At 36.5% G+C, this 115,318-nt stretch overlaps 4 protein-coding genes and 4 pseudogenes across 5 annotated transcripts; all 8 read left to right on the top strand.

Annotated features, from left to right (window-relative positions):
- The first annotated feature begins 10,415 nt into the window (after window positions 1–10,415).
- Window positions 10,416–11,357, top strand: LOC140513365 (olfactory receptor 4F6-like). Its single transcript, XM_072622996.1, has one exon. It carries the CDS (start codon window positions 10,419–10,421, stop codon window positions 11,355–11,357), a length of 939 nt encoding a protein of 312 aa, XP_072479097.1. The 5' UTR covers window positions 10,416–10,418.
- Window positions 11,358–24,573: 13,216 nt separating this feature from the next.
- On the top strand, window positions 24,574–25,512 carry LOC140513273 (olfactory receptor 4F3/4F16/4F29-like). Its single transcript, XM_072622813.1, has one exon. It carries the CDS (start codon window positions 24,580–24,582, stop codon window positions 25,510–25,512), a length of 933 nt encoding a protein of 310 aa, XP_072478914.1. The 5' UTR covers window positions 24,574–24,579.
- Window positions 25,513–27,018: 1,506 nt separating this feature from the next.
- LOC140514633 (HAUS augmin-like complex subunit 2 pseudogene) lies at window positions 27,019–49,183 on the top strand (annotated as a pseudogene).
- Window positions 49,184–50,138: 955 nt separating this feature from the next.
- On the top strand, window positions 50,139–51,098 carry LOC140515017 (olfactory receptor 4F3/4F16/4F29-like). The gene has a single exon (XM_072625584.1). The coding sequence runs from the start codon at window positions 50,160–50,162 to the stop codon at window positions 51,096–51,098; it is 939 nt and encodes a 312-aa protein (XP_072481685.1). The 5' UTR covers window positions 50,139–50,159.
- Window positions 51,099–71,935: 20,837 nt separating this feature from the next.
- On the top strand, window positions 71,936–72,866 carry LOC140514518 (olfactory receptor 4F21-like; annotated as a pseudogene).
- A 14,190-nt stretch (window positions 72,867–87,056) lies between these two features.
- Window positions 87,057–92,930, top strand: LOC140514632 (HAUS augmin-like complex subunit 2 pseudogene; annotated as a pseudogene).
- A 5,618-nt stretch (window positions 92,931–98,548) lies between these two features.
- On the top strand, window positions 98,549–99,983 carry LOC140514912 (olfactory receptor 4F3/4F16/4F29-like). 2 transcript variants are annotated; one of them, XM_072625403.1, is made up of 2 exons: window positions 98,570–99,471; window positions 99,953–99,983. In XM_072625403.1, exons 1-2 carry the CDS (start codon window positions 98,570–98,572, stop codon window positions 99,981–99,983), a joined length of 933 nt encoding a protein of 310 aa, XP_072481504.1. The 2 variants fall into 2 exon arrangements, with proteins under 2 accessions (XP_072481505.1, XP_072481504.1); XM_072625404.1 differs by lacking the exon at window positions 99,953–99,983 and having other exon boundaries at window positions 98,549–99,508.
- A 13,018-nt stretch (window positions 99,984–113,001) lies between these two features.
- Window positions 113,002–113,914, top strand: LOC140514860 (olfactory receptor 4F3/4F16/4F29-like; annotated as a pseudogene).
- The last annotated feature ends 1,404 nt before the right edge of the window (window positions 113,915–115,318 follow it).

The following is a 115,318-nucleotide window of genomic DNA, read 5'->3' as shown; positions in this document are numbered from 1 at the left end:
AAATGTCCCACAGTGCTGGAAATGAATGCTGTTTCTTGTTCCATCTCTATTTCCCTCCAAAGTATTTAACTTTTTCTTGGTAACCAGAATGTACCAACCAAGTGTATTACCCATTCCAAATCTGTCTCATTATTCAACTGGTTTGTTTTTAATTTCATTGCATTTGAATTGATCAATCACTTTCTATATACAAGGCATTATACTAGACCTTGGAGACAGGAAGACAAAATGGAAAGTCAGTACTTGCTGTGGTATAGTGGAAAGAGCAAATCCATTAAGCCCTGGGTTCAAATCTTACCTCAGAAACTTAGTAGCTTCATGATTCTGGATCTGTTGCCTAATCTCTTTGTGTCTCCATTTCCTCATTACATGGGGGTAAAAAAAAAGCACTGATCTCAAATGAGATAATGTATTGCCCATATTTACTAAACTTTATAATTCTGTGTAAATATGAACTACTTTTATTATTTTCTATAATTCTCAGATTACTATTTGTCTGCCTTCCTCTGCCCCATTTCTCTTATTAGATTGCTTTGGTTCTGTCTCCAACTATTATATTACTATATAATCATATAACATATCCTATATATCATATATTCAACATGGCTATAGAATCACAGAACTATATAATGTTGGAGCTTGTTAGAAATTCACATCTTTTCATTTAAAAAAATGAGTAATCTAAGTCATAGAGAGCTTAAGTGACGTGTTTGAAGTTAACATTATTAGTCATCCTGTAAAAGAACCATGGTCTCTTGACCTTTGGATCTTTGTAACTATTTTTTCACTTTCGATTGTTTTTAGATTCCTGAGCCTTTCTTTCATGTTGAGAAGACCTTGAGCTATATCACAAATTTTTAAGTTTGACTCTATGAAAATCAGAAGAGATTTCTCAGAGTACTTTCCACTTATGTGCATTCTTTCCTTTCATTTAGTATTAGATTCCACCATTATTTCAGTCTTCACTTTCAATCCTTCCCATATTTTCACCTCCATCATGCACTCACAGAAGTAGTTCAATTTGAGAAATGGAAGGGATTTCAGCAGCCACATAATCTGACCCATATCCCAAATCAATCTTCAGTATAACATACGATAAAAGTAGTTATGACCAGCTAGGTGGTGCAGTGGATAGAGCTCTGAGTCTGGAGTCAGTAAAACTCATCTTCTTGAGTTCAAATCTGGCCCTAGACCAACTATGTGATTCTGGGGAAGTCACTTCACCCAGTTTGCCTTAGTTTTTTCATGTGTAAAATGAACTGGAGAAGGAAATGGCAAACCACTCTCATATCTTTGCGAAGAAAATCCCAGATAGAGTCATGAAGAGTAAGACATGCATGATTAGATAAATAAGCAAGAAGTAAACTTTGCTCAAAGACCTCCCTGGATTGCAGACCCCTCTTTCATGTTTCAAGTCAGGTCTTTCCACTTTTATAAAACACAAATGATCAAAAAGGTTTTCTTGGTTTTTCCTGGTATCAAGCCTAAATTTAACCATTTGTACCTTACACCTGGTGCTCCTCCTTTTTCCCACTGAGACATTTAGTCTCTCTTCCGTAGGACAGTCCTTCAAATATAGCTATCATATCCCTTTCAACCCTTCCCTTAATCTTTTTTCCCCTCTGTGCCCTGTTTTTCATATATATTTGACTCAAGGTCTTTCACCCTTCTGGTTTCTCTCCTCTGGACACTCTCTAGCTCATGTCCTTAAACTGTGGTGCCCAGAAATGAACAGATGGGATGGAATTGTCAATTATCTATTCACTGAAGCATTGTCTGTCTTAATGTCGACTAGGTTCTTAATAATTTTTTTGGCTATCACATTACACTGCATATCATAGTGAGCTTACAGTTCACTAAAATTCTTAGCTTTTTTTAAAAAATGATTGCTATCTCTCCATGACTACTCATTTTATACATGAGAAATTGACTTTTTATACCAAAATGAAAGACTTCACATTTATCCCTTTTAATTTTCATCTCAGTAGATTTAGCTCAATGTTATAGCCTTAAGAAATTTTCTGGAGCCTTTTTGGTTAGAAAGCCTCCTCAGAATCAAGACTATCTGGGTTCTAGCATCTCATACTGATCATGAAATCCTTGGGTCACTGAGCATTTCAGTGCCTGGACAGCTCCCTAATAAGTGACAGATCAAGTGTTCCAGGGGTGTCCTGGTAAATAGTTAACAATTGAATCTCAAAAAAAAATATGCAGTACATAGTGTTAAGTTTAATCTGCATCATAACATTTTCTCCATTACCTTTTTAAACCTAGAAAATAAGAAACCACAAAAACCATCAAGCCTTCATTGATTATGTTCATGATTTCCAAGGCGTAGATATTCATTCTGAGAATTTAACACTTGACTTTGTCCCACTCATGCCAGATGGCTCCAGTATGCCCTTGACAGGTGCTTTGTATTAGCAGAGGGAGTTTGTACCTTGGGAATGCCCTATGGTAATGAAATCACAGGATTGGATCTAAAATCAGTTCCTTGGTCAAGTTCATTCTGTAGTGATTGGAACATTATTCCTTCTCTTCTCAAACTTTCTTTTTTTTTTTTTATTTTTTTATTTTTTTTTATTAAATTTATTTATTTAACTTTTAACATTCATTTTCACAAAATTTTGGGTTACAAATTTTCTCCCCTTTTATCCCCTCCCCCCCCAAACACCAAGCATTCTAATTGCCCCTATGACCAATCTGCTCTCTCTTCTATCATCCCTCTCTGCCCTTGTCTCCATCTTCTCTTTTGTCCTGTAGGGGCAGATAGCTTTCTATACCCCTTTACCTGTTTTTCTTATTTCCTAGTGGCAAGAACATTACTCGACAGTTGATCCTAACACTTTGAGTTCCAACTTCTCTTCCTCCCTCCCTCCCCACCCCTTCCCTTTGGAAGGCAAGCAATTCAATATAGGCCATATCTGTGTAGTTTTGCAAATGACTTCCATAATCTTCTCAAACTTTCTACCCACAGCTAATTATGTAGCTAGAAGAGAACATTGGACCTAGAACTGGGAGAACAGTGTGTGAGTCCCAGATGCAACATTTATTAGTTTTGTGACCATGAGTAAGTTATTGAAGCACACAGCCATATTATGTTCATCTTAATAAAGGAATAGCAATACTGGTTGTGCTATATCACATGGTTGTGAGGATAGCACCTTTTCTACTCGTATATTTATTATCAGCACTGTGGTAAATAGTCAAAATTCCAAAATTAAGCAGTATTTCATTGAGTATATCATCCTTTCTCCTTTATTTAATAACTGACATATATACATAAGTGAGGTAAAATGAATCACTCTCCTGTTTTTAATCTCTTCTGATTTATTCTTCTCTCATTGGCCAGAGTACTTGTCCCAGAGCAGAGGGCAAATTCCCATGATATGGAGTAATTTAAGAGAAGTTTCCTGGTGGCAATCTATAATCTCTTTTTTAATTTAGAAGAACTTTTATTTAGAATTGTATTTAGAAGAGTGAGTCCACAGACTATTGGGAAAAACTTCATTATCTTTTATGATAATGATCTCCAAACGTTTTTGAATGCTTATCCCATTAGTAAAATCTTTTTGACCATGCTGTCCCAATATTAGTGTAATGGGAGGTGGTTTATCCCAATTGGCACGCTTGGAGTTTTGTTTCCTGGTTTCTCTTGACCACATGGGTGTTTTAGGGCCTTCTTCTGCCCATGTGGTGGCCCAGTACTGAATAAATGGCAAAAATACTACAATTGTGTAGTGGTGGCCAGGTTCAGTATTTTGGTCTGGGAAGTCACAGGTATGGTCCTAGTTTTCTCATAAATGACTATTGGTTAAGTATTACAGGGATAGGGGAAGATATCAAGATGATCTGGATGACAGATGGGGAGAGAAATTCATATTCTCCAAAGAATGTTGAAGAGTGAACCTGGTCTGGGTTTATTCCTTCACCTGTCTATCTGGTGAAGGTCAAGCAATTGAGGAGTGCTGAGTGTGCTTTGCTGAGGGTAGGAGGCATGGGTTGGTGACCAGGCCTGGGTTTCATTTTGATAGAGGGCTGCCTGAAGGGAGCAACTAGCCCTGTTGTTCTTTTCTGAGATGGTTGGTAGAGGAGTGGAGGTATGTCATGGAATATTATAACAAATAAAGCCAGGATGATAGCATCTAGGTTATGAAGAATTTGGAATGCCAAAGAAAGCATTTTATAATTACTCCTGGAGGCAATAGGAAGCCACTGGAGCTTATTGAATAGGGAGGTGACATGATCAGACCTTCATTTTAGGAAAATCACTTTAGTGGCTCAAGAGAGATTAGATTTGAATAGGTAGAGACTTGAGGTATGCAGATCCCACCCCAGCAAGCTATTGTAATAGATAAGGTGCTAAGTGATGAGGGCCTGTACCAGAGTGGTAGCAGTGTTAGAGGAGAGAAGAGGGGCATATTGGGAATATATTGCAAAGGTGGAATTGATGGGCCTTGGCAACAGCTTGGATTTTGGAGGGGGTTGAGAGACAGTGAAGAATTCAGGATGATTCCTAGGCTGTAAGCCTGAGGTACTGGGAAGACAGTGTTGATCTCTATAGTAATATAAAAGACAGGAGCAGGGAAGGTTTAGTGTAAAAGATAATGATGTCTATTTTGGTTATGTTGAGCTCAAGATGTCTACTGGATATCCAGTTTGAGATTTCTGAATGGCAGTTTGGAGATGTGATATTGGGGCAGGAAAGGTAGATCTGGAATCACCAGCAAAATGGTGATCATGAAATCCATGGGATTTAATGAGATCATTAAGTGAAGTAGTATAAAGGGAAAAGAGAAGAGGACCCAGGAGAGACACCTGAGGGATGCTCACAGTTAGAGGGTGTGATCTGGAGGAGGATCCAGCAAAGGAAAAAGAAGGTCAGATAGGCAGGAGGAAGACCAGGAAAGAATGGTGTCCTAGAAACCTAGAGAGAAGTGAATGTCAAGGAGGAAAGAGTGAAGAACAGTGTCAAAGACTGCAAAGAAGTGAAGGAGAATGAAGAGTGAGAAAAGACCATTGGATCTGGCAACTAAGAGGTCATTATGAACTTTGGAGAAAGCAGTTCTGGTGTAATGAAAAGGTCAGAAGTCAGATTGTGAGGGATTAAGTAGCAAGTTAGAGGAGAGAAAATGGAGGCACCACTTATAGACAGACTTTATGAGGAATTTAGCTACAAAAGGCAAAAGAGATATAGGACAATAGTTATTAGGGATGGAAGGATTCAGTAAGGATTTCTTCAGGTTAAGGGAGATACAGGCAGGTTTATAGGCAGTAGGAAAGGAGCCAATAAAAAGAGAGGAAGAGATTGAAAGTAAGTGAAAAAGTAGGTATGACAGAGGGGGCAATCTATTTCAGGAGATGAAATGTAATAGGATCTCTCAAATAGGCAGAGGAGTTAGCCTTAGAAAGGAATAAAGCCACTTCATCATGTGAAACAGGGATAAAGGAGGAGAAGCAGGGGAAGGCATATGAGTGAAGGTAGATGGAGAATATGTGAGATGAGGGAGTTCCCAGCAAATGGCCTCAATTTTTTTGTGAAAAAATATGAGATGGTATTCTCAATTGTGAGAATAGGGGTGGGAAAGCCATGAAGCATTTGTGGAGAGTTGAAGAGATTTGGAAGAGCTGATGTGGAAAAGGGAGTTTGAGGGTTGGTTAGGGAGGTATAATAGAATTGCATCAGTGAGGGCCTAATTGAGGCTATGTAACATCAGTCTGTAGTAGAGGCAGTCAGAATGCCTGCATGATTTTTCACCTTTGTTCAGCAGCATGTATGTAGGTACTAAGAAGACAAATGATAGGAGTGATCAAAGGCTAAGTGAGGCTTATGATATGATCAAGGGGCTAGGGATTCAAGAGATTATGGAATACTTTATATAAGGATATGGCCAATGAGGTGGTGCAGTGCATATAGTGCCAGGCCTGAAGTGAGAAAGACTCATTTTCCTGAGTTCAACATTTAAATCACACTTGGTGGCTGCAGAACATATAAAAGTACAATATTAGAATAAGAATTTCATCACACTATTTGTATCTGAACTTCATGGATAAGATGAAAAGAATGAGAGAATAGCCATACTAATGCGAGGTGTATATCTTAAAGTTTACAAGGAATTTTGAATCTCACAAGAAGCCCTGTGACGTCTACCACTGATACATTCTACTGATGCATAGTTTGAGTAACTGGGTATTCTGTATGTATCATAGGTTTCATTATCCCCATTTTGTTTATGAGGAATCTGAAACTCAGTGAAGTGAAAGAGTATGTCCATGGTCATGCAGTGAGTAAATGTTAGAGTTGGGTTTGGAATGCAAGTTTTCTCTTTTTCATTTTTATTTTTAGTTTCCAACATTCATTTTTATAACATTTTGAGTTCCAAATTTTTTTCTCCCTTCCTTCCTTCCCCTTTTCCTAAGATGCATGCCATCTGATATAGGCTATACATGTGCAGTCACCTTAAATATATTTCCACATTACTCATGGTGTGAAAGGAGAATCAGAACACAATGGAAAAACCATGAGAAAGAAAAAAAGGAAAAAGTGTGCTTTGATCTGCATTCAGCCTCCATAGTTCTTTCTCTGGATGTGGATAGCATACTCCATCTTAAGTCTTTTGAAATTGTCTTAGATCACTGTATTGCTGAGAAGAGCTAAGTCTATCAGAGTTGGTCATCTCATAGTATTGCTGTTACTGTGAACATTGTTCTCCTGGTTCTGCACGCTTCACTCAGCATCAGTCCATGTAAGTCTTTCCAGGTTTTTCTGAAATCTGCCTGCTCATCATTTCTTATAGAACATTAATACTCCATGACTTTCCTATATCGCAACTTGTTCAACCATTCCCCAATGGATGTCTATCCCCTTAATTTCCACTTCTTTGCCATGACAAAAAGAGTTGTGAATCCTTTTCCCTTTTTTACGATCTCTTTGGGATACAGACCTGGTAGTGGCTAAATAAGTCTTCTTGAGGTTAAATCTTAGAAAAATATGAACAGCTCAACAACCAGCTCTGTTTTTGCATACACAATATATGTATTTTCCCCCCAATTATAGTTGTGGGCCACATTTTCCTTCTTACCCTTACAGGACTTTCCTCCACTGACACTTTTTAAAAATCTGCTCACTTATAATTTTGGGAGAATCATATGAAACTTTCTGGAAATAGTCAAAATAACTTTCACACATTTCTTTTCAAAGAGGACATTTTTACAACCCTCTGTGATTCCTTCTCAGTCCCAGCAGCCACCAAGGATGATCTAAATGTTGACACACAAAACTACAATAGTCATTTCCTTAAGTGTTTTCCATTTACTTCCCTCTCCCTTTCCCCCCAGGTGACTCATTATGTGCTTCTCTTAGCTGTTTGGGCCAAACCAGTAAGATTCAAGAAGATAATTCCCTTGGTCAAATTAGCTCAGGCTAACCTTGTCTCTGCATTCACCATGACAGCTAATTAGCCTCATTTTCTCCTATGACAGCATTTTATGTGATTCTTCGTGCTGCATGAACTTTTAGAGATCCTTGTGTTTCTTGCATATGGTGTTGCTTCAACTCAGGTAGGTGGGGAAGATGGATGAAAAGCTGATCACAGAAAGAATAGATTGCCTCAGATTTCAGTGGCAGATAGACTTATGATGACAGAAATAAACTGTTCAGAAATGAGTAGGATGCCAACTTTTAGACAGGAAGGATGGAGAGGACTTGAACTTCACAGTAGAATAAATATGAAGTATTCTAGCCAGCATTTCTTAAACTTTTTTCACTTCCAACCCCTTCAGCATTTCTCAAACTGTGGGTTGTGACCCATAAATCTAGACTATAGAGAAGGCAAAATATTTTGTGAAATGATCCCTAGTTCCTACCCTGGGCCAGGGACTGAAGGCAAATGCCTACCATATAGGATTAAGTTTGGAATTAGCATTATGAATTAAGTCAAGCACAAGACTGGGATGCATGATACAGGAATTTAGTTCTTTACCTGTTGCCCCTAGCAATGATTAATTTTTCATTTCCATTTCCTTTTGGGAAGGTAGGACTATTACCCACAGGAAGGTAAAAAGGAAGAAACTTTTATTACATGCTTTACTTCTGTTGCTACTTAAAGTTTCAGATGTATATAATCAATTTGATGCAATGGAAGTCTTTCAGGTTGGACCAGAACAAAGCGTTATTCCTGGGTCCAAACCCCAGGGGAATAGGACAGAGAAGGTGTAGCTTGAAATTGGTCCATTGAAAAAGTCGCCAGGGTATCTTTCAGGTCAACAGTCAGTTACGTACTACTGATTGACCCTATGCTATGGACAAAGGGAAAACAACATAAACATATTATTAGCAATCCTTCTACTAGAGTTTTTGTTATTAGAGACTGTTTCCAGTTTCAGCCGTAGAAATTTAGAGATGATGTGAACATGGTTAGAAAGGAAAATGACAGATAATAGAAAGGGCGAAAACGTTCAGAGAACTGAATTTCTCAGAAAAAAGGAAGAAGGATAGGGGACATTACCTTGGTAATGACTTCAAGTCCATACATGGAAAATTGTAATGAGAGTGGTGGTGATCATTTGTTCTTCATGATCATTGAGCAACAAATACGAGGAAGAGGACTTGAATTTAAGTGACATTTCATTTGGATGTAAGGAAGACATTTTGGAGCAACTAGTGGCCCAATGGACAGAGTGCTGGGCCTGAAGTCAGGAGGACCATTTCTCTGAGTCAAATCTGGCCTCAGACACTTACTAGTTGTGTGACCCTGGGAAAGGCAATTAAGCTTGTTTGCCTCAATTTCCTCCTCTGTGAAATGAGGTGGAGAAGGGAATGACAAACCACTCTAGCCTCACTGACAAGAAAATCCCAAATAGGGTTACAGAGTTGAACATGACTGAACAACAAGAATAAGGACTTTTAGACTTTTGGGGTAATCAAACACACATACCATATGCTAAATGAGGCAGTGGGTTCTCAATTCCTACAGCTTGAAGAACAAAACAACATTAATGTATGCCACAAGGTTTAAATATGGTAGGATAGGGAGGAATTGGTCCAGATGATCTTTTGAGTTCTTTCTAGAGTGACAATTCTGAATAGGAGTATTGCTCATCTACATTTTCTTCACTGTCACATTGGAGACTGATCATTTCCATTGAGAGAAAAATGAAATATCGGACTCAAGAGATTGAGATATAGAGAAATAGGTTTACCTTTTTTATCAAAGTGATTTAATCAGATAAAGGAAAGCATGGGTATGATGAATGGGAAGTCCATGAAATACCTTGAGAACCATAGAACCAACTACTCCCTAAGAGCTAACCACTCTTGTCTAGTATATATTCTTGAGGTCAAGATTCTTCCAGGTCATTTAGTTTAATCCTCTGATGTGGATTGTGAGAAAATTAAAGTCAAGGAAAGTTGATTCAGTTGTCTAAGGTCATGGAGGTTAGCAAGTATCAGAGGGAAGATTTGGTTCCATGTTCAGTTACTAGAGCCAGTACTCTTCTACAATTTGACTTTGTCTTTTCATCAGTCTTGGCTCTATAAGACTCATCCATCTTGGACAAATCAAGTTCACTCTCAAAGGACAAAGATTTGTCACCATTGAATACATTCTAAGTCATGTAAAGGAGTAATGGCTTTGTTTTCAGCAACCACAATGTCTTTTTCAAGTATTTCTACATATGGACATTCCCTCCATCATCCCCTGAATTTTCACTCACAACCTTTATCCATAACATTAAGTCAAATTCATTCAAACTAGTTCAATTAAGCAATAAACATTTATTGAGCAATCTTTGCATGCAAAGCAATGAGACAGATTCTGGGCATGCAAAGCTTAGCAATGCGAATATCCTTGCTTTGGAGATCTTACAATTTAGTGGAATATCCAACAACCAAGGAGTATTTTTCTGTACACCATCTTCCTTACATCCTCTAAATTCCATATGCAATGCATGGTTTCACCTCTGATAAATAGTCCCTGTTGTGATGCACTGGACAGGACATAGGAGATGGAGGAAAATAGACCCAGGGTCAAATTCTATCTCAGAAACATATTAGTTCCAAAAGGATAATTAATAGGGTCAGTTATCTTAGTGGCACTCAAGTCCTTTCTCCCATCTATCCTAAAGAAATTGCATAACGTTCTCAGGCGAACAATTAAAAGGTAATTATGTTTAATGATAATTCAATTGATAATTTTTTTGCTACACCTTTACTAAACCTTTGTTCTTCCCCCCCCCCCCCATTTTGTTTCAGTACAGAGAAAGGGATTCTGAAGAGGATATTTCTTTATGTGAAAGGTGAAAGTGTTATTAGACCTAAAACACAGACACTGAGTAATGCAGAGCGCTAATATTCTAATCTGATGCTTTTATTCTCCTCCTTCAGATAATGTCACTACCAGCTGTGCTCACTGGAGTCAATGGATGAAGTGAATCATTCTGTAGTAGCTGAGTTTGTGTTCCTTGGACTCTCTGATTCATGGGAGATCAAACTTCTTCTCTTCCTGTTCTCCTCTATGGTCTATGTGGCAAGTATCCTGGGAAACCTGCTCATTTTGCTCACTGTGATCTTTGATCCTCACTTACACTCTCCTATGTACTTTCTGCTAGCTAACCTGTCCCTCATTGACATGGGAGGTTCCTCTACTGCAGCCCCTAAAATGATTTGTGATCTTTTCAGGAATCACAGAGTTATCTCCTTTGGTGGTTGTGTTGCTCAGATCTTCTTCACTTACGCTCTTGGTGGTGTTGAGATGGTGTTGCTCATTGCCATGGCTTTTGACAGATATATAGCTCTATGTAAGCCTCTCCACTATCTGACCATTATGAACCCAAGAATGTGCATTGTACTTTTGATTCTTGCCTGGATCACTGGGGTCACTCACTCAGGTGTTCAACTGACTTTTGTTGTGGGCTTGCCCTTTTGTGGTCGTAATATATTAGATAGTTTTTTCTGTGACCTTTCTCAGTTCATCAAACTTGCCTGTACTGATACCTATAGACTGCAATTCATGGTCAATGCTAATAGTGGGTTCATCTCCCTGGCCTGCTTCTGTGTATTGATAATCTCTTATATATTCATCTTAATCACTGTACAAAAACATTCTTCAGGTGTTTCTTCCAAGGCTCTCTCTACTCTGGCAGCTCATATCACAGTGGTGGCTTTGTTCTTTTGCCCACTGATTTTTTTCTATATATGGCCTCACCCCATCTCCCATCTGGACAAGTTTCTTGCCATCTTTGATGCAGTTCTCATTCCCTTTCTGAATCCAGTCATCTATACATTCAGGAACAAAGAGATGAAGGTGGGAATGAGGAGAATGTGCAGTAGGCTTGTTCTCTTAAAGAAATTCTCTTAAATGCACCTAGATCAAAACCATGGATCTTGAGACTCTTGAATCTGGAGGAATGAAAGACTGCTTCATTGAACTAGCATGGATAAATTTATATCACAGAATGTGACTTGAATTTGTTGCATGTAACCAGAAATTAATTACCCTCAAGATTTCATATCTCAACTAATTAATTCTTTTATAATAACAATAATATTAATCACTGTAATAGCGAACATGTATGTAGGGCTTACAATGTGCCAAATTCCATAAAATCATGATCTCATTCGCTCCTATAATAACCCTGAGAGGTGAGAAGGTGCTATTATTGTCTCCTTTCTACACTAAAGTGAAACAGAGTTTAAATGACTTGCCCACGGTCACTTAGTTACCAAGTGTCTTAGGTTGGATTTGAAGTAGTGTTTTTCTTCCTGACTCCAGGCCCAGAGCTCTCTCTGCTGGGCTTCCTGGCTGCCTCTAAACCTCCAATCTTCTCTGGTATTGTGCCCAGAATTTTGCCAAAGGGAATTGATACAAATATCTCACACTGCTGGAATTGTATGTTATTTCTTGTCCCAACTCTATTTCCCCATATAACATTTGAGTTTTTCTTTGCATATCAAGCTATCCACGTGTGTACTACCTCATCCATGTATGTCTCACCATTCAAGCGCTTTGCTTCTAATTTCATTGCATTTGAATTTATTAACCATTTATTATGTACAATGTATTTTACTAGGCCTCTGGGACTGGAAGACAAAATGTGAAAACAGACCTTTCTTGGGTATAATGGAATGAGTGAAGTCATGATACCCTGGGTTCAAATCTTCCCTCAGATACTTATTAGCTGAGTGGTCCTGGACCTGTTGCTTAACATTATTGCATTTCTGTTTCTTTATTACATTGGGATATTAATAGCACTGACATCAAATGAAATAATGTATCAGCTATGTTTAGTAAACTTTGTAATTCTGTATAAATATGAACTACTCTTATTATTTTCTGAAATTCTCAGATTACTATTTATTTGCTTTCCTCTGCCCTATTTCCCTACTTTTTTGGTTCTTATGAGATTGCTTCGGTTTTGCCCCCAATTATCATATAACTATATAATAATATAATATAACTATACTGTATCAATATATATAAATGCACTCTTATAGACAAATATAAGTACATGAGCTTAGAGATTGAATAGATATTAATATCTTTTCATTTAAAAAATGAGTAATCTAAAGCAGAAAGAGCTTAAGTGACATTATTTGAGGTTAACATTATTAATCAGCTTGTGCAAGAACCTAGGTCTCCTTACCTTTGGGTCTTTGTAACTATTTTTTTTAACTTTCCAGTGTGATTAGATTCCTTTCTTTCACTGTGAGACCACGTTGAGCCATATCGCATATTTTTAAGTTTGACCCTATGATAATCAGAAGGGATTTCAGGGTGCATTCCATTCTTATTTGCATTCTTTCCTCTCATTTGTTATTAGGTTCCACCATTATTTCAATGTTCACTTTCAGTCTTTCTCATATTTTCACCTCCATCATGAACTCACAGAAGTAGAGAATCACAGCATTTGAGAAATGGAAAGGATTTCAGCAGCCATATAATCTTATCCATAACCAAAATCAGTCTCCAGTATAATATTCCCTAGAAGTAGTTATGGCTAGCTAGGTGGTACAGTGGATAGAACTCTGGGCCTGGAGTCAGGAAAACTCATCAACCTGAGTTCCAATCTGGCTTCAGACACTTACCAGCTGTGTGACTTTGGGGAAGTTACTTATACCAATTTGTTTTAGTTTTCTCATCTGTACAATGAGGTGGGAAAAGAAATGACAAACCACTTTCAGTATCTTTGCCAAGAAAATCCCAAATGGGGTCATGAAGCATTGGACTTGACTAAAAATAATGAATAGACAATGAAGAAGGGGTTGTACAGCCTTTCTTAAAGACCTCCCTAGATGGTGGACCCCTCCTCCACATTTTAAGTCAGGTCTTTCCACTTTTATATAATATTAAGGATTAGAAAGCTTTTCCTGGCATCAAGCCAAAATATTTCCATTTTTAGTTTCTACCTAGGGCTCCTTGTTTGGCCCAGTGGAGTCAAAGAGACAGTTGGTCTCTCTTCCACATGACAGCCCTTCAAATACAGCTATAACATTCCTCCCACCTTTCCCTTAATCTTTTTTTTCCCATCCTGGCTAAACATTCCTGGTTTTTCCATATATAATGGACTGAAGGTCTTTCACCCTGCTGGTTTCACTCCTCTGGACACTCCCTAGTTCATGTCCTTCTCTCAAACTGTGGTGCCCAAAAGTGAACATCATACTCCAGATGAAGTGTGACGAGGGCTGAATACAGTGAGGCTGTCAAGTATCCATTCCGTGAAACTTTGTTCATCTTAATGTAGACTAAGTTCTTAATACCTTTTTTTTGGTGACTGCATTTCACTGCATATCATACTGAGCTTACAATCCACTAAAACTCTCAGATATTTTTTCAGAATAATTCCTTCCTATCCATGGCTCTCCATTTCATACATGAGAAACTTGCCTTTTTATACCAAAATGAAAGACTTAACATTTATCTTTTTTTAATTTTCTTATTAGCTCAATATTATATCCTTAAAAAATTTCCCAAAGACTTACTGGCTAGAGAGTCAGCCTCAGAATCAAGAATATAGGAGTTCTAGTACCTCATTCATCACATACTGACCATGAAATTCTTGGGTCCCTGAACATTTTAGAGTACTGCAGATCCCTCATAAGTGACAGATGAAGTGTTCCAAGGGTGTCCTGGTAAATATTTAATAACTGGATCTCAAAATTTATGCAGTACATATTGTTAAATTTAATTTGCATCATAACATTTTCTCCATTACCTTCTTAAGCTTGGACAATCAACAAACACACACACAAAAAACAAGCCCTCATTTGTTGCATTCCAGATTTCAAAGGCATAAATGGTCATTCTGAGAATTTAACAATTGGCTTTGCCCAGAGCATGAAAGATGGCACCAGTATGGCCCTGACAGTTCCTTTGTATTAGCAGAAGGAGTTTGTACCTTGGGAATGTCCTATACCAATGAAATCACAGAATTGAATCTACAAAGTCAGTTCTTGGATCAAGTTAATTCTGAAGTGGATTGAACATTGTACCTTCACTTCTCAAAATTTCTACCCACAGTTAATTATCTAGGTCTAGGATTGGGAGACCAGTGTGTGAGTCCCAGATACAACATTTATTAGCTTTGTGACCATGAGTAAGTTATTTAACACTCAGCCATATTATGTTCATCTTAATAGAGGAATGACAATACCAATCTGGCTATCTCATGTGGTTGTGAGGACAGCACCTTTTCCACTTGCATATTTGTTATTAGCACTGTGCTAAATAGTGAAAATTCCAAAATTAAGTAGTATTTCATTGAATTTATCATCCTTTCCCCCCCTTTTTAACAACTTGCTAATATACATAAGTGAGGTAAATGAATCACTTTCCTATATTTAAACTCTTTTGATTTGTTCTCCTGTCATTGGCCAGAGTACTTGTCCCACGGCACAAGGCAAATTCTCACAGTATTGGGTAATTTAGCAGAGTTTTCCTGGTGGTAACCTACACCTTCATTTTGTATTGTGTATTTAGAACAGTTAGTCCACAGACTATTGGGAAAAACTTCATAATCTTTTATGATAATGATCTCCATGCTCATCTCTCAGTAAAATATTTTTGAATATGTACTCCCAGCATGAGTGTAGTGTGTTATGAAAAATAATTATTTTTCTCTTGTATTTAATAACAAATTATTATATTAGGACTTAGATTTTCCCCTTTTCTGCTTCCTCATCCAGAAATCACTAGTGTGGGTAATCTTAGGCAGAGATTTACTCTGGCAGGGCAAGACAATCAAATAGTAAAAGAAATTCTAATTTGGGCTATGGGATACATTCCTACTTGTGCTTGCTTAGACAGATCTGGGGAGTGTTGACTCTCCCTTTTGTCAGACAGTGATATAGAAATTAATCTGACCTTTTGATGAGGATTTGGGTGATCCAAGTCAACACCCTAATATCCTCGTTGTAATATAACTCACACTCTCACTATAGTATTCACATACTCATTAACTGTTAACCAGTCAGTGCTGATTCTCTCCTGAGAAGCACCTGCTCTTTCAAAGTTATATAAACTTTGCCATTAGGGAGCTTTGATCTAAGAGAGAGATGACTCAATGAACATCCTTTTATTAAAATGCTGGCATTATTAATAAAATGATTAAATTACCCAGAAATTATGTCTCTGGAACCTTTTAAAATGGCACAATGTATGTATGTATGTATGTGTGTGTGTGTGTGTGTGTGTGTGTGTGTGTGTGTTACCCTTTGAGCAAGCTTGGAGCTGCCTTTGTTGTTTCCCTTTGACCACATGAGTGTTTTAGGGCCTCCTTGTGGTTATAAAATGACCTAGTACTAGGAAGGATTTGGTGTTTTGCTGTGATGGGATTGGCCACGAGTGATGCCCTGTCATTTCCTCTCCATGACAAGGAGAGAGGGTTGGGGGTACTGAATCAGTTAATATAAAAGACAGCTTTAGGCTTGTACCATTTTCCTAATCAAAAGGCCTTTGTAATAGGCCTGTGTAGAGGTAAAAGAGTTCAAATTAGGGTGGTGAAGAGAAAAAAAGAGATATGAGAAATGTTGAGGAAGTAGAAGAGATGGTTTGGCACCCAACTGGATATGTGGCATGATGACAGATGAGGAGGTGAAGATGATACTGAGATTGTGAAGCTAGATAACTGGGGGATGGTGGTTTCCTCAACAGACACAGGGAAACTTGGAGGAGGGGTGAGTTTTTGGGGAAAGATAATGGAATAAAATCTGTGATATAGATCAAAGCTCATCCAGGTATTTTTTTTCACTCTGTGCTTTTAACTCTATCACAACCAAAAGAAAAAGGGTCAAATTAAGCTTTGTCCTCACTGATTACTACATTGGAATATAAACCCCATTTTCCCAGAGTGCTTGCTTCAGTCAGGGTATGGGGACATGGTAAGCATGTTTTGTGGGGAAGCATTTTGCCAATGGCACCTCTGAACTGCACTGGGGTGCTGGATTTTTGGCACAGCACGTGGAGGGGGCTGAGAGGAGGCATGTTAGAGGATAATTACAGATGTAGTTATTATGTTGGAGAGAAGCTCCATTACTGGTTGTAGTGGAGAGGTGGGATGAGACCCATTTTTCCATCTACTTGCTTTCTCACTCCTTGGGGTGAGGTCATGGTTCCAACTTTTGAAGAACACTGTTCAAGGACATTCCAGCTCTGTTCTTTACTTACAACCATTCTTACTTCCTATCATGCAGGGAATTTTATTTACAAGCATTCTCCTCTCAAAAGCCAAGGTACTCCACTCTACATGGAGAGAGCTGTTGGGACACATGACAATTTAGCTCAGTGAGAAATTGGATGGAAGTGGATAGCGATTGATCTGAAGGGTCATCTTACCTTTACAGAATTAGCTATTGTGAGGTGGGGAGTGAAAAGGAATGAAGCTGGGTCACTGGAAAGACCTGGAGTTGTCTGTGTATATTGTGGAGATTAGTATTATTCATTCTCTACAGAATGAGTCAGCTGATTTGGTTCCTGTTGGTTTCCTTTTCTTTTCTCTTTGCAAAGGCAACCATCTTATGGTCACTATCAGTGTGTCTCACCATCACCTACTTTTGTTATTAAGATTTTGATATAATTTTTAGCTAAGCTTTTCTTAACCTACTTTTCCAAATATGTTCGTTTCCCTTCCTGTTCTCATGGAATCAACTTTTATATCAAAGAATAAAAGAGAAGAAAAAGACACAGTTCAGCAAAACAAAGCAAAATATTGGAAAAGTCTGACCTTTTATGCAGAGGTTCTCACCCATAATTTCCCACCTCTGCAAAGAAATGGGGGAGATTCTTTCTTTTATCTCTCCTTTAGGGTCAGACTTAATCACTGGAGTGTACAACATAAAATAAGTAAGAGATGGACTATTTTTGCTTAATAACCAAGCTAAATAATAATGATTGGAATTAAAAGTAAGTACAATGCAGTAATATCGAGGTGAGCACATTGGTTCAAATGCTAAATTCTCTGTGAACCAATGGCCTGGAAATCTTCTTTTTCTATGCAATAGTAATATGAGTGATGCTTGCAGATCCTTCATGTCAGTTGCCAAATCTTGTCATTTTACCTCCACAGTATAGTCTCTCTATATTCCCTTGTTTACATTCACACAGCCACAACCCTAGTTTAGGTCCTCATGACCTGTTATCCAGACTACTTACTGCATTATTCTAATAGGTTTCTCTCCCTCAAGGCTCTCCTCATTCTAATCTACCCTCCACTTATCTGCCAAAGTGATTTCCTAAAGCATAAATCTGATCCTGTCCCTTCCCTGTTCAATGAATTCAATGATTCCCTGTCATTTCCAGCTCTTAATAACCTAGTCCCTTCACACCTTTCCAATTTTCTTACACTTTATCCACCTCCCTCTGTTGTATGATAGAGCTACACTAGACAATTTGCAGTCCTCTTGACCCTACTTCCAACTCCTAACTTTCTTGGCTTTCTTCAAGTCTCACACAACTCATCTTCTGCAAAAGGCCTTCCCTGTCTTCCCAATCTTTGCCTTGAAGTTTACCTTACATCTACTCTGAATGTCCTGCATGTACCTAGCTTACCTGTTGGAGCAGCTAAGTGACACAAATGGACAGAGCACAAGACCTGCAGTCAGGAAGACCTGAGTTCAAATCTAGCCTTAAGTACTTGCTAGCTGTACTCCTTGGCAAGTCATTTAATCCTGTTTGCCTCAGTTTCCTCATCTGTAAAATGAACTGGAGCAAACCACTCCACTCTTTCTGCCAAGTAAACCCCAAACTGGATCATGAGAGTCAGACATGACTGAAAAGACTGAACAACAACAATTTGTTTGTCTGTCCCGTTAGAGTGTGAGCTCCTCAAGAGTAGATGCCATTTTCTCTTTCTTTGTCTCCTCAGTGTTTAGCGCAATGCCTGGCACATACTGAATGTTTAATAAATGTTTGTTGGCTGATTCTCTTACTAATTTATTATTGCATTCTGTACTAGCCTTATTGCATTCTACATGCCCAAAAGCCAACACTCCATTCACTTGTGTATATCCTGATTCTGTCACCAGAACCAGCTATCACTCCCTGAAATCTAAAGACTCAATTGAATCTTCTGTGCTGTCAATTTCATATCTATCATTCTACCTACCTATTCCCAGGTACTATCATCAACAGGGAGTCCAAGGAACCCTAGTACTGTACTCGGTTCTGTGATAATTCTTATTTTTTGTGTTATCACATTATTTATATAATCATGTAATGAATCAAGTAATGAATAATAACTATAATCAGATCTAATTATTAATTTAGTTATGTTTTTCCTCTCTCTTAATGGATTTATCTATCCTGTAATAGGCCCTGTATATGATAGATCTTTTCCTTTAAAATTGTTATTCTGAATTAAAAAAAATCTAAGATCAGCATTTCCATATCAAAGTATAATACAAAAAAAAGGTCACATATGCAGCTGTGAATCTATACCATGTTTGTTTCTCTTTCGGGTATAAGAGAATTTCGAGACGCTTCTTCAATTGTCTGGTCAGAAGAAACTTTCACAATTTGAGGATTCAATTCCCTTAGCCATATGGTCTCTGGCTGGCAATCCCAGGTCTCTGCAAGTCTCACTTGTTTGAGGCCATTAAGTGTAGCTAATTAGTTATCTTTCCTTTGATGGCAACATTTTAAAAATCTCTGTGCTTTGTAGGCAATGACTTTACACAAGACTGAAGAAGATGAGCTGGTAGGGTTCCTTGGACTCCCTGTTGATGATAGTACCTGGGAATAGGTAGGTAGAATGATAGATATGAAATTGACAGCACAGAAGATTCAATTGAGTCTTTAGATTTCAGGGAGTGATAGCTGGTTCTGGTGACAGAATCAGGATATACACAAGTGAATGGAGTGTTGGCTTTTGGGCATGTAGAATGCAATAAGGCTGTCATGTGGCATTTGTAAATTAAGCTTACAATGATTTTAAAATCTGAACCTTAAAAGACTTTTGATAGACACTAAATATGCTATTATCTTCATTTTAGAGATAAGGAAAATTAGATAGATCGAGGGCCTTAACCTGGTGTTGTTTATTAGACTAGCAAGAGAGACCAATTTCGAATTCAGATATTCTTGACTCTAAATCTAGTATATCATCGACTACATCTTATTCCCTCTCACCATGATACAATATAAGTAAGTAGGATCTGAGTGTCACAGTGAAATCAGTAAGCTTCTAGTCTATGGAGCAGAACATATACTTTGGGAATTCACTTTTTGGAACCCAGAACCAAATATGAAGGGGAATTTTTTTATAAATGCTTTGAAAATCAGCACTGTGGACAGAGTCAAACACAGGACTAAGTTCCAAACCTTAATTTTTAAATAATTCTTTTACTGATTATGCTTATGATAAGTTATTCAACTGTTTGCTCCCTTAATGATGGAAAATAAGAGTCTGAGCATGGGTGCTACAGAGGCAGCTTTGCTGTTTTTAATCTTAGTTCTTGACTTACATATAACAAATGATGAATGGAACTCAAAGAAAGTCCTTGAAGTTCCTTGAGAATAACAATATAGTAATGTCTTTGAAAGAAATTAATCTAATACAATGTTGTTACTTGAAGGGACGTTAGAGATCATCTAGGTCATATTCCTCATTTTACATATGAGAAATTTGAGGTCCAGAGAAATCTAGTCAGTCTATAAGCACTGAGTACTTACAAGCACCATTCTAAAATAATACAAATACAAGGTGAGGTAAAAATCAATCTCCGCTCTTAAGGAACACTCAGTATAATGAGAGAGACTACATACAAACAACCTTGTTGGCAACTATAATTCAACATGTTATATACAAGACATAGTGGGGATAATCAATAGAGAGAAGGCAGTAAGATTTAGGAGCAATGGGAAAAACTTTCTGCTGAAGGTAGGATTATACTTGTGACTTTAAGAAGGTGATATAGCAAAGAACTAATGAAGTTGAGACTAAAACTGGACTATGCAGTCCCAGCCCCGTGGTTCCTTTTGTAAATCAAATTTCCTCCTCATAGAGGAATAACCAGAGTATTGTCTGAGCTGGCTATATGTATCGAAGATCTCTCCAATTGTTTAACATTTAGTTATTTATTTAAAATTGTTTTGTAGTTGTCTGTATAGGTTTTAAAGTGCCTTGATAAGTTAATTCTCAAGATTTTGTTTTTATTATAAGTAATGCTTATGTTCCCATCACTTCTATCAATTGTTTTTGGTATTGATCTGTAGAAACAGCGATCATATTTGTGAATTTATGTTATGTCTTACATTTATTATCTCAATTAATCTTTTTGTTGCTTCTTCATATTAACTTCAAATAAAGACAATTTAATGATTTTGCCTCTGGTCATTACTTTAATTTTGTCTTTTTATTTTATTGTTTTGGTCAATATTTGAAAAACCATCAATCACCAAGCATTTATTTTTGATATGTATATTTTCCCCAGTTGCATGTTAACATCTTTTTAACATTAAAAATGTTTTGAGTTTCAAATTCTTTTCCTCCCTTCCATCCTTTTCTCCTTCAGCCCTCCTTGAGATGGTAAGCAATCAGCTGTAGCTTACATATAAAACATTTTTATATTAGTCATTTTGTACAAGAAAACTTAAGAAGAATGAAAGGAAGAAATTGAAAAATAGCCTATTTCAGTCTGTATTCAAACAATATCACTTCTTTCTCTGGAAGCAGATAGAATCCTTCATCATTAGCCCTTTGGAATTGTCTTGGTTCATTGTATTGCTGAGAGTAGCTGTCATTCATAATTCTTCATTATACAACATTGCTTCTACTGTGTACATCATTCTCTTGGTTCTACTCCCTTCAGGTTGTATCAGTTCATGCAAATCTTTCCAGGATTCTCTAAAATCATCTTGGTAGTCATTTCCTATAGCACAATAGCATTCCTTCACAATCGTATGCCATAGCTTGTTTAGCCATTCCCAAATTGATGAGCATCCTTTCAATATCTAAATCTTAGCCACCACAAAAAGGACTGGAGAAAGGTCACCTCTTTGTGTGAGATAGATGTGAAGGAGGCAATGGGAGGTGGTGTTTATTTGTATCAGCATTGGGGAGATTCTTTTTAGGAAAACCTCCAATGTTTCTACATTAAAATGCTAATTATTGATTTGAAATAAGAACTTTGTGTTCTGTTAAGGAAAAAGCTTTCTGCTCCTAAATCTTTTATAGTGAGAAAATGGATTTTATTAAAGTTTTGAGCATGATTTATTAATGTAATTACATAATATTTATGAATTGTCATATGCCTTAGTATACTGAGTTCATATTTTTGAACCATTCTTAATTTCTTGATATAAAACTTTGTTAGTATCATAACATCATGGAACTAGAGTTGGCAGGGACCTTGGAATTCATCTAATCCAAGTTATTCATTTTGCAGATGAAGAAGCTTAGGTCCAAGAATGTTAAGTGACTTATCTAAGTTCACACAGGTAGTATCAGATGTAGAATTGAAATTCACATTCTCTGAATTCAGAGCCAGTACTTTTTCCTCTGTAACTGTCCTTATTCTTGATGATAATGATTAATTTTTGATAAATTGCTGAATTTTGTCCAGTAGTATCTTATGCAATATTTTCGAGTGTTGGTAGTTAATGATAATTTTCCGTGGTGTCTTTTTTCTTTTTACATTTTTATAAATTTTGAGAGGAGACCAGATTTTCTTCATTGAATCTCTAAGTTTTAAAATAGATATGTGGTATAGTAATTATTTCTTTGATGCATCTTTCCTAGAATTTCCTTGTGATTTTATCTTGTCCTTTTATATGATAACTTGTTAATAATAATTTAATTTTTTCCTGGATTAGTTTATTTGTGTTATCTATTTTCTATTTACTCTTTTGAGAATTTTGTATTTTGATATTGGGCAGCAAGATGATGCAGTGGATAGAGGTGGTTGTATAATTAGGAAGATTTGAATCTAAATCTTTCCTTAGACATGAGCTGTCTGATCCTGAGGAAGTGTTTCACCCTCTATTTCTGCATTTCATCTTGATGGACTTCAATCTCTAAGTCTTAAATATTATAATCCTATGTCAGTTTTTAAATGTAGACAACATCTTAGTCCCAATTTTCAGCCTATCATACTGCAGCTTCTTTCATTTCTAATTTTTACAAAAATCTACTTTGCTTTGATAATTTTTGTATGTGTTGGTTTTCCTTTTGGTTATCTGTCAAATTATGTTGTATTCTCAAAGACTAAGATTCATATGTTTACTGGAAGTTGATAAGTTTGAACTGGAACTGAATTTCAAGCATACTTATTGGCTACTAGGCCCTTAAAGTCTGTTGATTTCTAATTTTTTTTCAATATTTCTGAAAATTTTTCTTGTACAGTATCTTGAGAAATCATGGTAAAATATTTATTTTTTTGAGAAGTCTGGTAATTAAAATTATTTTATTTATTTTTTTCTTAACTAAAATCTATTTTCTTCCCATTCCTTCCACCTACTCTGCTTTGGAAAAAAAAAGAAAACAAAACCTCTGTAACAAATATGCATAATGAAGCAAAACAAAGTCTTGCTTTGGCCATCTCAAAGAAGTATTGGACTTGCTCTACACTTGGAGTCTATCACAACACTATAAGGAGGTAGGTAGAATGTGTCATCTATAGGTGTTTGGAGTTCTAATTGGCCATTATATTGATCAGAGTTCTTATATCTTTTCAAATTGTTTGTTTCTATAGCCAATAGTTAAAAAGTATTTATGTCACTTTGCAATGTCATTTTATAAATTATTCTTTGGTTCTCTTCACTTTTCATTGGTTCATAAAAATCTTTCTAGGTTTCTCTGAAACTGATTTTTTATTTGTTACACCACAAGAAATTATTTTTCCTCATTGGTCCAAATGAATCTACTCTTCATCTCCTCCTTCTTCTGTAACCCAACTCCATTTGTGTCATTCAGCTGTTGAACAAAGTAACATTTCTATTGTTTTTCACATCACATTTCAATTTATTTTCCTAATGTAATCTATATTCTTTAATTTCTGAATTCCATTGAGATATGAACTCATTCTGTTGATTTCTATTTTTTTGTATTACTGAAAATTTTCTTGTATAGCTTCTTGAAAAAGCATGGTAAAATAATTTTCTTTTTTGAGAAGTCTGATAATTTTTATTAAAATTAAGTTGCATTTTAGTTTTTATCTTACTAAAATCTATTTTCTTCCCATTTCTTTCCATGTCCTCTCCATTGGAAGAAAAGAAAAACATAGCCCTTAAAACCAACATGCATAATTAAGGAAAACAAATTTTTGTACTAGACATCTCTAAGAAATAAGGGACTTGGTCTGCAGTTTGAGTTCATCACAATTCTGTAAGGAGGTAGGTAAAATTTTTCATCCTTGGGTCTTTGTAATCCTCATTGGTCATTATGTTGATCAGAATAATTCTGATCAATGTAATTCCATCACATTCATATACCATAATTTGTTCAGCCATTCCACAAATGATGGGCATCCTTTCAATTTTCAGTTCTTTGCTGCCACAAAAATAACAGCTATTAATTGTACATATTTTTTCTTTCTGCAATCTGAGGCAGCTAAGTGGTGCAGTGCAGGAGTTAGCAGGACCTGAGTTCAAATCTCACCTCAGACACTTGACACTCACTAGCTATGTGACTTTGGGCAAGTCACAACTCCAATTGCCTCATCCTGGGTCATCTCTAGTCATCCTGATGAACGTCTGATCACTGGATTCAGATGGCTGTGGAGGAGAAGTGAGGCTGGTGACCTGCACAGCCCTCCCTCACTGAAAAGAAAGTCAAGTGCAAGTTATGTCATTATTTCTCTGATGGCATGGTCTTCTTTGACAATGAAGGACGAACATACTATACAGTCTGTTTGTGGTATAGGCCTAATAGAGGTATTGCTGGTCAAACAGTATGTGCAGTTGAGTAAATTATGGGGCATGATTCCAAATTGTTTTCCATAATGATTGGACCAATCTGCTATTTTATTAAGAGAGCATTAAAGTGCTACTTCCCCCACAACCTTCTCAATACTTGGCATTTTCCATTTTGCCATCAATACTGATTCCTGCATCATCTTTTCCCTTTAGGTAGCTGTGCCCATTGGAGTCAATGGATGGAGAGAATCATTCTCTGGTATCTGAGTTTGTGTTCCTTGGACTTTCTGATTCATGGGAAATTCAGTGTCTCCTCTTTGTGTCCTCCTCTGTACTCTATGTAGTGAGCATTCTGGGAAACATGCTCATTTTGCTCACTGTGACCTTTGATGCTCATTTACACTCCCCTATGTATATCTTGCTGGCCAACCTCTCTTTTATTGACTTAGGTTTGGGCTCCGTCACAGTCCCTAAAATGATTTGTGACCTTTTCAGGAAGCATAAGTTAATTTCTTTTGGGGGCTGCATTGCTCAGATCTTCCTAATTCATGCATTTGGTGGCGCTGAGATGGTGTTGCTTATAGCCATGGCCTTTGACAGATATGTGGCCATATGTAAACCTCTCCACTATTTGACCATCATGAACCCAAGAATGTGCATTTTCCTTTTGCATGTTGCCTGGATCGTTGGCCTCATCCACTCTCTGATTCAATTGGGTTTTGTTGTAAACTTACCTTTTTGTGGTCCTAATGAATTGAACAATTTTTTCTGTGACCTTCCCTGGTTCATCAAACTAGCCTGCACTGACACTTATAGATTGCAATTAATGGTCTCTGCCATTAGTGGTTTCATTTCTCTTGGATCCTTCTGTGTACTGATAATTTCCTACATTTTCATCCTGGTCACTGTTCAAAAACGTTCTTCAGGTGCTTCTTCCAAGGCTCTTTCCACCCTGTCAGCTCACATCACTGTGGTGGTTTTATTCTTTGGTCCATTCATATTTTTCTATACATGGCCATTTCCTACATCAAGCCTGGAAAAGTTTCTTGCTTTCTTTGATGCAGTTCTTTCTCCATTTCTGAACCCAGTCATCTATACATTCAGGAACAAAGAGATGAAGGTAGCAATGGGAAGAGTGTGTAGCCGTCTTCTGAAAAAGGTGGTGTAAATTCGTTAGGTAAAGACTATCCTGAGCGTCTTCTTAAGTCTGTTGTTTCCCAAATAATCCCGCTGAATGTTTCATAGATATTTTAAACTCAGCATATCTGAAATGTAATATAATATAATAAAATATAATAATAATTTGCATTTATATAGCTCTTTAATGTTTTCAAAGCGTTTTACAGGTGTTATCTCATTTGAACCTCACAAAATCCTCCTTAGGTTGGTGCTATTATTGTACACATATTACAGATGAGGCAACTCATGAGGGTAATTGCTATCCACTATAGCCCCTAACTCCCTCAGTATGTTCCCACCTAACCTACACCTTTTCTGAACTTTTGTATTTTTTCTGAGGGAACCTTCATCTTCCCAGTGTCCAGGATCAATAATCCTTTAGTTTTCTTTTGCTCTACACTCCTTTACTCCCAACATCCATTCATCCATATATATATTTATTCAAATATATATAACTTATGTCTATGTATATGACTTGTGTCTGTATCTGCACACACACACACACACACACACACACACACACACGTGCGCGCATATATATATCTCCTCCTTACAACTGTCAAAGTGGTTCTCCTTAAGCAGAATTCTGACAAAGTAAGTCCCCTACTCAATAAATGCTTGTGACTTATTAGCATAAAAATAGCATGAAATATAAACTCTCCTGTTTGACTTTTAAAGCCTTTCACATCCTGAGCCACGATCCAATCAAAGTGGCTTTTTCTCTTTTCCTTAGATATGGCATTCCTTCTTTTATACTTCTGCCTTTTCACTGATCATTCCCTGTGGCTGAAATGCATGTTTTCCTCACCTATGCCTCATAAAGTCATAGTATTAGTTCAGGCAACTGTGTTGTCTGAACTATTCTAATAGCCTCTTAGATTCCCCTCTTCCTTTCAGTTCAATGTGTCTTCATTCAAAATAATCCCTCACAACAGTGGTGTCAAACTCAAGCAGAATTAGAGAGAAGAAGAAGAAGAAGAAGAAGAAGAAGAAGAGAGAGAGAGAGATTCTTAGGATGTAATGCTTAATGACTAGAAGGATGATGGTGCCCTCTATAGTAAAGGGGTAGGAAGAGATTTTTCAGGAAATGAGAAACAATTCAGTTTTGGACATGTTGATTTTAAGATGTCTTTGGGATATCTAGGTTGAGATATCCAATAGGCAGTGGGAGGTTCAATCTGGAGATTAGGACTTGGTAAGTAAATCTTAGAGCCATCTTCATAGAGATGATAATTGAAATATTATTATTGAAACCCTGGGGCCTGATGAGTCCCTGTAGTACAGTGGGAGAAGAGAAAACAACCAAAGATAGAGCTCTGGGGGCCCCCATAGTTATTGGACATGAATTGGATGAAGATCTAGCAAAGGAGACAGAGAAGAAAAGTCAGCCATATAGGAGAAGCACCATGAGAGACTAGTGGACAACTAAGAGAGAATGATTGTCAAAGAGAAGAGATGATTGACAGTGTCAAACCCTGCAGAGAGGTCAATAAATATGGCGATTGATAATAGCCCATTACATTCAAAAGTTAAAAGATCATTGGTAACTTTATAGGGAATATGGTTGAATGAGATGGGAAACCAGACTGTAGAAACTTCAAAAAAAGATTAAGAAGGATGAATTGAAGGTATTTATTGTAGCCAATCTTCTCAAGGAGTTTAGCTACCAAAAGAAGGAAAGATATTGGATGAATGCTAGAGAGGATGAATGGATCAAATGAGGGTTTTTTGAGGATGAGAGAGATGTGGGCATGTATATAGGCAATAGGGAATCAGACAGTAAACTGGGAGAGGTTGAAGATAAGTGGGAGAGTGGGTATGATGGCAGGGGCTGAGGATGTGGGGTGCTGGGGACAAACTGCTGAAGCAGATGGGATAAAATGGGATGATCACATTTATATAGATGCAAAGTTAATCAGAAAGTTAAAGATTTTCCCAACCCATTAATGGGCCTGCTCATTAAGGGAAGTTTAATTATGGGAGGCCAACATCTTTTGTTAGTTTTCCAATAAGATACTGGTTCTCATGATTGGTGATGCCCTTTGGCTGTGAAAAGTGTATAAATACTCTGAGGTGAAGTTTTACTTTGGGGCTTTACTTTGGCTGCTAATGAGCTATCTTTCTTCCTGTAGCAGCATTTTATAATGCCCTTAGTGCTTTTAGTCACTTCAAATGATTAGAAGGCTAAGTTTTGAGATCCCTTCAGCACAACTACAGTTATCAGATCCTGTGATAGAACAGGTAAATGAAAGAGAGGAGAATAAATTCTCTAGCTGATAAATTTTTGCAATAGAAGATCAGTTTGGCCAGAGATCTCCATATTTCAGGGTGAATAGATGATGCTGAGAGCAGCATCACTCATAACATGGGACACTGACAGGGTGGGGAGGGGGACAAGAACTGCATTCTTCTAGGAAAAGAGTCAACAGGGAGAAGATGAAGTCAAATACATGAAGGGAGGGTTAATATGAAGGGTTCCAGGTTATGGTGATATGGGAATACATACCTGGAGACAGAACTTGATTTCATCACCTGATAGATACATCAGAGAAATTAGTAAAGATAAAAATATAAAAAAGTTAGCCATCTCCTCAAAACTTATGGATATTTCTTTTTCTTAATGAAAATGTCTACCTACCTTTACTCCTTCTCTGAGAATATCTGTCTCCTTTGTTCATCTTAACTTTTTCCGTTGTGTTGTTTGGATTTGATGCATGAGCATTTGGTTTTTTAAAATTAATTAATTAATTAATTTTTCATTTTCAGCATTCTTTTCCACAAGACTTTGAGTTCCAAACTTTCTTCCCATCTCCCCCAATACCGTTCATTCTGATTGCCCCTTCCCCCAACCCATCCTCCCTTATATCACACCCATTACTTCGCTTATTCCCAACTTCTCTCTTTTCTTGTAGGGCAAGACAGGGCAAGATTTCTCTCCTCCATTACCTGTATTTCTTATTTCCCAGTTGCATGCAAAAACAATTCTCAACATTCATTCCTAAACTTTGAGTTCCAACTTCTTTCCCTTCCTCCTTCCCCACCCATCTCCACTGAGAAGGCAAGTAATCCAATATAGATTATATATGTGTAGTTTTGCTGAAGACTTCTGTAATAGTCATGTTGTGTAAGACTAACTATATTTCCCTCCATCCTATCCTGTCCCCTATTCATTCTATTCTTTCTGTATACATTGTCCCTCCCATTACTCTAATTACCTAATTACTCCCTCCTCTCATTTTCCCTCCCTTCTATCATCACCCCATCCCACTTATCCCTTTTCCCCACTTTCCTGTAGTGGAAGATAGATTTTCACACCATATTGAGTGTGCATGTTATTCTCTCCTCAAGCCAAATTTGATGAGAGTAGGCTCCACTTCTTCCCTCTCACCTCCCTCCTTTCCCCCTCCATTGAAAAATCTTTTTCTTGCCTCTTTTATGAGAGGTAATTTGCTCCATTCCATTTCTCCCTTTCTCCTCCCAATATATTCCTCTCTCACCTCTTAATTTTATTTTTTAATATATCATCCCCTCCTATTCAACTCACCCTGTGGCCCCCTCCCCCATGTATATATGCGTGTGTGTGTATGTGTGTGTGTGTGTACAATCCCTCCAAATACCCAAATACTGAAAAAAGTTTGAACAGTTACAAATATTATCTTTCCACTTAGGAATGTAAACAGTTCAACTTTAGTATGTCCCTTATGATTTCTCTTTCTTGTTTACCTTTTCATGCTTCTCTTGATTCTTGTGATTGAAAGTCAAATTTTCTATTCAGCTCTGGTCTTTTCATCAAGAATACTTGAAAGTCCTCTATTTTGTTGAATGAAATTTTTTCCTCTGAAGTGTTATACTCAGTTTTGCTGGGTAGATGATTCTTCATTTAAATCTTAATTCCTTTGACTTCTGAAATATCATATTCCAAGCCCTTTGATCCCTTACTGCAGAAGCTGCTAGATCTTGTGTTATCCTGGTTGTATTTCCACAGTATTCAAATTATTTCTTTCTGGATGCTTGCAACATTTTCTCCTTGACCTGAGAACTCTGGAATTTCTCTATTATGTACCTAGGAGTTGTTCTTCTTGGGTCTCTTTCTGGAAGTGATCAGTGGATTCTTTCAATATTTATTGTACCCTCTGGTTCTAAAATATCAGGGCAGATTTTCTTGATAATTTCATGACAGATGATGTGAAGGCTCTTTTTTTGATCATGACTTTCATGCAGTTCCATAGTTTTTAAATGGTCTCTCCTGGATCTATTTTGTAGGTCATTTGTTTTTCCGATGAGATATTTCACATTGTCTTCTATTTTTCATTCTTTTGAATTTTGTTTTTAATTTCTTGGTTTCTCATGGAGTCATTAGTTTCCATCTGCTCCATTCTAATTTTTAAAGAACTATTTTCTTCAGTGAGCTTTTGAACCTCCTTTTCCATATGGCTAATTCTGCTTTTTAAAGCATTCTTCTCCTCATTGACTTTTTGGGCCTCTTTTGCCATTTTAGTTAGTCTATTTTCAAAGGTGTTATTTTCTTCAACATTTTTTTGGGTCTCCTTTAGCAAGCTGTTGACTCGTTTTTTATGATTTTCTTGCCTCGCTCTCATTTCTCTTCCCAGTTTTTCCTCCACCTCTCTCACTTGATTTTCAAAATTGTTTTTGAGCTCTTCCATGGCCTGAGACCATTGCAAATTTATTTTGGAGGTTTTGGATGCAGAAACTTCCTCTGATGGTATGCATTGTTCTTCCTCATCTGAAAAGATGGAAGAAAATACCTGTTAACCAAGGAAATAACCTTCTACAGTCTTATTTTTTCCACCTTCTTTTGAACACTTTCCTAGCCAGTTACTTGCCTTTTGAATCCTGGTGGAGGATATACTCTAGGTACCTGCAAGCTGTCAGTTCCTCCAAGGTGGCACAATCAAGTGAGAGGAGTTTACTCCTCTCCTGAGCTGAACTCTGGTGTGGGAGCTACTGCAAGTACTCTTCTGCCCAGGATCTGTGAGTTGAATTCCCTCTCCAGACCCTCCACCAGCTCCACCAATCTAGCACTCCTCCTCACCTCAGGGCCACCACTCTGGGTTTAGACCCAGATTAGCAGTCGATTCCCCCAGAAGGCTTTAAGCTGAGGGCTCCCCAAATGGATGCTGGTACTGCCTGGGGCTGCCTGGGGCTGCCTGGGGCAGGACGACCCTCCTCCCTTCTCACCCAAGTGAAAGAGCTTTCTCACTGAACTTTTGAAGCTGTCTCTGGTGTTTATGGGTTGAGGCACCTGGGAACTGCAGCTGCTACTGCTGGTGCCCTAAAACCTGCTCTGGTCCTATTTGCGTGTGTATGTATGTGTGTGTGTGTGTGTGTGTGTGTGTGTATTATCCTACTGAGTATGCTTGGAGCTGCTTTTCCTGTTTCCCTTTGACCACATGAATGTTTTAGGGCCTCCTTCTGGCTAAAAAATGACCTAGCACTAGGAAGAATTTGGTGTTTTACTGTGATGTGACCAGCCACGAGTGATCCCTTGTCATTTCCTCTCCAGGGCAAGGAGAGAGAGTTGGGGTTACAGAATCAGTTAATATAAAATACAGCTTTAGGCTTGTAAATCTTTTCCTGATCAGAAGGACTTTGTAATAGTCCTCTCTAGAGGTAAAAAGGTTCAAACTAGGGTAGTGAATAGAAAAAAAGTGAGATATGAGAAATGTTGAGGAAGTAGAAGAGATAGTTTGGCACCCAATTGGATGTGTGGCATGAAGACAGATGAGGAGCTGAAGATGATACTGAGATTGTGAAGCTAGATAACTGGGGGATGGTGGTTTCCTCAGCAGACAGGGAAACTTGGGGGCGGGGTGAGTTTTTGGGGAAAGATAATGGAATAAAATCTGTGATGTAGATCAAAGCTCATCCAGGTATTTTTTTTCACTCTGTGCTTTCAACTCTGTCACAAGCAAAAGAAAAAAAGAGTCAAATTAAGCATTGTCCTCACTGATTACTACCTTGGAATATAAACCTCACTTCCCCAGAATGCTTGCTTTAGCCAGGATGTTATGGGAACAGGGTAAGCATGTTTTGTGGGGAGATATTTCTCTAATGGCAACTCTGAACTCCAGTGGGGTGTTTGATTTTTGGCACAGCACATGGAGGGGGCTGAGAGAAGGCATGTTACAGGATAATTATAGATGTAGTCATTATGTTGGAGATAAGCTCCACTACTGGTTGTAGTGGAGAGGTGGGATGAGACCCATTTTCCTATGTACTTACTTGCTCACTCCTTGGGGTGAGGTCATGGTCCCAACTTTTGGAGAACACTGTTCAAGGACATTCCAGCTCTGTTCTTTACTTACAACCATTCTTACTTCCTATCATGCAGGGCATTTTATTTACAAGCTTTCTCCTCTCAAAAGCCAAGGTACTTCACTCTACATGGAGAGAGCTGTTGGGAGACATGATAATTCATCTCATTGAGAAATTAATGGAAGTGGATAGTGATTGATCTGAAAAGTCAGCTTAGTTTTACAGAATAACCTATGGTGAGGTGGGGAATGAAAAGGAATGAAGCTGGATCACTGGAAAGACCTGGAGTTGTCTGTGTATATTGTGGAGATTAGTATTATTCATTGTCTACAGAATGAGTCAGCTAGGCCATGCTCATTTTTAGTTGACTATATTTTGGCTCCTATTGGTTTCTTTTTCTTTTCTCTTTGCAAAGGCAACCATCTTTATGGTCACTATCAATGTGTCTCACCTTCACTCTCTTGTGTTATTAAGATTTTGATATAATTTTTAGCTAAGATTTTCTTAACCTACTTTTCCAAATATGTTCATCTCCCTTCTGCTTCTCATGGAGTCAACCTTTATATAAAAAAATAAAACAGAAGTATAAGAATCAGGTCAACAAAACTAAGCAAAATATTGGAATATCTGCAATATTTTGCAGAATTCTATATGCAGAATTCCTCACCCATAGCTTCCCACCTCTGCAAAGAAATAGGGAGAGATTGTTTCTTTTATCTCTCCTTTAGGGTGAAACTTAATAACTGAATTGTATAGTATAGAATAAGTAGGAGATGGAGTATTTTTACTTAATAACCAAGCTACATAATAATGATTCCAACAAATAGTTAATAAAATGCAGTAATATTGATGTAAGCACATTGGCCCAAATGCTAAATTCTCTATTAATTCTGTTTTCGATTATGTGAACCAACTGCCTCGAACTTTTCTTTTTCTGTGCAGTCATAGTATGCGTGATGCTTGCAGATCCTTCAAGTCAGTTGCCAAATCTTGTCATTTTTACCTCCACAATATAGTCTCTCTCTATTCCCTTGTTTACATTTGTGCAGCCACAACCCTGGTTTAGGTCCTCATGGCCTCTTGTCTAGACTACCTACTGCATTATTCTAATTGGTTTCTCTCCCTCAAGTCTCTCCTCATTCTAATCTACCCTTCACTTATCTACCAAAGTGATTTTTCTTAAGCATAAATCTGATCCTCTCACTTCCCTGTTCAATGAACTTTTATGCTTCCTTTTCATTTCCAGTTCTTAATAACCTAATCCCTTCATAGCTTTCCAATTTTCTTACACTTTATACCCCTCAGTGGAATCTATGACAGAGCTGCACTAGACAATTTGCAGTCCTCTTGACCCTACCTCCAACTCCTAACTTTCCTGGCTTTCTTCAAGACTCAGCTCAAAGCTCACCTTCTGCAAAAGGCCTTCCCTGTCTTCCCAGTCTTTGCCTTGTGGATTACCTTACATCTACTCTGAATATTCTGCATGTACCTCGTTTACCTGTTGCAGCAGCTAAGTGACACAAGTGGACAAAGCACAAGGTTTGGAGTCAGAAAGACTTGAGTTCAAATCTAGCCTTAGTTACTTGCTAGCTGTGCTCCTTGGCAAGTCATTCAATCTTGCTTGCCTCAGTTTCCTCATCTGTAAAATGAACTAGAGCAAACCACTCCACTATCTCTGCCAAGTAAACCCCAAACTGGATCATGAGAGTCAGATATGACTGAAAAGACTGAACAACAATTTGTTTGTCTGTCCCGTTAGAGTGTGAGCTTTCTTGATAAGTTTATTCCCATGTATTTGACAGATTTTGTTTTTATGATAAGTGATACTTATGTTTCTGTCATTTCTATCAGTTGTTGTTGGTATTGATCTGTAGAAATACTAATCATATTTGTGGATTTATGTTATGTCTTACATTTATTACCTCAATTAATCTTTTTGTTGTTTCTTCATATTAACTGCAAATAAACACATTTTAATGATTTTGCCTCTGTTCATTATTTAAATTTTGTCTTTTCATTTTATTGTTTTAGTCAATATTTGAAAAATCATCATTCACCAAGCATTTATTTTTGATGCACATATTTTTCCCAATTACAGGTTAAAATATTTTTAACATTAAAAAAATTTTGAGTTTCAAATTCTTTTCCTCTGTTCCATCCTTTTCCCCTTCACCCCTCCTTAATATTTTAAGCAGTCAACTATAGGTTTTCCATGCGCAATCATATAAAACATTTTTATATTAGTCATTTTGTACAAGAAAACTTGAAAAAAATGAAAGGAAGAAAGTGAAAAATAGCATATTTCAGTTTGTATTCAAACAATATCAGTTCTTTCTCTGTAGGCAGATGGTATCATTCATGATTAGTCCTTTGGGATTGTCTTGGTTTGTTGTATTGCTGAGAATGGCTGTCATTTGTAATTCTTCATCATACAGCTTTGCTTCTACTGTGGATAATGTTCTTCTGCTTTTACTCCCTTCACTTTGCATCAGTTAATGTAAATCCAGGATTCTCTAAAGTCATCTTTCTTTTCATTTCTTATAGCACAATAATATTCCATCACAATCATGTGCCATAGCTTGTTCATTCCCCAATTGATGAGCATCCCTTCAATATCCAAATCTTAGCCACCAGAAACAGGGCTGAAGAAACGTCACCTCTTTGTGTGAAATAGATATGAAGGAGATCATGGGAGGCTGCATTTATTTAATATCAGCAATGGAAAGATTCTTTTTAGGAAAACCTCTAATGTTTCTACATTAAAAATGCTAATTAATGATTTGAAATTAGAGCTTTTTATTCTATTAAGGAAAAAGCTTTCTACTCCTAAGTCTTTTATACTGAAAAAAAGTATTTTGTTGAAGTTTTGGGGCCATTTATTTATATAATTACATAATATTCATGGATTATCTCATATGCCTTAGTATACTGAATTCTTATTATTGAACCACTCTTAATTTCTTGATACATTACCTTCATGTCATAAAATCTTAGAACTAGAGTTGGAAGGGACCTTGGAATTCATCTAATTCAAGTTATTTATTTTACAGATGAAAAAGTTGAGGTCCAAGAATGTTAAGTGACTTATCTAAGTTCACAAAAGTAGTATGGAATGGACAATTGAAATTCACGTTCTCTGAATCCAGAGTCAGTGCTTTTTCCTTGGTAACTGCCTTCTTCTTGACGATAATGACCAATTTTTGATAAGTTGCTGAATTTTACCCAATAATACCTTATTCAATACTTTCTGATGTTGGTGGTTAATGATAATGGCCTGTAGTTGTCTTTATTGATTCTCTAACTTTAAAAATAGTGTCATGGTATAGTAATTTTTTTCTTTGATGAATCTTTCTTAGAATTTCCTTTTGATTTTATCTTGTCCTCTCATATTTCAACCCATTCCTAGTAATTTAATTTTTTCCTGAGATTAGTTTGTGTTATCTAATTTCTATTTAGTCACTTGAGAATTTTGTATTTTAATATTGTAAGTTATAGTAGCATCTATCTAATGACACATAATGGTTTCTGATTTAAAAATATTCTTCTTTAATTGTGATCTCATCTTTCTCATTTCTAATTTTCAAATTTTGATCATATTTTTTAAAACTTAATTTTATAAATGGCTCATTCATCTTATTGATTCTGTTTACTAATATTCTATTTTTATCAATTTCTCTTCTAATTGTGATGATTTCATGCTTTGGGTGAACGAATTTGTTCATTTCCTTACTAGCTAATTGATAACAATAGGATTGATTTTTTATTATTTTATTATGTTTATGAAAGATTTAGGAATATAATTTTGGCTCTGAGTTTTGATTTGACGGCATCCCAATACATTATGATGAGTAGAAACAATCTGTGTGTCCAAAAATTGTGCAATAGCCAAAGAAATTGTGGTATATGAATGGAAGTGACACATTTGATGTGTTGTATACTTACATATGTGTATATATGTATATATAGATACACATATTTTTGTATTGTTTCTATAACTTGCTTTTTAAACCAACCATTACTGAACAAGTACTACTTTTCATTTAGTTCTCTGTCTCCACTTTGCTTTTGTTAGAGATTACTTTTTTCTACTGCGTTGCTGTCTTTAACTGTAGCATTCAAAATTTGTGCTTTTCTTATTTGATTTCTAATATTGTTTTGTAAGAGGTAATTGATTATTATAAATTTTCCATATGTATTTGAAAAAGTTGTTCCTTACTTATCTCTTTCCATTCTGTCCATGTATCTATAAAACTCAGTTTCAATGTGCTATTCCATCAGTGATTATCATTTATATTTTTTGCTTGATTTATCATATTTCATTAACTGAGTGTTGAAATACCTCTGATTTTTAGTATATTGGATAATCACTTTTCTTTTTGCTGAGAATTAAATACATGTACATTTGAAGTTATAATTGTTATTTATATTTCATTGGGCAGCCAGATGACTCAGTGGACAGAGTGCTGGGTCCAAAGTGAGGAAAACTTATTGTCTCTGACTTCAAATCTGGCCTCAAACTCACATTACTTGTGTCACCCTGGGTAAGTCACATAACTTTGTTTGCCCCAGTTCCTTTTCTGTAAAATGAGCTTGAGAAGGAAATGGTAAAGCCCTCTAGTATCTTTGCCATGAAAACTGCAAATGGGGCATGAAGAGGCAGACATGTCTGAAATGACTTATCAATAAAATGTGTCTTACCATTTCCCATCCTTTGTTAAATTATTCATTTTATCAGAAGGGGATATAATTTTTATTTTTTAACTAATACTAACATTTCCCTAATCCTAACATGTAATACAACATGAAACTCAGTTCCTATATTTGAATTATTATGAAATGCACTTTACAAAACTTGGAGTCCTTTCTCCTTACCTATATTTAAGACCATTGCATCAGTCATACTAAACCTTCTTCTGCACACTGTGCTTTTTCCTTGACTTCTCTTTCATTATTTTTCTACACTGGCTAAATCTACTTATTCTTCTTCTTCCTCCTCTTCTTGACCAAGCCCATTTGTATGATCCAGCTGTTGATCAAAATAACATTTGTATTCTTTTTCACATTGCATCTCATTTTCCATTATCCAATTCCACAATTACATCAAGCTATTAAGTAATTCATTGTAGTTTCAAGCTACACGTTTATTAGTATACACATACTCTTTTTGTTTTTATTTTTTTACTTGTAATATTTCCATACAGCTGATTCTTTCTATACCCGTTCTTCAAACTTCTGTTTGTAGAGAGGTGGTTGTATAATTAGGAAGATCTGAATCTAAATCTTTCCTTAGACACAAGTTATGTGATTCTGAGGAAGTCTTTCACCCTCTATTTTTGCATTTAGTCTTGATGAACTTCGAAATCTAAAGTCTAAAATATTATGATACTCTGTCAGTTTTTAAATGTAGACACAATCTTATATCCCAGTTTTTAGCCTATCATGTTGCAGCTTCTTTCATTTCTAATTTTTTAAAATTAATTAATTAATTTAACTTTTAACATTCATTTTAACAAAATTTTGGGTTCCAAAGTTTCTCCCCTTTTGTTCCCTCCCCCCACCCCAAAACACCGAGCATTCTAATTGCCCCTATTACCAATCTGCTCTCTCTTCTATAATCCCTCTCTGCCTTTGTCTCCATCTTCTCTTTTGTCCTGTAGGGCCAAATACCTTTCTATACCCCTTTACCTGTATTTCTTATTTCTTAGTGGCAAGAACAGTACTCGACAGTTGTTACTAAAACTTTGAGTTCCAACTTCTTTTCCTCCCTCCCTCCCCACCCCTTCCCTTTGGAAGGCAAGCAATTCAATATAGGCCAAATCTGTGTAGTTTTGCAAATGACTTCCATAATGGTCGTGTTGTATAAGAGTAACTATATTTCCCTCCCTCCTATCCTGCCCCCCCACTACTTCTATTCTCTCTTTTGATCCTCTCATTCACCATGACTGTTGATCTCAAATTGCTGAAATATCTCTTCTTGCCAAGGCCAACCCCTCTACATGGGCTCTTGATCACTGACCCTCTGTTTTCCAGTTGATAACATATTTGATTATTCCCCCTCTCTAATCTTCAACCCATCCCTATCTATTGGGTCTTTCCCTACATATTCCCATCATTAAAAGATATTTCCTGAACCCTACTATCCCCTCAAGTATTTGTTTTATAGCTCTCCTTCTTTTCTCAACAAAACCATTAGGGGGAAAAGGCTGCCTATAAAGCTTGCATGTAGTTTCTGCCTCATCAGTCAATATGCATTTACTAAGTGTCTTCAGTGTGCCAGGCAGTGTGTTAAGTTGAGGTAAGGATACAAAGAAAGCAAACATGAGTCCTTGCTTTAAAGAAGTTCACAATCTACTGGGGGATTCAACATGAAAACAATTATGTCCAAATAAGGCATATACAGGATAAACGAAATAATTCACAGAAGGAAGACACTGGAATTAAGGAAGATCAGGAAGACTTCTCATAAAAAGTGGAGTTTGAAATGGAACTTGAAGAACATCAAGGAATCCAAGAGTCAGGGATGGAGAATGTGAGAATTTCAGGAATGAGAGATAGTCAGTGAAAATACCTTGAGTTGGAAGATGCAATGTCTTATGTGAAAATAGCATGAGGGCAATGTCACTGGATTGAAAAGTATGTGGAGAGATGTAAAGAGTAAGGAGACTGGAAATGTAGGAAGGAACAGAGCTTTAAACAGCCCAAAGATGATTTCATATTTCATCTTCGAGTTGATAAGAAGCCTCCAGAATTTACTGAATAGAGGAGTAAGATAGTGAAGTCTACATGTAAGAAAGATTAGTTGGATACCTGGTTGGAAGATGTACTGGAATGAGGAGTAGAAGGACCAGTAGAATGAGTTAGAAGGACCAATCAAAAGGCTATTATAATAATCTACTCTGTAATGGTGATGATCTCCACCTGGTTAGTGGTAGTGTCAGAAAAGAAAGGAGTGTATATGAGAGATACTCTTCTTCCTCACTCCTCAACATTTTACTCTGGGTAGATGTTAAAAACCCTTCAGATTTGAAAACCCAGATGGAAGTATTTCTCTCTCTGGTAACTATGTATGTATGCTATGGTCAGACAGTTGGATCTGTCTGTTGATGTGTGAAGTACATCTTGCTTATGGTCAGACAGTATGAAGCCCTGTCTGTTGTTCTTTATTTCTCTACTTGTATTTTCTCTGTTGGTGAATGTAATGAAAGAAGATTGTTGACCCCCAAAATTTGCTTTCCTTTTAAAGAAGCAGATCTAAGAACCTGTGCAACAAGCGCTCATGTGTATGCTTGGGTGCTTACTGCTTCAATACGCTAAAATGTCTTCACAGTCTTTTCTTTGTGTATAAGTAAAGTCCTTTCTCTGAGATGTATCAGAATTGTTTTCACCTTTTTGCAAGTTTCAGGACAGTGATTTGTGGGAAGTAATGGGATATCTGCCACTTCTGCTTTCAGATGTACAGTTTGGGATTTCCAGGTTCAACAGCTGGTTGAATAAAATAAAAGAATGAAAATGAAGTGTTTTCTCATTTACTCAAGGTGGATAAGTAAGAGTCTTTTTTTTCTTTACCTCTACTCCTTTAAAGAATTTGCGACCATCACCTCACAACTGTGTTTTCTCTGAACTTTTTGAAATTACCTTTCATAGCGTTCGGAGAACATGTTTGAATATGTCTAGCTTTCTCTTTCTTTATCCTGGAAGTCAGGATGGGCTTCATTTGAGATATCACACAAACTGAGCCTTGAAGGAAATTATGGATTCAAAGTCAGTCAATAAATAAATATTTATTAAACACCTACCGTGTGCCAGGCACTGCTTTTAGTGATACAATAAAAGGTAAAAGACAGTCCCTGCTCTCAAGGAGGTCAGTCTAGTGAGGAAAACAATATGCAGACAGTTATGTACCAACATAATGTTTACAGGATAAATTAGAGATAATCAACAGAGAGAAGATACTAGAATTAAGGGGAATGAGAAAGGTTTCCTGACCAAGATGGGATTTTAGCTGGGACTTAAAAGAAATTCAGGGAAATCAAGAGGCGTTGCTGAGGAGGAAGAATATTCCAGACATGGGGCATAACCAGTGAAAATTCATGTGTCTTACATGAGGAACAGAAAGGAAGTCTTTGTTGCTAGACCACAGAGTATGTGGGAGAGGGAAGGTTTAAATGTAACAAAGCTTGAAAGTTGAGGGAAGCAGGTTATGAAGGACCTTGAATACTAAACAAAATATTTTATATAAAATCCTGTAGGTTATAGGGAACCACTGGAGTTTATTGAATAGGGCTGGTGGTAGATAACATTGTCGTACCTGAATTTTAGGAAGATCACTTTGATAGTTGGATGGAGGATAAGCTGGAATAGGGAGAGACTTTTGGCAGGCAGATCAATGAGCAGACAATTGTAAGAGTCCAACATGAGGTAATGAGGGTCTGAACCAGGGTGGTAGCAGTATGAGAATGGAGAAGGGGCTATATTCAGAAATGTTATAAGGATAAAATTGATAGGCCCTGGTAACAGGTTGGAATGAGGTTGGGTGAGAAAGAGTGAGGACTCAAAGATGATACTTAGGTTAAGAGTTTGAGGGTCTGGGAGGATGTTGATAACTTCAGTAGTAAAAATAAGAAGAGGAAGAGGGCAGTGTTTGGGAGAAAAGATGTGAACATGAGATATTTCATTCCATATGTGGGGATAACCTTTGCCAATTCATTCTAGAAACAGCAAGTGGTCCATTTTGATTGGAATACAAAGTGTATGAGGAGGTCCAATGAGCCTATGAGTCAGTTGGGGCTAGATATGTAACAAGTGCAACACATATATTTTATCCCAGAGGCAACAGCGAACTAATACAAAGCTCCTTCTGCATTCTAGATTAAGGCAGTTAGTCCATACTCTTGTTGATTATTGTGCATGTGGCAAAGATAGCAAAGTTTCATTCATTGGGAAACTTTCACAATGGAGATTGTTTTGAGGAGGATCAATTTGACTTTGTCAAATTGCAAAGTATTATGCTTCACAAAAATTCTATTTAGATACTTCATTGTGGCATGGAGGCAACCTCCATTTTTAAAAGGCTGGAAAGGTTCTAAAAAGGATTTGGCAATAGTCTATTGTCTGGGAGTAATGTTAAAGGCAGGATGAAAATGCCCACAAAGATTTGTGATGTTGTTCTTTTGAGACTTGAGAGTCAAAGAGAAGTTGTGATTGACATTAGTGAAAGAAGTGCTCACAACCACAAGATTGTGGATGTTTTGTAGTACTGAATCATATTTTCAAGATATTACTAGTTCAATCAAAACAAATTAAAATATAGTAACAATAATAGTGACCGAAGTGACTTAACACGTCATTCCTCAATTTATAAGTGGTCAAAGGATATAAGCAGGCAGCTTTCAGAGGAAGAAATTAAAGCTATCTATCGTAATATGCAAGAATGCTCTAAATCATTATTGATTAGAGAGATGCAAGTCAAAACAACTCTGAGGCACCACATAACACCTATCACATTGACTACCATGACAAAACAGGACCATTATAAATGTTGGAGAAGATATGGGAATACCACAGCAATACTACTTCTAGGTGTGAATCCCAAAGATATCATAAAAATGTGAAGAGGACCCACGTGTACAAAAATATGTATAGCAGCTCTTTTTGTGGTGGCCAAGAATTGGAAATTGAGGGGATGCCTACTAATTGGGGAATGGCTGAAGAAGTTGTGGTATATGAATGTAATGAACTATTGTACTATAAGGCAATTGCTATTGTTTCCGCTAACTTTTTAGTTGAATTTCTATGATTTTCCAAGTATATTATCACATCATTCACAAAACATAGTTTTATCACCTCATTGCCCATTTTCATTCCTTTAATTTCTTTTTCTTCTCCTATCGCTATTGCTAGCATTGCTAAAAAATATTGAATGACATTGGTGACAGTGGGCATCCTTGTTTCACACCTGATATGACAAGGACTCTGGCTTATACTCATTACAAATAATGCTTGTTGATGCCTTTAAATGGGTACTACTTATCATTTTAAGGAAAGCTCCATTTATTCCCATGCTTTTTGGTGTTTCTAGTAGGAATGGTTGTATTTTGTCAAAAGCTTTTTTGCAGCTATTGAGATAATCATATGACTCTTGTTGATTTTGTTATTATTATGGTGAATTATGATAACAGCTTTCCTAACACTGAGTTAGTTCTGCATTTGTGGTATAAATGCCCCCTAGTCATAGTGTATGATCCTTGTGATATAGTGATGTAAACTTACTAGCATTTTATTTATATTTTTTGCCTCAGTATTCATTAGGAAATACACAGTCGGTCCACCCAACATTCCGTGATTAACTTTTGAAACACGGAATATATGCGCATAAGTGGAAAAATGAAAATTATGAACAGACCTATATTGTACATTAAAGTCCCATAAATAGTGATCTAATGAATTTATTGATAAATTTTAATGAATGTATGCACAGATCAATTCCTTCACTCAAAAGTTGAACATTTATTAAAAGAATCTTGGTTCTTTGAGCTCTTGATTTGAAAAATTATTGTTTTTAGATTGATTCTTGTCATTTGATGATGACAATTTGGAGGAATTATTGATTTTTGCTGTTTCTTACATTAACATCTTAAACAAACTTGTTTTTAAAACCTCACTTTTTGCACTTTGTTCTCTAAATACTACTTCATTTTAGTTAAGTAATGGTTCCTGCTTGAGATTCCACATTGGAGAAGCACTTTTTTCCTTGAAGTTTCTATGTACTTTTTTCTTTTACTTGCCCTAACTTACTCACATAGGAAGCCCACTGGGTTTTTAGGAGAGTAAAGGAAATAGTTTCATTCAAAGGAACAAAAGCATATTTTTTTTTATCATTATCAACATATTTACCCTTTATTAACACCTTCTCCTCTTGGTTACCCTGGGAAAACCATCAGAATCCTAGGAGACATTTATGTTGGCCAAATGAGGTGTGGCTGGCAATCCCAGTCTTGGTAACAATCTTTGGTCACTATTCTTCAGTTTCACTCATTAGCTCCCTTTCCTTGTGTGGCAGAATTTTATATAGGTCTTAAATTTTCTAGTAATTACCTATTGGAGAAAACTGAGCTTTTGGAGTTTTTTGATTTTCCTGAAATGTTGCTTTCTCAGGTCCTGTGGCAGAGCAAGTAGGTGAGAGAGATGAAAATAAATTTACGGATAGGAAGAAGTAACTTCCTAGAACTATGATCTAGTGTTGAATAAACTATGAAAGGGATGAGATTACCCCTTGCTCAGATCAGTTGGCTGTTGGTTTTTCTGAGGGTAGAATACAATGGGGGAAGAGAGCAGGAACTGAAGAGGTAAGTAGAGGTGAGTCAAAGGCTTTCAGATTATAAATTTGGGTGTATACAACTGGAAAGTGGATTTTTGGGAGTTGCGTTAGTGATCCCAGTGGTAGGATTGAAATGCATAAAGATGACTTTAGTTTTTTCCACTCATCAACACTTCCTAAATCTCTCCCCTCCCCTTTCTCTTGAAGGAAATTTCTGTCCTTCCTTATACTCTCAGTTCTTCTCACCCCTTTTGATTTCTATTGTTCTAATTGTACAGATTTTGGGGCTGACCATTTCTGTAGTAAGAGCTGATATATATTAGAATTTTTCCTCTTTTCTGTCATGAAAATCTGCCATCCTGGGTGTTGCCTTTGATGTGCTTTCTTTGATGGCCCTCACCCTGAGCCTTGACTATCTAATGTTGCTAGACACAAAACCTTGATTACCTGGTTCCCTACAAAATTAATACTAATCGAATCAATCAGTTCCTTACTACTACTTTGCTGGACTATTCTCCATCTTTTGTTAATTCTATTTGCTTATAATTCCTGTGCTACATCTTTCCTTGAAAGCCACCAAACATTACTCAACTTCTCTCTTATGTTTGACCTTCTTTTCCTTTACTGAAAAGTTTGTGATTGTCTTCTGAAATCTCCCTAATCTTCCCTGCCTTCTTCTCCTCTCATGACAGTTCATCTCAATTTCAGAAGTACTCCGCATCTTCTCCCCATTCTCTTCTCCTTATTTTTTGTTTCAGAAGAGGAACTATGGAGATAACATTTTCTACCCCCTCCCAAGGTTCATCTTCCTACTTTGACTTTGATACCATGCTCTTTTGCTTTTAATAACTAATCCCTGTGAGTGACCTATCAAAGAGCCCACACCCTGCATCTTCAATTTTTCCCTGTTTTACTCATTTTTTCCCTCTGTCTACAAAGTCCACCCTGTATACTATAACAATTATCCTCAACTCTTCATCCTTCCAGTTATTATTCTCTCCCCTTCCTTCCTTTGACAAACTTCTCAAAAGAGTAGTGTTTTTTCCTTTCAATTAAAAATTTATTAATCATCTTCTATTTGTAAGTCACTGTACTAGACAGAGTGGACACAAATATATTCAGACAGGAGAGAAATCCTCCTCTGAAGGTCCTATCTTGGTCCTCTTTTCTCCTCCCTACGTTTCCCCACATTCTAGTCCTGCATTTCCAATTGTTTACTAGATGTTTTAATCTGTTACATGTCTTTTCAGACCCTCAAACTTAGTGTATCTAAAACAGAACTTATGACTTTCCTCCTTTTACTTTTCCAATTTTGATTTTCTTTTAATTGTACATCTATTGTTCCTACCACTCTGAGTTTTAACTTGAGTTTGCCAAAGATGTCTAGGGAGGTATTGCAGCTGCCAACCCTTGGGGTGCAGGAAACTTTCCCAACCATCCAGGGGCTGCTGTTGATCAAATGCTTCTTTTTGGGGTTTGTCACTCAGGAGATACTAGATTCATGTAATAATCCTGTTCCATTTTTTGTGACCTTCTCCACAATCAAGCATATTAAAGATATGCAAACTGATATCAGAGAAGACCATGGAAACTGACTTTTTAACACTAGAAAAGGATACAACAGTTGTCATTCACACTTTCTTTCTAGCTCAAAAGTGTGAGACTGTGTAAAGCATGAATTGGCACTTGGAGACTGTACTGAAGGAGAACAGGACTCCTCTGACATTGACTGATGAAGCCTCTATACCCAAATTTACCTATAGAAACCATTTACCACAAGTATATGGTATATGGCGGTTCTTAGATCTGGCACTGACTTTCTTTGAGAAACTAGAAGCCCATACTGAAGACATAAGAAATATTCCTTGTTCAGATTGTAGTGTGAAAAGTATAGATAATGCTTTGTCAAAAATTAGTGTCTTGGTGGGAAAGGCACATAATATGAAAGAAAATACCCTGAAATAGAGAGTGCAGCAAAAGAAATTTCTCCTATCACCAAAATATTTTGGAGAGATTTTCAGAAATAGCATGAGACTGTTATACCCCTTTTGTCTTTCTAGTCCAGAACTCATGGCCATAGCTTCCCAATTCCTATTGATCCTCCTCTATTTCCCTCAGATGGCACCTATTTTTTGGTAGGAAATATCATCCATTAGCAAACCAATGGAAATGAAATTGTATTTTGGCAATTGAAGAGAAGTAGATTGCAAGAAAAGATCTTAAAGTCTCAATGGGGAAGTATGGGAGATTTCTGAGTAGGAGGATGATGTGATTATACCTGTACACTTGGGAGCTTTGTGTGGCTGTCTTGCATAGGTTAGATTTGAATAAGGATAGACAGGACTAAGTTAGACCAGTGAGTGGGATATTATGAAAGTCTCAGGGAAATTAGGTGGGGGTCTGAAATTAGTGAATTTAATGAATTGAAACTTATGTGAGTGACAGGCATTTCTTATTTTTATCTTTTAAAGATAGTCTAAGATTAGATTCAGGACCAGTGGTGAGTACAGCTTCTCAGGGCTGGGAGATAGATCCCATAGATGCAACTAGAAAACCTTGAATAGTAATAATATCTTAATTTGCATTTTTCTAGTTACTAGTGATTCGAAACACTTTTTTATATGGCTATTGGATTTTTTTGTTTGAAAATTGTTCATATCATTTGACAACTTTTCAATTGGGGAATGGCTCTTATTTTATAATTTTGCATCAGTTCCTTATTTATCTTGGAAATGAGATCTTTTTGAGAGAAACTTGATGTAAAATTTTTCCCATTATCTTTTCCTTTCTAATTTTAGTTACATTCAATTTACATCCTTTGTTTTTAAAATAATTTTTTTATTAAAGAAAATTCATCTTCTCTCCCTCCAATTCCCCCTGCCCCTTCTCACTGAATGAGAAAGAAAAAAGAAAATGCTTCCACCAACATGCATAGTTATACAGATTTCTGCATTGGATTTGTCCAATAAGGTATAAGCTTGGAGTTATGGATATATATAAGGATATATATCCTGAATCTATCACTTCTGTCAGGAGACGGGTAGCATGTTTCATCATAAGCCCTATGGAACTGGTTGCTTATTACATTGATCAGTTTCCCACTTTCTTTTTATGAAGAAGAGGGTGTTGTGAGGAGTATGCAAGTCTTCAGTACTCTAGATCTGATGCAATATGCTTCTACTCCTGTACCTCCTTCTCTTTCCCTTGCCCAAAATTTGCTGTTTGTTGTTTGCTCTTTGTTCTTGAAGAGGGATGACATCATGAGGGTGATGAGACAGAGTTGCCCAGTCTCACTGTCTCCTCTAGTGTCATTTAAGTCTAGTGGCAGGACAAAAGTGAAGAAGGCTGGTGATGGCTCAGGATGCAGTGGGTGACCTTGGCCTTTCTAAATTAGGTCTTTCCCAGGTCCCAGTTTGTCTGAAACTAAGCCCATTCAATAATAAGGACAAGGTAAGCCTTGAGAAAAAAGATGGCTCATTTTACCATCACACACGGTCTGGGAGGAAAAGACCCTTAGAGTTAGTTTCTCACCAGAACAAAAATAATTGCTATTTAATTCTTTCTTAGCCATTAACACCTAAGCAAAGAGTCACCTAAAGGCTGGGGTTGGGGGCTCTTACTGGCCACTCAATGAAAATCAGAATGATTTGGGGTTAAAGGCTAGTAAGCCCATTTTAAACACAATGGACTTTCCATCTAGACATAGGAAAAAGTTCTGAATTCCTAAACATAGATCGTAGGAATTGTATTATTAGAGAGAATAGCATTCTCTTTTTTTCTGTGAAAGAAACTAGGACTATTCTTATGTTTTGAGTAAGGGTGACAGACTCCAAATTCCAGAGCATCTGGATGAATTTGTCTATAAAGAAAGAAGCCCACAGCAGATCAGAATAGAAAAACAGCAGAAATAAGCTAGATTTGAGTGGATGTAGCAGAAATTAATGATGATATTATTACAGGTCCTTAACCTGTCTTTTTTTTAAACACCTCTTTTTGTTCCATTTCCCATTTATTAAAGTTTATTTTGCTTATGACTATTACCTCCTAAAACATACCCTTCCTCAGTACTTTCCCTTCTCTTTCCTTTCAATTTTTTCTTCCTGTTTAATGAAACATTTTTTTCTGCATCCAGCTGTGTGTGTGTGTGTAGTTGTATTATGCTCTGTTTTCACTAATTCAGATGAAACTGAGGGTCAAGTGGTGCTATCTTCCTCCACTCCTTCCTCACTGTTCATATAGTTGTAATGCCAATGAGATCCCACAGCAGTCACTATGGATACCCATGCATATTTCCAGGGTAAATTCTCAAAATATAAACTTTATTCCTTAAAGATGAAACCAAGACATTTGTTCAAACACCAGAGATTCAAATCCATCACAGTAACAAAGAAATCTATACACATTATCAGTGCAGGGAGCACAACTAACACCAAGCCTTTGCTCCATCAGACCTCCCAACAAACAAGCTCCCTTAGGCAAAATAACTCCCTCTCTCACTCATGCTAGCTGCTCTACTCTGCCTGCTCTCTCTCTCTCTCTCTCTCTCAGCTCCACCTCAGTCTCTCTTCCTGCTCCACCTTTCCTGCTCCACTCACTAAACAAACTCCTCCTACCATGGGTGTCATGGGACTCAAGCTGTGGGCTGGGCCAGAGCTCAAAGTAGGTCACATGGGCTTATTAAAGGGCAGAGAAGACGCTCAAATTCCTTTACCATTACCATAGTCTACCTGAGCAACAAATTATATGTCATAATTTCTCCAACTCTTCCTTTACCTTCCTCCATCTCTAGTGTATTTCTTCTCCTTCCTTTTCCCTTCTTCTTTTAAGATCATCCAAATACAACAAAACCTTATTCTCAAGCTTTTCATCTTATTAGGCACCCCTGATGATGATAGGTTTCTGAGGCAGTACATATACTATCTCCCTATATTAAAATGTGAACAGGCTTCTCTTTAAATTCCTTATGATTACTTGCTCATGTTTTCTTTTTCTTTTGACTTCTGTATATGTATTTAAAAATTTCTATAAAGCTCTAGTTCTTTCATCAAGAATTCTTGGAAGTCTTTTACTTTATTAAAAATGAAAACTTCCCCCTTTAGGATTATACTTAGATTAACTGACAAACTAGTCCTGCTTATAAGTCAATTCCTTTGCCTTGTGGAATATCATATTCTAAGCTCTCTGCTCCTTTATACACTGGATGTCAAATTGTGTGTGATCCTAACTTGTTACTTAAATGCTTTCTTTCTAGTTGTTTGCAGTGTTTTTCCTTGGACATGGAAGCTCTGAATTTTGGCTATTATGTTACTGGTTTTCATGTTGAAGTTTATTTCAGAAGATGACTAGTAGATTCATTCTATTTCCACTTTGCCCTCTGGTTTAGGGGATTTGTGCAATTAAAAAAAGATTTCTTGAAATATGAAGTTTAGGTTCTTATTTTAGTCATGGCATTCAGACAGTGCAATGATTCTTAATTTTTTCTCAATGTATTTTCCAGATCAGTTGCCTTTTTCTATTACATGTTTTGTATTTTCTTCTCTTTTTCAGCCTTTTGAGTTTGTTTTAATATTTCTTATTGGAGTCATGGGTTTCCATTTGATTTATTCTAATTTTCATGTAGCTTGTTGCTTGGGCAAGCTTTTATATTTCTTGTGCCAAGCTATTAATTCCCTTTCTATTTCTTTCTTCCATAGCTCTCATTTCTTTTTGATTCCTCCCCGCCCAGCACTCCATTCTATTTATAAAAACATTTAAAACTTTTTTCATAGTCTTACTTCATTTCATCTGGAATTTAGTTTGAGTTTGTGAACAAGTTGTGGTTTTTTTCTGAGGCAATGCCTGTAAATATTTTGGAGACGTTCTCTTTTGTGTTTATATCTTGTTGCTGCTACCATAAAATATTGTTCATTATAGTGGATTTTTTTAGTTTGCCCATTCTTCCAGGGACTTGATGTTAGGTCTGGAATCTGCTAACTTTCTGGAGGTAATGTTCGGGTTTGTTCCTGTTTGGGATATCAGTGGACTGCTGCTAGACTCAGTCACTGACAGCAACCAGAAAGCTCTATAGGTTCAGAGCAGTCCTTTTGGTCTGCACTTACATCCATCATTATTCCACTGTAGTCTTCAGGTTGAGTTAGGGCTGTATTTTATACTCGCATCTTGCTCCATCAATAGACCAGGATCCACAAACTCTTGTTCCTCTGATCTCCCTAATCCATAGATGCAGATTACCTTCTCAAGCTGCTGTGACCCAGCACTGGGTACTAAGTTACAGAATTGCCAGCTGCCTGATAATTATTCTTCCTGAACAAGGTAAGGTCCCTTCATGCCAGATGTGGAAATCCTTCTGGTTTTAGTGCAGAGCTTCAGGCAAGCACTTTTTAGTCCCTTTAATATCTACAGCATCTGTCCATTTTCCATGCTAATCTGGGCTAGAAAGATGACATACTGTAAATAAAAAGAAAAAAATTTCCGATTAGTATTTCGATATGTTTTTTAAATCTTTACAGGAGCAATGGTTAGGAAGAGCTGTGATATAATACTTCCTTCTACTGAAATATCTCATCTGGTCTCCTGTTCAATAATTTATAAAATTTCAGAGAGATCAAGCAGAATGAACACATAGAAAGAGTTTTTGGATATGGCAATAAGAATGCTACTTGTGAACTTTGAGAGTGAATTTGCAGTCGAATTATAAGAAAGGAAGCTACTAATAACTGAATACGTGGTAAGAAAGTTGAGTAATTGAGATGTCCCCAGTTTTCAGTGCTGCTACTTCTGTCCCCTCCAAATAACATTTCATATTTTGCTTTTATTTTTTTTCTGAATATGCTGTTTCTTCACAACAGAATGGAAGGTCCTTTAGGGCAAGGTCAGTATTTTGAATATGTATCCATAGAAGCCAGCACTATGTCCAAAATAGAATAGGTGCCTAATAATGTTTATTGAATTGAATTCTGGAACATTAATATTAGTAAAAACAATTTAGATTTTCCAGTCTTTTCTTAAAGGTGTCTATCAACGTGGTGTCACTGACGAAGACAATGGACAGAAAGAATCACACTGTGGTGACTGAGTTTGTCTTCCTTGGACTCACCAATTCTTGGTATATGCAGCTTTTTATCTTTCTGTTCTCTTCTATGTTCTTTGTGGCAAGCATGCTGGGAAACCTCCTAATTGTGCTCACAGTGACTTCTGACCCTTGTTTACACTCACCCATGTACTTCCTGCTGGCCAACCTCTCCTTTATTGATCTTGGGGTTTCCTCTGTCTCTTCCCCCAAAATGATATGTGACCTTTTCAAAAAGCGGAAAGTCATTTCATTCTCTGGCTGCATTACCCAGATGTTCTTTATTCACTTGATTGGTGGTGTTGAGATGGTGCTGCTTATAGCCATGGCCTTTGACAGATATATTGCCATATGTAAACCTCTCCATTATTTGACTGTTATGAGTCCAAGAACGTGTATTATGTTCCTGGTTGCTGCCTGGACCATTGGCTTCATCCACTCAGTGGTCCAACTGGCTTTTGTTGTAAACCTACCCTTCTGTGGCCCTAATGAACTGGATAGTTTTTATTGTGACCTTCCTCGGTTCATCAAACTTGCTTGCACAGATACACACAGGCTGGAATTGATGGTCACTGCCAACAGTGGCTTCATTTCCTTGGGCTCCTTCTTCATCTTGGTCATCTCTTACATCTTTATCCTGGTCACTGTTCAGAAGCATTCTTCAGATGGTTCTTCCAAGGCTCTCTCCACTCTGTCAGCTCACATCACTGTGGTGGTTTTGTTTTTTGGCCCCTTGATCTTTTTTTATACCTGGCCATTTTCCACATCAAATGTAGATAAGTTTCTTGCTATTTTTGATGCAGTTCTCACTCCTTTTCTCAATCCAGTCATTTATACCCTCAGAAACAAAGAGATGAAAGTGGCAATGAGGAAAATGTGCAGTCAGCTTGCAAATTTCAAGAAAATCTCTTAAAGGACTGGAGAAGAACATGAAAACATTGAGTTTGAGTTCCTGTGGGGACACTGAAATGACACTAATCAATTGGGGAAGATTGTTTCGGATATGAGTGGGGAAAGAAAAAAGGGGTAATTATTAATAAGTTGTTTACATAAATATTTTAATTGAAATAATGGTTTTATGCAAGATCATTATTTGACAGTGTGGAAAGGGCAGAGAGAGGGGTTTGATAAAAGAAGAATTGCCTTAGAAAGGAAAATAATAATGAAGGGAATAGAGAAGTAGTAGTCATGGAGGCAAGACAAGAGCAAAATGATACTGTGACACAAAAGAACAATACAAGGAAAGTTTCAAGAACAAGATGAGAGTTGACAGTTTGAAATGTTTGATGAGAAATAAAGGGTTTTGTTTTTTCCTAACTCCTCTACTGTCTATTCCAACAGATTTTCGTTTCCTAGGAGTTCTAGAATAATATATTCAAGGAAATAGCCATTTGTTTAATTAAAATAAACCAATACCAATTATCAAGTAAGCCCAACTTTCTGTAAATTTAGTTTAGTTCCCACTAGGAAGTTTCTCATTCTATTTTGGATAACTAAATATTACTGATAAATATATATATTGTACATATGGTTTCAATGAACTTATTACAATTGACTTTGAAGTCCCTTGTAAGCTATTCCTAAAATGATCTTTTGGTTTGCATAATTTCTGCATTATATTTGATAAACTATGATTTCTGATCTTCCCTGCTGTTGATTGGGTTTATAGTTGCTTCCATGTTGTATTCCCCACTACAGGATCCTGAGATTCTTATGAGCCAGGACTGTATTGTGACTTCCTTTGTATCTTCAGTGCTTAGCACAGTGAACATTTATTAAACATCTAACTATGTGTCAGGCATAGAGCTAAGCACTAGGGATTCCAAGAAAGGCACAACAGTCTTGACTCATAAGGAGCTGAGGGTCCTTTAATGGGGGAGACAACATGCAAACTATGTATGAAGAAGGTATATCTATATCTATATCCATAAATTGGAGAGAATAGAAGGAAGGCACTAGAATTAAGGGGGATTAGAAAAGGCTTCCTCCATTTTATCTGGGTCTTGAAGGAAGTCAGGGAAGCTAGGAGGTAGAGATAAGGAGAGAGAACATTCCAGGCATTGGAAAGAGCCAGTGAAAGTGCCAGAGAAGGGAGATGGTGTATCAAGAGCAAGGAATAGCAAGGAGGTTAGACTGCAGCATGTGGGTGGGAGAAAGGGGAGAAGGATATAAGACAAAAGCAGATTGGAAATGTGGGGGAGGGAGAGTATGAAAGAGTTGCAATGCCAAATAGAGGATTTTATATTTGATACTGGAGGTGATGGGAAGCCAGGGAAGTAGATTACTGAATGGTGTGTGTGTGTGTGTGTGTGTGTGTGTGTGTGTGTGTGTGTGTGACATGGTAATACATGTGCTTTAGGAAGATCACTTTGAGAAGAACCTAACAGTTTAAGGGATGTTACATATTGTATTCTATATTGAACCATTTACCATTTAGCTCTTTCACTACTTGGTATTTTTTACCTTTTACACATTCTCTAAAACTTGTAAAACACACATTTGTCCTGGGCTTCTCTTATGGTGTTATGGAAAACATCCATTATGTCCTGTGAGTTTTTAAATTTTTAGTCTTCTCAGTGTTCTATCTAATGCTTGCATTTGAACATCATTTCTCTTCTAAAATTCAGTAATTTCATGAAATTTTTATGAAATATGAAATATTTCATTCTTCCTCCAAAGTGACCTCTTTTCACCCAGCAATGATTATATTGTGATCATTATTATTTCAATGATATTCATTCACATTAATGTCATGTACCACCTCTTTTTACTTATTTTTAACTTGATTTTTGCCTTTTCCTTAGTGTTCTCTAATGACTAGCCTGGGAGGCTGCCATTTGTCTAGTCTCTGAATTTCCCAATTTTTAATGTTCTGATGAGAAATTCTGTTAATCTATTTTTTGTAAAATTGAAGTTTATGATCATTACTACTAGCTTAGAATTGTAATTTCATTGCCTGCATCATTTGCAACTCAGTGTTATCATCCTCAGTCTATGGACTCACATATACAGAACTCATATTTTTTTGTTACATAATTCAAGTAAGTTCAGTTCAATCTATTTCAACAAATACTAATTATGTGCTTCCTATATGCATGGCACTGGGTCAGATGAGTGCTATGCAAATAACAATTGGTTATTTCTATCATGGACTTTACTTTCTATAGCAAAGATGAAAATACCTCAAGTATATAAAAAGTTAATGTAATGTATGAGCAAAGTTATACAGAAGAGAGTGAGAGATAAGGATAGAAATATATATATATATATATATATATATATATATATATATATATATATATATATATATATATATATATATAGAGAGAGAGAGAGAGAGAGAGAGAGAGAGAGAGAGAGAGAGAGAGAGAGAGAGAGAGAGAGAGAGAGAGAGACTAAGGGAATATTGAAAAATCACACAAAAAAATCACAAAACGCAAGCAAAACCAATGCAAGCAAAATTAGAAGGAAAGCAGAAACGGGAAATTTTTTTATAAGAAGTATCTCTGACAAAGGCTGACTTTCCCAAATATATAGAGAATTGAGTCAAAGTTATAAGAATACAAGTCATTCTCTAATTGATAAATGATCAAAGGATAAGAACAGGCAATTTTCAGACAAAAAAAGCAAAAGCAATTTATACTTGTATGGAAAAACTTCTCTAAATCACTTTTGATCAGAGAAGTATGAATTAAAACAATTCTGAGGCACCACCTCACACCCATCAGATTGGGTAATATGACAAAAAAAGAAAATGACAAATGTTGCAGAGCGTTTGGGAAACTGTGATACTAATGTTCTGTTGGTGGAGTTGTGAACCATTCTGGAGAGCAATTTGGACCTGTGTTGAAAGGTTATAAATATGTGCATACCCTTTGGCATAGCAATACTACTGCTAGGTCTATACCCCAAAGAGATTTTTACAAAAGGGGAAAGGACCCACATGTACAAAAATATTTATAGCAGGTCTTATTGTGGTGGCTAAGAATTGGAAATTGATGGGAGGCTCATCAATTGGGGTTTGAATGAACAAGTTTTGGTATATGATTGTAATGGAATACTATTCTGCTACAAGAAATGACAAACCCAAGATTTCAGAGAAACCTGGAAAGACTTAACTTGAACTGATATAAAGTGAAGTGAGCAGAATCAGGAGAACATTGCACACAGTAACAGCAAGATTATATGATGAATTCTCAGTAGTGCAATGATCCAAGAAAATCCCAAAGGACTCATGATCAAAAATGGTATCTGCCTTCAGAGAAAGAACTGATTTTGTCTGAAGTATACTCTTCCTTCCTTCTTTTTCTTTCTTTCCACGAAATGGTTAATATTAACATGTATTTGGGAAAAACTAAAATATTATTTAAAAAATAAAAATGTATTGAAAATGACAAAAATTACATAGAAGGGGACCCTTGAGCTGTGCTTTTGAAGAAGCTAAGGCTCTTATTTGTCCTCAGAGAAATTTTCTAGTATATTTTCTTGGTTTCTTGGAACAAGATTATAGTCAACCTAAGTCTAATCTTCTTTCAAAATTTTTTTCATCTCAGTTTTCCCTGCCTCAAATGTTTATTACATTGTGTCATTCTATTTTCTCATTGATTTCCATTTCTTGATTGAATTCCCTACTAGATTCTCTCATATAATTTATTCCACAAATACTTATGGAGTTGGTATCTTTGCTGGGGACTGTGGGTAATAAAAAAAAGGATAAGACCTCCATCCATCCTGTAAGGAATTAACCGTCTATTTGGGGAGAGAGTTTATAAAGATACCCTTGAAAAATCAAATAGGAATGCAAATGTTAAATGATAATATGTGACAATGGTGCAAAAGCTACCAAAATAATATCTAATTCAATGTCAGATTGATAGTACAGGCAGTAAGTACTATGACTTCAAGGAAAGAAGATATTAGGATCCATAATACCAAAAAGGTGGACAACACCTGTTTTAAGGGAATAAGTAATAGAAATGGCAATCATCTGTCTTAAGCTTTCTGATTAAGGGGGTTTATTTTATCTGAATGAAGTTCTGATTCATGTGTACAAAGGTGGTGATGTCATAGTAGACAAAGTATTGGATTTGGTATCAAGGAGATCTTGGGTCAACATCTGCCTCTATCACTTTATAACTAAGAATTCTTTGGAAGTCACTTCATCTCTCTGTGCCTCAGGAAACCCCTTAGGGTCACTGGATAAACAGCCTTTGAGCTGAAAAGTAACTTTGAATTCATCTATTTCAAACTTCCAGATGTTAAAACCATGCCTTTGCTGCTGTCTTATGATGGAATTTCTCTCAGTATCTGGTGCCTTCTCTTTCTGGAGCATTCCACCACAGCTGAAGGTTTTTCAACCTGAAATACACCTCTATTTCCCCACTGCAGTCTGCCAGTGATGAGTTCCTCCTGGGGACTCTTATTTTGTGGAGGGGGCCAGGATGGCTTTCATTTCTGTCCTGGCCATCCCTGCATAGGGTATCTTCATTCTGCTTTCCTTTCACTACTTTTTGGCTCCCTTTTATATTGTTGTCTTTTACTATCAGTCAATAGTACTCAGTAGTCAATAATCATTTATGAAACAACTACTATATTCTTTGTCTCTCTCTCTCTCTCTCTCTCTCTCTCTCTCTCTCTCTCTTTCTCTCTCTCTTTCTTTCTTTCTTTCTTTCTTTCTTTCTTTCTTTCTTTCTTTCTTTCTTTCTTTCTTTCTTTCTTTCTTTCTTTCTTTCTTTCTTCACTGATACTCAGATTACTTAAAAGTAAGTTATTTCTCCAATATCAGGAAGGCTTTTATTGATACGGTTAGGATTTGAACTCAGGTCTCATGATTCTAAGTTCAGGCCCGCATATTTGCCAATCTTTCCACTGTATCTTTCTGCTACATAGAACTCATAGTAGTACAAGGAATGCTGATCTAAATGCTCCCCTGTCCTCCTTTCCAAATTTCTTTCAAGTTTTTCCAGTAATTCTAAGTATCTAAAATTTCTTTCTAGTAGACAATTTCCCATTCCACTTACATTTGAGATGGCAGAAAACCAGCTTTAACTTACCAAATTCTCTAAAAACCACAATGTGCTTAAAATATGACAATATATATAAAACTGCAAGTATATTTATGAAAATTTTATGATGGAGAAAGCACTAACTACTCAGAAGATCAAGAAAGGCTTCCTATAGGAAGTGTCACCTAAGGTCAACCTGGAGGGAAGGTTTTTAGAATCCTTGCTCTACAGGCTGAAATGATGAATGTCTTTTGAGTATGGGGTCCAATTGAGGTGAGAGATGGAGTATTTACATATATTATCTCACTTATCTTCGTAACAATCATGTGAGGTAACTGCTATTATTATTCCTATTTATAGGTGAGAAAACTGAGGCACAAAGACATTAAGTAACTTGTTCAGGGTCACATGGCTAATAAGGGTCTGAGTCAGAATTCAGACTTAGTTCTGACTACAAGTCTGGTACTCTATACACTATATCACCTTCTTACATAGGGGAGTGCTGTGGATCAGAGTTCACATTAGGAAGCTTATTTCTCAGGGCATAGTGTGGATTGGAAGGGAAATAGGAATGAGATAGATTATTTAGGAGTTTGCATTTGCCTTGAGGCATTTAGGAACCACTTAAATTTACTAACCCAGCAATGCCATGATCAGTCTTGGGCTATAGGAAAATTCATTTGGCAGTTCTATGAAGAAGGATTAGAGAGGGAAGAGACTAGAAATGAATTTAAAACTTTTGTAGAAAATCATAGATCTTTTTTTATGGTGAGTGGAAGAAGTTCTTATACTGGGAGTTTCCTTAAGCTGATGAAAGCAAAGCTCTTTTAATTGCTGTGTGGTTCATGCTATAGATCCCGTAATGTAGGATTAATCTTTTGTCTGGAATTTCTATATATTTTCTTCTTTTACTTTTTCAGATTCACTGCAGGAAGCCAGATGGAATTTGGTGCAATAGAAGAAATTATTTCACTTAAAAGTGTGCACATGTTTGTTTCTCACATTTCCCAGATATACTTTTGTTCTAACTTCATTAAATTGGGCCAGAAAAGAGTCAAAGGATCTTTTTTACAGGGAACATTCACATCTCTCTTTAGTCATCTTTCCTCTTAGTTATCGTGGGAAAACCACCAGTATCCTAGGAGACAAGTCCTTTGGTCAAATGATCTCAGGCTGGCAAAACCATTTTCTACAGTATCACTTGGCTGCTAATGAGCTGTCCTTCTGCTTATAGCAGCATTTTATAATGCCCTTAGTGCTTTTAGTCACTACAAATGGTTAGAAGGCTAAGTTTTGGGATCTCTTCCGCACAACTACAGTATCAGATCCTGTGATAGAATAGGTAAGTAAGAGAGATGGGAGTAAATTCTCTAGCAGATAAATTCTTCCAACAGGAGATCAGACTGGCCAGAGGTCTCCATATTTCAGGGTGAACAGATGATGCTGAGAACAGCATCACTCATTATATGGCACACTAATGGGGTTGGGATGGGGACAGGAATTGCATTTTTCTAAGAAAAGAGTCAACAGGGAGAAGATGAAGCCAAATACATGAAGGGAGGGTTAATATGAAAGTTTCCAGATTATGGAGATATGGGAATACATACCTGGAAACTGAACTTGATTTCATCACCTGATAGACATATCAGAGAAATTCGTAAAGACAAAAATATAAAAAAAGTTAACCATCTCCTCAAAACTTATGGAATTTTCTTTTTCTTAAGGAAAATGTCTATCTATCCTTCCCCCTTCTCTGTGAATATCTATCTCCTTTGTTCATCTTAACTTTCTCCCTTATGTTGTCTGGATTTGATGGGTGAGTCTTTGCTTTTTCTTTTTTTAAAATTTATTTATTTATTTTTCATTTTCAGCATTTCTTTCCACAAGATGTTGAGCTCTAAATTTTCTCCCCATCTCTCCCCTCCCCCATCCCAAATATTGTGCATTCTGATTGCCCCTTCCCCCAATCTGTCCCCTCTTGTATCACACCCATCACTTCCCTTGTTCCCAACTTCTCTTTTTCTTGTAGGGCAAGATAGATTTCTATACCCCATTACCTGTATTTCTTAATTCTCAGTTGCATGGAAAATCAATTCTCAACATTCATTCCTTAAACTTTGAATTCCAACTTCTTTCCCTTCCTCTCTGAGGAAGGCATTCCCACTGAGAAGGCAAGAAATTCAATATAGATTATGTATGTGTAGTTTTGCTAAAGACTTCCATCATAGTCATGTTGTGTAAGACTAACTATGTTTCCCTCCATCCTACCCTGTCCCCTATTTATTCTACTCTCTTTTTATATCTTGTCTCTTCCCTAAAGTCTTTACTTCTTTTTATTCCTTCCTCCCTTTCGCCCTCCCTTCGATCATCACCCCCCCCCACTTATCCCCTTTCTCCACTTTCCTGTAGTGTAAGATAGATTTTTATACTAAATTGAGTGTGTATGTTATTTCCTCTTCACACCAAATGTGATGAGAGTAAGCTTCACTTCTTTCCTCTCACCTCCCCTCTTTCCCTCTCCATTGAAAAATAATTTTCTTGCCTCTTTTATGAGAAATAATTTGCCCCATTCCATTTTTCCCTTTCTCTTCCTAATATATTCCTCTTTCACCCCTTAATTTTATTTTCTTAGATACCATCCCTTCCTATTCAACTCACCCTGTGCCCTCTGTCTATATGTGTGTGTGTGTGTGTTTGTATGTGTGTATGTATAATCCCTCCAACTACTCAAATACTGAGAAAAGTTTCAAGAGTTACAAATATTATCTTTCCATGTATAATCGTAAACAGTTCAACTTTATTAAGTCCCTTATGATTTGTCTTTCCTGTTTACCTTTTCATACTTCTCTTGATTCTTGTGTTTGAAAGTCAGATTTTCTGTTCAGCTCTGGTCTTTTCACCAAGTATACTTGAAAGTCCTCTGTTTCACTGAATGAAAATTTTCCCCGGAAGTATTATACTCATTTGTGCTGGGTAGATGATTCTTGGTTTTAATTCTGCTTCCTTTGACTTCTGAAATATTATATTCCAAGCCCTTTAACCCCTTACTGCAGAAGCTGCTAGATCTTGTGTTATCCTGATTGTATTTCCACAATACTAGAATTGTTTTTTTCTGGCTTCTTGCAATATTTTCTCCTTGACCTGGGAACTCTGGAATTTGGCTACAAAATTTCTAGGAGTTTTTCTTTTCAGATCTATTTCAGGAGGTGGATTCTTTCAATATTTATTTTTGCCTCTGTTTCTAGAACATCACGGCAGCTTTCCTTGATAATTTCATGAAAGATGATGTCTAGGCTCTTTTTTTGATCAGGGTTTTCATGTAGTCCCATAATTTTAAAATTGTCTCTTCTGTACCTATTTTACAGGTCAGTCGTTTTTCCAATGAGATATTTCATGCTGTCTTCTATTTTTCATGCTTTTGGATTTTGTTTCATAATTTCTTGGTTTCTCATAAAATCATTAGTTTCCATCTGGTCCATTCTAATTTTTAAAGAACTATTTTCTTCAGTGAGCTTTTGAACCTCCTTTTCCATCTGTCTAATTCTGTTTTTAAGCATTCTTCTCCTCCTTGACTTTTTGGGCCTCTTTTGCCATTTGAGTTAGTCTATTTTCAAAAGTGTTATTTTCTTCAGCAATTCTTTGGATCTCATTTAGCACGCTGTTGACTTGCTTTTCATGATTTTCTTGCATAACTCTCATTTCTCTTCCCAATTTTTCTTCCACTTCTCTCACTTGATTTTCAAAATTCTTTTTGACCTCTTTCATGGCCTGAGACCACTGCATATTTATTTTGGATGCAGAAGCCTTGACTTTCATGTCTTCCTCTGATGGTAAACATTGTTCTTCCTCATCTGAAAGGATGGAAGAAAATACCTGTTCACCAAGTAAATAACCTTCTATAGTCTGATTCCTACTCCCCCTTTTTTGAGCATTTTCCTAAGCAGTTGCTTGGCTTTTGAGTCCTCTCTGAAGAGGAGAGTATACTCTGGGGACCTGTAAGTTCTCAGTTCCTTCAAGGTGGCACAATCAAGGAAGAGGAGTAGACTCCTCTCCTGGCCTGCGCTTTGGTCTGGGAGCTACCACAAGTACTCTGCTGCCCAGGATCAATGAGTAGAATTACCTCTACAGAGCCTTCTCTAGCCCCACCAAGCCAGTGCTCCTCCTCACTCCAGGGCTGCCACTCAGGGCTGAGACTTAGATCAGCAGCTCAATTCCCCCATGGGCTTTATGCTGTGGTCTCCAAAAATGAATGCTGCTGCTGCCTGGGCCTGCTGGGGCAGAAGCTGAGGCAGGAGGACCATTCTCCCTTCTTACAGAAGTGAAAGAGCTTTCTCACTGAACTTTTGAAGCTTTCTCTGGCGTTTATGGGTTGAGGGATCTGGGAACAGCAGCTGCCACTGCTGGTGCCCTAAAGTCTCCTCTGGTCCTGTGTGTGTGTGTGTGTGTGTGTGTGTGTGTGTGTGTGTGTGTATGATCTCACTGAGTATGCTTGGAACTGCCTTTCCTGTTTCCCTTTGACCACATGAATGTTTTAGGGCCTCCATCTGGCTAAAAAATGATCTAGCACTAGGAAGAATTTGGGGTTTTGCTGCGATGTGACCAACCACGAGTGATCCCTTGTCATTTCCTCTCCATGGCAAGGAGAGAGAGTTGGGGTTACAGAATCAGTTAATATAAAATACAGCTTTAGGCTTGTAATTCTTTTCCTAATCAGAAGGACTTTGTAATAGTCCTCTCTAGAGGTAAGAGGGTTCAAAGTAAAATGATGAATGGAAAAAAACTGAGATATGAGAAATGTTGAGCAAGTAGAACAGATACTTGGCACCCTATTAGATATGTGGCATGAAGACAGATGAGGAGCTGAAGATGATACTGAGATTGTGAAACTAGATAACTGGGAGATGGTGGTTTCCTCAACAGACACAGGGAAACTTGGAGGAGGGGTGAGTTTCTGGGGAAAGATAATGGAATAAAATCTGTGATGCAGATCAAAGCTCATCCAGGTTTTTTTTTTCACTCTGTGCTTTTAACTCCGTCACAAGCAAAAGAAAAAAGGGTCAAATTAAGCCTTGTCCTCACTGATTACCACATTGGAATATAAACCTCACTTCCCAGAATGCTTGCTTTAGCCAGAATGTTATAGGAACAGAGTAAGCATGTTTTGTGGGGAGATATTTCTCTAATGGCACCTCTGAACTCCAGTGGGGTGTTCAATTTTTGGCACAGCACATGGAGGGGGCTGAGAGGAGGCACGTTATTGGATAATTACAGATGTAGTTATTATGTTGGAGATAAGCTCCATTACTGGTTGTAGTGGAGAGGTGGGATGAGACCCATATTTCCATCTACTTGCTTGTTCACTCCTTGGGGTGAGGTCATGGTCCCAACTTTTGGGGAACACTGTTCAAGAAAATTCCAACACTGTCCTTTACTTAGAACCATTCTTACTTCCTATTATGCAGGACATTTTATTTACAAACATTCTCCTCTCAAAAGCCAAGGTACTCCACTCTACATGGAGAGAGCTTTTGGGAGACATGACAATTCAGCTCATTGAGAAATTCGATGGAAGTGGATAGTGATTGATCTGAAGGGTCAGCTTAGTTTTACAGAATAACCTATGATGAGGTGGGGAGTGAAAAGGAATGAAAATGGGTTACTGGAAAAACCTGAAGTTGTCTGTGTGCATTGTGGGTATTAGTATTACTAGTTCTCTATAGAGTAAGTCAGCTAGGCCATCCTCATTTATGGTTGATTACATTTTGACTGCTATTGGTTTCTTTTTCCTTTCTCTTTGCAAAGGCAGCCATCTTTATGGTTACTCTCAGTGTGTCTCACCTTCACTCCCTTTTGTTATTAAGATTTTGATATAATTTTTAGGTAAGATTTTCTTAACCTACTTTTCCAAATATGTTCCTCTCCCTTCCTCTTCTCATGGAGTCAACCTTTATATAAAAAAATAAACAGAAGAAAAAGAATCAGGTCAACAACACTAAGCAAAATATTGGAAAAGTCTGACCCTATATACAGAATTCCTCACCCATAGTTTCCCACCTCTGTAAAGAAATAAGGAGAGGTTCTTTCTTTCATCTCTCTTTTAGGGTCAGTCTTAATCACTGGATTGTACAATATAGAATAAGTAAGAGATGGAGTATTTTTACTTAATAACCAAGCTAAATAATAATGATTCAAATAAGAAGTAAATAAAATGCAGTAGTACAGAGGTGTACACATTGTACCAAATGCTAAATTTTCTATTAATTCTATTGTCGATTATGTGAACCAATTGCCTCAAAGTTTTCTTTTTACATGCAATCATAGTAGGAGTGATGCTTGCAGATCCTTCATGTCAGTTGCCAAATCTAGTCATTTTTCCCTTCACAATATACATTCATGCAGTCACAACCCTAGTTTAGGTCCTCATGGTCTCTTATCCAGAGTACTTACTGCATTATTCTAATTGGTTTCTCTCCCTCAAGGCTCTCCTCATTCTAATCTCCCCTTCACTTATCTGCCAAAGTGATTTTCCTAAAGCATAAATCTGATCCTCTCACTTTCCTCTTCAATGAACTTTTATGATTCCCTATCATTTTCATTTCTTAATAACCTAGTTCCTTCATACCTTTCCAATTTTCTTACACTTTATACCCCTCAACCTATTCTATGATAGAGCTACACTAGACAATTTGCAGTCCTCTTGATCCTACCTCCAACTCCTAACTTTCCTGGCTTTCTTCAAGACTCAGATCAAAACTCACTTTCTGCAAGAGGCCTTCCCTGTCTTCCCAGTCTTTGCCTTGTGGATTAACTTACATCTACTCCGAATATCCTGCATGTACCTAGTTTACCTGTTGGAGCACCTAAGTGACACAAGTGGACAGAGCACAAGGCCTGGAGTCAGAAATACCTGAGTTGAAATCTAGCATTAGGTATTTGCTAGCTGTGTTCCTTTGCAAGTCATTCAATCCTGCATGCCTCAGTTTCCTCATCTGTAAAATGAGCTGGAGCAAACCACTCCACTATCTCTGCCAAGTAAACCCCAAATTGGGTCATGAGAGTCAGACATGACTGAAAAGACTGAAGAATAACAATTTGTTTGTCTCTCCCATTAGAGTGTGAGCTCCTCAAGATTAGATGCCATTTTCTCTTTCTTTGTCTCCACAGTGTTTAGCACAATGCCTGGCATGTAGTAAGTGTTTAATAAATGTTTGTTGACTGACTTTCTCTGTGCTAGGTCCTGTGATAATTCTTATTTTTTGTGGTATCACATTATTTATATAATCATGTAACGGATCAAGTAACAAATAATAATTATAATCAGAGCTCATTATTAATTTAGTTATGTTTTTCCTCTCTTTTAATGGATTTAATGGATGATGTAATAGGTCCTCTATATGATGGATCTTTTCCTTTAAAATTGTTATTCTGAATTAAAAAAAAAAGTAAGATCAGCATTTCCATATCAAAGTGTAATTGAAACAAAGGATCACATGTACAGCTGTGAATCTACACCATGTTTGTTTCTCCTTCTGGTATATGACAAGTTCAAGTTGCTTCTTCAATTGACTGATCAGAAGAAACTTACACAATCTGCGGATTCAGTTCCCTGAGCCATATGGTCTCTGGCTGGCAATCCCACATCTCTGCAAGTCTCACTTGTTTGAGGCCATTAAGTGTAGCTTATTAGTTATCTTTCATTTGATGGCAGCATTTTAAAAATCTCTGTGCTTTGTAGGCAATGACTTTACACAAGACTGAAGAAGATGAGCTAGTAGAGTTCCTTGGACTCCCTGATGATGATAGTCCTCGGGAATAGGTAGGTAAAATGATAGATATGAAGTTGGCAGTCCGGAAGATTCAACTGAATCTTTAGATTTCAGTGAGTTACAACTGGTTCTGGTGACAGAATCAGGATATACATAAGTGAATGGAGTGTTGGCTTTTGGGCATGTAGAATGCAATAAGGCTGGCATGTGGCATTTATAAATTAAGCTTACAATGTTTTTAGAATCTGAACCTTAAAAGACTTTTGATAGATACTACATATACTGTTATCTTCATTTTATGGATAAGGAAAATTAGATAAATCAAGTGACTTAATCTGGTGTTGTTTATTAGACTAGTGACAGAGACCATTTTTGAATTCAGATCTCCTTGACTCTAAATCTAGCATGTCATCAACTACATCTTATTCCCTCTCACCATGATACAATACAAGTAAGGAGGATCTGAGTGTCACAGTGAAATCAGTTATCTTCTAGACTATGGAGCAGAACATATACGTTGGGAATCAACTTATTGGAACCCAGAACCAAAATGTGAAGGGGAATTTTTAAAAAAATGCTTTGAAAATCAGCACTGTGGACTGAGTCAAACACAGGACTAAGTTCTAAACCTTAATTTTTAAATAATTTTTCACTAAGTATGCTTATGATAAGTTATTCAACTGTTTGCTCTCTTAATGATGGAAAGCAAGACTCTGAGCATGGGTGCTATAAAGGCAGCTTTGCTATTTTTAATCATAGTTCTTCACTTACATAAAACAAATTATGAATGTAACTCAAAGAAAATCCTTGAAGTTTCTTGAAAATAACAATAAAGTAATGTCTTTCAAAGAAATTAATTTAATGCAATATTATGACTTTAAGGTACATTAGACATCATCTAGGTCAAATTCCTCCTTTTACAGATGAATAATTTCAGGTCCAGAGAAATCTAGTCAGGCTATGAGCATTGAGGATTTATGAGCACCATTCTAAAACAGTACAAATAGAAGGTATGGTAAAAATCAATCTCTGCTCTTAAGGAGCACACAATGTAATGAGAGAGACTACATACAAACAACCTTGTTGGCAACTATAATTCAACATGCTATATACAAGATAAAGTTGCTCAATAATTTTTTATTTATTTAAAATTGCTTTATAGTTGTCTCTATAGGTTTCAAAGTGCCTCGATACGTTAATTTTCAAGTATTTGACAGATTTTATTTTTGTTACAAGTAATAATTATGTTTCTATCACTTCTATCAATTGTTTTTGGTATTGATCTGTAGAAATAGAGATCATATTTGTGAATTTATGTTATGTCTTACATTTATTACCTTAATTAATCTTTTTGTTGTTTCTTCACGTTAACTAGAAAGAAAGACAATTTAATGATTTTGCCTCTGTTCATTACTTTAATTTTGTCTTTTTATTTTATTGTTTGAGTCAATATTTGAAAAGCCATCAATCCCCAAGTATTTATTTTTGATACATATATTTTCCCCAATTACATGTTAACATATTTTTAACATTAAAAAAACTTTTGAGTTTCAAATTCTTTTCCTCCATTCCATCTTTACCCCTTCCCCCACCCTTGAGGATGTAAGCAATCAGGTATAGGTTAGACATGTGCAATCATGTAAGGCATTTTTTGTTAGCCATTTTGTACAAGAAAACTTAAAAAGAATGAAAGGAAGAAAGTGAAAAATAGCATATTTCAGTGCGCATTCAAACAATATCCCTTCTTTCTCTGGAGGCAAATAGTATCCTTCATCATTAGTCCTTTGGGACTGTCTTGGCTCATTGTATTGCTGAGAATAGCTGTCATCCATAATTCTTCATTATACAACATTGCTTTTACTGTGTACATCATTCTCCTGGTTCTACTCCCTTCAGGTTGTATCAGTTCATGCAAATCTTTCCAGGATTCTCTAAAATCATCTTGGTTGTCATTTCTTACAGAACAGTAACGTTCCTTCACAATCATATGCCATAGCTTGTTCAGCCATTCCTAAATTGATGAGCATCCCTTCACTATCTAAATCTTAGCCACCACAAAAAGGACTGGAGAAAGGTCATCTCTTTGTGTGAGATAGATGTGAAGGAGATAACGGGAGGTGGCATTTATTTGATATCAGCATTGGGGATATCCTTTTTACGAAAACCTCTGACATTTGTATATTAAAAATGCTAATTATTGATTTGAAATAAAAATTTGGTGTTCTGTTAAGGAAAAAGCTTTCTGCTCCTAAGTCTTTTATAGTGAAAAAAGTTATTTTATTAAAGTTTGAGCATGATTTTTTGATGTAATTACATAATATTTATGAATTGTCCTATATGCCTTAGTATGCTGAGTTCATATTTTTGAACCATTGTTAATTTCTTGATATAAAACTTTCTTAGTATCATAACATCATGGAACTAAGTTGGAAGGGACCTTGGAATTCATCTAATCCAAGTTATTCATTTTGCAGATGAAGAAGCTTAGGTCCAAGAATGTTAAGTGACTTATCTAAGTTCACTCAGGTAGTATCAGATGTAGAACTGAAGTTCACATTCTTTGAATTCAGAGCCAGTGCTTTTTCCTCTGTAACTGCCTTTCTTCTTGATGATAATGATTAATTTTTGATAAATTGCTGAATTTTGCCCAGTAGTATCTTATGCAATATTTTCGAGTGTTGGTGGTTAATGATAATTGTCCGTGTTGTCTTTTTTCTTTTTACATTTTTATAAATTTTGAGAGGAGGACCAGATTTTCTTCATTGATCTCTAAGTTTTGAAATACATACATGGTGCAGTAATTATTTCTTTGATGAATCTTTCTTAGAATTTCCTTGTGATTTTATCTTGTCCTTTTATATGACAACTTGTTAATAGTAATTTAATTTTTTCCTGGATTAGTTTATTTCTGTTATCTATTTTCTATTTATTCTTTTGAGAATATTGTATTTTAATATTGGACAACTAGGTGATACGGTGGATAGAGTACTAGTGCAGGAGTCAGGAGGACCTGAGTTCAAATCTCACCTCAGACACTTGACACTCACTAGTTGTGTGACCTTGGGCAAGTCCCTTATCCCCAATTGCCTCATCCTGGGTCATCTCCAGTCATCCTGATGAATATCTGGTCACTGGATTCAGATAGCTCTGGAGGAGAAGTGAGGCTGGTGACCTGCACAGCACCCCCTCACTCAAAACAAAAAGTCAAGTGCAAGGCATATCATTATTTCTCTGATGCCATGGTCTTCTTTGGCAACCAAGGACGAACACACATTTTAATATTCGAAGCTTTATTAGCATCTATCTAGTGACACATAATCGTTTCTGATTTTAAAAAAATTCTTCCTTCATTGTGATCTCACCTTCCTCATTTCTGTTTTTAAAATTTTGATCATATTTAAAAAAAATTAATATGATAAATGGCTCCTTCATCTTATTGACTCTATTTGCTAATTTGATAGTTTTCTGTTTTAAAAAATTTCTCCTTTAATTGTGATGATTTCTTGTTTTGTGGTTGTTTTGGGTGAATCAATTTGTTTGTTTTCTAACTAGCTAATTGAGTGCAATAGGATTAATTTTCTATTATTTTATCAAGTTTATAAAAGATTTAGGAATATCATTTTGGCTCTGACTTTTGATTTGACTTCATCCCAATACATTATGATGAGTAAAAACAATCTACATGTCCAAAAATTGTGCAACAGCTAAAGAAGTTGTGGTATATGAATGTAAGGCACAATTTGTTGTGTTGTATACATACATATGTGTATATATATATATATATATATATATATATATACATATATATGTACATACCCATAATTTTTGTATTGGTTCTATAACTTGCTTTTTAAACCAACCATTACTGAACAAGTATTGCTTTTCATTTAGTTCTCTGTCTCAATCTTGGTTTTGTTGGAGATTACTTTTTTTTTTTTGCTGTGTTATGGTCTTTGAGTGTAGCATTCAAAATTTGTGCTTCTCTTATTTGATTTCTAATATTGCTTTATATGGGGTAATTGATTTTTATAAATATTCCATATATATTTGAAAAAATTGTTTCTTATTTATCTCTTTTCATTCTGTCCATGTATCTATCAAATTCAGTTTCATGCTGTTCTATCAGTGATTATCATTTATATTTTTGCTTGATTCATCATATTTCATTAACTGGGTGTTGAAATACCTGTGACTTTTAGTGTGTTGGATAATTGCTTTTCTTCTCGTTGAGAATTAAATACATTTACATTTGAAGTTATAGTTGTTATGTATATTTCATTGGGTCACTAGGAGACTCAGTGGTCAGAATGCCGGGTCCAAAGTGAGGAAAACTTTTTATCTCTGAGTTCAAATCTGGCCTCAAAATCACAGTAGCTGTGTGACACTGGGCAAGTCACATAACTTTGTTTGCCCCAGTTCCTCTTGTGTAAAATGAGCTTGAGAAGGAAATCGTAAAGCCCTCTGGTATCTTTGACACAAAAATTACCGATGGGGGCACGAAGAGTCAGACATGACTGAAATGACTTCTCAAGAAAATGTGTCTTACCCTTTATCATCCTTGGTTAAATTATTCATTTTATCAGAAGGGGATGTAATATTTAGTTATAACTAATACTAACATTTCCTTTATCCTAACACATCATACAACATTAAACTCAGTTCTTATATTTAAATTATTATGGAGTTCATTTTACAAAACTTGGAGTCCTTTCTTCTTATCCATATTTGTAAAATTTCTATACAGTTTGTTCTTTGTATACCCATCCTTCAAACTTAGGTTTTAGAGAGTTGTTTGTATAATTAGGAAGATCCGAATCTAAATCTTTCCTTAGAGGTGAGTTGTGTAATCCTTGTCTGTGTTGTCTTTTTTCTTTTTACATTTTTATAAATTTTGAGAGGAGGACCAGATTTTCTTCATTGATCTCTAAGTTTTGAAATACATACATGGTGCAGTAATTATTTCTTTGATGAATCTTTCTTAGAATTTCCTTGTGATTTTATCTTGTCCTTTTATATGACAACTTGTTAATAGTAATTTAATTTTTTCCTGGATTAGTTTATTTGTGTTATCTGTTTTCTATTTATTCTTTTGAGAATTTTGTATTTTAATACTGGGCAGCGAGATGATGCAGTGGATAGAGGTGGTTGTATAATTAGGAAGATATGAATCTAAATCTTTCCTTAGATATGAGTTGTCTGATCCTGAGGAAGTGTTTCACCCTCTATTTCTTTTTTTTTTTTTTTAATGTTTAACAATCACTGCCATACAATTGCGATTTTATCCCTCCCCACCCACCCCCCACTACCTCCCTCCCTCCCCACGACTGCATACAATTCTGTATAGATTCTACATATACTTTCCTATTGAGTATATTTTCACTATAGTCATGCTATGTAGTCAGACTAAGATAAATGAAAGAATCCGTATAACAAATCAGAACATGATACACAAACAGATACACATACACAAACATGATCTGCTACATTATGTGAGTGACTTCCATATTTCTCTCTCTGAGTGTGGAAGGCATTTTGCCTTGAGGTCCACCATTGGGATTTTTTTTTTTTCAGAAGTTCTTGTGTTATTACAAAAATCTAAGTCTACCAGAAAAAACTCTCACACACTGTGGTTGTTGCTGTGCATAAAGTTCTCCTGGTTCTGCTCCTTTCACTCAGCATCAGGTCATATAAGTCCTTCCAGGCCTCTCTGAAGTCTTCTTGTTCATCATTTCTTATGGCACAATAGTACTCCATTACATTCATATACCATAATTTATTCAGCCATTCCCCAATTGATGGACATCCCCCTGACTTCCAGTTTTTGGCAACTACATAGAGTGCTGCTATAAATATTTTTCACCCTCTATTTCTGCATTTCATCTTGATGGACTTCAATCTCTAAGTCTAAAATATTATAATCCTATGTCAGTTTTTAAATGTAGACAACATCTTAGTCCCAATTTTCAGCCTATTGTATTGCAGCTTCTTTCATCTCTAATTTTTACAAAAAGCTGCTTTGCTTTGACTTTTTTATATATGTGTTGATTTGCCTTTTGGTTATCTGTCAAATTATGTTGTATTCTCCAAGACTGAGAGTCCTATGTTTATTGCAAGTTGATCATTTTGAACTCGAAATGAATTTCAAGCGTACTTATTCGTTGCCCTTAAATTCTGTTGATTTCTAATTTTTTTCAATATTTCTGAAAAATTTTCTTGTACAGTTTCTTGAAACATCATGGTAAAATATTTCTTTTTTGAGAAGTCTCGCAATTAAAAAATTATTTTATTTATTTTTTTCTTTACTAAAATCTATTTTCTTTCCATTCCTTTCCATCCACTTTCCATTGGAAAAAAAAGAAAAACAAAACCTCTGTAACAAATATGCATAATCAAGCAAAACAAAGTCTTTCTTTGGCCATCACCAAGAAGTATAGGACTTACTCTACACTTGGAGTCTATCACAACACTATAAGGAGGTAGGTAGGATGTGTCATCTATAGGTGTTTGGAATTCTAATTGGTCATTATATTGATCAGAGTTCTTATATCTTTTCAAATTGTTTGTTTCTATAGCCAATAGTTAAAAAGTACTTATGTCACTTTGCAATGTTATTTTATGAATTATTCTTTGGTTTTTTTCACTTTTCATTGGTTCATAAAAATCTTTCCATGTTTCTCTAAAACTATTTTTTTATTTCTTACAGCACAAGAAATTATTTTTCCTCATTGGTCCAAAACAACCTACTCTTCATCTCCTCCTTCTTCTGTTAACTCAAGACCATTTGTGCCATTCAGCTGTTGAGAAAAGTAACATTTCTATTGTTTTTCATATTACATTTCAATTTATATTCCTAATGTAATGTACATTCTTTAACTTCTGAATTCCATTGAGATATAAACTCATTCTGTTGGTTTCTATTTTTTTTGTATTACTGAAAAATTTTCTTGTACAGCTTCTTGAAATATCACGATACAATTATTTTCTTTTTTGAGGTCTGATAATTTTTATTGAAATTAAATTATATTTTACTTTTTATCTTACTAAAATTAAATTTCTTTTCATTTCTTTCCATGTCCTCTCCATTGGGCAAAAAGAAAAACATAGCCCTTATAACCAATATGCATAATTAAGCATAACAAATTTTGGTACTAGACATATCTAAGAAATAAGAGACTTGGTCTGCAGTTTGAGTTCATCATAAATCTGTAAGGAGCAGGGTAGAATTTTTCATCCTTGGGTGTTTGTAATCTTGATTGGTCATTATGCTGATCAGAATAATTCTGATCAATGTAATTCCATCACATTCATATACCATAATTTGTTCAACCATTCTACAAGTGGTGGGCATCCCTTTAATTTTCAGTTATTTGTCTTCATAAAAAGAACTACTATTAATAATTTATACATATTGGTCCTTTTCCTCTTTCTTCAATCTGGGGCAGCTAGGTGGTGCAGTGGGTAGAGCACCAGTGCAGGAATTAGGAGGACCTGAATTCAAATCCCACCTCAGACACTTGACACTCACTAGCTGTGTGACCTTGGCAAGTCACTTAACCCCAGTTGACTCATCCAGGGTCATTTCCAGTCATCCTGATGAATGTCTGGTCACTGGATTCTGGTGTCTCTAGAGGAGAAGTGAGACTGGTGACCTGCATAGCCTTCCCTCAATCAAAACAAAGTCAAGTGCAAGTCATGTGATTATTTCTCTGATGGCATGGTCTTCTTTGACAACAATGGATGAACATGCTATACAATCTGTTTGGGATATAGGCCTAATAATGGTATTGCTGGTCAAATGGTATGTGCAGTTTAGTAAATTTTGGAGCATGGTTCCAAATTGTTTTCCATAATGGCTGGACTAATCCACAGTAATGCTATTTCCCCCATGACCTTCTCAACATTTGACATTTTCCATTTTGCAATCAATACTGATTCTTGCATCATCTTTTCCCTTTAGGTAGCTGTGCCCATTGGAGTCAATGGATGGAGAGAATCATTCTCTAGTATCTGAGTTTGTGTTCCTTGGGCTCTCTGATTCATGGGAAATTTAATGTCTCCTCTTTGTGTATTCTTCTGTACTGTATGTGGTGAGCATTCTGGGAAACATGTTCATTTTGCTCACTGTGACCTTTGATTCTCATTTACACTCCCCTATGTATATCTTGCTGGCCAACCTCTCTTTTATTGACTTAGGTTTGAGCTCAATCACAGACCCTAAAATGATTTGTGACCTTTTCAGGAAGCATAAATTAGTTTCTTTTGGGGGCTGCATTGCTCAGATTTTCCTAATTCATATATTTGGTAGCACTGAGATGGTATTGTTTACAGCCATGGCTCTTGACAAATATGTGGCCATATATAAACCTCTCCACTATTTGACCATGATGAACCCAAGAATGTGCATTTTCCTTTTGATTGTTGCCTGAATCATTGGCCTCATCCACTCCTTGATTCATTTGGCTTTTGTTGTAAACTTACCTTTTTGTGGTCCTAATGAATTGAACAATTTTCTGTGACCTTCCCTGGTTCATCAAACTAGCCTGCACTGACACTTATAGATTGCAGTTAATGGTCATTGCCATTAGTGGTTTCATTTCTCTTGGTTCTTTCTGTGTACTGCTAATTTTCTACATTTTCATCCTGGTTACTGTTCAAAAAGGTTCTTCAGGTGGTTCTTCCAAGGTTCTTTATGCCCTGGCAGCTCACATCACTGTGGTGGTTTTATTCTTTGGTCCATTCATATTTTTCTATACATGACCATTTCACACATCAAACCTGGATAAGTTTCTTGCTTTCTTTGATGCAGTTCTTACTCCATTTCTGAACCCAGTCATCTATACATTCAGGAACAAAGAAATGAAGGTAGCGGTGGGAAGAGTTTCTAGCCATCTTTTGAAGAAGGTTGTATGAATTCATTAAGAAAAGACTATCCTGAGCATCTTCTTAAGTCTGTTGTTTCCCAAATAATCCTGCTGAATGTTTCATAGATATTTAAACTCAACATATCTGAAATGCAATATAATATAATGAAACATAATAATAGTTTGCATTTATATAGCTCTTTAATGTTTTCAAAGCACTTTCTATGTGTTATCTCATTTGAACCTGACAAAAACCTCCTGAGGTTGGTGCTATTATTGTATTCATATTACAGATGATGAAACTCATGAGAGAAGTTGTGACTTGCCCAGAGTAACAGAGCTAATCAAAGTCTAAGGTAACATTTAAAGTCAGTACCACTTGTCTTTAAGTCCAGTGTGCTATCCACTATAGCCCCTATCTCCCTCATTATGTTCCCACCTAACCTATACCTTTTCTGAACATTTGTATTTTTTTCTGAGGGCACCTTCATCTTCCCAGTCTCCCAGATTAGTAGTGTTTTGGTTTTGTTTTGCTTTACACTACCTTACCCCCAATATCCATCCATCCATATATATATGTTTATTCAAATATATGTAATTTATGTGTCTGTATATATATGTGTGTATATATATATATATAAAATTTGTGTCTGTATCTATGCATATACATACACACACACACACACACACACACATATATCTCCTCCCCACAGCTGTCAAAGTGGTTCTCCTTAAGCAGAGTTCTGGCAAAGTCACTCCCCTGCTCAATAAATGCTAGGGACTTATTAGCATAAAAATAACATAAAATATAAACTCTCCTGTTTGTCTCTTAAAGTCTTTCACATCCTGAGCCAAACTTATTTTTCAAATCTCATTGTGCATTGCTCCCTTTCCCATACCTTATGGATATTATCCAATCAAAGTGACTTTTTCTCTCTTCCTTAGATATGGCACTCCATTCCTTATTCTACTGCCTTTTCCCTGGTCATTCCCCATGGCTGAAATGCACCTTTTCCTCACCTATGCCTCATAAAGTCAAAGTTTTAGGTCAGGCACCTGTGTTGTCTGAACTATTCCAATAGCCTCTTAAATTCCCCTCTTCCTTTCAGTTAAGTATGTCTCCATTCAAAGTAATTCTTCACAACAATGGTGTCAAGCTCAAACAGGAATGGAGAGGACAAGAAGAAGAAAAAGAAGAGAAGGAAGAAGAAGAAGAGGGAAGAGACGGAGTGAGAGAGAGCAAAAGAGAGAGAAAAATACCTATTACATAAGCCTGAATGACTAGAAGGATGATGGTGCCCTTTGTGGTCATGGGGTAGGAAGAAATTTTTCAGGAAATGATAAAGAATTCTGTTTTGGACATATTAATGTTAAGACATCATTGGGATATCTAGGTTGAATTACCCAATAGGCAGGTGGAGATTCAATCTGGTGATTAGGATTCAATAAGTAAATCTTGGAACTATCTTTGTAGAGATGATAATTGAAATATGATGATTGAAACCCTGAGATCTGATGAGTCCCTGTAGTACAGTGGGACAAGAGAAAAGAACTAAAGACAGAGCTCTGGCGGGTACCCATAGCTATTGGGCATGAATTGGATGAAGATCTAACAAAGGAGACAGAGAAGAAAAGTCAGCCACATAGGAGGAGCACCATGAGAGACTAATGGACAACTAAGAGAGAAAGACTGTCAAAGGGAAGAGATGACTGACAGTGTCAAAGACTGCAGAGAGGTCAAGAAATATGGGGATTGAAAAATGCCTATTACATTCAAAAGTTAAAAGATCATTGGTAACTTTATAGGGAATATATTTGAATGAGATTAGAAACTAGATTAAGAAGGATGAATTGAAGGTGTCTATTGTAGCCAGCCTTCTCAAGGAGTTTAGCCACCAAAAGATGGAAAGATATTGGAGGATAGCTAGCTAGAGAGGATGAATGGATCAAATGAGGGTTTTTTGAGGATGAGGGAGATGTGAGCATGTTTGTAGGCAATAGGGAATCAGCTAGTAAACTGGGAGAGATTGAAGATAAGTGGGAGAGTTGGTATGATGGTGGTGGGAGGGAAGGTCGCAAACTGGTGAAAAAGACAGGATAAAATGGGATGATCACATGTATGTAGATGCAAAGTTAATGAGAGAGTTAAAGATATTCCCCACTCATTAATGGCTCTGCCCATTAAGGGAAGCTTAATTAAGGGAAGCCCACATCTTTTGTTAGTTTTCTAATGAGGCACTGGTTCTCAAGCTTGCCCTTTGGCTCTGAAAAGTGTATGAATACTCTGAGGTGAAGTTTTACTTTGGGGCTTACTCACTGGAAGTGTTTGGCCAGAAGAGACTCTGGGCAACCACTAAGGAGCCCCCTGGCATTGAAAGCCCAGATGCTGGTGCTTCTCTCTCTGGTAACCATGTATGTATGATGAGATAATTGGAAGCCCTCTCTATTGATTATTATTTCTTTATATTTTCTCTGAAGTTCAGGATGCTGACATTTTTCCTCTGAAGTAACTGAGTGATATATGTACTTGATTAAAGTGATTGTTGACCCCTCAAATGTTGTTTCCTTTTAGAAAAGCAGACCTAAGAACCTGTACACGAGGTTCTTCTGTGTATGTTGGAATTCTTGCTGATACAATAGAGGAGCTTACCTTGGGAAAAGGAAAGGGGACTTCATCATGAGAGACAAAAGATTAAGGAGATGATAGTGGCAGAAGGCATCTGAGTGATAGGAGATGAAGAAGAAGGGAGAAGAGAGATCTCTTGGGAAATGCCCTTTCTTTTAAAAATAAATTACGAGCCAATGTCCTCTGTTGAGAGGGTGGGGACAGGAGCAGCCATGGGAGGTTTAATATTGGGAAGAGTTGCTGTGATAAATAGGACAGTGAGAAGATCAGTGATTCTTGAAAGACTGGGTAGCAGTAGTGAGGTAACCATTGATGTCCTATAACAGAAATTTATAATGCACATTGTATTTTACCCCACAGAAAGAAAATTCTTTAAAGGCAATGATTTTCTTATTTATTTATTGCTTATTTCTGTTTATCCCCAATACTAGCCTTTTATTTTAAAGTTTTAGATCTGTGATATGATTATTTAAGGGGCTCCCTAGTGAGGAAGCCTTTATCAAAGTTGCAACAATTCTGCAACTTTCAGTCTTATTGAGTTGCCTAGACCACTGGGAGATCAGGTGACTTGTTTAAAGTTACAGAACCAGTATGTATCAATGATGGAAACTACTCAAACCTAAAGCATCATGAGTCCAAGGATGACTTTCTGTGCATAATACCACACTTATATGAGTAAACACTTAACAAATGCTCACTAAATCTTGTTGAATTCCACCTATCTAGTGCATTGACTTATTTCATAGTGTTATTTCTGACAATATTTAAATCAGAAGTGTTCTACTAGAACACATTATGCCACTATTCTTTTTTAACTTTCTTGTTAGATACTGACAGTATTTGAAAGCTTTCTCTAAACCTTTCTCTAATTTCCATCTGTATAATTAATTCACTAAGTTAGAAACTAGTTATTTGCTAAAAGAGCTATATTTTATCACAATCTGGGATTTTTGTACCTAGTGCCATCCTGCCTCTGGTACTGCAGTGGATCTGTGATCTCATTGATTTAAATGTTCCCACCAGTGATGCAGATCATTAGTAATTAATGTCTGCCCATCACATGTGTAGTTATTCTATGTTCCCCAAGGGTTTGGTACAGGAGTCGGCCCAATGTATTGATCTTCTTCACTTTTTCTTGAGATCACATGGAAATCAATGGAGCATGGATGCTGTCTATGACTCATCTTTGCCCTTCCCAAGTGATCAGCTTATTTCCCTTTATTAATTATGCATTTTAAAATGACATATTTTATGTGATAATAATAGCTCGTGTTTATATAGGACTTTAAGGTTTGCAAAACCTTAAACATGCTCAGATGTTCACAATCCTTAAAAAAATTCCTATCATACCCTCAAGATATTGCTTGATATCTTTCTTCTCTTTTGTAGCCAAACCCCTTACTTTAACCAAGTTCCATTCACTTATGATTGCTAAAAGTGTCATTTGTCATTACCTTTTTTGTTATGATTTTGAAGTCATTCTTAAGAAATGACCCTAGATAAGAACAATCATGCATCCCTCTGTCTTTACTGTCACCACCACATGTAAGTTGTTTTGTAGTTGTGGTCATACAGTCCAGTCACATCAATAAATTTAATGAGAACTAGCATAGATTCACAGAGATAGCAATAATTATTATGGATATGGCACTGTAAGGGTTTGCAAAGTGCTTTACATATATCATTCTATTTCATCCTTATAGCACCCTTGTGAGGTAGGAACCATTATTATAATTGTCTTGTAGATGAGGAAAGTGAGGCTTGTAAGAGTTATGACTTGTCATGTGTCACATATCTTGTTAGTTTCAGATGCATTAAAATGAGGAAACAAAAAAATTAAGGAGTTTTATCATGCCAGGAATAACTGACATAAACACAGAAACGAATAACTCAGAAGTATCTATAATAAAGACCTTAAAAAAATTTAGTTTTCCCACATGAGTAACTAGAATTCCTGGAAGACTTGATATGTTTTCAAATGAATTTAGAAATGTTGTTATATTTAGGAATGAGAATTATGGAATAGAGACTTGGAAAATGAGTCAATAACAACACAAGATGTACAGAATCTTACCCTAATGAATTCCAAAAAATTTAAAATATATTAAATAGTAGATAATAACTCTAAGAGACAAGACATTATAAGAAAGTCAAAATATTGAGAAAATAAAGGAAAATATAAAGTGTCTCATATAAACAACAACTGACCTGGTAAATAGAATAAGGAGAGATAGCTTAAGAATCATTGTATTTCCTGAAATCCGTAAGCAAAATAGAACCTGGATATCACATTTCAAGAAATCACTAAAAAAATTTTCTCAAACGTATTAGAATAAGAGGACATTTGAAACACAGAAAGAATCCCAATGCTAAGAGCATCTCTACAATGAAAAAATTCTGCTAATGCCATTACCAAAATTCAGAACTTTCAAGGAAAAGAAAAACAACATTCCCACCAGCCAGGAAGAAATAGTTTAAATCACAAAGGATCATAGTCAGGATTTAGCAGCTACCACTATAAAGGAGTAAAAAATATAGAATAAAATATTCTATAAGGCAATATGGAAAGGCCTGCAACCAACAATAACTCACTCAGCAATACTTAGTAGGAAAAAAATGGATCTGTATTGAAATTTAAGACTTGGAATATTCCCTGGGAGGGAAGGAGGCATAAAGGCATAAACTAGAGCTTAAAAGGAACTTTGAAATAAAAATACACGAGTTAAGTTAAAAATAAAAAGGCAAATACAAGTGAACATTCAGAAGGCAAATCATTATAATGAACTGCTTATGGGCTCATGATTATTTAAAAATTTTCTTTTACAGTTCTACTGTCATAAGGAATCGTAGAGATAATCAAATGAGACAGATAATTCATAAGTAGTTTTGACAATACTGAAATAAGAAGCAGGTAGAAGAAAGGATATCCTAGGTGCAAAATAGGAGAAAGGATGTTGGGGGAACTTATCGCACATAATCAGGGTGCTCAAGTAGAAGTACATACAATTGTGGAAAGACTGGAAGGAGTTGTCACTTGGATTTCATTTTCATATAAACTGGTCAAAATAGGACAAAACATCCATAACACACACACACACACACACACACACACACACACACACACACACACACACACAGAGAGAGAATTTGATGTCAGAATAAATTAACTCACCAGGCATACAGAAAGGAACCAGACGGTGAAACAGAGAAGTATAGGAGGCAGGCTATATCTAGAGAAGCGGTAGTCATAACCAAAACAAAGTCCAACTTTGGAATGGAAATAGTGAAGCAGAGGTTAAAACGAAAGAGTAAGGGCCTGTAATAAAGAGGATATGGGAAGTATAAAGAAGAAAAAGTCTAAGAGAATAGGATGAAAGGAAATGCAAAATTACCTCTCATAATTGTGAATGTCAATGGAATGAGCTCACCCATATGTAATGGAAGCAGAGTGGATTAGAAAATATGATGTCATTTATAAGATACACACTTGAAACATAAAGATACCAATAGAATGAAAATAATGTATCAGAGCAAAATCTATTATGCCTCAGATGAACTAAAAAAAAAGCAGGGATAGAAATCATGATTCCAGACAAGGAAACAGCAAAAATGGACAAAATTAAAAGAGAGAGGGAAATTACCTGTTGCTTAAAAGATAACAAATATAATGAATTAATTTCAGTTGACACATATGTATCAAATGGAATAGCATCTAAATACTTAACAAAAAATTAAGTGTATTACAAGGAGAAATAGATAATAAAATTATAAAAGTGAGGGTCCTCAATGCATCTTTTCTACTCCTAGATAAATCTGTAACTGTGTGCACATTCCATGTGCCAGTGGAGAATGAAATTGTCTTTGCAGATGTTTTTGTACATTTTTTTGCATGTTTTGACTGCTGAGTGGGATTCCCGACCTGCTGCAGTAGTCAGGTCAGATTTGGTTAAGCAGACAATTTTTTAGGGCACCTTTTCTAGCCCCTTCCTAACACCAGGAGGTGAGCAGTGCAAGGTAGCTCAGACACCCAGGGGACTGTCGAATTCCACTGCTGCTTCCAACGAGAAAATGACCCTATGACTTGGTCTGACTGTGTGCAGGATTGTGACTACAGCTTCCAATGTATCTGCACCTTATGCTTCATTACTTGCCTGTTGCTACAGAACTTTGGGATAGGTAAAACGGTAAAATGTATGGGTGATGTCTTTTGATTCATGAGAAATTTGCATTTCAGTGAGGCAGAGTTGCACAAAGTCGTTGGCCTCACTCTTTTCTACCATGACAGAACAGAATCACGACATTTGGTGATGACTTAAGATGCAGTGGATGACCTTGGCATCTTTGACATCTAACCAACCTCTAAGTTTTCTAAACAAGAAAGAAATCAAAGACCTGAATAGGATTTTAGAAAAGTGAGACATGAGAGAGATCACTGAATGGGAATAGAAAGGAACATACGTATTTCTCTCAAGTGTGCCTGTACAATGGTAAGGGAATTTGAAGATCTTCCTTGCCCCTAAATAGACCTATATGACCTGCTTTGAGCTTTGGTCCATGCCACAACCTGAGTCACATGGAGCTGATGGTGGGAGGAGCTTGCTGAAGAGGTGGAGCAAGAAGGGCAGAGCTGAGAGAGAGCAGGCAGAGCAGAGCAGCTAGCATGAGTGAGAAAGACTGAGTGATTTTGCCTAAGGGAGTTTGTTTGTGGAGAGACCTGATGGAAGGAAAGCTTGGAGACAGCAGTGCTCCCTGAATTGAGAATATGTATAGATTTCTGTTTTATTATGATAGATTTGGCTTTCAGGTGTTTGAATAAATGTCTTGGTTTCATCTTTGAAATTTTGCAAATGTCCACTGGAAATATGTATGCATATCCATAGTGGCTGCTGTGGGTATTGCATTGGTGTTACCGCATGGTTCCTTTACAAAACTGATTATGTATTAGGACATAAAATCCTCACAATTATGATCATCAGCTGCATATTTCTCTCCTTTCTATTATTTTTTGTTTTTTCTTTTTGCTCCCTATCTTCCTTTTCTGAGAAGAAAATCTGCTTCTGTTCCCCTGCCTCTTTTCTTTTTACATCACTGAAGGCCCAATTGCAAGTTCTTATCTTTTCTTTCCTTCCATTTAGACCCCTCTTACAATTCACCCTCTGTAGTTAGTATTTCTCTCAGAAATAATTCTTTCATTAACCTCTTCTCTTATTTCCCTCTCTCCATTCTCCTTTTTCCTTCCTGTGGTCCTGTTAAGGGAAATATATTTTTTTACTCACCTGTGTTGGTGTATGTATTTTCCCCATTTTTGACCATTTAAATGACAGTGAGGTTTCTGTCTTCTACTGTTATATTCCTTCTTCCTTGTTTAGGGTCTAGTTGTGCATGTCCATTGGAAATAGTTTCCCTTGATCTTCTCCTTTTCCCTCCTTTTTCCTTCTTCATTTAAATTCATCATGTATAATGAAACTATTTCCAGGTGCACTGACAGACAATCATTCTATGATTCTCTTGATGATAGGGTTCTGAGGTAACATGTATCCTTTTCCCATACCGGAATGTAAACAATTCATTCTTATTTAATCCCGTCTGATGTTTTCTCATACTTACCTTTTTCTTTTGACTCCTGTGTTTATATTTCAAAGTTTCTATGAAGCTCTGGTCTTTTCATGAAGAATGGTTAGACATCTTCTATTTCATTAAAAGTTCCTCTTTTCCCTCTGTAGGTTTCTGCCCCATTTTTCTAGGTAAGTTATTTATGGTTGTTCTAAGTTTTCTGCTTTCCTATTGTGGTGGATGCTAAACCTTACAATTTTTATCTCAATTGATCCTCACAACAACCTTGGAAGATAGGTGCTATTAATATCTCCATTGTACAGATGAGGAAGGTGTGGCAAACAGGTTAGGTGACTTGTGCACACAACTAGTGCCTGAGACTATAGTTGAACTAAGGTCTTCCTGATTCTAGGACCATTGCTCTATCCACTGAATCACCAAGCTGCTTTGAGGAAAGCACTATGTGATACCTAAGTGCTATATCACTGTGGGCTATGTGTGCAATTAATGGGGCATTCAATGAAGAGACAGAAACTATGTGAACAGGATGAAGTCGATTAATGTTTCTGAGCCTCAGTTTCCTCATATGCAAAATGAGGAGGGGTAAGGCAAGATTGTCATAGACAATATTGAAGATCCTATCAAGCTCTCCGATGTTACATACAGCATGCTTATTTCCAAAGGTAGTTGCTTGTTTTATGGCGCTCAATTTCTAAATCTCCCTATGCAACTCCAGTCTCTCTTCTGAGTTCTTTTTTTCATTTCCACTACCCACTAGATATATTCATCTGGATATCCTTTTAGCATCTCAAACTCAGCTCATCTAAAACTCAACTTTTCTTCTACTCTTCTGAACTTAGCCTTCTCAAGTTCCTTGTTTTTATTTTTGGCATCACCACTTGTCATTCAACACTGAAACCTCAGAAGAACCTAAAGTTTTCCTTTACTTACCCTCACATTTGTTTGATTTCTAGGTCCTTCTATTTTAACTCCATAATTTATCTTGCACCCATTTATTTCTCATTACCCCTACTGCTAGCACCATAGGTTAGTTCCTTGTCACTTCTAGCCTACACCATTGTAAGAGTCTGTGATAGCCATGGGGAATTTTCACAACTAAAGGTTGGCACATAAATCACTGTACATGTGGTGATTTGGGACTTGGGTTATCTACATGAAAAGTTTCCCCACAATTCTGTCATCTCAAGCCTCCCACAGCTCCTCTGTCCCTCAGCTGAGGACTTAAGCTGGTACTTATTTCACAAATTGAGGTGTTCAATGTGAGCTTCCTCTTCTCCCCTTCTCTTTGTCTTAAAACTACTTGACATTATGCCCTACTCCTTCCTTTTTTTACAGACTCTGACAATGAAATATCTCTTCTTGCCAAGGCCAACCCCTCTACATGGGCTCTTGATCACTGTTACTCTCTTTTCCTGTTGATTACATATTTAATTTTTCGCCCTTTCTAATCTTCAACCCATCCCTATCTATTGGGTCTTTCCCTACATATTCCAATCCTTAAAGGATATTTCCTGAACCCTACCATCCCCTCAAGTATTTGTTTTATAGCTCTCCTTCTTTTCTCAATAAAACCATCAGGGGGAAAAAGCTGTCTATAAAGCTTGCATGTAGTTTCTTCCTCATCAGTCAATATGCATTTACTAAGTGTCTTCAGTGTGCCAGGCATTGTGTTATGCTGAGATAAGGATGCAAGAAAGCAAACATGAGTCCTTGCTTTCAAGAAGTTCACAGTCTAGTGGGGGATTCAACATGAAAACAATTATGTCCAAATAAGGCATATACAGGATAAATGAGATAATCCACAGAAGGAAGACACTGGAATTAAGGAAGATCAGGAAGGCTTCTTACAGAAGGTGGAATTTGAAATTGGACTTGAAGAACATCAAGGAATCCAGGAGTCAGAGATGGAGAATGTGAGAATTTCGGGAATGAGAGATAGTCAGTGAAAATACCTTGAGTTGGAAGATGCAGTGTCTTATGTGAAAATAGCATGAGGGCAATGTCACTGGATTGAAAAGTATGTGGAGAGAAGTAAAGAGTAAGGAGACTGGAAATGTAGGAAAGAACAGAACTTTAAATAGCCCAAAGATGATTCAATACTTCATCTTGGAGTCGATAAAAACCTCCAGGATTTACTGAATAGAGGAGTAAGATAGTGAAATCTACATGTAAGAAAGATTAGTTGGATCCCTGATTGGAAGATGTACTGGAATGAGGAGAGACTTGAGTTAGAAGGACCAATCAAAAGGCTATTATAATGATCTACACTGTAATGGTGATGATCTCCACCTGATTGGTGGTAGTGTCAGAAGAGAGAAAGGAGTGTATATGGGAGATGCTCTTCTTCCTCACTCCTCAACATTTTTCTCTGGGTAGATGTTAAGAATCCTTCAGCTTTGAAAACCCAGATGGAGGTGTTTCTCTCTCTGGTAACTATGTATGTATGTTATGGTCAGACAGTTGGATCTGTCTGTTGATATGTGAAGTACATCTTGCTTATGGTCAGACAGTTTGAAGCCCTGTCTGTTGTTCTTTATTTCTCTACTTGTATTTTCTCTGTTGGTGAATATAATGAAAGAAGATTGTTGACCCCCAAAATGTTGTTTTCCTTTTAGAGAAGCAGATCTAAGAACCTGTGCAACAAGCCCTCATGTGTATGCCTGGGTGCTTACTACTTCAATATGCTAAAATGTCTTCACAGTCTTTTCTTTGTGTACAAGTAAAGTCCTTTCTCTGAGATGTATCAGAATTGTTTTCACCTTTTTGGAAGTTTCAGGACAGTGATTTGTGGGAAGCAATAGGATATCTGCTATTTCTGCTTTCAGATGTACAGTTTGGAATTTCCAGGTTCTGCGGCTGGTTGAATAAAATAAAAGAATAAATATAAAGTGTTTTCTGAAGGCTGGCTAACAAAGGGTCTTTTTTTCTCTTTACCTCCACTCCTTTAAAGAATTTATGGCCATGATCTCACAACTGTGTTTTCTCTGAACTTTTTGAAATTACCTTTTATAAAGTCCAGAGAACATGTATGAATATGTCTAGCTTTCTCTTTTTTTCATCTTGGAAGTCAGGATGGGCTTCATTTGAGATATCACACTGAGTCTTGAAGGAAATTATGGATTCAGTCAGTCAATAAATAAATATTTATTAAACACCTACTATGTGCCAGGCACTGTTTTCAGTGCCACAAAAAAAGGTAAAAGACAGTCCCTGCTCTCAAGGAGGTCATTCCAGTGGGGAAAACAATGTGCAGACAGTTATGTTCCAACATAATATTTACAGGATAAATTAGAGATAATCAACAGAGAAAAGGTACTGAAATTAGGGGGAATGAGAAAGGCTTCCTGAACAAGATGGGACTTTAGCGGAGACTTAAAAGAAATTCATGGAAATCAGGAGGCATTGCTGAGGAGGAAGAATATTCCAGGCATGGGGCATAGCCAGTGAAAATTCATGTGTCTTATATGAGGAACAGAGAGGAAGTCTACATCGCTAGATCACAGAGTATGTGGGAGATGGAAGGTTTAAATGTAAGAAAGCTTGAAAGTTGAGGGAAGCAGGTTATGAAGGACCTTGAATAGTAAACAAAGTGTTTTATATAAAATCCTGTAGGTTATAGGGAACCACTGGAGTTTATTGAATAGGGCTGGTGGTAGATAACATTGTCATACCTGAATTTTAGGAAAATCACTTTGATAGTTAAATGGAGGATAAGCTGGAATAGGGAGAGACTTTTGGCAGGCAGATCAATGAGCAGACAATTGTAATAGTCCAAAATAAGGTGATGAGGGTCTGAACCAGGGTGGTAGCAGTATCAGAGTGGAGAGGGGGCTATATTCAGAAATGTTATAAGGATAAAATTGACAGGCCCTGGCAACAGGTTGGAATGAGATGGGATGAAAAAGAGTGAGGACTCAAAGATGATACTTAGATTGAGAGCTTGAGTGTCTGGGAGGATGTTGATAACTTTAACAATAAAAAAAAGGGAGTGTTTGGGAGAAAAATATGGACATGAGATACTTCATTCCATGTATGGGGGCAGCCTGTGCCAATCCATTCCAGACACAGGAAGTGGTCCATTTTGGTTGGAATACAAAGTATATGAGGAGATTCAATGAGTCTATGAGTCAGTTGGGGCTATATTGTGAAGGGCTGTAAGTGCAAGACTTGTATTTTATTCCAGAGGCAACAGGGAACCAATACAAAGCACCTTCTGCATCCTAGATTAAGGCAGTTAATGCATACTCTTTTGTTGATTATTGTGCATGTTGCAGTGATAGCAAAGCTTCATTCATTGGGAAACTTTCACAATGGAGACTGTTTTGATGAGGATCAATTTGACTTTGTGAAATTGCAAAGTATTCTGTTCTACAAAATTTCTATTTAGATACGGCATTATGGCATGGAAGCAACCTACTTGTTAAAAGGCTAGAAAGGTTCTGAAAAGAATTTGGCAATAGTCTATTGTCTGGGAGTAATGTTAAAGGCAGGATGAAAAAGTCCACAAAAATTTGTGGTGTTATTCTTTTGAAACTTGTGAGTCAAAGAGAGGTTGTGATTGACATTAGTGAAAGAAGTGCTCACAACCACAAGATTGTGGATGTTTTATAGTACTGAATCATATTTTCAAGAAATCACTAATTCAACCAAAACAAAAAAACATATAGTAACAATAATAGTGACAGAAGTGACTTAACAAGTCATTTCTCAATTGATAAATGATCAAAGGATATGAACAGGCAGCTTTCAAAGGAAGAAATTAAAGCTCTCTGCTGTTACATGCAAGAATGCTCTAAATCGTTATTGATTAGAGAGATGCAAGTCAAAACAACTCTGAGGCACCACATAACATCTATCAGATTGACTAATGACAAAACAGGACCATGATAAATACTGGAGAAGGTGTGGGAATACCATAGCAATATCATTTCTAGGCCTGGATCCCAAAGAGATCATAAAAATGGGAAGAGGACACACGTGTACAAAAACATTTATAGCAGTTCTTTTTGTGGTGGCCAAGATTTGGAAATTGAGGGGATGCCCACCAATTGGGGAATGGCTGAACAAGTTGTGGTATATGAATGTAATGGACTATGGTAATATAAGAAATGATGAACCATCTGACTTCAGAAAATCCTGGAAAGACTTGTATGAACTGATGTTCAGTGAAATGAGCAGAACCAGGAGAACATTATACACAGTAACAGCCATAGTGTGGGATGACTGATTTTGATAGACTTAGTCCTCTTCAGTAATGCAAGGACCTAAAACCATTCCAAAGGACTCATGATGGAAAATGCCATCCCCATGCAGAGAAAGAGTGATGGAATTGGAATGCAGAGTGGAGCAGAGTGGGGTTTTTTTTGTTTTATTTTGTTTTGCTTTTTAAGATTTCTGATGGTTTTTCCCATTTCCTATAATTCTTCTATGCAACATGACTAATGTGAAAATGTGTTTAATAGGAATGCATGTGTAGAGCCCATATCACATTGCATGTCATCTTGGGGAGGGAACACAAAAAAGGGGGAGAAAATTTTAAACTTATGGAAGTGAATGTTGAAAACTAAAAAGAAATAATTTGGAAAAAAGAAAGCAAAAAGAGAAGTAACTTGAGAACCTTTGAAGATATATTGAAATTCTTTGGAAGATGATGCTAATATTTGTTGTAATGCAGCATAGAACTTGAATATTGTATTGATTAGTTAAAGGTAACAAAAAAAGAAAAATTTGGAAAGGAATCCAGAAACATAAATGGTATCTGAAATCTAGATTCTCTTAATCAGCAACTGAAAAAGTTAAAATGTTAAGGTGATACAAGAAGCTAAAACAGTGCAATGAACAAAATAAACAAATGAACACCAATAAAAGAATTTTATAGAGGCTTGAAAAGCAAGGAAACCAGGAACAAGACAGAATTCCCAGAAAAAGAGAATGTAAAAATTTTTTGTTCATCTATCTTGGTTCTGTAAAGACCAAAGCAGTAAAAATACCAGTGGGATCAAATGAGAATGGAAAGCTTTTTCAGTATTAATATAGGAAATGACTAAGCAGTTATGTCAAGAGAAGTACCTGAAATTCTTGGAAAATGGCAGGGCAAAGTAAAATTCATAGCTATTGGTTCTGATGCTTCACAGGGATTCATGAATTACTCAAATCATTGGATAATAGGTATAGAGCTGAAAGGGACCATCAAATCAAGTCTCTATCCCCATCTTAGAAAAGAGGAAAATCAGACCCAGAGAAGTCAAGCAGAAAGTGAGAGTCAGAGTTAAAGTTAGAGTTCAAACCCAGGTCATCCTCTCTTCAGATCCAGTGCTCTCTCCACTTCAAATCAGCAAAGCACTTTACTAACTTTCTCTAAGAAGTAAATCTAATCCCATTTTTCTTTTTATGTTATTTAAAATTTTATTTTTGTTGTATTTTAGTTCTGAACTATCTCTTTCCCTTCCCACCTGCCACTAGAGAAGGTGAGAGTCTGTGAATATCTATCAAACCATACGATGCACACTTCTGTTTATCAGTTCTTTCTCTGGAGATAGAGAGCATCTTCCTTACTTTGTAGTTGGTCCTTTGTAGTTGATTTGTATATTATTAATACTCAATACAAAATAGCTTAATCATTCACAGTTTTTCTTTGAATAATATTGCTGTTACTGTATACAATGTTCTCTTGATTTATGCTCATTTCACTCTTCTTATTTCAGGCATGAAATGCCTGTTTTTCTGTAAATAAACCTGTTCATCATTTCTTATAGCACAATAGTATTCCATGACAACCATATACTACAACTTCTTTATTCATTCCCCAATTGATGGACAATTCCTCTATTATCAGGGTTTTTTTGCCATTAGAAAGAGACCTGCTATAAATATTATAGAACATATAGATTCTTTTGTTTTTGCCGTGATCACCTTGGGAAGAAGACCTAATTGATTAAACACTATTGATTCAAATGGGATGCATAATTTTATAACTCTTTGGGCATAATTCCAGATTGCTCTCCTGAATGATTGGATCAATTGACATCTCCACCAGTGATCTAATAATGTCCCAATTTTTCCACATCCCTTTCAATATTTGTCATTTTCCCCTTCCATCATTTTAGTCAATCAGATAGGTGTGAGATGGTATTTCAGTCATTTTAATTAATCAATAATGATTTTAAGCATTTTTTATGACTATCTATAGTTTTGATTTCTCCATAAAACAAATTCTTCTTCATATGCTTTGACTGTTTATCAATTGGGGAATGGCTCAAATTCTTATAAATTTGATAAACTTCTGTATATATTTAAGGTATGAAAACTTAATCTGAGAAACTGTTTATAAAATCCCTCCCCAATTTTCTGCTTTTCTTCTAATCTTGGCTATATTGTTTTTATTTGTACAAAAACTTTCTAATTTAATGTAATAAAAGTTATCCATTTTACATCTAACCATGCTATCACTTGTTCATTCATAAATTCTTCTCTTAACTATAAGTCTTACAGGTAACATTGCCCATATTCTTCTAATTTTCTTATGCTGTCTCCCTTTATATGTAGGTCATATATCCATTTTGACTTTATCTTGGTATAGGGTATAAAATGCTTTTCTAGATTCAATTTCTCTCTTCCTCCTTTTTAGTTTTCCCAACAACTTTCTTTACCACGTATTGAATTCTTATCCCCAAAGCTTAAATCTTTACATTTGCCAAGTATGTGTTGACTATAATCATCTATTACTATGTATTTTTTGTCTACTCTGTTCTACTGAGGTATCTTCCTATTTCTTAGCCAGTACCCAGCAGTTTTGATAATTCCTGCCTTACACTATAGTGTAAGATCTGGTACTGCTAATCCTCCTTCCTTTACATTTTTTTCATTAAGTCTTTTGATATTCTTGACTTTTTGTTCTTTTAAATGTATTGTTTATCTTTTTTCTAGCTCAATGCATTTTTTTTTTTTGCAATTTATTTAGGATAGCATTGAATAAATAGATTAGTTTAGGTAGAATTGTTATTTTTTTATATCAGCTCTTCCACTGATGAGCAATTAATATTTCTTCAGTTATTTAAATCTGAATCTGTTCATGTAACAATTGTTTTATAATTATGTTCATGTGGTTCCTTAGTTTGTCTTGTCAGGCATATTTCTGTATTTTATACTGTTGATAGTTATTTTAAATGGGGGTATCTCTTACTATCTCTTCTTGGAGGGTTTTGTTGGTGATACATAGAAATGCTAATGATTAATGTAGTTTTTTTAATATACTGCTACTTTGCCTAAATTATTGTTTCCACTAACTTTTTACTTGAATTTCTGTGATTTTCCAAGTATATTATCACATCATTTGTAAAAGAGATAGTTTTATCACCTCATTGCCCATTTTCATTCCTTCAATTTCTTTTTCTTCTCCTATTGCTATTGCTAGCATTTCTAAAACAATATCAAATGGCATTGGTGAGAGTGGGCATCCTTGTTTCACACCTGATCTTACAAGGATTCTGGCTTATCCTCATTACAAAGAGTGCTTGTTGATGGCTTTAAATGGGTGCTTGTTATCATTTTGAGGAAAGCTCCATTTATTCCCATGCTTTCTAGTGTTTCTAATAGGAATGTTTGTTGCATTTTGTCAAAAGTCTTTTTGCATCTATTGAGATATCTAATCATATGATTCTTCTTGGTTTTGTTATTATGATGGTGAATTACGCTAATAGTTTTCCTAATACTGAACTAGTTCTGCATTTAGGGTATACATACCACTTAGGCATAGTGTATAATTCTTATGATATAGTGCTGTAATCTTGCTAGCATTTTATTTATATTTTTTGTCTCAGTATTCTTTAGGGAAACAGAGGGGGTCCACTCAACATTCCATGATTAACTCTTGAAACACAGAATATATGCATATAAGGGGAAAAATGAAAATTATGAACAGGCTTATATTATATAATAAAGTACCATAAATAATAATCTAATGAATTTATTGATCTATGATTTAATGAATTTATACCCTTACCAATTACTTCACTCAAAAGTTGAACATTTTTAAAAGAATTCTTGTTCTTTGAGTCCTTGATTTGAAAAATTATTGTTTCTAGACTGATTCTTATCATTTGATGATGACATTCTTGGAGGAATCATTGATTTTTGCTGATTTTTATATTAACATCTTAAACAAACTTGTTTTTAAAAAATCAGTTTTCATACTTTCTGCTCTAAATACTACTTCATTTTAGTTAAGTGATGGTTCCTGCCTCAGATTCCACATAGGAGAAGCACTTTTTTTCCTTGAAGTTTCTATGTACTTTTCTCTTTTACTTGCCCTAATTTACTTATATAGGAAGCACACTGAGTTTTTAGGGGAGTAAAGGAAATAGTTTCATTTAAAGGAAGAAAAAAAATATTATTTATCTACCCGTTGTTAGCATCTTCTCCTCTTGGTTACCCTGGGAAAACCATCAGAATCCCAAGAGACATTTATTTTGGCCAAATGAGGTGTGGCTGGCAATCCCAGTCTTGGTAACAATCTTTGGTCACTATTCTTCCAGTTCCATTCATTAGCTCCCTTTCCTTGTGTGGCAGAATTTTATATAGGTCTTAAGTTTTCTAGTAATTACCTATTGGAGAAAACTGAGCTTTTGGAGTTCTTTGGTTTTCTTGAAGATGTTGCTAATCTCAGGTTCTGTGGCAGAACAGGTAGGTAAGAAAGATTAGAATAAATAGATAGGAACAAGTAACTTTCCAGAACCATGGTCTAGTGTTGAATAAACAATGATAGAGATGGGATTACCATTTGCTCAGATCAATCGACTTGGTTTTTCTGAGGGTAGAATACAGTGGGGGAAGAGAGTAGGAACTGAACACAATAGAGGTGAATCAAAGGATTTCAGATTATAGATGTGGGTGTATACAATTGAAAAGTGGATTTTTGGGAATTGTATTAGTGATCCCAGTGATAGGATCGAAATTCGTAGTCAAAGATGACTTTAGTTTATTCTACTCATCAACACTTACCGAACCCCACTTTTTCTTGAAGGGCATTTCTGTCCTTCCTTAGACTCTTAGTCCATCTTATCCCCTTTGATTTCCATTGCTCTAATTGCACAGATTTTAGGATTGACCATTTCTATAGTAAGAACTGATATACATTAGAATTTTTTGCTCTTTGGATATTTCACCTTTTCTGTCATGAAAATCCCCAATCCTGGGTATCCCCTATGATGTACTTTCTTTGGTGACCATCACCCTGAGCCTTGACTATCTAACGTTGCTAGGCACAAAGCCATAATTACCTGGTTCCCTACAAAATTAGTACTAATCAAATCAATCAGTTACTTACTGCTACTTTGCTGGGTTATTCTTCATCTTTTGTTAATTCTATTTGCTTATAATTCTTGTGCTACATCTTTTCTTGAAAGCCATCAAACATTACTTAATTTCTCTCTTGTGATTGACCTCCTCTTGCTTTACTGAAAAGTTTGTGACCATCTTCTGAAATCTCCCTAATCTTCCTTGCCTTCTCCTGTCATGACTTTTGATCTCAAGTTCAAAAGTACTTCACATCTTCTCCCCATTCTCTTCTCCTTATTTTTTGTTGCAGAGGAAGAACTATGGAGATAACATTTTCTCTCCTCCCCACAAGGTTCATCTTCCCACTTTGCCTTAGATATCATGCTCTTTTGCTTTTAACAATTAATCCCTGTGAGTGACCTATCAAAGAGCCCACCTCTTGCATCTTCAATTTTTCCGTTTTACTGATTTCTTTCCCTCTGTCTACAAAGTCTCCCCTCCATACTATAACAATTATCCTCAACCCTCCAGCCATCCAATTATTATTCTCTCCCCTTCCTTCCCTTGCCAAACTTCTCAAAAGAATAATGTTTTTTCCTTTCAATTCATAATTTATTAATCATCTTCTATGTTTAAGTCACTGTTCTAGGCAGAGTGGACACAAATAAATTTGGATAAGAGAGAAATCCTCCTCTGAAGGTCTTAACTTGGTGCTCTTCTCTCCTCCCTACATTTCCACACGTTCCAGTCCTGTATTTCCAATTGTTTACTAGACATTTTAATCTGTTACATGTCTTTTCAGACCGTCAAACTTGGTGTATCTAAAACGGAACTCATGACTTTGCTCCTTGTACTTTTCCAATTCTGATTTTCTTTTAACTGCACATCTATTTTTCCTAATGCTCTGGGTTGAAACTTGTTTGCTAAAGATGTTTAGGGGAGGTATTGCAACTGCCAATCACTGGGGTCCAGGAAACTTTCCCAACCATCCAGGGACTGCTGTTAATCAAGTGCTTCTCCTTGGGGTTTGTCACTCAGGAGATACTGGATTCATGTAATAATCCTGTTCCATTTTTTGTGACCTTCTCCAGAATCAAGTAGATTAAAGATATACAAACTGAAATCAGAGAAGACCCTGGAAACTGACTTTTTAACACTAGAAAAGGATACAACAAATGTCATTCACCCTTTTTATCTAGCTCAAAAGTGTGAGGCTGTGCAAAGCATGAATTGGCACTTGGAGACTGTCTTAAAGGAGAAGAAGGTTCCTTTGACACTGACTGATGAAGGCCCTGTGCCAGAACTTGCCTATAGGAGCCATTTACCACAGGTATGTGATACACTTGTTAGATCTACCATTGACTTTCTTTGAGAAACTAGAAGCCCATATTGAAGACATAAGAAACATTCCTTGTTTAGACTGCAGTGTGAAAAGTATGGATAGCACTTTGTCAAAAATTCGTGTCTTGTCAGGAAAGACAGAGGAAGTGAAAGAAAAATATACTGAAGTAGAGAGAGCAATGAAAGCAAATTTCTCATTTTATCACCAAAATATTTTCTGGAGAGATTTTCAGAAAAAGCATGAGACTCTTATACCCCTTCCATCTTTCCAGCCATCTGGGCCTCAAGGCTGTCTGATTTTTGATACCAAGTGACCAATTCCTTTTTTACTTTTGTTTGCTTATGTGTATGACTGATGTCCATTCATAATTGACTATCATGGGAGAATTTGTAGGCTTTCTTGATAACTGTATTCATGAAACTTGTTTTTCTTAGTTTTATTTGGGTTTGATCTTGACCAAACATGAGTTTACCTCTTTTTTCCCTCCACATTAATGGAATAAGAAGTATTAACATGAAGAAGAGTGCATTTCTTGCTCACTGGCAGCACCTGGACGTGGCAAGATGACAATTATACACACCTTTATATTTAACTTACCATACTTACAATTGACCAAAAATAGTAAAAATCTTTGCAAACCAAAAGCTCTGGAATTAGGAAAGCTACTTGAATCTGACATTGCCCATACTGCTTTTGGATCTGTCTCACTGGTAGTGAGTAACCTCTTAGTTACTGAGTGAGATGAGAGGCTGAATAGTTTGATAGTTTGCCTGGCAGGTCTAAAGAGACAGTCACAGAGAAACAAAGGAACTAGAAACAAGTGAGACTAAGAAAAAAGGTACAAGAAAGAGGTGTAGACCATAGAAAGTGGTGTCAATAATTGTTTCAGCCTATATCCAGTCCTACTAGTTCCATAACTGTCCTTTCACACTTTTGGCTCTTTTTTATTAAGTAAAATAATTAAGCAAAAAGTAAAAAGGAATTGATATATTTCTGCAAAAAAATGAGAAAAAGGGAGTTGAGATGCTTTTTGAGTATTTCTCTTATTCAGCATTTGGCAAATATATATTAAACTTCTACCGCATTTATAGCACCATGGACAGGTCCTAGATGAGATAATTTTTTTGATGAGAAAGCATCAGTTTGCTGGGGTTACAGAATCTATTGTTCTTTGAATAGGGAGATAAGATATAAACATAGTTAAGTATAGTATATAATTACTTTGTGGCAAGTACTTTTATTTAGATTCGATCTATGATTTCAGTGGTGTGGGGAATTTATTATTAGGAAATTCACCATTGCAGACTATCAATCCATCAATCCACAGGCATTTTATTAAGTGTCCATAATGTGTCAGGTGCTGGGGACAAAAGTAGAAAGAATGAAACAATCCCTAATTACTTATATTCTAATGGCAGAGACAAAAAGTCCATATGAAAAAATATACTGCATAAACACGTATCTTTTACACATGTGCACAGAAAACTATTTCCTACAAGTTACTTTAGGAGGGAGGACACTAGCATTAGAGGGAATCAGAAAAGGCTTCATGAAGAAGATGGTGTCAGGTAAGAAAGGAGTATGTTCTGGGTATGGCAAATGGATAGAAGATGGAGCACTGTGATTAAGGAATGCAGAGAAAACAAGTGTGGATGTACTGAAGAACTGGAGGGATTAAGCTCCAGCTAGGCTGACTTCTCTGAAACTTTTAGTTTTAGAAAAGTTTAGGCTGCTGGGAAGTTAGATAACTTAAAGGCACATAGCCACTGTATGTCAGAGGCAAAACTTGAAACCAGATCTTTCTCACTCTGAGGACAATTCTTTATTTAATAGGCTATGCTGTCTCTAGTACATTAAAAAGGGACAAACAGTGTTATGGGAAGTCCAAAGGGTAAGGTTATTGTCATTTGGGGGAATCAATGAGTACTTCATGTAGGAAGAAATGTTTATGTTGAGCATAGAAGAGTGATTCCTTATATCCAATTAGAGGATGATATGATTTAGTGCTGCAAAGTGGAATCTAGTTCATTCTCCAAATTTTACAGTTCAGGAAACTGAAGCCCATAGATTTTAAATTATTTTCCCAAGGTCGCATTGGTAGTGAAGAGCAGAGTCAGGATTTGAAATCAAGTCGTATGACTTCTTTTCCATTGCCATTACTTCCTTTTTGTCCCTTATTATTTCCCTCTTAAGCAATTACACTTTATTCCAGTCCAGTGACAGGACAAAAGGGAAGAGGGTTGGTGATGGCCCGGGTTGCAGTGGGTGACCTTGGCCTTTCTAAATTAGGTCTTTTCCAGGTCCCAGTTTGTCTGAAGCTATGGCCATTCAATAACTAAGGACAAGGTAAGAATTGAGAAAAAAGATGGCTCAATTTACTGTCACACAATTATTAGACTGGGAGGGAAAGACCCTTAGAATTAGCTCCTCAACAGAACAGAAAATAATTGTTATTTACAATCATTCTAAGCAATCAAAATCTAAGCAAAGAATCTCCAAAAGTTGAGGTTGGGGTCTCTTATTGGCTAGTCAATGAAAGCCAGAATGATTTGGGTTTAAAGGCTAGTAAGTTCATTTGAAACACAATGGGCTTTCCCCATAGACATAGGAAAGAGTTCTTAAATCCTAAATGTGGGTCATGGGAATTGTATTATCAGAGAGAATAGCATTCTCTTTTTGCTGTGGAAGAAACTAGGACTATTCTTATTTTTTGAGTAAGGGTGACAGACTGCAGAGTGTGTGGAATTTTGAATGAATGAATTTGTTTATAGAGAAAGGACCCCACAGCGGAGCAGAATAGACAAAGAGCAGAAAGAAGCTAGATTTGAGTGGATGTAGCAGATATCAATGATGATATTATTACAGGCCCTTAACCTGTCTTTATTTTTAAACACATCTTCATGTTCCATTTCCCACTTAGTAAAGTTTATTTTGCTTCTGACTATTACCTCCCTTAACCTACCCTTCCTCATTACTTTCCCTTCTCTTTCCTTTCAATTTTTTCTCCCTGTTGAATGAAACATTTTTTTTCTGTGGTCAGTTCTGTGTATGTGTTTGTATTATGCTCTGTTTTTATTCTTTCAGAGGAAACGAGGGTTCAAGTGGTGCTATTTTCCTCCACTCCTTCCTCATTGTTTATATAGTTGTAATGCCAATGAGATACTACAGCAGGTCACTATGGATATACATGCATATTTCCAGGGTAAATTCTCAAAATATAACCTCTCTTCCTCAAAGATGAAATCAAGACATTTATTCAAACACCAGAAAGCCAAATCCATAATAGTAACAAAGGAATCTATGCACATTATCAATGTAGGGAGCACAATTAACCCCAAGCCTTTTCTCTATCAGGCCTCCCAACAAACAAGCTCCCTTAGACAAAATCACTCCCTCTCTCCCTCATGCTAGGTGCTCTGCTCTGTCTTCTCTCTCTCTCTCAGCTCCATCTCCCTCTCTCTTCCTGCTCCACCCACTCAGCAAGCTCCTCCTACAATAGGTGCCATATGACTCAACCTGTGGACTAGGCCAGAGATCAAAGTGGGTAACCTAGGTCTATTAAGGGGCAGGGAAGATATTCAAATTCCTTTATCATTACAATAGTCTACCTGAACAATCGAATTATATGTCATAATTTCTCCAGCCCTTCCTTTATCTTCCCCTATCCCTAGTGTATTTCTTTCCCTTCCTTTCCCTTTCTTCTTTTAAGATCATCCAAATACAACAAAAACTTATTCTCAAGCTTTCTATCTTAGTAGGGACTCCTGATGATGACAGGCTTCCGAGATAGTACATATATTGCCTCCCTATATTAAAATGTGAACAGTATTCTCTTTAAATTCCTTGTGATGACTTGCTCATGTTTTGTTTTTCTTTTGACTTCCATGTATTTATTAAAAAGTTTCTATAAAGGTCTGGTCCTTTCATCAAGAATTCTTGGAAGTTTTTTATTTCATTAAAACCAAAAACTTTCCCCTTTAGGATTATACTCAGATTGACTCTCAAGCTAGTTCTGCTTATAAGTCAATTGCTTTGCCTTGTGGAATATCATATTCTAAGCTCTCTGCCCTTTTATACACTGTTTGCCAAATTGTGTGTGATCCTAACTTGGTACTTGAATTCTTTCTTTCTGATTGTTTGCAGTATTTTTCCTTTGACATGGAAGCTCTGGATTTTGGCTATTATGTTGCTGGGAGTTTTTGTGTTGAAGTTTATTTCAGAAGGTGATTAGTAGATTCTTTCTATTTCCACTTTGAGCTCTGGTTTAAGGAATTTGTGCAAATTTTATAAAAAGATTTCTTGAAATATGAAGTTTAGGTTCCTATTTTAGTCATGGCATTCAGACAATGCAATGATTCTTATTTTTTTCTCAATCTATTTTCCAGATCAGTTGGTTTTTGCTATTACATACTTTATATTTCCTTTTTTCAGTCTTTTTATTTTGTTTTAATATTTCTTGTTGCCTCATGGAGTCATTGGCTTCCATTTGATTTATTCTACTTTTCATGGAATTTTTGTTTGGGCAAGTTTTTTATTTCTTATGCCAAGCTTTTAATTTCCTTTCCACTTCTTTCTTCCATACTTCTCATTTCTTTTTTGATCCCACCCATACCCTAAGCACTCCATTCTATTTATAAAAACATTTAAAACTCCTTTAAAACTCTTGCTTCATTTCATCAGGAATCTCATTTGAATTTGTGCCCAAGTTGTGTTTTTCTCTGAGGCAATGCCTGTAGCTGTTTTGGAGGCATTTTCTTCTGTGTTTATATCTTGCTGCTGCTACCATAATATATTCTTAATTATAGCGGATTTTTTTAGTTTTTCCACTCTTATAGGGACTTGATGTTAGGTCTGGAATCTGCTACCTTTCTGGAGGTAATGTTTGGGTTTGTTACTGATTGGGATATCAGTGGACTGCTGCTGGACTCAGCCACTGACAGCAAACTAGAAAGCACTATAGGTTCAGGGCAGTCCTTTTGGTCTGTACTTACATCCATCATTGTTCCACTATAGTCTTCAGGTTGAGTTAGGGCTGTATTTTATACTTGCATCTTGCTCCATCAGTAGACCAGGGTCCACAAACACTTGCTGCTCTGATGTCCCCTAATCCACAGATGTACGTTACCATCCCAAACTGGGTAGTAAGGTATAGAACTGCCAGCTGCCAGATAATTATTCTTCTTGCACAAGGTAAGGTCCCTCCATGCCAGATGTGGAAAACCATTCTGGTTTTAGTGGAGAGCTTCATGCTGGTACCTTTTAGTTCCTTTAATATTTACAGTGTCTGTAGACCTATTTTCCATGCTGACTTGGGCTAGAAAGATGACACACTGTGTATAAAAAGAAAAAAAATTCCCAAGTGGTACTTCCATGTGTTTTTTAAATCTTTGCTGGAAGAATCGTTAGGAAGAGCTCTGATGTTCCTTCTACTTGAAGATCTCAAGCGGTCTCCTGAAGGTCTCATGCGGTGTCAATAGTTTAAAAAATTTCAGAGAGATCAAGCAGGATGAACACTTAGAAAGGGTCCTTGGACTTGTCAATAAGGGTGTTACTGGTGAATTTTGAGAGAGAATGTGAAGTCTAATTATAGGAAAGGAGTTTACTAATAGTTGGATAGATGGTAAGAAAATACAGCAATTGAGATGTCCTTAGTTGTCCATTCTGTTATTTCTGGTCCCTCCAAATAACTTTGCATATTTTGTATTTACTTCTTTCTGAACATGTTTCTTCCCAATAGAATGCAAGGTCCTTGAGGGCAAGGTCAGTGTGTTGAATTTATATCCATAGTAGCCAGCACTGTGTCCAAAATATGAGAGGTGCCTAAAATGTTTGTTGAATTCAGTTCTGGAACATTAATAATATTCAAAATAATTCATAGTCTCCCTTCATTCTTTTCTTAAAGGTGTCTATCAGGGTGGTGTCACTGGCTTAGACAATGGACAGAAGGAATCACACTGTGGTGACTGAGTTTGTCTTCCTTGGACTCACCAATTCTTGGTATATGCAGCTTTTTATCTTTCTGTTCTCTTCTATGTTCTTTGTGGCAAGCATGCTGGGAAACCTCCTAATTGTGCTTACAGTGACTTCTGACCCTTGTTTACACTCACCCATGTACTTCCTGCTGGCCAACCTCTCCTTTATTGATCTTGGGGTTTCCTCTGTCACTTCCCCCAAGATGATATGTGACCTTTTCAGAAAACACAAGGCCATTTCATTCTCTGGCTGCATCACCCAGATGTTCTTTATTCACTTGATTGGTGGTGTTGAGATGGTGCTGCTTATAGCCATGGCCTTTGACAGATATATTGCCATATGTAAACCTCTCCATTATCTGACTATTATGAGTTCAAGAATGTGCATTATGTTCCTGGTTGCTGCCTGGATGATTGGCCTCATCCACTCAGTGGTCCAACTGGCTTTTGTTGTAAACCTACCCTTCTGTGGCCCTAATGAATTGGATAGTTTTTACTGTGACCTTCCTCGGTTCATCAAACTTGCTTGCACAGATACATATAGACTGGAATTGATGGTCACTGCCAATAGTGGTTTCATTTCCTTGGGCTCTTTCTTTATCTTGGTCATCTCCTACATCTTTATCCTGGTCACTGTTCAGAAACATTCTTCAGGTGGTTCTTCCAAGGCTCTCTCCACTCTGTCAGCTCACATCACTGTGGTGGTTTTGTTTTTTGGCCCCTTGATCTTTTTTTATACCTGGCCATTTTCCACATCAAATATAGATAAGTTTCTTGCCATTTTTGATGCAGTTCTCACTCCTTTTCTCAATCCAGTCATTTATACCCTCAGAAACAAAGAGATGAAAGTGGCAATGAAGAAAGTGTGCAGTCAGCTTGCAAATTTCAAGAAAATCTCTTAAAGGACTGGAGAAGAACATGAAAACACTGAGTATGAGTTCCTGTGGGGACATTGAAATGACAGTAGTCAGTTGGGGATATTGTTTTAGATATGGGTGAGGAGAGAGAAGGGGTAGTAATTATTAATAAGTTGTTTACATAAATATTTTAATTGAAATAATGGATTTATGCAAGAGCATTATTTGACAGTGTGGACAGTGTAGAGAGAGGGGTTTGATAAAAGAAGAATTGTCTTGGAAAGGAAAATAATAATGAAGGGAATAGAGAAGTAGTAGTCATGGAGGCAAGACAAGAGCAAAAAGATATCTGTGACACAAAAGAACAATACAAGGAAAGTTTCAAGAACAAGATGAGAGTTGACAGTTTGAAATGTTTCATGAGAAATAAAGGGTTTTGTTTTTTCCCAACTCCCCTACTATCTACTCCAACAGATTTTCCTTCCCTAGGAGTTCTAGAATTATATATTCAAGGAAATAGCTATTTGTCTAATTAAAATAAACCAATACCAATTATCAAGTAAGCCCAACTTTCTGCAAATTTAGTTCCCACTAGGAAGTTTGTCATTCTATTTTGGAAAAGTAAATATTACTGATAAATATATATATAGTACATATGGTTTCAAAGAACTTATTACAATTGACCTTGAAGTCCCCTGTAAGGTATTCCTAAAATGATCTTTTGGTTTGCATACTTTCTGCATTATATTTGATAAACTATGATTTCTGATCTTCCCTGCTGTTGATTGGGTTTATAGTTGCTTCCATGTTGTATTCCCCACTAGAGGATCCTGAGATTCATTCAAGCCAGTACTGTATTGTGACTTCCTTTGTATCTTCAGTGCTTAGCACAGTGAACATTTATTAAACATCTAACTATGTGTCAGGCATAGGGCTAAGCACTAGGGATTCCAAGAAAGGCACAACAGCCTTGACTCATAAGGAGCTGAGGGTCCTTTAATGGGAGAGACAACATGGAAACTATGTATGAACAAGGTATATCTATATCTATAAATTGGAGAGAATAGAAGGAAGGCACTACAATTAAGGGGGATTAGAAAGGGCTTCCTCCATTTTATCTGGGTCTTGAAGGAAGTCAGGGAAGCTAGGAGGTAGAGATAAGGAGAGAGAACATTCCAGGCATTGGAAAGAGCCAGTGAAAGTGCCAGAGAAGGGAGATGGTGTGTCAAGAGCCAGGAATAGCAAGGAGGTTAGACTGCAGCATGTGGGTGGGAGAAAGGGGAGAAGGATATAAGACAAAAGCAGATTGGAAATGTGGGGGAGGGAGGGTATGAAAGAGTTGCAATGCCAAATAGAGGATTTTATATTTGATACTGGAGGTGATGGGAAGTCAGGGAAGTAGATTACTGAATGGTGTGTGTGTGTGTGTGTGTGTGTGTGTGTGTGTGTGTGTGTGTGTGTGTGTGTGACATGGTAATACATGTGCTTTAGGAAGATCACTTTGAGAAGAACCTAACAGTTTAAGGGATGTTAGACATTGTATTCTATATTAAACTGTTTACCACTTAGCTCTTTCACTACTTGGTATTTTTTTACCTTTTACACATTCTCTAAAACTTGTAAAACACATTTGTCCTGGCCTTTCCTTTTGGTGTTATGGAAAACATTCGCTATGTCCTGTGAGTTTTGGAATTTTTAGTCTTCTCAGTGTTCTATCTAATGCTTGCACTTGAACATAATTTCTCTTGTAAAATTCAGTAATTTTATGAAATATTTCCTTGGGTTTCATTCTTCTTCCAAAGTGACCTCTTTTCACCCAGCAATGATTATGTTATGATCATTATTATTTCAATGATTCTCATTCGTGTTAATGACATGTACCACCTCTTTTTACTTATTTTTAACTTGATTTCTACCTTTTCCTCATTGTTCTCTAATGACTTGCCTGGGAGCCTGCCATTTGTCCAGTCTCTGAATTTCCCAATTTTTCATGTTCTGATGAGAAATTCTGTTAATCTATTTTTTGTAAAATTGAAGTTTATGATCATTACTACTAGCTTAGAATTGTAATTTCATTGCCTGCATCATTTGCAACTCAGTGTTATCGTCCTCAGTCTATGGACTCACATATACAGAACTCATATTTTTTTGTTACATAATTCAAGTAAGTTCAGTTCAATCTATTTCAACAAATACTAATTGTGTGCTTCCTATATGCATGGCACTGGGTCAGATGAGTGCTATGCAAATAACAATTGGTTATTTCTATCATGGACTTTACTTTCTATAGCAAAGATGAAAATACCTCAAGTATATGAAAAGTTAATGTAACGTATGAGCAAAGTTATACAGAAGAGAGTGAGAGATAAAGACGCAGATAGATATGTATATATATATATATACATATATATATATATATATATAGAGAGAGAGAGAGAGAGAGAGAGAGAGAGAGAGAGAGAGAGAGAGAGAGAGAGAGAGAGAGAGAGAGAGAGAGAGAGAGAGAGAGAGAGAGAGAGACTAGGGGAATCTTGAAAAATCACAACACACAAATAAAACCGATGCAACTAAAATTAGAAAGAAAGCAGAGATTGGGGAAATTTTTTATAGGAATTATCTCTGACAAAGGCTGACTTTCTCAAATATATAGAGAATTGATTCACAGTTATAAGAATACAAGTCATTCTTTAATTGATAAATGAGAACAGGCAATTTTCAGACAACAAATCAAATCAAGTTATACTCATATGGAAAAAATGCTCTAAATCTCTTTTGATCAAAGAAATGCAAATTAAAACAATTCTGAGGCACCACCTCACATCCACCAGATTGGGTAATATGACAAAAAAGGAAAATGACAAATGTTGCAGAGGGCGTGGGAAAACTGTGATACTAATATTCTGTTGGTGGAGTTGTGAACCATTCTGTAGAGCAATTTGGACCCGTGCTGAAAGGTTATAAAAATGTGCATATGTCCTTTGTCCTTTGACATAACAATACTATTGCTAGGTCTATACCCCAAAGAGATTTTTACAAAAGGGGAAAGGACCCACATGTACAAAAATATTTATAGCAGCTCTTTTTGTGGTGGCTAAGAATTGGAAATTGATGAGAGGTCCATCAATTGGGGTTTGAATGAACAAGTTTTGGTATATGATTGTAATGCAATATTATTCTGCTACAAGAAATGACAAGCACAAGATTTCAGAAAAACCTGGAAAGACTTAACTTGAACTGATATAAAGTGAAGTGAGCAGAACCAGGGGAACATTGTAGACAGTAAGAGCAAGATTATGTGATGAAGAACTGTGAATGACAGCTATTCTCAGCAACGCAATGATCCAAGAAAATCCCAAAGGACTCATGATCAAAAATGCTATCTGTCTCCAGATAAATAACTGATCTTGTCTGAAGCATACTCTTCTTTCCTTCCTTCTCTTTCTTTCCACAAAATGATTGCTATGGAAATGCTTTCCGTGGTTGCACTTGTGTATCCTATATCAGATTTTTTACTGTCACAGGGATTGGGGGAATGGATAGAGTTTGGAGCTCAAAATTTGAGAAATCCCAACAAATCTAAAAAATTATTTTTCCATGTAATTTGGAAAAAGTAAAATATTATTTCAAAAATAAAAATATATCTGAAAATGACAAAAAGGCTACATAGATGGGGACACTTGAGCTATGCTTCTGAAGAAGATAAGGCTTTTATTTGTTTCCAGAGAAATTTTCTAGTATATTTTCTTGGTTTCCTGGAACAGGATTTTAGTCACACTAAATCTAATGTTCTTTTAAAATTTTTTTCATCTCAGTTTTCTCTGCCTCAAATGTTTAGTAGATTGTGTCATTCTATTTTCTCATTGATTTCCATTTATTGATTAAATTTGCTATTAGATTCTCTCACATAATTTATTCCACAAATACTTATTGAGTTGGTATTTTTCCTGGGGACTGTGGGTAATGAAAAAAAGGATAATACCTCATCCATCCTGTAAGGAACTTACAATCTATTTGGGGAGAGAGTTTATATAGATACCCTTGAAAATCAAATAGGAATGCAAATGTTAAATGACAATATGTGACAATGATGCAAGAGCTATCAAAATAATGTCTAATTCAATGCCAGATAGGTGGTACAGGCAGTAAGTACTGTGACTTCAAAGAAAGAAGATGTTGAGATCTACAATAACAAAAAGGTGAGAACACCTGCTTTAAGGGAAGAAGTTATAGAAATGGCAATAGTTTGTCTTAAACTTTCTGATTAAGGGAGTTTATTTTATCTAAATGAAGTTCTGATTCGTGCATATAAAGGTGGTGATATCATAGTAGACAAAGAATTGGATTTGGTCTCAGGGAGATCTTGGGTCAAAATCTGCCTCTATTACTTTATAGCTAAGAATTCTCTGGAAGTCACTTCATCTCTATGTCCCTCAGGAAACCCCTTAGGGTCACTGGATAAACAGCCTTTGAGTTGAAAAGTAACTTTGAATTCATCTATTTCAAACTTCCAGATGTTAAAACCATGTCTTTGCTGCTGTCTTATGATGGAATTTCTCTCAGTGTCTGGTACCTTCTCTTTCTGGAGCATCCCACCACAGCTGAAGGTTTTTCAACCTGAAATACACCTCTCCCCACTGCAGTCTGCCAGTGATGAGTTCCTGGGTACTCTATTTCGTGGAGGGGGCCAGAATGGCTTTCATTCCCCTCCAGCCATCCCTGCATAGGGTATCTTCATTCTGCTTCCCTTCCACTACTTTTCAACTACCTTTTATGTTGTGGTCTCTTACCATTAGTCAATACTATTCGGTAGTCAATTAGCATTTATGAAACAGCTACTATATGCCAGGCACTGTGCTAAGTGCTTGGGATACAAATGCCAAAAAAGAAAGAAGTCCTCAATGAGTTTACAGTCTAATGGAGATGATATCACACAAAAGAAAACTGAAAAGCAAGGGTTTGGGGGAGGGAGGAGGTACCCAACATCGGGACATAGTAAAGTCACATAAGTCCAAATGAGAATCGTATTGGGACATGAGATGTCTGAGGAGATAGATGTCTGGCCTCTACTGGAGATTATGTCTGTCCTCTAGAGATTATGGGTCTACTCTACAATCAGAGGTTCAGGGAGTAACAGTAAAGTGCAATAGCATTTGTTGGATATGGCAAGATGATGAGATTTCCATTGACAAGTTTATTGTGCCTGTGGTGGAGAAGCCAAAGAAGTTCAAAATGACTTTTGTCATTAGAATGTAGGCCCCTTGAGGGCAGGGAATGTCTTTCTTTTTGCTTGTATATGTATCCCTAGCATTCAAAACAGTGCCTTTCTTCCTCCCTCCTTCCCTCCTTCTTTCCTTCCTTCTCTTTCTTCCTTTCCTTCTTCCTTCCTTCCTTCCTTCCTTCCTTCCTTCCTTCCTTCCTTCCTTCCTTCCTTCCTTCCTTCCTTCCTTCCTTCTTTCTTTGTCTTTCCTTCTTTCTCTCTCTGTCTCTTTTTCTCTCTCTCTCTCTCTCTCCCCCTTTCTCTCCTTCTCTTCTCTTCTCTTCTCTTCTCTTCTCTTCTCTTCTCTTCTCTTCTCTTCTCTTCTCTTCTCTTCTCTTCTCTCTCTCTCTCTCTTTCTTTCTTTCATTTGAGATGGCAGAAAACCAGCTTAAACTTACCAAATTCTCTAAAAATCACAATGTGTTTAAAATATGACTATATATATATACATACATATATGTATATATATATAAAACTATAAGTATACTTATGGAAATTTTCAGATGGAGAAAGCACTAACTACTGAGAAGATCAAGAAAGACTTCCTATAGGAGGTGTCACCTAAGGTCAGCCTGGAGGGAAGGTTTTTAGAAGCCTTGCTCTAAAGGCTGAAATAACAAATGTCTTTTGAGTATGGGGCCCAACTGAGATGGGAGATGGAGTATTTACATATATTATCTCACTTATCTTCATAACAATCATGTGAGATAAGTACTATTATAATTCCTATTTATAGGTGAGAAAACTGAGGCACAAAGATGTTAAGTGACTTGTTCAGGGTCACCTGGCTAACAAGTGTCTGAGGCAGAATTCAAACTTAGTTCTGACTACAAATCTGGTACTCTATACACTATGTCACCTTCTTAAATAGGGGAGTGCTGTGGATCAGAGTTCACATTAGAAAGCTAATTTCTCAGGGCATAGTGTGGATTGGAAGGGAAACAGGAAATAGACAGATTATTTAGGAGTTTGCATTTAATCCTTGAGGCATTCAGGAACCATTTAAATTTACTAACCCAGCAATGCCATGATCAGTCTTGGGCTTTAGGAAAATTCATTTGGCAGTTCTATGAAGAAGGATTAGAGGGGGAAGAGACTAGAAATGAGTTTAAAACTTTTGTAGAAAATCATAGATCTATTTTTATGTGAGTGGAAGAAGTTCTTACACTGGGAGTTTCCCCAAGCTGATGGAAGCAAAGCTCTTTTAACTGCTTGTGTGCTTCATGCTAAAGACCCCATAATGTAGGATTAATCTTTGGTCTGGAATTTCTATATATTTTCTTCTTTTACTTGATCAGATTCACTGCAGGAAGCCAGATGGAATTTGATGTAATAGAAGAAATTATTTCACTTAAAAGTGTGAAAATGTGTTTCTCGCATTTCCCAGATATACCTTTGTTCTAACCTCATTAAATTGGGCCAGAAATTGGGTCAAAGGATCTTTTTTACAAGGAACATTCGCATCTCTTTTTAGTTATCCTTTATTAAAAACATTTCCTCTTAGTTATCATGGGAAAACCAACAGAATCCTAGGAGACAAGCCCATTGCTCAAATGACCTCAGGCTGACAAAATTATTCTCTATAGTATCACTTGGCTGCTAATGAGCTGTCCTTCTACTTATAGCAGCATTTTATAATGCCCTTAGTGCTTTTAATCACTACAAATGGTTAGAAGGCTAAGTTTTGGGATCCCTTCAGCACAACTACAGTATCAGATCCTGTGATAGAATAGGTAAGTGAGAGAGATGGGATTAAATTCTCTAGCAGATAAATTCTTCCAGCAGAAACTCAGACTGACCAGAGATCTCCGTATTTCAGGGTGAATAGATGATGCTGAGAGCAGCACTACTCATTACATGGGACACTGAGGGGAAGGGTTGAGTTTCAGGTCTGGAACTGAATTCTTGTAGGAAAAGAGTCAACAGGGACAAGAGGAAGTCAAATACATGAAGGGAGAGTTAATGTGAAGAGTTCCACGTTATGGAGATATGGGAATATATACCTGGAAACAGAACTTGATTTCATCTCCTGTTAGACATATCAGAGAAATTAGTAAAGACAAAAATATAAAAAAAAGTTAATCATCACCTCAAAAGTTATGGAATTTTATTTTTCTTGTTGAAAATATCTAAGTACACTTCCCCCTTCTCCTTTGTTCATCTTATCTTTCTCCCTTATGTTGTCTGGATTTGATGGGTGAGCATTTGGTCTTTTTAAAAATGTATTTATTTATTTTTCATTTTCAGCATTCATTTCCACAAGACTTTGAGTTCCAAATTTTCTCCCCATCTCTTCCCTCCCCCACCCCAAACACCATGCATTCTGATTGCCCCTTCCCCCAATCTGTACTCCCTTCTATCACACCCATCACTTCCCTTATTCCCAACTTCTCTCTTTTCTTGTAGGGCAAGATAGATTTCTCTACCCCATTACCTGTGTTTCTTATTTCCCAGTTGCATGCAAAAACAATTCTCAACATTCATTCCTTAAACTTTGAATTCCAACTTCCTTCCCTTCCTCCTTCCCCACCCATCCCCACTGAGAAGGCAAGTAATTCAATATCGATTATATATATGTATTTTTGCTAAAGACTTCCATCATTGTCAAGTTGTGTAAGACTAACTATATTTCCCTCCACCCTACCCTGTCCCCTATTTATTCTATTCTCTCTTTATACCTTGTCCCTCCCCTAAAGTATTTACTTCTATTTACTACCTCCTCTCATTTTCCCTCCCTTCTATCATCACTCCATCCCACTTATCCCTTCTCCCCACTTTCTGTACTGTAAGATATATTTTTATACCAAATTGAGTGTGCATGTTATTCCCTCCTCAAGCCAAATGTGATGAGACCAAGCTTCACTTCTTCCCTCTTACCTCCCCTCTTTCCCCCTCCATTGAAAAATATTTTTCTTGCCTCTTTTATGAGAGATAATTTGCCCCATTCCATTTCTCCCTTTTTCCTTCCAATATATTCCTCTTTCACCCCTTAATTTTTTTTAAGATATCATCACTTCCTATACAACTCACCTTGTGCCCTCTGTCTATATGTGTGTGTGTGTGTGTGTGTGTGTGTATGTGTGTGTACGTATAATCCCTCCAACTATCCAAATACTGAGAAAAGTTTCAAGAGTTACAAATATTATCTTTTCATGTAGGAATGTAACCAGTTCAACTTTATTAAGTCCCTTATGATATTTCTTTCCTGTTTATCTTTTCATGCTTCTCTTGATTCTTGTGATTGAAAGTCATATTTTTATTCAGCTCTGGTCTTTTCATCAAAAATGCTTGAAAGTCTTCTATTTCATTGAATGATATTTTTTCCCTGAATTTTTATACTCAGTTTTGCTGGGTAGATGATTCTTTTTTTTAAATCCTGCTTCCTTTGACTTCTGAAATATCATATTCCAAGCCCTTTGATCCCTTACTGACTAAGCTGCTAGATCTTGTGTTATCCTGACTGTATTTCCACAATACAAGAATTGTTTCTTTCTAGCTGCTTGCAATATTTTCTCCTTGACCAGGGAACTCTGGAATTTGGCTGCAATATTCCTAGGAGTTGTTCTTTTTGGATCTCTTTCAGGACATGATCAGATAATTCTTTCAATATTGATTTTCCCCTCCAGTTCTAGAATATCAGGGCACTTTTCCTTGATAATTTCATGAAAGATGATGTCCAGGCTCCTTTTCTCATCATGGCTTTTATGTAGATCCATACTTTTTAAATTGTCCCTCATGGATCTATTTTCTAGGTAACTTGTTTTTCCAATGATGTATTGCATGTTTTCTTCTAGTTTTCATTCTTTTGGTTTTGTTTTGTAATTTCTTAGTTTCTCATAAAGTCATTAGTTTTCATCTGCTCCATTCTAATTTTTAAGAAACTATTTTCTTCAGTGAGCTTTTGAACCTCCTTTTCCATATGGCTAATTCTGCTTTTTAAAGCATTCTTCTCCTCATTGACTTTTTGGGCCTCTTTTGCCATTTTAGTTAGTCTATTTTCAAAGGTGTTATTTTCTTTAACACTTTTTTGGGTCTTCTTTAGCAAGCTGTTGACTTGCTTTTCATGATTTTCTTGCATTGCTCACAGTTCTCTTCCCAATTTTTCCTCCACCTCTCTCACTTGATTTTCAAAATTCTTTTTGAGCTCTTTCATGGCCTGAGACCATATTTATTTTAGAGGTTTTAGATGCAGAAGTCTTGACTTTTATGTCTTCCTCTGATGGTATGCATTGTTCTTCCTCATCTGAAAGGATGGAAGAAAATACCTGTTCACCATCTTTCCCCCTTTTTTGGGCATTTTCCTAACCAGTTCATTGACTTTTGAGTCCTCTCTCAAGTGGAGAGTTTAATCTGGGGACCCTTAAGTTCTCAGGTCCTCCAAGGTGGCACAGTTAAGGGAGAGGAGTAACTCTTCTCCTGGCCTTCATTCTGTTCTGGGAGCTACTTCAAGTACTCTGCTGCCCAGGATCTGTGAGTAAAATTCCTTCTCCAGAGCCTCCACCAGCTCCACCAAGCCAGTGCTCCTCCTCACTCCAGGGCTACCACAGAGGGCTTAGACCCAGATCAGCAACTCGATTCCCCAATGGGATTTAGGCTGAGGGCTCCAGAAATGGATTCTGCTCCTGCCTGGGACTGCCTGGGGCAGGGGCTGGGGCAGGAACACCCTCCTCCCTTCTCACCCAAGTGAAAGAGCTTTCTCACTGAATATTTGAAGCTGTCTCTGGAGTTTATGGGTTGAGGCATCTGGGAAACACAGCTGCTTCTGGTGGTGCCGTGTAGCCTGCTCTGGTCCTGTCTCTACTGCTGTGTGGCCAAGGCTGGGCTGTGCTCTGCTTTGACCTGAGTGTGATTACCTTTCCAGTCACCCTCCCAGGGTGCCTTGGGCTGAAAATCTCTTTCACTCTGTCATTTTGTGGCTTCTGCTGCTCTAGAATTTGTTTAGAGTCATTTTTACTGGTATTTTCTGGGCTATGTGAGGAGAGCTCTTACAGGTTGTCCTTTTACTCTGGCATCTTGGCTTTGCCTCCTGGGTGAGCATTTCTAAGATAATCTCTTAAAATACTAAAGTCTTACAATTTTCAGACCTTTGAAAGTGTCCATGTCCTATTATCTGATTTTTGTTTTTAGTCCAGTTTTGCTGTCTATTGTTCCTGGAAAGGTCACAAAATGCCATTGTCAAGTTCGTAGCAAATTTATCATGTTCAGACTCAACTGAAGTTCTGTTGTTATGAATTAATCTTTAACTCTTATAAACCTTATTTATGTACCTGTCATAGTAATTCTAAGCCTTTTGCATGTTCTTCAAGTTTCCTTGACTTCCTAACTTTCCTTACCAGTCAGATGATCTTGCCTCCTACTTTGATAAACAGAAAAACAAAATTGAGACCATCTATTAAGAGCCTCCTTCTCTTCCACCTTGAACCTGTCACTACATCTTCTCTCCAGCTCAGTATTTCACCATCTTTTCTTACAGTCTCTTCAATTTTCCCATTGTTTCAGAGAAAGAGTCATGAAGATAATATCTTCCCTGGTTCATTCTTCTATCTGGTTCTTTGAGATTATCTCTTTTTTGCCTTCATCAGGCATTCCAAATGATTTATCAATTAGCTCTCTTTTGGGATCTTGAATTCTTTTCTTTTTCACTGATTCCTTTTCCTCCATGTACAAGCCTTCTCTATAATAAAAAACAAAACAAAACAAAAAACATGTATGTGACCAGGCTGCTGCTTATTCCATTTCTAAAAGTGTGATGTAAGCTAATTTTGATTCAATCCCACAAGTATTCATTGAGAACCTGTAATGTGTAAGTCAAGGAATAATGTGACCAAGTGGACAGAAACCTGGGACTTGGACTCATGAAGATCTGTGTTCAAGTCAACTAAACAAGAGTCATCAAGCATTATAAAACACCTACTATGTTCCAGACATTGCTAAATTCTGCCTCTGGTATATATTAATCAAACTACACCACTGCAAGTAGTTTCCAATGTGAATACAATCACAGGTCCTCTTCTTCCTTCCCTCTCCAACCTACAAAAATGTCCAAGTTACTGTGATAATGGCATGGATACAAAGATTCAATGACAGCACTTTGAACATCAAATTCTTGTTCCTGTCCTCTCCTTCTCCCATTTAAGGCATTTGAATTTTATTCAGTAGGTAATGGGGCCTGGGATGGAGACTATTGGAGGTTTTTGAATAGAGGTGTGCTGTGATTAGAGTTTCTTCTTAGGAAGATTTCATGTCATTAATGCATAATTTAGATGGAAAGGCACATAGACAGGAATCAGGGAGGTCAGTAAGGAGATTATTGCAGAAGTATCAATTAAAATAAAGAAGGCTTGAAGTATGGGTAGCAGTGCACAGAATCTGTTGTGGAGGAATGGAAATACCTGTCATATCTCTTGTCCCTTAAGAATAGCCTATTACTAGATTACAGAAGATCCCCAAGTGCAGCTAGTTATCACTAGGAGTTGGCTCCTGATTATGTGATAAGGAAGGAACATTCCATATTAAAGGCTTAAAGATTGTTTATGGATTGATTAGAAAGGCCTGAAGACATAAGCAGTCCAAATTTATAGCTTCACTGCTCTTTGGACTCTTTTGCCACCCTTTTTTCCCATCAATGTCTTAGTTCTTTTTTTTTTTCTCTTTACTATTATTATATTTTTCCTCTTTGAAATTTACTTTTGAAGTTGTCTTCATTTCTTTGTTCTCACCATATTTACTTTATCTCTTTTCTTCATCATTTCTTCTTCTTTGGCATTTGCTAGGTCTGCATACAGTCTATTTCTTGATTTTTAACTCTTTGCTAAAGTTGGGTTCTGCTTTTAGGGTGGAAGGGACTTGCCCCAAGCTACAAGGGTTTTGTGAAATTGTTTTCAGAGGCAGTTCTAGGAAGGCTTCCAGTTCATCTAATGTGGTATGATCTAGGGAGAGATGTGCTTACTATACTCCTGGTCTGTGTTCTGGTGTGTGAGTCCCCCCAAACACTCTTTTTTTTTTTTTGCCCTGGAACTGTGACTGGGGTCGCTGCTCCAATACTGCCACAAACTCTGGTGTACTAGTGTTCCTCTTTATCCTGGGTCTACCATTCAGGACTGTGACTTGGAAGCAAGTATGGACAAAGCAGCAGAGTCCTACCTCCAGTGCCAGCAAATACACCCTTGTCATCTCCTGACCAGATGTTTGACCCTTTTACTGTTTCTCTCTTTCTCTAAATCTAATAAAGTCTATATCCAACAGCTAGGTCCAGATTAGTGGGAATAAAGAATTCTATACCCAGATCTCACCTTTTGAAATTATTATGTAAAGTATGTTAATTTGTTCTAGTTCAATGGAAACATACAGTGAATTGGAATAACACTGTCACATCATGTGATTCATTATTTACACTAAGAAATATGTGTTTTTTTTGTCCTACATCATATCTTAATTCCCTTTCTACCTCCTAGAAAAGGTTCTAATTGTTAGAGCTAACTAGGTGTCCTTCATTTTGTTTTTGAATGAAGAATCAATGCAATGGTATGAGAAGATGAAAAAAATAGTGTGAATAGTAATAGCTTGATGTAACCCTTTGTAGTTACTATGCAAATTCATATGCATTATCTCAGTTGATTCCCACAATAATCCTGTTGTGCATAGGTACTGCAAGATGTATTATTCTTAATTTACATATGAGAAAACTGAGGCTCAGAGACTGTAAGTGACTTGACTAAATTCTTACAGGCAGAAAGAAGGAGCAAAATGTGCAATCACTTCAGGTTTCCCAACTCCAAGAACAATAGTATAGGCTACCACAGACAGAGCGAGAATGGGAATCAGAGGATGCTTATGGTGAGATGCAAGAACATCCTCACCAACCAAATGCAGGAACTGTAGAGTTAGATGAACACATTCACCACTCTTTTTCCCCCTCAGATCCTGTTTTGCTGCATTGCCTTGTCTATGTCTCCTAATTCTTTTCTATGTAGCAGTCATCTCTTTGCTTTCAACCAATCATCTCTAGGAAAAAAAGCTAGAGAAGTGCTAGGAGACAGGATTTAAACTGAATATGGCAATAACTTTGTAGTCTTATATGATCAGAGATTAGAAAGTTATTCTGGCTATGAAATGGTGAGATGAGATTGAACTTCCATATCATTGCACATAGTAGGCCCTTGACTAGTGTTTATTGAATTGACTTGAATTCTGGGATATCATTATCATATCAAGTAATTTAAATTTTCTCTTTGTCCTCTTCCTATAGGCAATTTCAGAGGGTGCCCTGCTGACTGAATCTATGGACAGAGTGAATCACACTGAAGTGTCTGACTTTGTGTTCTTAGGACTCACTAATTCTTGGAAAATTCAGCTTCTACTCTTTGTGTTTTCCTCTGTTTTCTACTTGGCAAGTGTGCTCGGAAATTCCCTCATTGTGTTCACAGTGACTTCTGACCCTCACTTACACTCTCCCATGTACTCCCTGCTGGCCAACCTTTCTTTTAGCGACTTGGGGACTTCTTCTGTCATTTCTCCTAAGATGATATGTGACCTTTTCAGAAAGCACAAGGTCATTTCATTCTCTGGCTGCATCACTCAGATGTTCTTTATTCACTTTATTAGTGGAGTGGAGATGATGCCGCTTTTAGCCATGGCCTTTGATAGATATGTAGCCATATGTAAGCCTCTCCATTAACTGATTATTATGTGTCCAAGAATGTGCACTTTACTTCTGGCTGCTGCTTGGATCTTTGGCCTCATCCACTCAGTGGTCCAAATGCCTTTTGAAATCAACTCCCCCTTCTGCAGTGCCAATGAATTGAACAGTTATTATTGTGATCTCCCTTGGTTCATCAAGCTTGCCTGCACAGACACATACAGACTTCAGTTCATGATCATTACCAACAGCTGCTTGACATCCTTAGGTGTCTTTCTCATTTTGCTCATATCCTACATTTTCATCCTATTTCCTGTTCATAAGCCTTCACCAAGTGGTTCTTCTAAGGTTCTCTCCACTCTTTCATCTCATATTATTGTGGTGATTTTGATTTTTGGTCCAATTATCTTTTTCTGTGCACAGCCATTTAACACATCTTTGACGCAATTTTGGCTCCCTTTCTGAATCCAGTCATCTATGCACTATACACAAAGAGAAAAAGATGGTAATGAGAAGAGTGTGTAGTCAGCTTATGAGTTTCAGGAAAATCTCTTAAATGACTTGATGAGAAAATAAGAACTTCTAACTTCCATCATAAGAAAGTCTGGAAACAGAAGTTGTAAGGGGAAAGAATGTGTTTGATTTTGAGAAGATTGATTTTGAATTTCTAAGGGAATCCAAATGGAAATTTCAGGTATGGATTTGGAAACAGGAGAGAGCTTTGAATGTTGTCTACATGAAAACATAATTCTAACAATAAATATGCATGAAATCATTGGAGAATATAGATGGGGCAGATAAGAAATCCAAGGACAGAAATTTGAGGGGATTTACTATAATTATGCAATGGAAGGTAGCTAAAGAAAGCTAGTAAAAGAAACAGAGACATAAAGGCGTGACTAGATTGAGAAGTTTTCTATGCCAGAAAACTCTAGCATGAAGAGAATTTCTATTAAGGTCTTTCTGTGGGCAATTAAAAAATGAGAAAATAATTACAGGTTCTTGTTAACTCATCACCAATTGTAGTGCAGAATCCTTTCTTGTGGATTCTTGGTGCATTAACTGTAGGAAAAAAATTATTTGTGCAATTAAAAAGCACAACTCCTTGTTCATTTTGGTTCTTTTGAGGCAACTTGTCAATCCCTTTTTGATTAAAGTTTCACTACCATGAATATTGTGTACGCAATCTTTTTTCTTTGTTTTTAAAATTAATTTATTTGTTTTCAGTTTTCTACAATCACTTCCAAAAGCCTTAGATTTTCTTCCTCTCCTTCGTATGCAATCTTTTTAAACAACTTAGCTTTGAAATCCCTGACAAAGTCCTGAAGAAAATTTTTTGTTTTCTTAATATATGTATTTAATATATACCTAATGAATAACACCATATTTGTTAGTCTCTTAGATGAGCCTCTTTTTAAATTTTTTGAAAAGGACTTTTTCTTTATGTGAAAGAAATCTGACTTTTAAGTGGTATCAAGAACTGTGCTCTGTGTTAACCTGTTTGCCATTTAGCCCTTCTTGTGACTGCTTCTTTTAACCTTTTACACAAACATTTGCTCTGTACCTCCATTAACCTTCTGTAAAAATAATATCTGGACCTTTTTTTGATCTTTGAATTTTTAATCTCCACTTTTCAAGCTAAAGCTTGAATTTGTATATAGTTCTTAATCCAGAATAAAATATTTTCATGAAGGATTCTTTTAGTTTTCCATCACTAAACAAAATGGTTTAGAAAATTTAATTCACCTCAATTAATTTTAAATGTTTTTCACATGTTATGCCCTCTAATATACACTAGGCCTATAAATAAAAAAGAAAGAAGTTTATATCATCTAGAAATGTACATTCCACTCAGGGCAGTGTGGATCCAGCATATGTACAAGTAAGTAAGGAAACAAGCATAAAATATACAAAGAAATAGGTGGAGAGAGTGCTAGTAGGTGAAGGAATCAGGGCACAG

Source organism: Notamacropus eugenii, chromosome 7, assembly GCF_028372415.1.
Source record: "Notamacropus eugenii isolate mMacEug1 chromosome 7, mMacEug1.pri_v2, whole genome shotgun sequence".
Lineage (NCBI taxonomy): Eukaryota > Metazoa > Chordata > Mammalia > Diprotodontia > Macropodidae > Notamacropus > Notamacropus eugenii.
Note: the sequence above shows the minus strand (reverse complement) of the source record. Positions and strands in the feature narration are given on the sequence as shown.

Excerpts from the sequence above, each read along its gene's own strand:
- LOC140513365 (XM_072622996.1), top strand. The coding sequence starts at position 10,419 with ATGGATGAAGTGAATCATTCTGTAGTAGCTGAGTTTGTGTTCCTTGGA.
- LOC140513273 (XM_072622813.1), top strand. The coding sequence starts at position 24,580 with ATGGATGGAGAGAATCATTCTCTGGTATCTGAGTTTGTGTTCCTTGGA.
- LOC140515017 (XM_072625584.1), top strand. The coding sequence starts at position 50,160 with ATGGACAGAAAGAATCACACTGTGGTGACTGAGTTTGTCTTCCTTGGA.
- LOC140514912 (XM_072625404.1), top strand. The coding sequence starts at position 98,570 with ATGGACAGAAGGAATCACACTGTGGTGACTGAGTTTGTCTTCCTTGGA.